Genomic DNA, 144,179 nt, shown 5'->3' on the forward strand with positions numbered 1-144,179 from the left:
AGTAAGGATCTCCTCTACTTTGGAACTCTGTACCCCAACATTTCAGACTCTCGCCTACCGTGGAAGCCTTCAAAAGGAACCTGAAAACCCACCTCTTCCGACAAGCCTACAACCTGCAGTAAACTTCACTGCACGACCAGCTCTACCCTCACCTACTGTATCCTCACCCACCCTTTGTAGACTGTGAGCCCTTGTTTGCATTCGAAGATTGTCTTCTTGTGTAATAAGTTAAGAATTTAAAATTCCCACTCCTTTTTATAATATACTTCGTGTTTGTTTTTTTAGGAAAAAAACCTTACCTATGTTAAACTGTACAGTTAATAATAGGTCTGTAAGTTAGGCGTGACAAAGAGTGAGCTCCAGGGCACTACTGAAGTTTTTCTCGATAAATTTTGTCTGACGTCACATAGATGTTCAGATATAGTATGTTCCTCGTAACATGGCGTGTAAACAGAAACAGCCGGACAATACTGTTGCTAAACTGGAAAAGTAGCCCATAATGTTTCCCGCGATTAACAGCAGATTAACAAGGGTCATTTTTAAAGAATTTAGCCTAAAGAGCAGAAATCCACAATGTGCCGCACTGGTGGTCTAGTAACGTGTATTGTAATCATTAATCATTCTGTACATGTACAGCAAGAACTTTTCTATAGAACTTTTTAATGTTTAATTTTTTCCGTCTTCTTACTACATCTTAGATGTTCCATAATATTTTTGTTCTTCTCTCGCCACATTCCTGGCATTGATTCTTGGCTATCAGGACTTACGCATCAGTTCTCCACATTTAAACTTGTCCTCCTTAGCGGCGTACTCTAGGGATACCAATGATGAATCTATTGGGAAAGTCTATGGCACGATTCATCGTTTGGGACTATTTTAATTACATTTTCTTATTTTTGTGTTGTGGTATTCACTGAATTTTTTCAAATTCATCAAAACAGGCACGCCATTGATGAATTTTTGACAAAATCAAAAATGCTCTTTATTTTTGTCTTTAACCTGTTTTGTGAATTTTTAGCTCAAAAGTCGCATGATCCTTTAAAATCATGTCAAAATTTCAGGTGTATACAAAATCACTTCCAAGAGGGACTGAAGTACATTTGCACCACATTTTGCTAATGATGATTCAGGCAAAAACATCCGAAAACACATAAAAAATGTAACATTAAAAAGGCTCAAACTGAAAGATGAATATAACACACTCAAAAAAGTACAAAAGACTAAAAACAGTCATTAATACAATAATGAATCTGTCCCTATATCTCATGAGGGACTTAAAGTTGAAGAACAAGAGAATGCCACCATTGATTAGTGCCAACATGGTTGCGGCACAAATGATTTCACTATTTTAGTGCATTTTATATCAGTACTAAAAAGATAAAAATAATTAAAGGTTTACTAAAATTTGATCCAAAAGGGTGTTGATAAAATATGATTGTTTTACTTACCATAGGTGCAAAATAGTTTAACTTGATTTCCACGATCACAAGATTTTTCCCATTTAAACCGGTTTCTCCACTTTGAAGACTTTCTTTCTTAGTCAATTTGAATCCCTCCCACTCCAAAGACAACACAAAACCTTGAGCACAAGCAGAGATGTGAGATGTAACAGTGACTGGCTATCACGTAAGGATGTCCCTTCGCGAACTTATAGTGCCGCTCACAGTCATTCTTCTCGGTAAGTTCCTTCTAAAGAACATTTGTTATAGTGGGTCGGTAAGAATGTCGATGGTGTCCCACCAGCCTTGGGATGAAAACTTTTATTTTTGAGATTACCTTTGGAAATTTTACAATTCTACTGGAGAACACATCCAACTTAGTTCTTATATTCCTAAAAAAAATTGCCTTCAAGTTCATCAGGAGATAGGAGAGTGCAGTCTGTATTCAACCTATGGGCAGCAGGTACAAAAAGTATGGTTGAAGTGATTGATTAATAGTTCTAATACATGACTTATTCAATCAACTCCCAAAATTGGGTAAATTTAACCAATTGAGAAAACTTTACTTTATTCTTGTAAATTTAGGCATGTTCTCAATTAAACATATATCCTGGGATTAATTGTGATTGCAACAGCAGTAGGTGGTAAAATGTGTGCTACTACTGTCTGGTGCCCATGCACACTGAATATTGTATGTATGTAGTTTTATTAACTGTCATTTATTGCTACTCACTTGCTGCAGGATATTTGCAACTGTTACTTGACTTATTCTCAGCGAAGATGTAATTGCTTTTAGTGTTCCCATCTAATCAGAGGTCACTTTGTCGATGGCAGATGGGCTCTCACAATTTGATCAAACTGTGCTTTTTAGAACCTAAATTTTCTGTTTAGTCAATGTATCAGTTGAAAATTAGTATATTCAATGTCCATCTTATGGCACTCAGTGTGTGTTGTATTAGTAGTACAGTCACAGCAATCGGCACCTGAACAATTACATTATTTTTCTTCTCATTTTTGGATTTTGTAGCATACCTTTAGCTTTTCATGGCAGCCTCCAAACTGTCCAAGGCTGTTTTCTAATTATCACTGAATTCTACCAGTCCTTTAAATTTATAAGCTGAGCTCCAGAAGAGGTGAGACTGATAGCGTAGGTTCCCATCTAAAAAGTTCCACTTGTCACCGGCAGATGGGCTCTCACAATTTGATCAAACTGTGCTTTTTAGAACTTAAATTTTCTGTTTAGTCAATGTAGCAGTTGAAAATTAGTATATTCAATGTCCATCTTATGGCGCTCAGTGTGTGTTGTATTAGTAGTACAGTCACAGCAATCGGCACCTGAACAATTACATTATTTTTCTTCTCATTTTTGGATTTTGTAGCATACCTTTAGCTTTTTCATGGCAGCCTCCAAACTGTCCAAGGCTGTTTTCTAATTATCGCTGAATTCTACAAACCCATATGTATGGAGGGCAGAACTTCTGCAAAATATATATAATTTTTTTATTCTTTTAGTAAACCAAAAATAACACTTTGTTTCCAAAGGTCTTATATGATATTAGACAATGGTCACATCTTTGGGGAATTGTCCAGGAGTTTTACCTCCTTGGAGATGTTCACAGGCAGGTTGTTTTATTCTGATCTGCAGGACTCGGCAGCTGCTGCTACACAATGAATAAAGCTGCGCAGTGCTGCTCCCTCATAATCGCCGGAGCTAATAGCAGCTGACCCCCATGGATCTTATATTCATGACCTATTTTGAGGATATATCATTGATATCATATATCCAGACAACCTTACTAAACAATTTCAGAACCAGATACTTCTTACAGTGCGGTGTCTGCAACTGCAACTCAGCCCAATTCTCTTGGCTTCTTTCCTAATCTCACACTTTTTTACATCAATGATACAAGAAACATTCATCTATTCAATAGTACGTACATGCAAAACTATAGGTTTTGGTGAATACCATTTTGGAATATGAACTCCCATCATGCCTCAGGGTGGAGCTAAAATCCTAAAATCCTAAATATGGGACTGAGCTGTAATACCAGACACAGCCACTAAAAATGTTTGGCGCGGACGCCTCTTTAATGTGACTTATTAATTGCTGATATAAATTATTAAACTTTTCCAGGTACATGTCGCTGTGGAAATACCTGTAGTTACAAAAATGTACTGGACAACATTACAAATATCCCAGGCTCTAATGTGCGGCCAGTGAAGAACTGGAATGATCCTACCGTTGTCCTTATAGACCTGTCTTTGTATACCGTCATCAGCTTGGTAAGAATGTTTTTTTTTATTGGCTTTTTTTGGTGATCAGATGCAAACTAGTTACATTTTGGTGATGACGAGAGCCCCTTCTACTAGGACTGGATCCTTGGTGGTCGCTCATTTACAAGTGTAGCACCCTGAGGACTCGGCTGCTACAGGGGTATTACACCTCAAGCCAGAGGTGTGGTATTCCACTCCCGGGTAAGGATGGAGTGTGGAACTGAGCTAGTAGGCTGCATGCACTACATACATCCCATTTCCGGGGGACAGAACGACGGTACTCCCACCAGTTTATGTGCAGGTATGACAACGTCTGTCCCTGGCTGGAGTGGGAGGGGGGTGGAACATCCCAGTAGTGTAGGGGCAGATAGGGGGAGTAGTCTGGGTAAAGATAGGAGCTCATTGGGTGCTGGTCACCTGAGCTCACACATAGAGGGAGTATATAAGGTGGGCACCATCCTAGAACAGGGTTGAGTTTAGTTCAGTTCAGGCAGGAGGAGAAGAGCAGAGGAGCTCAGCCAGGAGGGCTGACAGGGAGCTGTGGCTCCGGCTGGGCCCAGCTCCAGAGCAAGGCCTGCAGAGAGAGAGAGAGAGGAGTGAGAAGGACCCAGAGAGGACACAAGAAGGAACCCCAAGATCCCAGAATAAGGACAGAAGGGTGAGGGGTTGGCGCACAAGGGTACCGGAACCCAAGCTGGCAGAGGCCAAAACGAACCTTAACCAGGAACCGGAGGTTGTGGGCAGGATCTGCCACGACCCTCACCAAATCCACTAGAAAGGCACACCGAGCATAGGGTCAGGGAGCCCAGAGGAGGCTTGACCACCAAGAGACCCGAGGGAGCCGGCCAAAAGTGGATCCCTGGTGGGAACGGCCAGAGGAAGGGAGAGTCAGAAAGGAGCTCAGGACCACGCTCCGGAATTGCCTGGGGGTTGGCCGAGTCCAGGACCTGGTGGACGCAGCACGGCTCGGGTGGTCACTCAAGGCCAGAGTGACCAAAAAGAACACCAGTAAGTAAAAGCCCTGAACTGCATCTCCTGACTCTGAGTCTTCCCTTCTGCATCTTCACAACCCCCATCATCTACACCTTCTGCCCTGAGGCCATACCCCTCCCGTTGGGGGTTATACCATCACTGCTGCACATATACCACTGGCCTCAGTGGACTGCTCTGCAGCGGCGGCTTCAAAGCCGCACTCAACGGGTGGCGTAGTCGACAATCAAGTTAACATCTGTTGCCATAGACTGCCACTTAGTTTGACACCCTGGGCACGGACCGGGTCACCGCCACAAGGACTACTACCCCCATTCGAGATCCGGCTCCGGGTATTCCCTACAGCACTGGCCCAGGGGGCGCGTCAACTTTTGGCGTAGTCGGCAGGATCACGTGCCCGCAACCATCGGGTACTGCGTGCCTGAAGAAAAGTTCGCATTTACCTCAAAAAGAAGTCTCCCGCCGGTTCCGGAGGGTCCCCGCCATCGGACGCCATCTCGGATCGGTTCCCGCCATTTGCTCGTCATCTGCAGTCTTTTCCCGCCATCCACAGAGTTTCCCGCCACTGGGAGAAGATTCCCGCCATTTCAGAAGATTTCCCGCCTTGGCAGAGCGGACGCCATTATGGGCGTGCCAGAGGGTGGCAAGAGGCCACCTCCCATCGTGGGCCAGGACCAAAAATGGCGCCAAAAACGAAGACCACCCCCACCAGCAGAGACTGTGATGCTTGGGATGTCCATCAGCGTGGTAGGTCTGCCCCTGGAGCTGACAATCACCAAGTTGCCCCAGGACCGCCCTCAGTATGGGCGTAGACAGAACAAAAGAGAGAAGATGGGAGCAGCCTGGAGGAGTCTGGAGGAGCCGTACCCGGAGATGGAGGGAGAGGCAGGCAGCACCGACCCAGTGGTCAGGAGCCTGTTGCAAGCGACAACCCCAGAAGGCCTGGTGGAGATCCTGGCGCAGCTCCCCAGAGACCGGGAGCGTGCACAGACCGCACTGGAGGGCTTGGCTCAGAGGATGGCCTGAGTGCAGCGGGACGTACTGGCCGCATGGAGCAGAGAGATGGCCCAGCAGGCTGGAACCCACCAGCGGAGCACACCACCTGCAACGAGGAGCACGCCTGCCCCTGAAGAGGATGCAGAAGGGACGGAGGCCGGAGACGACGCCGCAGAGGGAGCCGAAGAGACGGAGGCAAGTAAAGGGGACGTCACTACCCCAAGCCCAGCCACCGTAGGCCTACCCCCGCTCCCCGTCGCAGAGCCCGAGACCCCACTCACCACTCACGTTGCACCGTCACCGCTCCCGACTAGGCCTCAAACAGAAGCCGCGGCCGCGCTCCCCGTGACGTCACGCGCCTCAAATCAGAGTGCGACAAAGCAGGAGACGCCACCGGCCTGGTCGCAAGGCCGAGTACCCCCGGGCGCCGCAGTACCAACAGCGCCCTCTACCTCCACTGAGCCACCGGCCTGGTCGCTGGGCCAAGTAACCCCGGGCGCCGCCGTCTTCACGGTGCCCTTTACATTCAGGGTGCCCCAAGCCTGGTCGCAAGGCCTGGTGAACCCGGGCGCCGCCACCAAAACAGCGCCCTCAACGTCCACAGCGCCACACCTGGGTGAAGACCTATTTGCCCAGCACACATGCCCGGATGGGCAGCCCTTTGTGTGGCCACCGGAGTTCCACCATCCCCGACTCCGGAAAGAAAGACCTCTGGATGAGCCCCTGATCCCGGCTCCGGCGCCCGTCAAGATGACCCCGCTCTCGTTAGAGGAGGCGCAGTTTGAGTGGGACCCCGCAGGAGGAGACCTCATCGGGTTCACTCAAGAAACCCGGGCGGCTGCAGCGGAGCGTGCAGAGTGCTGCCGCCAGCAGTTGGAAGCCTTTGACCGAGAAAGAAGAGAGAGGCGGGTCCGCGAGCAGCGGCTGCAAATAAAAAGTGCAGAACAGAAGAGCCGGACCAGGAGGAACCCCCGTGCAGCCCACGGTCCCCGTGCCCCCGGGACTGTAATTAAATTCCAGTTGCAGCACGGTTGGGGCTTCATTCGAGATCATCACACCCCCGGCGACGTCTTCGTGACCAGAAGAGATGTCGAGTCCCACCTACCGGAGGGACACCGAGGTCGTGACCTTTACCTGGGTGATGAGGTCACCTTTACCCGGCACCAGTGTGCCAAAGGACCCTATGCACTTCATGTACATCGCCTGACGGAAGAGGAGTTGCGGTGTGAGGAAGGTCAAGAGGACCCAGACGGGTCTGAAGCCTACCCTCAGGAAGGAGCAGGAGGGCATCGTCACCATTAAGAGGTGAACTGAAACTGTATATAGTTACCCGTAGGGTATATGCCATGCTGCTAAGTTAAAATATAGTCCCCGTTGGGACCAGTGAACTGTTCCAGTGTGTCCCATCTCCCCACAGGCTGAGGACTGTGAGCAGCCATCCCTTTTCCCCACTGGCCGAGGACTGAGAGCGGCCATACCTCCCCTTGTATATAGTTGCGCTTCCTAAGGCGCCCCCTACCGGTTTTATAGGAAACTGTTGTTTTTACTACAAGAGACTGTTGCACTTTACCCGGTCACAAGTTGCACCGTGGCCGGAGGAACAAGAATGTTTATATGAAAAAGTTTTATGCTGATAATATATATATTGTTTTATATGTTTATGATGTTTTTGAAAAAAAATTGTATGTTTGTGGATGTTTTTATTCTTTTACAGCCCGAGGACGTGCTGTGATTTACCAGGGGGGAATGTAGCACCCTGAGGACTCGGCTGCTACAGGGGTGTTACACTTCAAGCCAGAGGTGTGGTATTCCACTCCCGGGTAAGGATGGAGTGTGGAACTGAGCTAGTAGGCTGCATGCACTACATACATCCCATTTCCGGGGGACAGAACGACGGTACTCCCACCAGTTTATGTGCAGGTACGACAGCGTCTGTCCCTGGCTGGAGTGGGAGGGGGGTGGAACATCCCAGTAGTGTAGGGGCAGATAGGGGGAGTAGTCTGGGTAAAGATAGGAGCTCATTGGGTGCTGGTCACCTGAGCTCACACATAGAGGGAGTATATAAGGTGGGCACCATCTTAGAACAGGGTTGAGTTCAGTTCAGTTCAGGCAGGAGGAGAAGAGCAGAGGAGCTCAGCCAGGAGGGCTGACAGGGAGCTGTGGCTCCGGCTGGGCCCAGCTCCAGAGCAAGGCCTGCAGAGAGAGAGAGAGAGAGGAGTGAGAAGGACCCAGAGAGGACACAAGAAGGAACCCCAAGATCCCAGAATAAGGACAGAAGGGTGAGGGGTTGGCGCACAAGGGTACCGGAACCCAAGCTGGCAGAGGCCAAAATGAACCTTAACCAGGAACCGGAGGTTGTGGGCAGGATCTGCCACGACCCTCACCAAATCCACTAGAAAGGCACACCGAGCATAGGGTCAGGGAGCCCAGAGGAGGCTTGACCACCAAGAGACCCGAGGGAGCCGGCCAAAAGTGGATCCCTGGTGGGAACGGCCAGAGGAAGGGAGAGTCAGAAAGGAGCTCAGGACCACGCTCCGGAATTGCCTGGGGGTTGGCCGAGTCCAGGACCTGGTGGACGCAGCACGGCTCGGGTGGTCACTCAAGGCCAGAGTGACCAAAAAGAACACCAGTAAGTAAAAGCCCTGAACTGCATCTCCTGACTCTGAGTCTTCCCTTCTGCATCTTCACAACCCCCATCATCTACACCTTCTGCCCTGAGGCCATACCCCTCCCGTTGGGGGTTATACCATCACTGCTGCACATATACCACCGGCCTCAGTGGACTGCTCTGCAGCGGCGGCTTCAAAGCCGCACTCAACGGGTGGCGTAGTCGACAATCAAGTTAACATCTGTTGACATAGACTGCCACTTAGTTTGACACCCTGGGCACGGACCGGGTCACCGCCACAAGGACTACTACCCCCATTCGAGATCCGGCTCCGGGTATTCCCTACAGCACTGGCCCAGGGGGCGCGTCACAAGCACCATGTGAAAATCTTAGATAAAGTGAGCAAAACATTACTTTAAGGTCTCGTGCAGACGACTGTATTTTCGGTCCGAGTGCAATGCGACAAAACATCGGATCGCACTCGGATCAATATTATTCTATGGGGCCGAGCTGGTCCAGGGAAAAAAATTGCAGCATGCCCGAGTTGGATAAGATATTCAGGGCGCACTCAGCCATGCAAGTCAATGAGTCCGTGGAAAACATCAGACTGCACTCGGATGACATCTGAGTGCAGTCTCATTTTCACGGACCGACAGAATGGAGAAGATGGATAATTTTTATTGTCATCTTCTCCTCATCCAAGAGAATCGGCCCGATTACGCTGGTGTGACCCTAACCGGTCACAGGTATATCTGTAGGATATAGAATAAACAGCTGATAGGTGGAGGTCTGACTTCTAGATCCTCATCCTACTGATAGTTCAGAGATCCCAGAAGTGTAATACCTCTCCTCTATACTCCTTGTGTTTTGTGATAACTTCTATACTTCAGTTTTTGGTGCAAAAATAAAACTATAATCACCTATTCTGGCTCCTGGTGAGGTGAATTTAGTAGATTTTTTATTTTAATCTTAGAAAAGAAAATTTTGCGATTTTGCAGCAGGTCCACAGGAAAACCTCAGAAAAATCCATAACAAACCTAAACATAACCTGACAGCAGGATTACCCCAAGAAGGTATTAGGAGAGCTTTATCAGCCCATAATATGGGTTTTAATGACCTTAAAGGAGTATTCCCATCTCCCAGATCCTATCCTAATATATAGTAGGTGTAATAATAATAATATTAGTAAATACCTCCAATTAGAAATGTGGTATAGTTTTTCTGATTCGCTATGTCTATTTCCTCATGAGCAGGCACTGCAGGACCTCAAGTATCCATGGTTACGACCACTAGCAACTAGCTAACTGTCACTATATCAGTGGTCGTAAACATGGATACCTAAGGTCCTGCAATGCCTGCACATGAGGAAAGAGACATAGCGAATCAGAAAAACTATACTACATTTCTAATTGGAGGTATTTGCTAATATTATTATTATCACTACACCTACTACATATTGGGATACGATCTTGGAGATGGGAATACCCCTTTAAGCGTTGGTGCTGGATGTTTAAAAATGAGGCAAAATTGACTCTGCAGCATCGGAAGAGCAGTAAAGGTCCCAATTCAGAGTAGAGTAATTGGGGCCAAACCCACCAATATCGATAGGCTGGACCGACAGTCTAATATGTATGGGGGCCTTCCAACGATAACCTGATAGATAATGTTGGAAGAGATAAGGATTCCTCGTGTCCAATTTCGGACTGTTAATCCTTTTGTTCTTTGTGAGATAAGCTACCGCCAGTTATGTCTGTCATAGGTAACACAGGAGAGCATGGTTGCACACCTGCTCTTGTGTATGGCGGCGTCAAGAGAGAAAGCTCACGGCCAAACGATTGGCCGAACCTTTATTTGGATGACAGCTACCTATTATGTATGGGGCCTCTAAGCCTGGAGCTTTCTGGGATGACACTGTAACTGCACACAAGAAGAATCAGTGCAGTTCTTACAAGCTTGATAGAAAAGAGCTTGTAAGCACTGAGCATGTTCAGCCACTGCGCCAAGACAGCAGTGGCGGTCGGTCTCCGTGCCATCGAGCTATAAATGAAAAAGAGAGAAACAAGGATAGGAGGTGAATGGAGGCTGCTAGAAACTGCAAGTTAGTTGTACAGTTGCTTAATATATATCTCATCGTCTAACGTTCTCTACCTCTCAGATGTTGAGGAATGAGGATGATGGGATCACTTTAAGACATTCATTAATTTATCTTTAATTCTCTGTATTTCAGGACACCAGCTTGCAGATCATGACCACATATATCTGGTTTAACATGGTAAGAGATCACACTCTCAGTGACCATTATCGCTGTATTCATCTATGACTTGCCATATCTAGTACGTAGAGGTCACCAATATTGATCTAATGGTTTTCTCTATAATTGATACCTTGAATAAAATGTATATTATGGTATAAACTGTAGCATAATTAGCAATGAACAACCATTCGAGATGTAATGAGAAGGGCTTGATACGTTCTTATGAAAGGTCCTTGGAAAGCTATGAAGATAACCTCTTTCCATATTCTCTTGACATGTAGACATCATAGAGCAGGGTCTTCCACACTCAAGACATCCATCAATCTCATGGACAGCCATTAATCTACATTTACCTTGTAGCAATCAGATGAGACAACCGCTTTAAAGGGGTTGTCCACTACTTTTATATTGATGTCCTATCCATGCAATTGAATGGGAGGCAGATGTGCAGTACACCGCGGCGGCCACTACCACTTGACGGTGGAGCCCCGCAGGTGAGCACTTCCGGCCTGCGGCTGCCGACGTCGGTGCCGATAACAGCTGATCGGTGGGGGTGCCGCGTGTGGGACGCCGGCCGATCATACATTGATGCCCTATCCTATGGATAGGGCATCAATGTAAAAGTAGTGGACAACCCCTTTAAAGAAACCTAACTGGGCAACCCTGTTGGTTGGACAAATCTTATGGTACTTCGGTGCCCTCCATGTGGCTTGGATAGCCACTAGCTAAGTTAGACCTTGTGATTGGTTTTTTTTTGAACAGTGATTTTTATAGGGGGGTTCGTGCACCAGGGCTCTATAGTCAGGTCCCCAGGGTTTTATTTTTCGATGAATAATTCCCATTTATAATGCAACCAATGGATGCAATGACTCAGTGGATGAAGATGGTACTAATTTTTATGGTTTTCGCTCACAGGATCCTCGGGGGAGTGTCTTTAGTTTTCACTGCATAATTACCCTGTGAGCTATGCCTACTTAGAAAGACCATAAAAAGTAGCACTAAATAAAAAATAAAAAAAGCCCATATCTCTGGAACCATATGGTGGATTTAAAAAATTAAAAAAACTGAATACTCAGGGAATCAGTCAGAAAACAATAAAAGAAAAACCCCTGGCTACTTCTTGACTGGTGACAGGTAGTCTTGAAAAGATCGCCGATCAGTTTGTATGTACAGTAGGTATTCACTAGTCATTTAAAGGCCACGATCGTGCCCAGCATCTGGAAACTCTAAACCTTGTCCACAATGATAAGAATAGAAAAATAGAAGAAGGTGCAAATGAAAAGCCGGCAAAAAATGCTAAAAACTAGGCAAAAAAAAAGCTGCAAATGCAATAATGAATCGAGCCCTATGTTTTTTTATGCTGTCAAAAAACGCAATGTTTAAAGCAAAAGAAAAGCCGCTACCTGGTGCAGTTTATTATAGTGACATATAGTTACCATATTATGTTTGTACCGCAGGCATGGAAGAACGAGTTTTTATCATGGGAACCAGATGACTTCTGTGGCATTAAAAATATGTTAATTCCTAACAATAATTTTTGGTTGCCGGATCTATACATCTATGAAATGTAAGTGTCTTGCAAGAAATTTTACAATTGTTAAAGGGGTTTTCTCAGACTTTGATATTGATGGCTTATCCTTAGGTCTCGTGCACATGGCCGTCGATTCTCTCATCTCAGACAATTGGGCCAATTATGTAAATGACACGCAGACCAAAATCTGATCAGAATTTGAGCATAGTGTGATCCAAATTTCTCAGATGAGGAGAAGATGGAGAAAAAAATGTCTCCATCTTCTCCATTGTGTTTGTGCTCCGAAATCCGACTGCACTCAGATGTCATCCGAGTGCAGTCTGATTTTTCTCACGAAACCAGCAGAGATGGTCGGCACTACGTTCTGAGAAAGGTGATGATTTTTCTAATGGACTCATTGACTTACACTGCAGAGTGCGATCCAAATATCGGACCAAATGAGCTTTCAGCAATTTTTTCCAAGGACAGACTGTGTCCAAGTTAAAAAAACGAACATGTGCACAGCCCCATAGACTAACACAAGTTCGGGTGTGATCTGATGTTTTGGTTTCCGTAACCTCAATCACATGCAACAGTAAATTTTCAGGCAGAATGGTGGAGGTTTAAGCCCACCAATTGACAATCACTGTGTGGATCTGCCACACATTGTTAGATTTAAGTCTCATTGGTGAACAAAGCCCAATTTGTTTTAGTGCCCATATAATTCTAAAATAAAGCATCCACTGGCTATACAAAAAATTACTTTTTATGGTATAAAACTTTACTGTGTTAATACCACGAGCAGACTTACTGCTACTACAGCTCGTTCCATTCAATGGGGACTGAGATACGGGGGGCCACATTAACAGGCACAACCGCTGCATAATGGCTGGTGCTATTTTGGGTAAACATGGCCTATCCTAAAGATTGGCCAACATCAATGTACTGGAAAAGCCCTTTAAGTCTATGCATGTATAAGCTTACAGAATACAGGTGCAAAATCGGTTACGATGAGCAATCATAACTTTGACTCAACTCTATTGACTAGCACAGTTGACTATGCTTTCTAACATAACTACATCAGGTATCGCAAAATCCCTGTCCCCCAATTGCAGGTTGTTTAAAAAAAATGTGCTTTACTCATCCTCCCCTGGTCTGACGCTAAGTCTCGCTCGCTGCTCCCAATGTCCGTTACTGTCTGCAACGCTGATGTCACTTCGAGATCGCTGCGGCCAAACAATGAGATCAGCGGCTCTTACTGTCAACTTTGCAAGGGCAGCTGAGATCACTGATTGGCTGCAGCACTGTCTAGGTGATATCAGCGCTGAGGCCAATCATTGAGCTCAGCAACCCTTTCAGAGTTGATAGAAAGAGCCGCTAAGCTCATTGATTGGCTGCTGCAGTGTTAACTTGATGTCAACGCTGCAAACAATAACAGACACCACCAGCGGTGGCGGAGAGTTAGGTCTGGAACCGGGAAGGGTGCGTAAAGGAGTAAAGCACGATTTTATTTTGCTTTTCAAACAAGTTGTGGAGGGGGCCAAAATTTTTCCCTTTTATTGAAAGTCAATTACAAGCAGCTATATAGGAACATTTGGCAAAGCGTTTCTAGAACAAAGTGCCCAATATAGCATGGTGTGAGCGAACTCTTACTCTAAATCCCGGCGCATCTTTTTTTCAGGACGGAATCTAACAGCAATTCTCCAGTTATCCCATACTACAGCGTTTCCAGCGATGGCACCATAAAAAGTTCAATGCCACTAAGAATCACTAGTTCCTGCAATCTAGACATCTTCAAGTTCCCTTTTGATACCCAAACCTGCTCTTTGAGCTTTGGTCCTTATATCCATACAGGTATTGTATCTTCTTCCATAAATCATGGCACAAAGTTTTAACAAAAAAAAAAGTCAAAAGTCTGTCTGTGCTTTTCATGGATAGAACACACAACCATTACAGTCTTTGACTCTGTTCACACGTTTGTATCTTTTGGTGTCCACAATAACTAAAAAAGAGACTGGATCAAAAATGGACAAAACTCACTAATACATTGCAATGGTTCAATGAAAATTATGGAGAGCATGCAGATGTCGTCTGTGTTTCATCCATTTTTTACTGCTTAATAGGTAAAAATGTGTTTAGTTTTTTTTTTTGCATAAACGGATGCCACATTGTAAAAATTGACATACGGTCCAAAAATTGATAAAAATCAGATCTGGCACACTGATGAAAAATTGTTCTTTTTTTCTCGTATCCTGGGTTGAACTGGCCCACCAGAGAAATGGAGAATCCTCCGGTGGGCCCTGGCTTCTCCTTCAGGAGAGTTCATAGTGCAAACCTTGCAGCTGCTATGGGGCTCTTGAGTGGGGGAGAAAGGTGGGCCCTCAGAATCAAATCCTCTGGTGGGCCCAATGTTCTTCAGTCTGACACTGCTCGTATCTAACAGTCAACTGAAGGAGTCCTCACTCATGAACGCAATTCATTTAATTTGTAGGTGGAATAAAAATATGTGATTACTAGTGATGAGCGAGCATGCTCGCCACTGCTCGGTACTCGCCCGAGCATCTCAGTACTCGAGATGCTCGGAGCTCGCCGAGTACTTTCGAGATGCTCGAGCGGAAGCTGGGGTCCTCTCACTGCATGTCTGGCGCTATTTAGAGCACCAATCATGGAGGGATTGTCTGCCACTCACTGTAATGTCACAGCCATGGTGGTTGTGGCATTACAGTGATTTCCCAAATCGATGGGAACAGTGCTCACAGTGAAACATGAAAAGCCGGCAATTCAGCAGCGGCATACACCGGTACCCGACAATTTAGAACAGAAAGTATAGAGCATCACACATAGATTAGATAGATAGAAACATGTCAGTCACATATATAAGAAGTACAGTGACAGTGTTGGTTACTGTACTTGTCATTTAGTGTTAAAGGATTTATTAAAAAAAATAATAGTGTTTTCATGCACCGTCTCTTTAAAAAAGCCGGCCGGCAATTCAGCATCGGTACCCGACAATTTAGAACAGAAAGAATAGACCATCACACATAGATTAGATAGATAGAAACATGTCAGTCACATATATAATAAGTACAGTGATAGTGTTGATTACTGTACTTGTCATTTAGTGTTAAAATAAAGGATTTATTTAAAAAAAAATTAGCCTGGGGTTCCCCATAATTTTAGTCTCTAGCGGAGGTTAAGCAGACGGCTGGGGCAGATGTTTGAAGCCTGGGAAGGGGGTAATACCCACGGAGCTACCCAGGCTACTAATATCAGCCCCCAGCTGAATACCTAGCCTTTACTAGCTATTAAAATGGGGGACCCAAAAAAAAAATGACGTGGGGTCCCCCCTATTTTAATAGCTAGCAAAGGCTAGGCAGACAGCTGGGGCTGATATTAATAGCCCAAGAAAGGTGCCATGAATATTGGCCCCCTCCCAGGCTAGAAACACCAGCCGTCAGCCGCCCCAGAAATGGCGCATCCATAGGATGCGCCAATTCTGGCACTTAGCCTCGCTCTTCCCACTGCCCTGTAGCGGTGGCAGTGGGGTAATAGGGCTGGGGTTGATGTCAGCTTATAATGCCAGCTGACATAAAGCCCAGGTTAGTAATGGAGAGGCGTCTATAAGACACCCTCATTGCTAACCCCATAGTCTAAGTTAAAAAAAACACAAACACCCAGAATAAAGTCCTTTAATTGAAATAAACACACAATTCTTTAATGCTCTAAATTAAACCATACTTACGGTTTCGCCCATTCCAGCTGAAGCCAACGATCTCCTGCAATAAAAGTAAAATAATAAACCAACCTCATTCTTACCTTTCCTTGGTTCCCAGGACAGCTTCAGCTCTGCTACATTCACATGACAGGCTGGATCGCAGCTGAAAGCTGCCATCCAGCTTGCCATGCCGCAGACACTGAGAAGCGCAGGCATGCTTGCGCTCTTCAGTGTCTCGCTGTGACGGCATCCAGCTTGCCATCCTTCATAGACACTGCGGAGCGCAGGCATGCTTGCGCTCTGCAGTGTCTCTGAAGGATGACAAGCTGGATGGCAGCGCTCAGCTGCGATCCAGCCTGTCATCTCAATGCCATCCCAGCATGTGAAAATTCTCCTGCTCAAGCGCTGAGCGCAGGAGAATTCTCCCACGCTGTCAGTGACGTGCATGAGGTGAGCTGAGTTCATTGGACATGAACTCAGCTCATGTGGATGCCGTCACAGCCAGACACTGAGGAGCGCAAGCATGCCTGCGCTTCTCAGTGTCTGCGGCATGGCAAGCTGGATGGCAGCTTTCGGCTGCCATCCAGCCTGTCATGTGAATGTAGCAGAGCTGAAGCTGTCCTGGGAACCATGGAAAGGTAAGGATGATGTTGGTTTATTATTTTACTTTTATTGCAGAAGACATTGGCTTCAGCTGGAATGGGCGTGATGGTAAGTATGGTTTAATTTAGAACAATAAAGAATTGTGTGTTTATTTCAATTAAAGGACTTTATTCTGGGTGTTTGTGTTTTTTTTTAACTTTGACTATGGGGTTAGTAATGGGGGTGTCTTATAGACGCCTCTCCATTACTAACCTGGGCTTGATGTCAGCTGGCATTATAAGCTGACATCAGCCCCAGCCCTATTACCCCACTGCCACCGCTACAGGGCAGTGGGAAGAGCGAGGCTAAGTGCCAGAATTGGCGCATCCTATGGATGCGCCATTTCTGGGGCGGCTGACGGCTGGTGTTTCTAGCCTGGGAGGGGGCCAATATTCATGGCACCCTTCCTGGGCTATTAATATCAGCCCCCAGCTGTCTGCCTAGCCTTTGCTAGCTATTAAAATAGGGGGGACCCCACGTCATTTTTTTGGGTCCCCCATTTTAATAGCTAGCAAAGGCTAGGTATTCAGCTGGGGGCTGATATTAGTAGCCTGGGAAGCTCTGTGGGTATTACCCCCTTCCCAGGCTTCAAACATCTGCCCCAGCCGTCTGCTTAACCTCCGCTAGAGACTAAAATTACTGGGAACCCCACGCTAATTTTTTTTTTTAATAAATCCTTTATTTTAACACTAAATGACAAGTACAGTAATCAACACTATCACTGTACTTATTATATATGTGACTGACATGTTTCTATCTATCTTATCTATGTGTGATGCTCTATTCTTTCTGTTCTAAATTGTCGGGTACCGATGCTGAATTGCCGGCCGGCTTTTTTAAAGAGACGGTGCATGAAAACACTACTATTTTTTTTTAATAAATCCTTTAACACTAAATGACAAGTACAGTAACCAACACTGTCACTGTACTTCTTATATATGTGACTGACATGTTTCTATCTATCTAATCTATGTGTGATGCTCTATTCTTTCTGTTCTAAATTGTCGGGTACCGGTGTATGCCGCTGATGAATTGCCGGCCGGCTTTTTTAAAGAGAAGGGTGCATGAAAATCGGAGGGCACTAGTGTGTTCCAAGTGCCCTGCTATGTTTTTCATGCACCCTCCTATATACCCTGCCTGCCTGTCTGCCTATATATTCTGCCTGCCTGACGTTTAATTGAGCACTTTTCCCATCGATTTGGGCAATTTTTGACCTTCTACAGACCGCCGGGGGGAACCGCCAGAAATATGCTCGAGTTTCCCATAGACTTACATTGGGCTCGTTGCTCGGGTCGAGCACCCGAGTATTCCAATGTGCTCGACCCGAGCTTCGAGCATCCGAGCATTTTAGTGCTCGCTCATCACTAGTGATTATCCTTTACAACAAAATAGTCATTAGGATTTGACCATGTTCATAAATCTGGTGTAAGCGCCCCTGGGGGACAGTCAGGTGCGCGGTTCACACAATGTGCCGCCAGTCATGGTAAATTTCTTGGAAATAATGTACGTCTTTCCTAGTGTTTCACTTGACTGAAATATTTCAACCAGAAGAGAGACTCAGATGACATCTAGTACACAAGAGTAACATAGCTTCCTGCTCACAGAATCTGACAATAGGTCACATAAGCGCAGTGGTAAATTATGGGGAGCTCTCACGAGACACATGCTCCTGGACGTCTATCTTCCAGAACCGGCTCATTGCACAAGCAAGCGAGTTTTTAACTCACTGCTCCACCATTTGCCTTCTAGGTAGTAGTTTTCTAGCTTGCATCCTACCACATAAAGTAGCTTTGTGCAATACGATGATGTCATTGAACGCACCTATATAGAGCTGCAGACAGTCATCACTTCTGATGTAGCAATGCCAAGAGGTGTATATAGCACCATATGAAGGACACCATTTGAATGACCATATTATTTCTGAAGACTCCATCTATGTTGATTTGGGAGCTTTCAAAAGTTTGATATTTTCTGACTATGTTGCTATGATGTAGACAAATGGAAAAATGGATCTAAAATCACCCTGCCAATCTCCCATCAGACGATGAAAGAACAGTGAAGAGTACTTGGAAATGTTTTTTATTTGTCAACGCGTTTCGAAGCATACAACACTTCTTCATCAGGACAAACCACTATATGTTGAATGCTTCGAAACGCGTTGACAAATAAACACCGCTTCCAAATACTCTTCACTTTTCTTTCATCGCCTGGTGGGAGATTGGCAGCGCGATTTTACATCCGGATAAGACCCTATTTGCGCTTCATTGTCTCCCCAGCCTATTTTTATCCCATGTTGCTATGATGGCACCCCACCAATTTATCGCCATGCAGCCTCTACCAACAGTGATTTAGCCTTCATTGGACATTTTAGTAAAGTGGTTTTAGGCAGGAGTGCAGAGTCTGGGCCAACTAGTTAAACTTTTGATACACTGGAGAGCCAGTCCAACCCTGGTAACTGCATACTCCTTTTCTGCTACAGACAGAGTTGCTATTGATTTATAGATGACATGTCTCTTGCTCGAAAAAAAAAAGTTAAATACCCTGTAAAAATCTCTGAGCTCTCCTGATTCTGTTACTATTTTCAGTTTTGTGCTGTGTCATTCCAGGGCAGAGATATCCACATTTGTTTCTTCTGCAGCACAATATGTGAAATCTCTGCTTGTAGTTCAGCTGTGTTTCTTCAGTCTTCTCTGGAGGCATGTACTTTTCCCTCTCAATCATAGCTTGGCAGACACTAAGACTGACAGACTGCTGGATCAGCTGCTGAGCAGTGATTGGCAGCAACTGGAAGAGAGGGGTGAAAGCACACACCTCCAGAGGAGACTGAGATGAAACGTCCCGTTGGACTGGAAACAGAGATTTCACATAGTGCGCTCCACAAGAAACAAATGTGAATATCTCTGCAATGGAGCGACGCAGCGCAAAATGGAAAAGAGAGGCAGAATCAGGGGAGATCAGGGATTTTAATAAGGTATTTAATTAAACTTTTTTGAGCAAGTGACAGGCTATTTTTAATAACTGATCATAAGATCTGTTAATTTCCCTTGGTAATCAAGCTTTTTAATCTAATTTTGGCTGTGGTTATGTTATACAAGATACTGTATTAGCAAAAAAATCTTAAATTAATTTCTCTGCTGTGTGTCTTCTTAGTTAAGGACATCGTTATGGTGGCAAAGTCCAATTCCACACAGGTTTATCAAAATTCTTATGACATTTTCATCAGTAAAGGAGATTGGTTCTTATTGGACATCACTGTGGAAAACACAACTTTTGATACTGAAAATGATGTTTACAGCGAAGTTATATATAAGGTAAGAGACTGCTTGAAAGCTTCCTTGCAATGGCCATGTCCCTCAGAAGCACAAGTGTCACAAGATGTATAAAGGTGTGATCTACCTCTAACCTACAGGCTTTAATACACATTAGATACGTGATCTCTCCCCTGACTCCTCCATATACCAAAACATTCGGCTCGGCCCAAGCTCTAATGTGTTCTCTGACAGCAACTTTTCTCCGCACAAAACAAAAAGGATTGGCATTAAATTGAAATTCCGCATCTACTGTTGGGGGACAGTTGGTAGCCCCCCATACACATAGGACTCTCTGCCAATCTTGCCGATATCCACCGGTTCGGATGACTTTAGCATAATGTGTATTGTGACCTTAAAGAGTAACTGTCATTTTAATTTTTACTCCTTGAATCAATATTACACGTGAAAATTAGTGATGAGAGAGTATGTTCGGTTAACCATTTCTCCAAGTATACTCGGGCGAGTACCGAGTATCTTCAGCGTACTCGGTGATATGTTTGAATCACTCCTGTGTGCATGATTTGCGACTGTTTGACAGCTTTAATACATGTGAGGAATGCAAAAGAAACAAGCATTCCTCACATGTATTAAAGCTGCCAAACAGTCGCAAATCATGCACACGGGAGCGATTCAAACATATCACCGAGTACACTGAAGATACTCGGTACTCGCCCGAGTATACTCGCCGAAAGGGTTAACCGAACATACTCACTCATCACTAGTGAAAATAAGCAATTTTGTAATATATTTTATCAGATACATTTGCTTCTTTCTCCTCCTCGATTGATCTTTCACTCTCCGTTCATAGGTAAAATCTGTATTCTGAGAGATATTACGTTACTGAGGTAGGCGATCACAGTTGGTGCTCTTAAAATTCTATGGAGAGGGGGGGAGCTAGAGGCGGAGACAGACATTCTGTTGCAAGTTCTCCTGAAATGACAGTTAAGAGTTCACCATAGAACTATATAAGCACCAACTGTCATCTCGTATCCTAGTAATGGGAAAGTCTGTATTCACTAAATACAGATCTTGCTCGTGAACTGAAAATTTTGAGAATGATCAGTCCAGGAGGAGAAAGAAGCAGATTTCCCTAATAAGATATTTTAGAAAGTTTCCTATTTTTACATGTACTATTGATTTATGGAAAAAAAAAAACAGTTACTTTTTAAGAGCAGTTTGAGCCCTGGATAAGCTATGGTGAAACTCCGCCTTTGGATTGCATTGGATATATGGTCAATAAATTTAACCATTCAGGCTACTTCTAACTTTTCTCAAATAATTTAATGTTTTCATTTGTTTTTCATTTAATTTTGAGTCTGTAAAAAATAACATTTTTACTGAAAACTGTCAACAAGTAGAACATATATTTTATGGATTTTAATTGCTTCTAATTATGGCTTATGAAATATATTAAAACCAGAAAATATGTGAATTTTCTTGAACACATTAATGCTTATTAACACCAAACGTACAAAAATGTATTAAAGGGGTTGTCCAATCTTGTGATTGTTTATAACAGCTTAAAATGGTGTGAAATAACCAAAGTAGCAAACCTCCCATTAATAAACCTCTGCCGCAATTTCCATGCAGCACAAAACAAAATAATAAAAAAATAAATAAGTAAAATAAATAAAAAAAATTGGCAGTCATCTGGACTGGGGCAGAATAGACAATGCAGATAATGTATACATTTTAGATTTTCTACCAGTATTAAAGGCAACCTGAATCAAATGCAGCATAAATCAGATGCTGGCTCTAAATTTATTATTTTTTATTTATATTTAATGTTATTATTTATTGTATGTTTTACTCTGAAATGCTCCCTATACAGTTTGTGTATATAAGGAGAGACCTGTCAGTTTTGGGAAGCAGGACAGGCAGAAATCACCAGGGAGCGACCTTCCTTTTAACAGCCATTCAAGACACATGGTCCCAGGCCGACTTTTCCAAGAATGTTTTCTCGGAAATAACACAATGTTTTAGACTAAAACACACACGGCTGCAATAACGAAGTATCTGATCCATGCTGCCCATGGTTGAATTAGCTGACAGCATGAATCAGCTGACAGATTCCGTTTAAACATTGTTCTTAGACATCCAGTGATCTACAGTAGCTCCTTTTGTAACAAGATATACAGGCATCTGCCTCCATTGTAACAAGATATCCAGTGATCGGCTTCCTTTGTAACAAGATATCCAGTGATCTGTCTCCTTTGTAACAAGATATCCAGTGATCTGTCTCCTTTGTAACAATATATCCAGTGATCTGTCTCCTTTGTAACAAGATATCCAGTGATCTGCTTCCTTTGTAACAAGATATCCAGTGATCTGTCTCCTTTGTAACAAGATATCGAGTGATCTGTCTCCTTTGTAACAAGATATCCAGTGATCTGCTTCCTTTGTAACAAGATATCCAGTGATCTGTCTCCTTTGTAACAAGATATCCAGTGATCTGCTTCCTTTGTAACAAGATATCCAGTGATCGGCTTCCTTTGTAACAAGATATCCAGTGATCTGTCTCCTTTGTAACAAGATATCCAGTGATCTGTCTCCTTTGTAACAAGATATCCAGTGATCTGTCTCCTTTGTAACAAGATATCCAGTGATCTGCTTCCTTTGTAACAAGATATCCAGTGATCTGTCTCCTTTGTAACAAGATATCCAGTGATCTGTCTCCTTTGTAACAAGATATCCAGTGATCTGCTTCCTTTGTAACAAGATATCCAGTGATCTGTCTCCTTTGTAACAAGATATCCAGTGATCTGCTTTCTTTGTAACAAGATATCCAGTGATCGGCTTCCTTTGTAACAAGATATCCAGTGATTTGTCTCCTTTGTAACAAGATATCCAGTGATCTGTCTCCTTTGTAACAAGATATCCAGTGATCTGTCTCCTTTGTAACAAGATATCCAGTGATCTGCTTCCTTTGTAACAAGATATCCAGTGATCTGTCTCCTTTGTAACAAGATATCCAATGATCTGTCTCTTTTATAGCAAGATATCCAGTGATCTGCTTCCTTTGTAACAAGATATCCAGTGATCTGTCTCCTTTGTAACAAGATATCCAGTGATCTGCTTCCTTTGTAACAAGATATCCAGTGATCTGTCTCCTTTGCAACAAGATATCCAGTGATCTGTCTCCTTTATGACAAGATATCCAGTGATCTGTCTCCTTTATGACAAGATATCCAGTGATCTGCTTCCTTTGTAACAAGATATCCAGTGATCTGCTATCCTTTGTAACAAGATATCCAGTGATCTGCCTCCTCTGTAACAAGATATCCAGTGATCTGCCTCCTCTGTAACAAGATATCCAGTGATCTGCCTCCTTTGTAATGATATATCCAGTTATCTGCCTCCTTTGTAATGATATATCCAGTGATCTGCCTCCTTTGTAATGATATATCCAGTGATCTGCTTCCTTTGTAATGATATATCCAGTGATCTGCCTCCTTTGTAATGATATATCCAGTGATCTGCCTCCTTTGTAATGATATATCCAGTGATCTGCTTCCTTTGTAATGATATATCCAGTGATCTGCTTCCTTTGTAATGATATATCCAGTGATCTGCTTCCTTTGTAATGATATATCCAGTGATCTGCTTCCTTTGTAATGATATATCCAGTAATCTGCTTCCTTTGTAATGATATATCCAGTGATCTGCCTCCTTTGTAATGATATATCCAGTGATCTGCCTCCTTTGTAATGACATATCCAGTGATCTGCCTCCTTTGTAATGATATATCCAGTGATCTGCCTCCTTTGTAATGATATATCCAGTGATCTGCTTCCTTTGTAATGGTATATCCAGTGATCTGCCTCCTTTGTAATGATATATTCAGTGATCTGCCTTCTTTGTAAAAAAGATATTCAGTGATCTGCCTTCTTTGTAAAAAAGATATTCAGTGATCTGCCTCCTTCATAAGAAAATATCAAGTGATCTGCCTACTTTGTAACAAGATATCAGAAGGATATGGCCTGCCAAACATCTGTGGCTTCTCCTGCCACTGCTGCGACAAAAGATTGAGCATGTTCAAATACAACATGTCCTATCCAGGGGCAACTGATCTGTCCCCTTAAACATTGTGGATAGATCATGTCAATATCAATTGGATCTGCAAATAAAAATCTTATGTACATGCCTAGAATTACTTTATAGTATAACACTTTTGTTGGGGAAGGTGATGCACAACATATTTCCTCTACATCGATACCAGCCCTAAAAACATTTGTTTACTGCGGTACTACTATCCAACTTGGCAGTGATCATATTATTTCAGCACATTTTCAAGTAGTATTTGGATTATGAGGTTATATGACCTTTCTTCTTATATTTCTTGCTAATTTTAAGTTTTCAATATTATCTAATTTCCATAGATTTCTATAAAAAGAGCTCCCGTGGTTTACATCATAAACCTCATCATCCCGGCATGCTTCATGGTTATACTGGACATCGCTAGTATGTTTATTGAAATAGGAACTGGAGAGAGACTAGGATTCAAAATAACCGTGGTGCTAGGGTTTTCCGTGCTTCTGCTGATTCTGAATAACATGCTCCCCAATTCAGATAATCCTCCGGTTCTAGGTATGCTTTCTGATTTTGTTTTTTTTAAGATATGGAACAAATGTTTTGTTGGGGACCATGACTAAGAGGGTTGCTTAAAGGATTTACCAATATAAGCTCATCCATAGAGGTGGCATACATTTATAGAGATCTAGGTACCTATTACAAGCTGGATAATTGCACAGAGCTTATTGGATTACCACAACGATGGTACAGATCTTGGCAGTTACAGTTCAATGCTGAGGCACAAACCTTGGTGGTTACATAACCATGCTGAGGCACAAAGCTTGATACTGTGGCACACAGCTTGGTGGTTACACAACAGTACTGGGGCACAGAGCTTGGAGGTTACACATTGCAGAGGCACATAGCTTGGTGGTTACACGATGCAGAGGCATACAGCTTGGTGGTTACACAATAGTGAGGCACAAAGCTTGGTGGTTACACAATAGTGAGGCACAAAGCTTGGGTACACGAGGCAGAGAGCTTGGTGGTTACACAATACTGAGGTACTGAGCTTTGTGGTTACACAACAATACTGAGGCATAGAGCTTAGTGGTTACACGACAATACTGAGGCATAGAGCTTGGTGGTTACACAGCAATACTGCGGCATAGAGCTTGGTGGTTACACAACAATATTGAGCCACAGAGCTTGGTGGTTACACAATTCAGAGGCACATTGCTTGGTGGTTACATGATGCAGAGGCATACAGCTTGTTGGTTATGCAATGCAGAGGCAGAGAGCTTGGTGGTTACACAATACTGAGATACAGAGCTTTGTGGTTACACAACAATACTGAGACATAGTGCTTGGTGGCTACACAATTCAGAGGCACATTGCTTGGTGGTTACACGATGCAGAGGCATACAGCTTGGTCGTTACACAATACAGAGGCAGAGAGCTTGGTCGTTACACAATGCTGAGGTACAGAGCTTTGTGGTTACACAACAATACTGAGACATAGAGCTTGGTGGTTACACAACAATACTGAGGCACAGAGCTTGGTGGTTACACAATTCAGAGGCACGTAGCTTGGTGATTACACAATGCAGAGGCATAGAGCTTTTTGGTTACACAATACTGAGGCACAGAGCTTGGTGGTTACACAACAGTACTGAGACACAGAGCTTGGTGGTTACACAACAGCATTGAGGCACAGAGCTTGGTGATTACACAATGCAGAGGCATAGAGCTCGGTGGTTACACAATACTGAGACACAGAGCTTCGTAGTTACACAACAGTACTGAGGCACAGAGCTTGGTGGTTACACATCAGTACTGAGGCACAGAGTTTGGTGGTTACACAATACTGAGGCACATAGCTTGGTGGTTACACAATACTGAGCCACAGAGCTTGGTGGTTACACAACAGTATCACCATATAATGCTCTGGGTTATTGAAGATGGAGAATATACAGGTCTATACCTTCTTATTTAATTTTACATAAAGATTTACGTTTTCTTTTTTGCGTTTTATCAGGTATTTTCTGCTGTGTATGCCTCGCTGTCATGGTTCTGAGTATAATGGGCTCCATTGCAACATCCTATATGTTAATGTTATCAGAAAACCTGCCAAACGTTCCAACTTGGATAAAAACCTGGATCATGAAACGTTTAGCACGAATTCTGCTCTTCAAAGTAAAAGCCTCCCGGCGAGATAAGCTGGATTCTATGGAGTCTGCAGAAAAAGGTGAGTTGAAAGATGAAAGTAGGTTTCAATTAGATGCATAACCTAAAATAGTTTGCATGGGAGAGTTGTCATTCATTGCAGGCAAAACTGAAAGTCAAAGCTAGTCCTAGGATTGTCTGGATCACCATATCTCCTAGCCTTATTTGTGCGGAGACATACTACAGCACTCATATGAAGATTTTTCTATTCATGTGAAGCCATACTACACATGTACTCTACCATAGACATGTTGGATCTACCTCTATATATTGATGCCATTTGTGGGAACCATATGGTAGTACATCATCTTTTTAAATCTCCACAGTATTGGGCCACAGGGACTCCATGTGCTATAATACACTATACATATACATGACTCTGACATATGTACAGTGCCGTAAGGCCCCCATACACACACACAAAGTAGTCCGAAACCACTGATGTTGGCGCAATCAGCTGACAGCCAAATTGCATGGGAGCCACCCGACTCTTCCCCAACAGGTGATGTTGACGAAAAGAAGGACCCGGTACGCTGGATTTCAAATGGACCAATCCTTCTGTTTCCAGAAAACAAGCTAGAGAAGCCACATAGACTTTCTTAGAGAACACAGGAGCACCGGGCCAAGCCAACGATTCTTGTGTACGTGGAGTCAGAGAAAATATTTGTCAGCCAAACCATCGTACACCCAACAACTATCTAATGTGTATAGAGGACCAGTATATTCTTCATTTAATGTTCTCTATCTAGCCCTTTGTTAAAATATTCCAGGTTACCTATCTTCCTTTCTTACAGATAATAAAGTTCACAAGAAAAATGAGACGTGCATGTCAATCGAGATGACAAAAATGGACTCACAAAGAGACGCAAGAATTCCTGTAGAGGTGAAACTGCTAAAGAGATTATTGTTAGAAGTTCTCAAGATCCGCCAGGAAATGAAGATCTCGAAGGATCAGGATGATGCCAAGTCAGATTGGTTGTTTGCTGCAATGGTAGTGGACCGGCTCGTCCTTATCGTCTACTTGCTCATTGTAACTATTATGTTTGCAGTTGTTATCAAGGTCTGGGCTACATGATGACTATCACCACAGACAAAAAGAACATTTTACTTACTTGGGAAGCCAGTATGAGGCGATGGGCCAATAGTATCATCATGTTGTTAATATGATAGTTGACTACTAAGCCTTACATGTACAGATCTATTTGGTGTAACATAGTTGTAACATAACCTGCTGCTAATAATTTATTATAAAATTATGTATTAAAACAATATTTTACATATACATTAACTTTTTATTGACTGTCAATGTGAGAGCAAAAATGTACATGTACAGTAATTGTAAGTTCCATAAAATGAGAATAATTCCTGTCAAGTAAGTGTGTGCCTTCTGAGAGGAGTTTAATTTACGTAGGCCTCCATACACATTGGATAAAAGTCTTCTGTTTTGGCAGGATCCCTCAATTACACCCGCTTTTTGAGTATTGACCACAGGTTTTCAATGGGATTGAGATCTGTGGAGTTTCCTGACTATAGACCCAAAATGTCAACGTTTTGTTCACCGAGCTACTTAGTTGTCACTTTTGGCTTTTGACATGGACTCCATCGTGCCAGAAAAAGCATTGTTCATCGCCAAATTGCTCCTGGATCATTGAAAGAAGTTACTCTTGGAGGATGTTAGATCACATTCTTTATTCATGGATGTGTACTTAGGTAAAATTGTGAGTGAGCCCACTCCATCCATGAAAATCCCCAACACATGAATGGTCTCAGGATCAGGGGCATAATGATCGCGGTAACAGAGGGTGCGACCACAATCGAGTCCATGCAGGAGGGGGGCCCGCCGACGCCAGCAATTATTTCAGCTGGAAGAGCATCCAAGGACGCACATTCAACTTAAATGTATTGTGGCTGAGAGACCCACCGACTCCGTGCCCTGTAATACACGCCGACAGTCAATCAGAGGTCTGGCGGCTGTTGCTGGCGTGACCTTCACGGACGGCGCATGGCAGTGGTATCATGGGTCGACCCTGCTCTATGTTGGCTATGGAACAGGATGCCATACATTGTAGGAGTGGAGAAAGGTAAGAATAATCTTTTATTTCTTTTTAAAATGTGTTGGAGAAGAATTGCAGAACAGAGGACATTATAGCAGGAAAGGACCCATGATGGGAGACATTATTACAGGGAGGACACAGAATAGAGACATTATTACAAGAAGGGCCCAGGATAGGGACATTATTACAGGAAAGAGTCCAGTATGGAGGACATTAGTACAGGAAGGAGCCCAGGGTGGGGGACATTATTACAGGAAGGAGTCAGGATGAGGGACATTATTACAGGAAGGAGCCAGGATAGAGAACATTATTACAGGAAGGGACTAGGATGGGAACATTATTAAAAAATGGGGGACATTATTAGATAGGGGCGAACACGTATGTCTTTAAAGGACCTAGAACGCTACAAGGGCCCATATATCTGGCCAATATTTTGCACCGGGGCCTATTAGACTCTAGTTATGTCACTGCTCAGGATGCTTTAGTATTAGCAGACACAGGACGCATGGTACCGCTCAACTTTGCTTCTCCAGACAATTATTCTTCCAGATGTCCCAAACAGTCTGAAGTGGGCTTCATCAGAGAAAATAACTTTACCCCAGTCCTCTGCAGTCTAATCCCTCGACTTCCTGCAAAGTTATTTTCAGAACAGTGCTTACTTTATGCTACTTTATTTGGAAGAGCAGCAGTGGCTGGTCCCTTAGACAACGAGCAGTAAGAAATAAAATTAAAAATCACTCGGTAGTTCAGGATAGAGAGGTTTTTTAATAACAAATAAATTACAAAATTGCTTCTATTTACAACCACTTTGTCATTTTAACCAATTGTCTCCAGAAATCACATGATTAATAAATGAAGTCCTCCTGTGTGCAATTTATTATCAGTATAACAACAGCTGTTCTGTGAAGGCCTCAGAGGTTTGTTTGAGAACATTAGCCCCTTAAGGACGGAACCAATTGCGGTATGTCCTTAATGACCAAGCCAAATTTTACAATTCTGACCTCTGTCACTTTATGAGGTAATTACTCTGGAACGCTTCAACGGATCCCACTGATTCTGAGAACGTTTTTTCATGACATATTCATGATAGTGGTAAAATTTCTTCGATATCACTTGCGTTTATTTGTGAAAAAATCTGAAATTTGGTGAAAATGTTGAAAATTTTGCAATATTGAAAATTTTAATTTTTATGCCATTATATCAGAGAGATATGTGTGGCGCCCCTGAGGGTTCGACCGCCACAGGGATGCTGCACCTCTTCAATGGGGTGTGGTGTTCCTCCTTCGAGGTAAGAATGGTGCAATGGTCAGGACCCTACCTCCACATCCAACACCACACTTCTCCCACCAGAGGGGGCTAGTAGGCACTAGAGTGCTGCCCCTACTGGGAAAATGGGAGACTGGGGAGCCAAAAGTTAGGGGGAACCATGTAGAGGGTGAGGGTGGAGGACGCACATTTAGTTACACTTAATATTTCATATTTAATAAACAGCCATCTTGGGCTCATGGTTCTTTGATTGTGATCTCCATCCCTGAACGTGGCTTCTGGGTGAACCTGCAGCGGATGGAGACACGGTCCTCATACTCTGGCCTTGAGTCGAGGGGCAGGTTGGAGTTAACATATGTCTCGACCCGGTCAAGGACCATACCCAAGAGGGCCTGGAGCTTAGGAGTGTAGCTCCACCGCAAAAGGATCCCAGGGGGATGCAGACGGAGCGGTATACGCCACCTGTCCTCGCTATTCTGGCCTAGTCAGAGGGATTCCGGCTGCAAGAGGGGTACCGGCCCCCGACACCTGACTTTGCTACTCTACGTCCTAGTCAGGGAAGCCCGGTAGGCCCAGAGGATCCCACCGGGTAACGGAAGGAGTGGAGCTGCCACCCGTACCCTTTTTCTGAGCGTAGTCCAGAGGGAGACCCGGCCTATCTACATACACAGACAGGAAAGGACTCGGTCTGAGGTTTAGGAACACTCTGGTGCGGGGTCCTGATTAAGCACTTGAATTACTCGGAGGTTGTCGGACCCCCGTCCCTGGTGACCGCAGAACTCAGTGAGGAGCAGAGAGAAGCCTTCAGCTGCACTCTCCACCATGAGTAAAAACCCTGGAAGTCAACCCCTATGGCCTCCGGACTCTTTATTTCTGCACCGCACCGTGCAGCACCAGACATCCTATACTACGACTCCCTCCATCCTCGTCTCTGCCCTGAGGCACTTCTCCGCCTGTGGGGAGTAGTGTCAACAACAGCTGCCACAACATCACGCCTCAGAGGACTGCAGCAGCGCTGGTGGCCTTCACCAGGTACCACAGGTGGCGTAGTCGATAGCAACCACTCAACCCTGAAAGCCCATTACATCTTTCTTTAATGTGACGGCCCTGGGCACGGACCGGGTCCAGGCCACGGCTACAACCCCACAAAACATTTGACCCGGCTCCGAGTAATCCCCTCTTCTTCCCAGGGTAGGGCTGCGAGCGTCACACATCTGGCTTAGTCGGTAGCATCGCGTGCCCGCAGCAACGGAAGGAAATTGCCCATTGCTACCGGGTACTGTGTGCCTTACACCTTAGACTGTCGTTTTCACTTAAAATGGCACCCACCCAAGAAGAACGGACGCCATAACGCACCGAAAAGAGAAGTCTCCTTGCACCTCCTATCGTGGGCCAGGCTCTCCCATGGCGCCAAAAGAGCAGACCGCTCCTTCCATCAGAGACTATTCGCGGGGTAATGCCCGTCAAAATGGATGGGCTGAACGAAGGCGTGCCTGTCAGCCGACCGCCTGTCCATCCTCAGCCGCTTTCCCGCCATCGGGCGCCATCTTCGGGACGCCGCGCGGGAAGAAGAGGGGCGTGGACATTCAAACCGCGCGAGACCTGAAGCCCCGCCCTATGCACCAACGCTGCGCAAGGTCCTGGAAGGAGAGAGAGCGACGCTGACGTCACCAGGACGCGACGCAAGGTCCTCACCCTGAGCAGCACCAACGGAGCCGCGGCCTACGGAAGAGGATCGACGGAAGGTAGGCCACACTTAACTAGGGGGGAGGAAGATGACGGACGCGGAGGGACCCTCTACCACCAGCACGGCCACTGCCGCAGTAATGCCGTTCACAATGCCATACATCCCCGAAGCGGCTTGGCTGCCCCAATACTCAGGGGAGTCGCATACCCTAAGCGACTTTAAAGAGAGACTGTACAGCCTATTTAAAGTATACCCCCTGACGGAGGGATAGAAAGTGAGCATATTGATAGGCTAGTTAACCGGCGCTGCCCAGCGTGAAGTAAAGTCCTGGTCAGTCCGGGACAAGGAGACCGTAAAGGAGATTTCGGCCCGTCTGAAGGACACTTTTGATACCCGCACCTCAGCCGAGATCAAAATGAGATTTTATGGGTGCAAGCAGCGGGCCCAAGGCAGTATAAGAGACTATGCTTTGAGTTTGCAAGAGGCCCTGGGAGCCATTAAACAGGCAGACCCTGACAGTGTGCGGAATGCAGACGAACTGTTAACTGAGCAATTCATTGAGGGTCTGCTGTCCAACGCCCACCGAACCCAGTTACGTGCAATGGCCTTGCAGAACCCTGGTCTAGACTTTGCAAAGTTCAAAGACAGGGCCATCCGGGTGCTCCGAGAACCGGCACCGGGTAGCGCTGTAACCCACCGGCGCCCTGCTATTACCTATCATCAGGAGGCGGCGCCCTTGTCTACAGAGTCTGTAGGAGCTGGTGTGCAGGCTTTGGACAACAACCCGGCTACAGACCTGCACTATCAGGTCCAAGAGCTGACTAAAAGCGTAGCCGCGCTAACCAGAACTGTGCAGTCTTTACAGGTCTCTCCTCCAGGAAAGATCCAGCTGGCGTCCGGACCGGAGGACGTCCCGTGGCGCCGACAGAGGAGGATCCCAATGTCCAGAGGAAGACCCAGCGACAGATACAACGAGGACGGACAACCCATCTGCCGCCGCTGCAATCAACCCGGACATATGGCAAGGTACTGTCATTTAAACGGGCACAACCTGGGGCAGAGGGCCAACCCCCAGGCATAAGATCATCAGGCCCCTCAAACTGGCGTGATAAATATGTAGGGGGACGTCCAGTCTTGCCTGTGGTACTGGATGGCATTCCAATGAGTGCCCTACTAGACACCGGGTCACAGGTAACTACCATCCCTTATATGCTTTTTAAGCGGTACTGGAATGACTCGGACATAACCCGCTACCCACATGACGACCTGAGTATCATCGCCAGCAACGGTCAGCCCATGCCGCAGGTGGGATTCAAAGAGGTGACCATTAAGATCGATAAAGTCGAACTGGCGGCACAAGGACTGATTATTGTGGACATTGACCGTCATGAGAGTCACCCTAAAATAACCTTGGGAACTAACGTGATTGAAAATTGTCTTGCAGAGATAATTCTCATTTTGCAGCAGGTTGCCAAGAACGCCAGCTCCAGCCAGCAGCGTGTTCTCCAAAAAGAGATCCGGGCACTGATGAAACGACAACAAGTGGAACTATCTGGTGGTGAGATTGGTAGCGTGAGAATGTGTAACCCGTTCCCTATTGCCATGCCCCCGGGCAGCTATTGGTCTAAGAGGTAGAGACTACCAAGCAATGGTGGAACCCATTTACTCAGACAGTAGACCCACCATTTTGACAGCACGGGGGGTGGTCGATGTATGCCATGGGAGGGTGCCCGTCCGCATCATAAATATCGGGGAGAGAGAAGTATACCTGCCCCGGTATGCTACGCTAGCCAAATTGTTCACCATAAACCAAAATTCTGTACAGGCCGTAGAACCCTTGCCTCCATCTCAACCAGAGGAAGGTAACGGCTCTAAGAAACAAATGGAGGACTGGTGTCAGCAACTGCATTTGGGTACTGACTCCACTCCCTCACACCAAAAACAGGGAGTCTACCGGGTGGTTCAGGAGTACGAAAGAGTCTTTAGTAAACACCCGCTAGACTTCGGGCGAGTAAAAGGGGTAGAACATCACATCCCCACAGGAGACCATCCACCCATAAAGGAAAGATACCGACCTGCACCCCGTGCACACTATCAGCATGCAAAGGGGATGTTGCGAGACATGAAGGAGGCTGGGGTAATCAGGGACAGCTGTAGCCCCTGGGCAGCTCCACTAGTTCTAGTGAAAAAGAAGGACAACACAATGAGAATGTGTGTAGACTACAGAAAGGTCAACCGTATCACACACAAAGATGCATACCCGTTACCTAGAATAGAAGAATCTTTAGCTGCATTAAAATCTGCTAACTTCTTCTCCACTTTGGATCTTACTAGCGGGTACTGGCAGGTTCCTGTAGCAGAGGCAGACAAGGAGAAGACTGCATTCACCACCCCGATGGGTCTCAGTGAATTCAACTGTACGCCGTTCGGGCTCTGCAACGCACCAGGAACCTTCCAGCGGCTGATGGAATGCTGTCTGGGACACCGGAATTTCGAGACGGTCCTGTTATACCTGGACGATGTCATCGTTTATTCCAAAACCTACGAGGACCATCTGAAACACCTGGCAGAAGTGTTTGACGCCCTGGCAAGCTACGGCCTAAAGGTGAAACCCTCCAAGTGTCACCTGCTGAAACCAAAGGTGCAGTACCTGGGACACGTGGTGAGTGCTGACGGAGTGGCTCCCGACCCCGATAAGATCACCGTGATTAAAGACTGGCCAAGACCCTCCAGCATAAAGGAAGTGCGGCAGTTCCTCGGGTTGGTAGGTTACTACCGAAGATTCATTCCCGGTTTCACCAAAATGGCAGCTCCTATGCAGGACCTCCTGATAGGTCAATCCAGGAAGGCCAAAAACCAGAAGCCGCCCTTCAGGTGGGAAAAGCTGGAAGAGGAGTCCTTCCGCCAGCTGAAGATGGCCCTCACGGGGGATGAAATCCTGGCGTACCCTGACTACGGCCAGCCCTTTATCCTCCACACGGACGCGAGCAACATCGGGCTAGGAGCCGTACTGTCCCAGATCCAGCAGGGGAAAGAACGGGTAATCGCTTACGCCAGCCGAAAACTACAGCCCACAGAGAGAAACCCTGAGAATTATAGCACATTCAAGCTAGAGTTCTTGGCAGTGGTGTGGGCAGTGACCGAACGTTTCAAGCATTACCTTGCCTCTTCCAAGTTCACCGTGTACACGGAAAACAATCCGTTGACACACCTGGACACTGCAAAACTTGGTGCCCTGGAGCAGAGATGGATGGCCCGCCTGTCCAACTATGAATTCACCATCAAATACCGGGCGGGACGCTCAAATGCCAACGCGGATGCCCTGTCCAGAATGCCAAACTTACCGGACGTAGGGGAAGATCCAGAAGAACTGGAAGAAGTCGAACTCCATGCGTTCCACCGTCATGGGATTACCCTGTATTCCCACCTTGTAAGGGACAGGCGCTCTGCTACGTTCAATCCCTTACCCCACTACAGCTGGGCAGAGACACAAGACAGTGATCCCGCAGTCCGTCTGGTGAAGGAAATGCTGACACAGGCTGATGCCCGTCTTGACCCAGACGCTCCGGAGGAGACCAAGCAACTGTGGAAGGAGAAAAGTAAACTGTTTCTTTACAAGGAGAAGCTGTGCCAGAGAATGGTCAACTCTAGAACACATGAGCTGACCTGGCAGGTAGTTGTCCCAAGACGAGACTCGACTATGGTTCTGGAGGCATACCACGACGGAGCAGGACACTTCGGATGGAAGAAGCTGGAGTTCTTGTTGCGTGGACGGTTATACTGGGTAGGCATGAGAGGAGCCATCGAGAGGTGGTGCAGAGACTGTGGCCCGTGCAGCCTAAGAAGAAGAGACCGTGTCAGCCAGAAGACTCCCCTGCAGCCCATCATCACCAGGCAGCCACTGGAACTGGTAGCCCTGGACCATGTGAAACTGGCTCCAAGCAAATCTGGGTACGTCTACGCCCTCACCATCGTAGATCACTACTCCCAGTTCCTGGTGGTGGTCCCTGTCAAAGACTTAATGGCTAAAACAGCAGCCAGGGCTTTCCAGCTGCACTTCTGCCGTCCACACGGGTTTCCGGAGCAAGTGCTGACGGGCCAAGGACCAGCCTTCGAAGCGGAGGTCTTCCAAGAGTTCTGCAATCTGTATGGCAGCAGAAAGATAAGAACAATGCCCTATCACCCTCAGACCAACGGACTATGTGAGAAAATGAACCAGGTGGTGATAGACTTGCTAAAAACATTGCACCTGGAAGAACGCAGTCTGTGGCCTGAAAAACTGCCTGATCTGGTGGACTTGTATAATCACATCCCCGTAGGTTCCACCAACTGTACCCCGGCTTACCTAACGAGAGCAAGACCTGGTAAGCTGCCTATTGACCTGGATATGGGAGTCCTGACACCTGAGGACACCTCACCAGAGGCAGACAGGGATACAGAACGGCAGCAGCAGTATCGGAAAGTACAGGAGAGCATCGAGCGAAGTCTGTCTCAAGCAAGAGAAAGGCAAGAGAAGACTTATAACCAGCATGCTCCCACTGTTCCCCTGGTACCTGGAGAGCAGGTCTTGAAGAGAAAGAGGCGGCTCCACAAGTTGGACGACCAGTGGGAGAAGGACCCGTACACAGTACTGCCTTCAAGTCATGATAATCCAAAAGTCTGTGTAATCAGTAAGGATGGAGGAGAGACCACAGCCATTGTCTCCAGAGACCACCTGAAAAAGTGTCCCGAGCAGCTGCAAAGCCCTGACGAAGATCAAGAGAACCCTCAACCCGCAGAGGAAAGGGAAGAAATGATCAGTATCGTACTCGGAGACTTTCCCCGGTCCTGGACTCAAATCAACAACGCAGTCGTGGTACCCATCCTCACCTTTCTCCAGCCAGCCCCTCAAGGGCCTACAGAAGAACAGGGAGTGTCAGAAGAGCAGCCGGCCCAGGAGGCAGAAGAATCCATACCAGCAGCCCAGGAGAATCAACCCTCTGCTAGTAGTGAGCCTGCCGTGCCCCTAGTAAGCCAAAGAGTATGCAGAAAGCTGCCAGGCCTACCCGCAACACCTCCTAAACCCTGTAGTGCAGAACCAGATAATGGGTTACGTAGGTCCACCAGGAGCACTAGAGATGCCCGCTCGCTGGAGAATTTAAACTATAATGTGAATTTACCTGTAAACTACAAATGTTGAAAATGGTTTATGTTTGCCTGTTTATTGATTATGTTTTTCTAGTTACCCTGAAGGTTTATTTGGACTGACAGGTTATGGACGTTGAATAACCGGAACTACATTGTAAATAGTTACACTTCACTTGGTGCCCCTTGCGAAGACGGCCACGGAAGAAAAACCTGTCTGGCGTGGTCCCGTGTGGTCCAAAGTAGTTCGCTTCGCCTTGCAGCCACGCCCAGGGCCAACGTTTGGGGTTTGCTTTGGACAGGTCCCCTACTCCGTTCTAAAACTTCACCTTGGGTGATATGGACACCCGGTTACGGAAATGCCGTGACCATCAAGACAAAATGTACTTTATCCTGTTATTGTTTATACCCTTGTATTTGTGTTTTTCTTAAAAATGTGTTTAGTCCCGGAGTACTAAATTTCACTAGGGGGGAATGTGGCACCCCAGGGGTCTGGTTACCACAGTAATAGAAATATTACATCTGGGAGCAAGTGGGAGGTTTCCTGGTCAGGAGCCCTTAAACATGCAACACCTCCTGTCCCAGACCAGATAGGGGAGGAACCTGCCCTATATAAATTGGATCTGGGGCGGGGTTAGAGAGTCAGAGCCTGGAGTTTGTTCCAGACACAGGGAAAGTGACAGCGAGGAGCTCTGTAGGAGCAGGAGCTGAAGACCAGGGACTTGAGCTAAGCGGAGTTCGTCCTGGAAGAAGACGCTAAGAACCGGACACAGGAGTCCGAGGCTGTGGGGACTTATATATACCCAGCAGCAGAAACCCGCCGGCAGGGGATTTCAGGTCCTCTGGACATAGAAGCCCGGAGGCTCAGTCACGAGCAAGGGACCAGCACCGCCATCGAGGAGGCTATCAGAAGGCCCCAAGTCACCAGCCATACGGGTGAGCACCACACGGTATACTCAGGGACGTGGGCTACTTCCACTCGCTTACAGCAAGGTAGCCAGGGAGAGTGCAGTCAGACGGGGAGGCCTACAACTCCACCTGGTCAGGGGAACTCCTGTTTGCTCACAGACTGACCAGGCCCCTTATGCTAGCCAGTACTCCTGGAAGGGTCTGCCTTATTATCACCAGTAAAGACCCTGAACTGCACTGCAAAGACTCTGAGTCGTTCCTGCTGCGCCCGTGCACCATCACTCCCATCACCCACATTCCCTGCCCTGAGGCTATACTCTTCCCGTGGGGAGTTATCCCATCCTTTGCTGCGCACACCACACCAGCCTCAGCGGTCTGCCTCGCAGCGGCGGTACACCCTGACCGCAATCCACGGGTGGCGTAGTCGGACATTAAACCACAAAAACCCTATAAAGACTGCCACTGGTTTGACCACCCTGAGCCACGGGACCGGGTCGCCGCCACGGAGACTACAACCCCCAGAGACCCGGCTCCGGGTAACCCACACACGTGCACACACGGCCCAGGGGGTGCGTCATTTCTACCTCAGACCTCGGAAGAAAAACCTGTCTGGAGTGGCTCTCCTGGAGATCCAACTCGGGATCTTCATGCCCTGCAGCCACCCCAGGGCCTACGTTGGGGGTTTGGGACAGGTCCCTCGCTTCTGAACTGACTCTTCCTCCCTGCACTTTAACCCGTCTGTCTATGCATAATATCTCTGGATGGTTTTATACTTTTATAATTTGTGCAGTTTGTAACGTTAAAGAAGAAGTGCCTCCCATATTGGGAAGATTGTTTATTGTTATTAAAATATAAAAAGACTGTACCAGGTTTTATTCTCTTTGCAGCCCGCGGACGTGCTGTGTTTCACCAGGGGGGAATGTGGCGCCCCTGAGGGTTCGACCGCCACAGGGATGCTGCACCTCTTCAATGGGGTGTGGTGTTCCTCCTTCGAGATAAGAACGGTGCAATGGTCAGGACGTCACCTCCACATCCAACACCACACTTCTACCACCAGAGGGGGCTAGTAGGCACTAGAGTGCTGCCCCTACTGGGAAAATGGGAAACTGGGGAACCAAAAGTTAGGGGGAACCATGTAGAGGGTGAGGGTGGAGGATGCACATTTAGTTACACTTAATATTTCATATTTAATAAACAGCCATCTTGGGCTCATGGTTCTTTGATTGTGATCTCCATCCCTGAACGTGGCTTCTGGGTGAACCTGCAGCAGATGGAGACACGGCCCTCGTACCCTGGCCTTGAGTCGAGGGGCAGGTTGGAGTTAACGTATGTCTCGACCCGGTCAAGGACCATACCCAAGAAGGCCTGGAGCTTAGGAGTGTAGCTCCACCGCAAAAGGATCCCAGGGGGATGCAGACGGAGCGGTATACGCCACCTGTCCTCGCTATCCTGGCCTAGTCAGAGGGATTCCGGCTGCAAGAGGGGTACCGGCCCCCGACACCTGACTTTGCTACTCTACGTCCTAGTCAGGGAAGCCCGGCAGGCCCAGAGGATCCCATCGGGTAACGGAAGGAGCAGAGCTGCCACCCGTACCCTTTTTCTGAGCGTAGTCCAGAGGGAGACCCGGCCTATCTACACACACAGACAGGAAAGGACTCGGTCTGAGGTTTAGGAACACTCTGGTGCGGGGTCCTGATTAAGCACTTGAATTACTCGGGGGTTGTCGGACTCCCGTCCCTGGTGACCGCAGAACTCCGTGAGGAGCAGGGAGAAGCCTTCAGCTGCACTCTCCACCGTGAGTAAAAACCCTGGAAGTCAACCCCTATGGCCTCCGGACTCTTTATTTCTGCACCGCACCGCGCAGCACCAGACATCCTATACTACGACTCCCTTCATCCTCGTCTCTGCCCTGAGGCCCTGCTCCGCCTGTGGGGAGTAGTGTCAACAACGGCTGCCACAACATCACGCCTCAGAGGACTGCAGCAGCGCTGGTGGCCTTCACCAGGTACCACAGGTGGCGTAATCGATAGCAACCACTCAACCCTGAAAGCCCATTACATCTTTTTTTAATATGACGGCCCTGGGCACGGACCGGGTCCAGGCCACGGCTACAACCCCACAAAACATCTGAACCGGCTCCAAGTAATCCCCTCATCTTCCCAGGGTAGGGCTGCGAGCGTCACATATGTCACACAAGATAATTAATAAATAACATTTCCCACATGTCTACTTTACATCAGCACAATTTTGGAACCAAATTTTTTTTTTGTTAGGAAGTTTATAAGGGTTAAAAGTTGACGAGCGATTTCTCATTTTTCCAACAAAATTTACAAAACCATTTTTTTAGGGACCACATCACATCTGAAGTGACTTTGAGCCTTTATGACAGAAAATATCCAAAAGTGACACCATTCTAAAAATTGTTCCCCTCAAGGTAAAACCACATTCAAAAAGTTTATTAACCCTTCAGGTGCTTCACAGGAATTTTTGCAATGTGGAAGAAAAACATGAACATTTAACTTTTTTCACAAAAATGTTACTTTAGACCCAATTTTTTTATTTTCGCAAAAGTGACAGGAAAAAATGGACCCCAAAATTTGTTGTGCAATTTCTCCTGAGCACGCCAATACCCCATATGTGGGGGAAAACCACTGTCTGGGCACACGACAGGGTTCGGAAGGGGAGGAGTGCCATTTGACTGTTTTAATGTAAAATTTGCTTGAATAATTTGCGGATGCCATGTTGCATTTGGGGAGCCCCTGATGTGCCTAAACAGTAGAAATCCCCCACAAGTGACATCATTTTGGAAACTAGACCCCTCAGGGAACTTATCTAAATGTGTGGTGAGCATCTTGAACCCCCAGGTGCTTCACAGACATTTATAACATTGAGCCGTAAAAATAAAATTTTCACATTTTTCCCACAAAAGTGTTTTTTAGCCTTCAATTTTTCATTTTCATAAGAGTAACAGGAGAAATTGCACCATACGATTTGTTGTTTAATTTCTCATGAGTAAGCCAATACCCCATATGTGGGGAAAAAACACTGTTTGGGCGCACGGCAAGGTTCAGAAGGGAAGGAGCGCCATTTGACTTTTTGATTGTAAAATTTGCTCGAATAATTAGCGGACGCCATGTTACGTTTGGGGAGCCCCTGATGTGCCTAAACAGTGGAAATACCCCACAAGTGACACCATTTTGGAAACTAGACCTCTCAGGGAACTTATCTACATGTATGGTGAGAACCCTGAGCCCCCAGGTGCTTTACAGAAGTTTATAACATAGAGCCGTGAAAATAAAAAAAAAACTTTTTTTTTCAAACTTTTTCAACAAAAATGATCTTTTAGCCCAAAATTTTTTATTTTCACAAGGGTAAAATTAGAAAATGGATCCCAAAAACTGTTGTGCAGTTTCTCCTGAGTACGTCGATGCCCCATATGTGGGGATAATACACTGTTTGGGCACACAGCAGGATTAGAAGGGAAGGAGCACTGTATGACTTTTTGAAAGCAAAATTGGCTGGAATTGAGAGCGGACGCCATGTCGCATTGTTTGGAGAGCCCCTGATGCGCCTAAAGAGTGGAAACCCCCACAAGTGACCCCATTTTGGAAACTACACGCCTCAAGGATTTTATCAAGGGGTATAGTGAACATTTTGATTTTTGGCTGCGAAGCATATGTGGCGGAGACTCGTGCATGTTACTCGAGCACCCACGATACTTCGTGCATACCGAACACCCGATGTAAACTCAAGTAGCGAGCACTTGCGCTCAACACTAGTCACCATATCGTCATCATTTTCTTTTTCTTTACTTTTGAAAAAATTACAACTCCAACTCTAACCCTAACACAACCCTAACCCCAACCCTAACACAGTCCTAACCCGAATCCCAACCGTAACCCTAACCCTAACACAACCCTAACGCAACTCTAATCTTATCCCTATCAGAACCCTAATACAACCCTAACCCCAACACAACCCTAACTCAACCCTAACCCTAATCCTAACCCTAACTCTAATCCTAACCCTAATCCTAACCCTAACACAGCCCTAACCCTAATCCTACCCCTAATCCTAACCCTAATCCTAACCCTAACACAACCCTAATCCTAACCCTAACCTTAACCCAACCCTAACCCTAATCCTAGCCCTAATCCTAACCCTAATCCTAACCTTAATCCTAACCCTAACAGAACCCTAAGCCTAACACAATCCTCACCCTAACACAACCCTAACCCTAATCCTAATCCTAGCACAAACCTAATCCTAACCCTAACACAACTCTAACCCTAATCCTAACCCTAACACAACCCTAACACTAACACAACCCTAACCCTAATCCATCCCTAACCCTAATTCTAACCCTAATACAACCCTGACCCTAATCCTAACCCTAACACAACCCTAATCCTAACCCTAACACAACCCTAACCCTAACTGCAAATAATGGGGAAAAAAATATTTTATAATTTCTATCTAACTAAGGGGTGGATAAAGGGGAATTTGATTCATTATTTTTTTATTTTGATCACTGTGATAGGGTTTATCACAGTGATGAAAATGAACCAATAGGGAAAATTCTTTGCCGGGTACCAGCCGGCAGATCTCGGTGGGCGCACTGTGCATGCGCCCGACATTTTTTTTCTGTAGCAAGACGCCGGAGGGCCGGGGAAAAATCCGGGGGTGATCAGGGGACGGCGGAGGTACCATAAGGGCTCGGGGGGCTTCATTTCTCTCTCCTCTGACATGTATATCATGTCAGAGGAGAAAGGATTGTAAAAATGTGTTATGGCGGTCGTTAAGGGGTTAAGAATGAAACAGCATCAGGGAACACACCAGACAGGTCAGGGATAAAGTTGTGGAGAAGAGTAAAGCATGGTTAGGTTATAAAAAGAAATAGCCCAAGCACTGAACATCTCACGGAGCACTGTTCAACCATCATTCAAAAATGGAAGGAGTACAGCACAGCTGCAAACCTAACAAGACATGGCTGTCCACCTAAACTGACATCCCAAGTAAGGAGAGCACTAATTAGAGAAGCAGCCATGGGGCACATGGTCTATGGAGGAGCTGCAGAGATCCACAGATCAGGTGGGAGAATCTGCTCACAAGTCAACTATTAAGCCACGGCCCCATTATCAGTGTGTGGTCAGTATTCGGTCAGTATTTTTTCTCAGGAGTGGGAGCCAAAACTAGGTGAGGAGCAATCAAAGATTCTGCATTTATCACCCACTCCTGGTTTTGGCTCCCACTCCTGAGAAAAAATATTGACCGAATAATGACCAAATACTGATAGTGGGGCCGAGGCCTTAGTTGTATACGCCTCATATCTGATCTGTATAGAACAGTGGCAAGAATTAAGCCATTTTTGAAAGCAAGCCATAAGAAGTCACATTTGCAGTTTGCAAAAAAATATGTAGGGGACACAGCTAACATGAGGAAGAAGGTGCTCAGGTCAGATGAGACCAAAGTAGAACACTTTGGGCTAAATGGAAAATGCAATATTTCGCAGAAAACTAACACTGCACATCACCCTGAAAACACCATCACCTCTGTCAAACATGGCGGTGGCAGCAACATGCTGTGGAGATGCTTTTCTTCAGCAGGGACAGGGAAGCTGGTCAGAGTTGATGGGAAGATGGATGGATCTAAATACAGGGCAATCCTGGAGGAAAACCTGTTAGAGGCTGCAAAAGACCTGAGACAGGGGAGTAGGTTCACCTTCCAGCAGGACAACGACCCAAAACATCCTGCCAGAGCTACAGTGGATGGTTTAGATCAAAGCATATTCATGTGTGTGAATGACCCAGTCACAGTCCAGACCTAAATCCCATTGAGAATCTGTGGCAAGATTGGAAAATTCCTCCATCCAATCTCACTGAGCTAACGCGACTGTGCAAAGAAGAATGGTAAAATATTTCAGCCTATAGATATGCAAAGCTGGTAGAGACATATCCCAGTAATTGCAGAGAACAGGCGATCCTACAAAGTATTGACTCAGGGTGGCTGAATACAAATGCACGTCACAATTTTCAGATTTATATTTTTAAAATAATTAGAAAACAATGCGTCATTTTCTTTACACTTCTCAAATGCTTGCTACTTTGTGTTGGTATATCACATAAAATCCCAATAAAATACATTTAAGTTTGTGGGTGTAACGTGAAAAAATGTGGGTATAATTGTTACTTTTTTTAATGCACTATAGATACAAACCACACAGGCATACTTTTACCTAGTTTTATCAAAGGCTTGGAAATACTAACTTGGAAAGGCTTGGAATACTAACCAGAATCCCACAATGTCTGTCTGCTATTTCATCCTTCATCTCTGACAGATTTCTAACACTTAACATGGATACAACTGAATTAATCATCTTTCCACTGTCTCAATCAACTCCCCCAAATAACCTATCCATCAAAGTCAATGGCTCCCCAGTCCCGCAAGCTCACTGCCTCGGGGTAACCCTGGACTCTGATCTCTCCTTCAAACCACATATCCAAGCCCTTCCCACTTCCTGCTGACTCCAACTCAAAAATATCTCCCGGATCCGCACATTCCTCAACCACGAACCTGCAAAAACACTAGTGCACGCCCTCATCATCTCCCGTCTTGACTACTGCAACCTCCCTTCTAACACTCTCGCACCTCTCGAATCTATCCTAAACTCTGCTGCCCGACTAATCCACCCGTCCCCCTGCTATTTCCAGGCCTCCCCCCTCTGTCAATCCCTTCACTGGTTCCCCATTGCCCAGAGACTACAGTTCAAGACCCTAACCATGGCATATAAAGCCATCCACAACCTGTCTCCTCCATATATCTGTGACCTAGTCTCCCGATATTTACCTACACGCAACCGCTGGTCCTCACAAGATCTCCTTCTCTACTCCCCTCTTATTTACTCTTCCCACAATCGTATACAAGATTTCTCCCGTGCATCCCTCCCTACTCTGGAACTCTCTAACCCCAACACATCAGACTCTTGCCTACCGTGGAAACCTTCAAAAGGAACCTGAAGACCCACCTCTTCCGACAAGCCTACAACCTGCAATAACCACCGCTCCACCACACCGCTGAACGACTAGCTCTACCCCGACCTACTGTATCCTCACCCATCTCCTGTACATTGTGAGCCCTCGCGGGCAGGGTCCTCTCTCCTCCTGTACCAGTCGCCGACTTGTATTGTTCAAAATTTATTGTAATTGTTTGCGCTATGTATACCCCTTTCACATGTAAAACGCCATGGAATTATTGGGTTTTGTGGAGAAAATGGGACACTGATTTTGCACTATTGGACATTCATGGATATTGAGATGTTATGTTAGAAGGATCAAGCAATGATGACTCACCTGCCTTGAAGGGTATACACCAATGATAACAGTACAGTCAGGTTTCCTTGACTTACCTGCTTGGTCCGTCACTTTTTACCTATTCTTTCTGAGCCTGGAGCAGAGTTTGATTGTTCAGGAATCCACCTGTACAAAGAATATTCCCCCACCAGTCCTCCACATACTGCTGTGTACACATACTGATCCTGCCAGATGTGACGTTGTACTGTAACACAAAGAATTTCAGTTTCTTAGAACTAAGTAGGTTAAGCACAACTTTTATTTGAAGACACCCATCTTCTTTTATTTCATATTACGAGTAGTAGAGCAGCCAAGAAAAGAGGATCCTGAACAGGGGATCCCTTTATATTAACTCGGAATTTCCTAATATGGTTTATGAAAATGGGCTTTCTAAAGTAGACAACCCCTTTAAATGGAACCTGTCATGTTGAAAATGATCTCTAAATTAAAATCCCTGGTGTTTGTATATACGAGCCCAGTGGGCGGTCCCAGTATACATACGAGTCCAGTGGCTGGTCTTAATCAGTGATTATGTCAGGATTCCAGTTGTCCTTCTACAGTTTGACCACTACTAGCTGCTATTGTTCACCTTAATAATTGTGCTGCAATCCCACTCCTTACCACTGGGGGCTGCTGTTGTGTTCTGCAATTGCCCTTTATTAAGATGGCAGATTCTGAACTTGTGGGATCCATCTTGTTTCCTGTTTGGGCCTACTTAAAGCTGCATGGATCTCTCACTCATTGCTTGAGTATTGTGTCTAGCTGTTAGCCTAGTTTCAAGTCTCCAAACTCCTGAACATTCTTACCTAGATTTTTCTCACTTATCTACAGATTGTTTCCATTTTAAAGTCCTTTAAAATGGTTGGACTTTATGTTAAAAAGTTTATTTGTAAATGTATAAAACTAAATGGTGTAATTTTTTTTAATTATATAACTTTGTAACTGAGCCGCTGAAGGCTGCCATTTCTATTTGCTGGTGTGAGTCTGAGCACGACACTTACATACTGCAAATACTGCAGCCCCTGAGCATAGGAGCCTGTGGTCAGCATTCGACCCTACCTCCTATACTGTGGCTATATCAGCTGTGAACTGGGCAAGCCCATGTATTTTGCATCTTCTGGGTTTGACAATATTTTTCATCATTATATTTCAAAAGCTTGTGGGCATACGAAGGCTTGTTATTTTTTAAGAGTTGGATCTTTAAAAGGAGCGATTTTAGGCTCATATAATTTATTGATTAGATTTAAAAAAATAAATAAATTGTGGGGGCGTTAAAAATAGCAATAATTTGGATTTTACAGCATTCACTGAACAGTATAAATGACATTAAATTTATACTGCAGGTCAGCACCATAAAAGCGATTCCACTTGTATGCAACTTTTCTATATTTTATTTTGCACAACAAAAACATTTTAAATAAAAAACAATCGAGGGTTTTTGTCTCTTTATTTTGTGAGAGTCATAACTTTTACATTTTTCTGTGGACGAAGCCATGCGATGGTTTATTTCTTGCAGAGCGAGATGTTTTTATTGCAATCAGTTTGAGGTGAAATATATACAACTTTTAGGTCACCTTTGATATGAGATTTTGTGTGATAGGGTAAACGAACACCAAAAATTTTGTCATTGTTTTTTTATTTTGCTTTTTTTGTAGAATTCATTCAATAGGTTATATAGCATGGCTAATGTATACATTTACAGCTCGGATCAGTACAGGACGGGTGATATCAATTATGAGTCTTTTTTTCTTCATTTTTTACATATAATGAAACTATTTATATAGGCAAATATGTTTTTTTCAGAACTTTAATTTTTTTTAAGGTTCTTATACTTTTTTAAACTTTTTATTTAAGTCCTGCTCTGGGACTTAAGCTTGTATGAACCTGATTGCTCATATTATACACTGCAATACTTCAGTACTGTAATGTATTGAGCTTGTCAGTGTAAAACTTCCTCAGGCAGGGTCTTCTAACGGATATACTATGATTGCAGCCATGGGGACCATTTTCAGGTCTCTGGTTGTCATCCCAACCCATTAGCACTCCATGATCGCAATGCGGAGGAGTGAGATGGTTGGATGGTGGTTTGACAGAAGCAGCCATCTCCCCCTGTCTAACTACTTAAATGCCACTGTCACTATTGACAGCAGCATCTTAGGGGTTGAACTGTTGGGATCAAAGTTAGTCCTAGGATTTGCAGCAGAAGCAGACCTATACATTACAACCTTTCTCCTGCCGCTGATCTAGTAGGGGCACTGATAGCAACCACTAAATCAGCATGGTGAAAACGTACATTATGGTGCGTAATTTAGAATCCAAACATGATTTATAGTCTCATCATGGGTCATTAAGGGGTTATAAGATACTTTTTATTTCCCACCTCCATATACAGTACAGACCAAAAGTTTGGCCGCACCTTCTCATTTAAAGATTTTTCTGTATTTTCATGACTATGAAAATTGTACATTCACATTGAAGGCATCAAAACTATGAATTAACACATGTGGAATTATATACTTAACAAAAAAGTGTAAAAAAACTGAAAAGATGTCTTATATTCTAGGTTCTTCAAAGTAGCCACCTTTGGCTTTGATGACTGCTTTGCACACTCTTGGCATTCTCTTGATGAGCTTCAAGAGGTAGTCACCAGAAATGGTCTTCCAACAATCTTGAAGGAGTTCCCAGAGATGCTTAGCACTTGTTGGCCCTTTTGCCTTTACTCTGCGGTCCAGCTCACCCCAAACCATCTCGATTGGGTTCAGGTCTGGTGACTGTGGAGGCCAGGTCATCTGGCGTAGCACCCAATCACTCTCCTTGTTGGTCAAATAGCCCTTACACAGCCTGGAGGTGTGTTTGGGGTCATTGTCCTGTTGAAAAATAATTGATGGTCCAACTAAACGCAAACCGGATGGAATAGCATGTCGCTGCAAGATGCTGTGGTAGCCATGCTGGTTCAGTATGCCTTCAATTTTGAATAAATCCCCAACAGTGTCACCAGCAAAGCACCCCCACACCATCACACCTCCTCCTCCATGCTTCACGGTGGGAACCAGGCATGTAGAGTCTATCCGTTCACCTTTTCTGCATCGCACAAAGACACGGTAGTTGGAACCAAAGATCTCAAATTTGGACTCATCAGACCAAAGCACAGATTTCCACTGGTCTAATGTCCATTCCTTGTGTTCTTTAGCCCAAACAAGTCTCTTCTGCTTGTTGCCTGTCCTTAGCAGTGGTTTCCTAGCAGCTATTTAGACATGAAGGCCAGCTGCACAAAGTTTCCTCTTAACAGTTGTTGAAGAGATGTGTCTGCTGCTAGAACTCTGTGTGGCATTGACCTGGTCTCTAATCTGAGCTGCTGTTAACCTGCAATTTCTGAGGCTGGTGACTCGGATAAACTTATCCTCAGAAGCAGAGGTGACTCTTGGTCTTCGTTTCCTGGGGCGGTCCCCATGTGAGCCAGTTTCTTTGTAGCGCTTGATGGTTTTTGCAACTGCACTTGGGGACACTTTCAAAGTTTTCCCAATTTTTTGAACTGACTGACCTTCATTTCTTAAAGTAATGATGGCCACTCGTTTTTCTTTACTTAGCTGCTTTTTTCTTGCCAACATACAAATTCTAACAGTCTATTCAGTAGGACTATCAGCTGTGTATCCACCAGACTTCTGCACAACACAACTGATGGTCCCAACCCCATTTATAAGGCAAGAAATCCCACTTATTAAACCTGACAGGGCACACCTGTGAAGTGAAAACCATTTCCGGTGACTACCTCTTGAAGCACATCAAGAGAATGCCAAGAGTGTGCAAAGCAGTCATCAAAGCAAAAGGTGGCTACTTTGAAGAACCTAGAATATAAGACATATTTTCAGTTGTTTCACACTTTTTTGTTAAGTATATAATTCCACATGTGTTAATTCATAGTTTTGATGCCTTCAGCGTGAATGTACAATTTTCATAGTCATGAAAATACAGAAAAATCTTTAAATGAGGTGTGTCCAAACTTTTGGTCTGTACTGTATATCTGTAGTAAGGGGCTCTAGCCCCGAAAAGTCACCTCCTTGTCCCATCTTTGGTGTGAGAAAGGTTTATTGCTGAGATCACATTTTCTCTACCAGTAAGCAGATGGTTTAATGTAATGGAGTGTGACAAGTCTTTACTGACCCACCACCTATATTACCTGGTTAGCAACAGTCAACACAACATAACAATATGGCCATTATGACTATGTACACATGTAAAGCCTTTGAATAGAGCTGTCAGACTTTCATGGTGACTTTATTCTCGGACAGGTGAGGTCCTTGATTTATGATGCCACTACCAAGATAAGCATTAATGAAAGAGCAGCAAAACAATGATCCTTACATGAAAAATGACAGCTCCCGTCCTATACGTTGGGCCTCGTACTCAGGAAAAAAGTGACCTTGGTGCTTCCTTGATGACCATTTTAACCAATCACAGTCCATTTTTCCAAAATACTGCCATGGTCAGGTTGTGGACAATAGGGGCCACAGAACTGCCCATGTGTGAACAGCAAGGAATTACTTTTATTGTATAATTTTCTCGCACTACTTATGCCAGCTTTAACTCTACCTCTTTATTTGGAAATTTTTCCTAATATCTCTGTTACTCTTCTACCATTCCCCCCAAACACAGGATTTTCCTCTTTTTCTTCCGATATGACATTTGGCGTGGAGGGACATTGCTGGACTCTAGATGTTTGCAACCAACCACTGCACAGTATGTAACGTATCATTCATAAGGTGTATTCTTACAGAGCAAGAGGACTGGACCTTCTGGACGTTGGATGGTTGTCTTGTAAATGTCCCATCTGGCATGCAGATGCATGTCTCCATGCCCAAGGTCAGATGCCATGATGTCTTCAGAAAACCTCTCTAAATCTCTTATCTCAACAGTCACATGATTTACATTTCAACAGCATAAGAACAGCCTGCCAGGATTGTGTGAGAAGGCTAGGGTTAGAGCTGTGGGGTATGGAAAAATAAGGCATTTTATTAAGGAAGCATTAGCAGTCTTCTCTCTAGCTCTAGTTTTTTTCTGGTTACAGGTTTCCCTTTAAAGGGAACCTGTCACCAGTTTTCTGCTAACCCATCTGAGAGTAGCATGATATAGGTGAAAAGAAAAGAAAGGGCGCATGTGTAGACTCACAGGGCTATTTATATAATTTAAAAAGTGCCAGTACACTCACCTGTGATGGTTGTGTACGTCTACACAACCAAGATTAAGCGTGTGATTAATGAGGCTCCAGGTCACCTCTATTTGTGGTACCGTCCTGTTGGTGTTTGCCTCGCAACTCCGTGCTCCTCTAGTGATCACACGATCCTGCTGGACCGGATACCACGTCACCGCAGGTCCTCAGTAGTTTAACCCGGTGGCTGGATAACCGCAGGTCCTCACACATCCAAATATGCCCGGCTGCTCCTGCCGCTTTGGCTCCGTATGGACATATTTCACAAGTAAACAATGGTGCAGCGGTCTCAGGGAGCGCCAAAGGAATACTGGACAATTTAATAGATGGCAACCGACTTTTATTCTTCTTCCAATACCACTGCCACAACGCGTTTCAACGGTCTAAGCCGTCTTCATCAGGTGGGGTCCCACCTGATGAAGACGGCTTAGACCGTTGAAACGCGTTGTGGCAGTGGTATTGGAGGAAGAATAAAAGTCGGTTGCCATCTATTAAATTGTCCAGTATTCCTTTGGCGCTCCCTGAGACAGCTGCACCATTGTTTACTTAGCATGATATAGGGGCAGATACCCTGATTCCAGCAATGTATCACTTACTGGGCCGCTTGCTGCAGTTTTGATTGAAGACTGTTTTATCTGCTGAAGATCAACCAGTTCTGTAAATGCTAAGCCCTGCATAACCCCGTCCACACCACTGATTGGCCACTTTCTGTGTGTACTTTGCATAGGCAGAAAGCTGCTAATCAGTGGTGGGGGCATGGTTGGACTACCTATCAGCAGGTTTACCAGTCCTCTAGTGATAATCTCCTGTTGATAAAACAATGATTGTATAACAACTACAACAAGCACCCCAGTAAGTGACACATCACTGGAATCAGGGTCTCTGTCTCTACATTAGGCTGCTCTCAGATTAGGTAGAAAAAAACTAGAGACAGATTCCCTTTAATAAGTGATGGGAACCTCTGAAAAACAGCAATCAGCTGCAGCGCTGCTTTCTGATAGATGCTAATAGCAGTGGTGCCCCTACTTCCAACTTTTCAACATCACAGCAGCTGTGGGATGGCTTTTACGCTTTTTTGATCAAAATAATGTTAAATACATACACTGTGTGTTTTACATGTCTTACAATTTACTTACTGTAGGGTTTTTATTGTAGGTTATATATGTCTGTTAAAGGCCACCTACACATTACACTTATACATTTATTCTAGTTAATATACATTGTGACAAAGTCACTGGTAAAGTGCTGGAGGGGAGATATGTTTCCCTGAGGTTGTTGGCTTCAGTGAGCTAAAAAACATTAAAGTTTCCTCCAGCATGTTATTTGTTGAGAGGGGTTAAGTCCATAGTAAAAGGGAGTGTTTTTTTGTGAATGACCATTGTGATGGGTGGGAGGTCATTCACCATAGCTCTCCAATCAGGGGAGTGTCTGGGTTTTAAATAGCTAGCCTTGACACCCAGGTGTGGTCAGTACCTGGAGGCCAGCTCCAGACAGAGGAGATCGTGTTTGTGCTAAACTGAACCGTGTGTCTTCGCTAACCCTAAGCGGCCGGACCCTGGTGGGTGCAAAGACTTTGCTGGACATTTTCTTATTATGTTTTGCCGTTATGCCAGATGGACTGTGTTTATGTTCATGAACTTTGCATTGGTTTACACCACTTAAATAAACCAACTGAAAATTTAAAGAGACAGTGTCCCGTATCTACCTCCACGTGCAGCCGAGTGAGCAGAACTACCACAATATATACAGTACAGACCAAAAGTTTGGACACACCTTCTCATTTAAAGATTTTTCTGTATTTTCATGACTATGAAAATTGTACATTCACACTGAAGGCATCAAAACTATGAATTAACACATGTGGAATTATATACTTAACAAAAAAGTGTGAAACAACTGAAAATATGTCTTATATTCTAGGTTCTTCAAAGTAGCCACCTTTTGCTTTGATGACTGCTTTGTACACTCTTGGCATTCTCTTGATGAGCTTCAAGAGGTAGTCACCGGAAATGGTCTTCCAACAATCTTGAAGGAGTTCCCAGAGATGCTTAGCACTTGTTGGCCCTTTTGCCTTCACTCTGCGGTCCAGCTCACCCCAAACCATCTCGATTGGGTTCAGGTCTGGTGACTGTGGAGGCCAGGTCATCTGGCGTAGCACCCCATCACTCTCCTTCTTGGTCAAATAGCCCTTACACAGCCTGGAGGTGTGTTTGGGGTTATTGTCCTGTTGAAAAATAAATGATGGTCCAACTAAACGCAAACCGGATGGAATAGCATGCCGCTGCAAGATGCTGTGGTAGCCATCCTGGTTCAGTATGCCTTCAATTTTGAATAAATCCCCAACAGTGTCACCAGCAAAGCACCCCCACACCATCACACCTCCTCCTCCATGCTTCACGGTGGAAACCAGGCAGGTAGAGTCCATCCATTCACCTTTTCTGCGTCGCACAAAGACACAGTGGTTGGAACCAAAGATCTCAAATTTGGACTCATCAGACCAAAGCACAGATTTCCACTGGTCTAATGTCCATTCCTTGTGTTATTTAGCCCAAACAAGTCTCTTCTGCTTGCTGCCTGTTCTTAGCAGTGGTTTCCTAGCAGCTATTTTACAATGAAGGTCTGCTGCACAAAGTCTCCTCTTAACAGTTGTTGAAGAGATGTGTCTGCTGCTAGAACTCTGTGTGGCATTGACCTGGTCTCTAATCTGAGCTGCTGTTAACCTGCTATTTTTGAGGCTGGTGACCCGGATAAACTTATCCTCAGAAGCAGAGGTGACTCTTGGTCTTCCTTTCCTGGGGCGGTCCTCATTTGAGCCAGTTTCTCTGTAGCGCTTGATGGTTTTTGCAACTGCACTTGGGGACACTTTCAAAGTTTTCCCAATTTTTCGCACTTACTGACCTTCATTTCTTAAAGTAATGATGACCACTCGTTTTTCTTTACTTAGCTGCTTTTTTCTTGCCATAATACAAATTCTAACAGCCTATTCAGTAGGACTGTCAGCTGTGTATCCACCTCACTTCTGCACAACACAACTGATGGTCCCAACCCCATTTATAAGTCAAGAAATCCCACTTATTAAACCTGACAGGGCACACCTGTGAAGTGAAAACCTTTTCTGGTGACTACCTTTTGAAGCTTATCAAGAGAATGCCAAGAGTGTGCAAAGCAGTCATCAAAGCAAAAGGTGGCTACTTTGAAGAACCTAGAATATAAGACATATTTTCAGTTGTTTCACACTTATTTGTTAAGTATATAATTTCACATGTGTTCATTCATAGTTTTGATGCCTTCAGTGTGAATGTACAATTTTCATAGTCATGAAAATACAGAAAAATCTTTAAATGAGAAGGTGTGTCCAAACTTTTGGTCTGTACTGTATATATATATATATATATACAGTAGTGGTTTTGTGAATGGGGTCTTTGGGAGTTGCCAAATATAACCCCTTTCACCCCAAAGCATTTGTCCTGATGTCCAAATGGTTTGCATACCCTTTATTGTCCATGACGCTATTCACATGCCTGATGAAAAAATGAAGACATCCTAGTCTGATCCAATTTGCATCCTGAAATGAATGGATATGATGCCATCTGTGTGCTGTCCATTTTTCACAGACTGGTAAGTAGAAAATGTTTAGAATGCCCCCATCTTGGGCGTCCTTCCATTTTTTTAACATGTGTGAAAAACTGATGAAACAAGGATGGAAGGATAGGGGTGAGCAAAACTAAAACAAATGAAAAATGTACCATCACACAGATGAAAAATGGTCCTTTGTTTTGCAGATAAAAAAAAGGTACAGGTGTAAGAGGAAACCCATTAAAAAATATAAACATTCTACACCCACCCCTTCAACTTTCACCCTCCCGAAAAAATTTTGAAGTCATCAGTAAAAGAGTTAGATTTTTTTAAACAAGTTTATCCACTTTGATGCCTTACGCCAGATTCCTTGCAATGTAGAACAGAGCACCTCCCCTGCCCGAATTACAGAAATTAGAGGAAAATGTGTACAAAAGGAGAAAGATCAGAAAGCTCTTTTCTCTGTGAAATGACTCCACGCAGTATTTTCTTGCTAATCTCAATCATCCAATGGGGTAAGTCACTTAATATTTTATAATGGATACGTAGGGACAGTAGTCAGGAAGCATCTAATAATATTGTCAGTTGTCGGAGTCAAGGTCATATGGACAAGGACGATCTCTGACCACATTTTCCAGATTGGTAAAGTATAAAGTGTGATGACAAGTTATGATAAACACTGAAATCATCAATTCAGATTTGTAGGGAAATCCATGTAAATTTCAAAGAATATAGTAATGAAGAACAAAGTTCTTCAGTCAAGGTTAAGAATTTTAAGCAAAATTTACAAATGTTCTGCTGTTTTGAAATAAACCAATCAGACATGAGCAGTTTATGACGCGCCCCCTGGGCCTGTGTTGTGCAGGGAATACCCGGAGCCGGATCGCTGGGGGTTGTAGTCTCCGTGGCGATGACCCGGTCCGTGCCCAGGGTGGTCAAATCAGAGGCAGGGTTATTGGTATGATGATAGTCCGACTACGCCACCCGTGGATTGCGGTCAGTGGGGACCGCCACTGCAAGGCAGACCGCTGAGGCCGGTGTTATGTGTGCAGCTAAGAATGGGATGACTCCCCACGGGAGGAGTACAGCCTCAGGGCAGTTAGTGTGAATGATGGGAGTGATGGTGCACGAGCGCAGCAGGAATAACTCAGAGTCCGTGCAGTGCAGTTCAGGGTCTTTACTGGTGTTATAAGGCAGACCCTCCCGGGAGTACTGGTTAGCAGTAGGGGCCTGGTCAGTCTGTGAGCAAGTAGGATCTCCCCTGGCCAGGTGGAGTTGTAGGCCTCCCCGTCTATCTGCACTCTTTCCTGGCTACCTTGCTGTATGCGGGTAGAAGTAGCCCACGTCCCTGAGTATACCGTGTGGTGCTCACCCGTATGGCCGGTGACTTGGGGCCTTCTGTTAGCCTCCGCTCCACGACGGCGGTGCTGGTCCCTTGCTTGTGACCGTACCTCCGGGCTTCTATGGCCAGAGGACCTGGAATCCCCTGCCGGTTGGATTCTGCTGCTGGACCTGGATGTCCCCACAGCTTCGGACTCCGTGTCCGGTATTAGTGTCTCCAGCCAGGGCGAGCTATCTGGCTTCCAGCCCCTGGCACTCACTCCTGCTCCTACAGAGCTCCTGGTTCTTCCTTTCCCTGTGTCTGCTGTCCTCCAGACCAGACTGCGTCTCTGTCTGGGACTCTCTCTCCTAATCCCGCCCCAGACCCAGTTTATAAGGGCAGATTCCTCCCCTCCCAGGTCTGGGCGGGCGGTGTTGCATGCTTAGGGCTCCTGACCAGAGAAACCTCCCACCTGCTCTCAGACGTAATATTTCTATTACTGTGGTAACCAGACCCCTGGGGTGCCACATTCCCCCCTAGTAAAATTTAGTACTCCGGGACTAAACATATTTTTAAAGAAACATAAATGCAGGGTATAACAATAACAAGACAACATGAAAAAGTACATTTTGTGGTCACGGCGTTTCCGTAACCGGGTGTCCATATCACCCAAGGTGAAGTTTTAAGCGAGGTAGGGGACCTGTCCAAAGAAAACCCCTTGAGTTGGCCTTGGGCGTGGCTGCAAGGCTGAAGCTAGCTACTTTGGGCCGCAAGGAGGCCACGCCAGACAGGTTTTCTCTTCCGCGGCCGTCTTCGCAAGAGGCACAATGTGCAACTATCTACAAGAATTGTTCCGGTTATCCAGCGTCCATAACCTGTTAGTCCAAAGAACCCTGCAGGGTAACTGAGAAACATAATTAATAACAGGCAACAACAAAAACCATAAACATTTTCAAGAAACAGGTAAATTTACAGTGCATTACTTTATATTCTCCAGCGGACGGGCATCTGACCTCTAGTGACTCTACTGGACCTATGGAGCTCACTAACTGGTTCTGCACTACAGGGTGTAGGAGGTGTTATGGGTAAGCTGGGCAGCTGTCTGCGTACTCACTGGCTCACTAGGGGCACGGCAGGCTCACTACTAGCAGAGGGTTGATCCTCCTGCGCTGCTGGTGTGGACTCTTCTGCCTCCTGGGCCGGCTACTCTTCCAGCTCTACCTGGTCTTCTGTAGGCACTTGAGGGGCTGGCTGGAGAAAGGTGAGGACGGGCACCACGATAGCGTTGTTTACTTGTGTCCAGGACCGGTGAAAGTCTCCGAGTACGGTGCTGATCATTTCCTCCTTTTCCTCTACGGGTTGAGGGTCTTCCTGATCTTCATCCGTGCTTTGCAACTTCTCGGGGCACTTTTTCAGGTCGTCTCTGGAGACAGTGGCTGTGGTCTCTCCTCCATCCTTGCTGATGACGTACACCTTTGTATTATTGTGGCTTGAGGGCAGTACGATGTACGGGTCCTTTTCCCACTGGTCGTCCAACTTATGGAGCCGCCTTTTTCTTTTCAAGACCTGCTCTCCAGGTACCAAGGGAACAGCGGGAGCATGTTGGTTATAAGTCCTCTCCTGCCTTTCTCTTGATTGACAGAGACTTCGCTCGATGCTCTCCTGTACTTTCCGGTACTGCTGCTGCCGTTCAGTATCCCAGTCTGGCGAGGTGTCCTCGGGTGTCAGGACTCCCATATCCAGGTCAGCAGGCAGCTTACCAGGTCTTGCTCGCATTAGTTAAGCCGGGGTACAGTTGGTGGAACCTACCGGGATGTGGTTATACAGGTCCACCAGATCGGGCAGTTTCTCAGGCCACAGACTGCGTTCTTCCAGAAGCAATGTTTTTAGCAGATCTATCACCACCTGGTTCATCTTCTCGCAGAGTCCATTGGTTTGGGGGTGATAGGGCGTTGTTCTTATCTTCTTGCAGCCATACAGGTTGCAGAACTCTTGGAAGACCTCCGCTTCGAAGGCTGGTCCTTGGTCCGTCAGCACTTGGTCTGGGTACCCGTGTGGGAGGCAGAAGTGCAGCTTGAAGGCTCTGGCTGCTGTCTGAGCCGTCAAGTCTTTGACAGGGACCACCACCAGGAACAGGGAGTAGTGATCCACGATGCTTAGGGCGTAGACATACCCGCTTCCGCTTGGAGCCAGTTTAACATGGTCCAGAGCGACCAGTTCCAGCGGCTGCATGGTGAGGATGGGCTGCAGGGGAGTCCTCTGGCTGGCACGGTCCCTCCTTCTTAGATTGCACGGGCCACAGTTTCTACACCATCTCTCAATGGCTCCTCTCATGCCTATCCAGTAGAACCGTTCACGCAGCAGGAACTCCAGCTTCTTCCATCCGAAGTGCCCTGCCCCATTGTGGTAGGCCTCCAGCACCATAGCTGCGTCCCGTCTTGGTACCACAACCTGCCAGATCAGTTCATGTGTCCGGGAATTGACCATTCTGCGGCACAACTTCTCCTTGTAGAGAAACAGTCTGCTTTTTTCCGTCCACAGTTGCTTGGTCTCTTCCGGAGCGTCTGGGTCCAGGCGGGCGTCAGCCTGGGTCAGCATCTCCTTCACCAGACGGACTGCGGGGTCACTGTCTTGCGTCTCCGCCCAGTTGTAGTGGGCGGAGTTGTAGTGGGCCCAGTTGTAGTGAGGTAAGGGCCAAGTTGTAGTGGGGTAAGGGGTTGAACGTAGCGGATCGCTGGCCCCTCACACGGTGGGAATACTGGGTAATCCCATGGCGGTGGAACGCAGGGAGTTCGACCTCTTCCAGTTCTTCTGGATCTTCCCCTCCGTCCGGTAGGTTTGGCATCCTGGACAGGGCGTTCGCGTTGGTATTATAGCGTCCTGCCCGGTATTTGATCGTGAACTCATAATTGAACAGGCGGGCCATCCATCTCTGCTCCAGGGCACCCAGTCTTGCAGTGTCCAGGTGTGTCAACGGGTTGTTGTCGGTGTACACGGTGAACCTGGAAGAGGCAAGGTAATGCTTAAAACGTTCGGTTACTGCCCACACCACTGCCAGGAACTCTAGCTTGAACGAACTGTAATTCTCAGGGTTTCTTTCCGTGGGTCGCAGTTTTCGGCTGGCGTAAGCAATTACCCGTTCTCTCCCCTGCTGGATCTGGGACAGTACGGCTCCTAGCCCGATGTTGCTTGTGTTCGTGTGGAGGATAAAGGGCTGGCTGTAATCAGGGTACGCCAGGATTTCATCCCCCGTGAGGGCCATCTTCAGCTGGCGGAAGGACTCCTCTTCAAGCTTTTCCCATCTGAAGGGTGGCTTCTGGTTTTTGGCCTTCCTGGACTGGCCTATCAGGAGGTCCTGCATAGGAGCTGCCTTCTTGGTAAAACCGGGAATGAATCTTCGGTAGTAGCCTACCAACCGGAGGAACTGCCGCACTTCCTTTATGCTGGATAGTCTTGGCCAGTCCTTAATCACGGTGATCTTGTCAGGGTCGGGGGCTACTCCGTCAGCACTCACCACGTGTCCCAGGTACTGTACCTTTGGCTTCAGTAGATGACACTTTGAGGGTTTTACCTTTAGGCCATAGTTTGCCAGGGCTTCAAACACTTCTGCCAGGTGTTCCAGATGGATCTCATAGGTCTTGGAATAGACAATGAGATCGTCCAGGTATAATAGGACCGTCTCGAAGTTCCGGTGTCCGAGACAGCATTCCATCAACCGTTGGAAGGTTCCTGGTGCGTTGCAGAGCCCGAACGGCATACAGTTAAATTCGCTGAGTCCCATCGGGGTGGTGAATGCGGTCTTCTCCCGGTCCGCCTCTGCTACAGGAACCTGCCAGTACCCACTAGTGAGATCCAAAGTAGAGAAGAAGTTAGCAGATTTTAATGCAGCTAAGGACTCTTCTATCCTTGGTAACGGGTACGCATCTTTGTGTGTGATACGGTTGACCTTCCTGTAGTCTACACACATTCTCATGGTGTTGTCTTTCTTTTTCACTAGGACTAGTGGAGCTGCCCAGGGGCTACAGCTGTCCCTAATTACCCCAGCCTCTTTCATGTCTTTTAGCATCCCCTTGGCGTGTTGATAGTGTGCAGGGGGTACGGGTCGGTATCTCTCCTTTATGGGAGGATGGTCTCCCGTGGGGATGTGATGTTCTACCCCCTTTACTCGCCCGAAGTCCAGCGGGTGTTTACTAAACACTCTCTCGTACTCTTGAACCACCCGATAGACTCCCTGTTTTTGGTGTGAGGGAGTGGAGTCAGTACTCAAATGCAGTTGCTGACACCAGTCCTCCATTGGTTTCTTAGAGCCGTTATCTTCCTCTGGTTGAGATGGAGGCAAGGGTTCCACGGCCTGTACAGAGTTCTGGTTGATGGTGAACAAATCGGCTAGTGTGGCATACCGGGACAGGTATACTTCTCTCTCCCCGATATTTATGATGCGGACGGGCACCATCCAATGGCGTACATCGACCACCCCCCGTGCTGTCAAAATGGTGGGCCTACTGTCTGAGTAGACGGGTTCTACCATTGCTTGGTAGTCTCTACCTCTTAGACCAATAGCAGCCCGGCACCAAATCATCATCTCACTTTTCGGGGGCATGGCAATAGGGAACGGGTCACACATTCTCACGCTACCAATCTCACCACCAGATAGTTCCACCTGTTGCCGTTTCATCAGTGCCCGGATCTCTTTTTGGAGCACACGCTGCTGGCTGGAACTGGCGTTCTTGGCAACCTGTTGCAAAATAAGAATCACCTCTGCAAGACAGTTTTCGATTATTTTAGTACCTAGGGTTATTTTTGGGTGACTCTCGCGACGGTCAATGTCCACAATGATCAGTCCTTGTGCCGGCAGTTCAACCTTACCGACCTTGATGGTCACCTCTTTAAATCCTATCTGTGGCACGGGCTGACCATTGCTGGCGATAATGCTCAGGTCGTCATCTGGGTAGCGGGTTATGTCCGAGTCATTCCAGTACCGCTTGACGAGCACGTACGGTATGGTAGTCACCTGCGACCCAGTGTCTAGTAGGGCACTCATAGGAATGCCATCCAGTACCACAGGCAAGACCGGACGTCCCCCTACGTATTTATCACGCCAGTTCGATGGGCCTGATGATCTTATGCCTGGGGGTTGGCCCTCTACCCCAGGTTGTGCCCGCTTAAATGACAGTACCTTGCCATATGTCCGGGTTGATTGCAGCGGCGGCAGATGGGTTGTCCGTCCTCGTTGTATCGGTCGCTGGGTCTTCCTCTGGCCGGTGGGGTCCTCCTCAGTCGGCGCCATGGGACGTCCTCCGGTCCGGATGCCAGCTGGATCTTTCCTGGAGAAGAGACCTGTAAAGACTGTACAGTTCTGGTTAGCGCGGCAACGCTCTTAGTCAGCTCTTGGACCTGATGGTGCAGGTCTGTAGCCGGGTTATTGTTCAAAGCCTGCGCATCAGCTCCCACAGGCCCTGCAGACAAAGGCGCCGCGTCCTGGTGATAAGTGATAGCAGGGCGCTTGTGGGTCACAGCGCCACCTGGTGCCGGTTCTCGGAGCTCCCGGATAGCTCTGTCCTTGAACTGTGCAAAGTCCAGGTCAGGGTCCTGTAAGGCCATTGCCCGCAACTGGGTTCGGTGGGCATTGCACAGTAGACCCTCAATAAATTGTTCGGTCAACAGCTTGTCTTCATTTCCCACGCTGTCAGGGTCTGCCTGCTTAATGGTTCTCAGGGCCTCTTGTAGGTTTAAAGCATAGTCTCTTATACTTTCATGTGCCCGTTGTTTGCACCCGTAAAATCTGAGCTTTATTTCGGCTGAAGTGCGGGTATCAAATGTGTCTTTCAGCTAGTATTTCTCTGACAGTCCTCTTCTTCCTAGGTGGCCAGGACTTTACCTCCCTTTGGGCTGCCCCGATTAACTGGGCCACCAGGATGCTCACTTTTTGCTCTTCCGTGAGGGGGTATACCTGGAAGAGGCTATCCAGTCTTCCCCTAAAGTCACTTAGGGTATGTGACTCCCCTGAGTACTAGGGTAGCCAGGTTGCCCCCGGGATATAGGGCATGGTGAATGGCATGACCGCAGCAGAGGTTGCGCTGGCGGCAGCTGTGGCGGTGGAGCTTCCCTCTGTATCCGACATCCTCCTTCCCCCCTAGTGGACCGTGGCCTACCTTGCGATGCTCTTCTTCCGTAGGCCGCGGCTCCGCAGTCGATCGTCGGGGTCGAGGACCTTGTGTCGCGCTCCTGTGACATCAGCGTCGCTCTTCCTCCCTTCCAGGACCTTACGCAGCGTCGAAGCGTGGGGCAGAGCTTCGGATCTCGCGCGCTTTCGGTGTCCACGCCCCTCTTCTTCCCGTTCGGCGTCCTGAAGATGGCGTCCGATGGCGGGAAGCAGCTGCAGATGGCGGGAAGACGGCAGAAGACGGTGGGAAATGACCCAAGATGGCGTCCGATGGCGGGAAACAGCTCCGGACGGCGGGAAACTTCTCTCAGGTAAGTGCAAAAAGTCTTTTTTTCAGGCACGCAATACCCGTTGGTGGCGGGTTGGTTTGAATCCTGCCGACTGCACCAAAGTTGACGCGTCCCCTGGGCCTGTGTTGTGCAGGGAATACCCGGAGCCGGATCGCTGGGGGTTGTAGTCTCCGTGGCGATGACCCGGTCCGTGCCCAGGGTGGTCAAATCAGAGGCAGTGTTATTGGTATGATGATAGTCCGACTACGCCATCCGTGGATTGCGGTCAGTGGGGACCGCCGCTGCAAGGCAGACCACTGAGGCCGGTGTTATGTGTGCAGCTAAGAATGGGATGACTCCCCACGGGAGGAGTACAGCCTCAGGGCAGTTAGTGTGAATGATGGGAGTGATGGTGCACGAGCGCAGCAGGAATAACTCAGAGTCCGTGCAGTGCAGTTCAGGATCTTTACTGGTGTTATTAGGCAGACCCTCCCGGGAGTACTGGTTAGCAGTAGGGGCCTGGTCAGTCTGTGAGCAAGTAGGATCTCCCCTGGCCAGGTGGAGTTGTAGGCCTCCCCGTCTATCTGCACTCTTTCCTGGCTACCTTGCTGTATGCGGGTAGAAGTAGCCCATGTCCCTGAGTATACCGTGTGGTGCTCACCCGTATGGCCGGTGACTTGGGGCCTTCTGTTAGCCTCCGCTCCACGACGGCGGTGCTGGTCCCTTGCTTGTGACCGTGCCTCCGGGCTTCTATGGCCAGAGGACCTGGAATCCCCTGCCGGTTGGATTCTGCTGCTGGACCTGGATGTCCCCGCAGCTTCGGACTCCGTGTCCGGTATTAGTGTCTCCAGCCAGGGCGAGCTATCTGGCTTCCAGCCCCTGGCACTCACTCCTGCTCCTACAGAGCTCCTGGTTCTTCCTTTCCCTGTGTCTGCTGTCCTCCAGACCAGACTGCGTCTCTGTCTGGGACTCTCTCTCCTAATCCCGCCCCAGACCCAGTTTATAAGGGCAGATTCCTCCCCTCCCAGGTCTGGGCGGGCGGTGTTGCATGCTTAGGGCTCCTGACCAGAGAAACCTCCCACCTGCTCTCAGACGTAATATTTCTATTACTGTGGTAACCAGACCCCTGGGGTGCCACATTTATATAGCGCAACAATAATAATATAAGAAGTTGTTTCTCCAAATTCATCACAAAATGTCACTATTAGTGACTAGTGATGAGCGAGCATGCTCGCTACTGCTCAGTGCTCGCCTGAGCATCTCACTACTCGAGATGCTCGGCGAGTATTTCCGGGGTTGCTCGGGCGGGAGCTCGGGTCTCCTCCCTGCATGTTTGGCACTCTTTACAGAGCCAATCAACATGCAGGGTTTGCCTGCCACTCACTGTAATGCCGCAGCCATGTTGGTTGTGGCATTACAGTGATTGGCTGGCCGCACAGCGTCATCAGGTCTATATCAGACCTGGCGCCGCCATGCTGGTCACAGTCACCCTGGAATCAGACAGTGTAGGGAGAGCTGCTGATGAGCTAGGGAGAAATTTGCTTGTTTCTAGTTAGTGTAGGTGTAAGAAACTATATTAGAGACACATATCCATCTCAACAAACAGTCCTTCTGAGGACTAATCCATCTGCAGACTGCAGAGATATCAGGAAGGCAGTGTATATAGGCAGGCAGGCAGGCAGTGTATATAGCAGACTGCAGTGCATATAGCACAAGAGGCTCCATTCCAGTTCTGCCTTCTGCTGCTGTTAGATATTTCTAGAAATAGGCCCAGGTCTCAGGGGCCAGGAATAATTTTTTTTGCATCTTAATCCTCATTATTTGCTTAAAAAGCAATCCAGAGAACACCGTTTTTCTGTGCCATTTGCTTGTTGGCACTGCAGAATACAGCCAGGTCCTTTCCATATTACAGCGCTATAAATACAGCTATTAAAAACTGTGGTTTGTCCGTCACACACATATAAGTGCGCTGAAAATACTGTCATTTCTGGCCTCCATTAAAAATTTGTTTCAGTGTGTCAGCGAAGTTATTGACACCAGTTTGCTGTTCAAAATAGTTACCTACAGGCCAGGTATTTAAAACTCTGTTTTCTCCGTCACACGGATCACATATACATTTTCAGAAAATATTGCCATTTCTGGCCTCCATTAAAATTTTGTTTCAGTGTGTCAGTGAAGCTATTGACACCAGTTTGCTGTTCAAAATAGTTACCTACAGGCCAGGTATTTAAAACTGTGTTTTCCCCGTCACACAGATCACATATACGTTTTCAGAAAATACTGCCATTTCAGGCCTCCATTAATAAAAAATTTCAGTGTGTCAGTGAAGCAATTGACACCAAATTGCTGTTCAAAATAGTTACCTACAAGCCAGGTATTTAAAACTGTGGTTTGTCCGTCACATGGATCACATATTAGTTCACTCCAAATTCAGTCATTTGAAGTAAGCGTGGAAGTAGTGATGAGCGAGTATGTTTTGTTAACCTTTTCGCCGAGTATGCTCGGCCGAGCACCGAGTATTTATAGCGTGCTCGGTGATATGTTTGAATCACTCCCGTGTGCATGATTTGCGACTTTTTGACAGCTTTGATACATGTGAGGAATGTCTGCTTCTTAAACATTCCTCACATGTACTAAAGCTGTCAAACCATCGCAAATCATGCACACGGGAGTGATTCAAACATATCACCGACCACGCTATAAATACTAGGTGCTCGGCCGAGCATACTCGGCGAAAGGGTTTGCAAAACATACTCGCTCATCAATACGTGGAAGATATTGTCCTCCATTTAAAATGGGCAAGGCACGTGGAAAGGGACGGGAAACTGGACGAGATGGTGATGGTGCATGCCGAGGACGTGGGCAAGCTGAAATTGTTGCTCAACAAACACCCACATCTTCTCATTTGACCTTCCTGTCCCAATTAATAGGGGACCGCAGAACACCACTATTGAACACAGAGCAGAGTGAAAAGGTTATTGGTTGGATAGCAGACAATGCTTCCAGTCACTTAGCCACCACCACCACCTTGTCTTCCACACGGTCAAGTCTTAGTAGCTGTGAGTCTGGACCCCATATACCTCACCCTGAACCTCCTTCCTCCCACCATGCCGAGTGCCCGGAGACAACTGATCCCACATTTGGACACACTCGAAGAGCTGTTCACTTTTCCATTTATAGATTTGGGCCTCTCGCCCGGTCCACTTGAAGCAGGGTAAGAGGAGATCGCATGTAGCGATGCCCAAACATTTAAGCAGCCACGGTCACACGAAGGCGACAGTGGGAAAGTGTCACAAGAGGTGGACGATGATGAGACACAATTGCCAGAAAGTCAGGAGGAGGACCAGGGTGCGGAAGTGGAAGACGAGGTGGTGGGTGATATAGTAACTGACCCAACCTGGCAGGAGAACATGCAGAGTGAGGACAGCAGCACACAGGGGGAGGGAGGCAGAACACCCCAAAGGGCAGGAAGAAGCTGTGTGGTGGCCGCAGACAAAAGGCAGGCAACCGTTCCCTGTAACACCAACACGAAGGAAGTTGCCAGTACAACTGTTAGGTCTTCCCGAGTCTGCTTGTTTTTTAAAGACTCTGCCGATAACCTTCCGCTGTTGTGCATGCAAGCCAATCCCCTGTCCATGGTGCATGCGAAGATGCGTCCTGCCCTGCACCTGTCATTACACACTCTCAAGTAGCAGCATCAGGTAGCATGTCCACGTCCTTGTCCCAGCGTTCAGTTGTCCATACCCCAGTCCTTGGAACGCAAGCGCAAATACGCAGCCAATGCCCCACAGGCCACATTACTAAATTCCCACATTTCATGACTGCTTGTGCTCGAAATGTTGCCTTTTAGGCTAGTGGAGACGGAAGCAATCTGCAACCTGATGGCAGCAGCCATTCCTCGGTACTCGGTCCCCAGCCGCTACTATTTCTCCCGGTGTCCCGTTCCCACATTACACAAGCACGTGTCCCAAAACATTAGCCGTGCCCTCAACAACACAGTTATCGGGAAAGTCCACTTAACCACGGACACGTGGACAAGTGCTTGTGGGCAGGGACGGTACATCTCACATACAGCACACTAGGTTAACATAATGGAAGCCGGGACCCAGTCGGACCTTGGGACGGAATATGTCCTCCCGACACCAAGGATCGCAGGCCCTAGGTCAATCAGGGTTGCCCCCACAGTCTACACCTCCTGCACCTCATCCTCGTCAGCCTCCTCCTCCTCTTCAGCCTCCATCTCGGAAATGACCACATCAGTCACAAGCTGGAAGCACTGCAGCACTGCTTTGGCCAAGCGGCAACAGGCTGTGCTGAAGCTAATATGCTTAGGTGACAAACTACACAATGCTGAAGAGTTGTGGACAGCTCTGAAAGAGCAGGCAGATCTGTGGCTCACACCGCTGAACCTACAGATATGGTCATGTGTGACAATGGCCGGAACCTGGTGGCAGCTCTGAAGCGAGGCGAGCTCACACACATACCATGCCTGGCCCATGTGATTAAACTCATGGTTCAGCGATTTCTCAAATCCTACCCGGAGGTGCCAGATTTGCTTGTTAAAGTACGCCGCCTGTGTGCCCATTTTAGAAAGTCACCTACAGCTTCAGCCGCCCTTGCCACGTTTCAGCAGCATTTGCAGTTTCTGGCTCACAGACTGGTGTATGATGTCCCCACGAGTTGGAACTCTACACTGCAGATGTTGGGAAGGATTTGTGAGCAGAAGAGGGCAGTTGATGACTACCAGCATCAACAAGGCCGTCGATATTCAGTTCAGACTCCACACATAAGACCTCAGGAGTGGACATGGATGTCAGACATATGTACCATCCTCCAAAACTTTGAGGATTCCACCAAGATGGTAAGCGGTGATGATGCCATAATTAGCATCACCATCCCGCTTCTCTGTCTTCTGAAACGCTCTCTGCTCACAATCAAAGAGGATGCATTGCAGACGGTTAACGATGAGATGGAGCAAGGAACCATACAGGGTGATTAAATACAGCCCAGCCTCATCTCATCCCAAAGTGGATTGGGTGACAATGAGGAAGAGGAGGAGTAGAAGGAAGAACAGTAGCTAATTTCATGCGCTATAAACGGTACTACCTGCACAACTGTCATGCCTTCTGTTCAGCGTGGATGGCCTGAGGACAGAGAGGAGGAGGAGAGCATAGTCACTTGTCCTCTTGGTGAGGACACGAAATTCTTGCCTGTTAGCAGTCTGGCACACATGGCTGAGTTTATGTTACACTGCCTTTCCCATGACCCTCGCATTCGCAAAATTTTGGGTGACAGTCATTACTGGTTGGGGACACTTCTAGACCCACTCGACAAGGAGAACTTTATATCTCTTATTCCTGAGGCAGACAGGTCTACAAAAATGGGGCCGTACCTGAAGGCCCATGTTGCGGAACTATTAAAAAAATTCACATCTGAAAACGCTGGCGGCAGAGGTCATAGTTCGTTGGACAACCAAGGACTACAGGTGAGAGAGACACAACTCCAATCCAGCAGAGGCAGAGGAACACTGTCAAAGTTCTGGGAGAATTTTCTCGGCCCCTCCCATCGCACAGACGCTGAGGCACGGAGTACTCTCACAAGGAGTGCAAAGTTTGGGAAGATGCTGAGGGAGTACCTTGCCGACCGTACCAACGTCCTCCGTGATTCCTCTGTGCCTTATAATTATTGGATATCCAAGGTGGATACATGGAATGAACTGGCTCTCTACGCCTTGGAGGTCCTGTCCTGGCCTGCCCTGCCGCTAGCGTTTTATCAGAGCGCGTTTTTAGTGCCGCTGGTGGAATTATAACTGATAAGCGCACTCGCCTGTCAACTGAAAATGCTGACAGGCTGACTCTTATAAAAATGAACAAGGGCAGAATTGGGCCAGACTTCTCAATACCACTGAATGATAGCAGCGTAACATAAACTCAAATCCGTGTCTTTTTTTGGGAGGTGTATTCCCATGCACCTTTTCACACCCACACATGGGTATACGCTTCCTGATTTTGGCTATTTGCTCTTGTCCTCCTCATCCTCATCCTCCACCACCATATCACCAGGGTGACCGTGGTCCGTGATACAACACCCGCATAATTTTAATAAACTGTTTTTATGATGCCCGTAAAAAAAATAATGTATTCAGTAAGTTCATGTATACCCCCCAGGGGTAAATATTTGTCAGCCCATACACTTAGTGCATGGGCATTACAAGTATAGGAGACCCGCTCCTTTCTAATGGGAACATTTTTTTATGAAGCCTTCTAAGTCTCTTCCAAGGGGAATTGGAGTGCCTCCCAATTTTTGGCAGCCCTTGCATTCAATGCATAGGCCAACACTATGGGAGACCCACTTTCTAATAATGGGAACATTTTTTCATGAGGCCCTCTACGTCTCTTCCAAGGGGCATTGGAATGCCTCCCAATTTTTGGCAGCCCTTGCATTCACTGCTTAGGCCAACACTACGGGAGACCCTCTCCTTTCTAATGGGAATTTGTCGTTACTGTGGCCCTGCTTTATGTGTCTTTAAATTGTTAGTGGGGTTTTTCCTAAATTTGTTCAGCAGTTGGACTCACTGCATACCCTATAACTGTATAGCAGATCCTCTCCTTTCTAATGGGAACATGTCGTATTCGTTACTGAGACCCTGCTCTATGTGTCTTTAAATTGTTAGTGGGTTTTTTCCTAAATTTGGTCAGCCTTTGGACTCACTGCATACCCTATAACTGTATAGCAGACCCTCTCCTTTCTAATGGGAACATGTCGTACTCGTTACTGTGGCCCTGCTCTATGTGTCTTTAAATTGTTAGTGGGTTTTTTCCTAAATTTGTTCAGCCATTGGACTCACTGCATACACTATAACTGTATAGCAGACCCTCTCCTTTCTAATGGTAACATGTCGTACTCGTTACTGTGGCCCTGCTCTATGTGTCTTTAAATTGTTATGGGGTTTTTCCTAAATTTGGTCAGCCGTTGGACTCACTGCATACCCTATAACTGTATAGCATACCTGCTGCTTTGTAATGGAAACATGTCATTACTGTGCCCCTGCTCTATGTGTCTTTAAATTCTTAGTGGGGTTTTTCCCAAATTTTGGCAGCCCTTGCAGTCACAGCATGGGCATTACCACTCTAGGAGACCCGCTCCTTTATAATTGGACCATTTTTTTAACTGAAAACCTCCTCTATGTCTCTTCCAAGGTTGTACTGGGTTGCATCCGAATTTTTGGCAGCCCTTGCAGTAACTGCATACGCAATAACAGTATAGGAGACCCACTCGTTAATAATGGGAACAACAAAGCATAGCAGGCTGATGGCTCTCTAACAATAGCGAGGGCCGACTGCTTTACCCTGGAGACTTGGTCTCATACACCCGCCACCACGGAGTACGTGGGTGGTACGCCCTAGAGGTGCACCGGGTGTTTAAGGAAGATGCCCCCCTGCACACTGCCACGGGTGACCGGTCTGGATCTGTGGGCAAGCACGAGCTGTACCCCCAGTGGGGATACCATCACTAGTGCGGCACCGGAGGCTGGACTTCCTTACCTCCCAGTTATTTGTATGTTTTACTAAGCCATTGTTCCTGCGGACAGTGAGCAGCCAACAAACTCAATTGTATATAGTTTGCACCTATTAAGGTGCCCCCTATTGGTTTTATTCGCACAAAACCAGACCTCAGAACAAAAAACCTGTCTGGCGTGGCAGAAGTGGAGGTCCAACTCGGAATCACCATGCCCTGCAGCCACCCCAGGGCCTACGTTGAGGGTTTGCTTTGGACAGGTCCCTCATGCTGCTGAACTTGCACTTATACAATATTTCCTATTGTTTTATATATATATACAATGCCTTTATATTTATCACGTATAACCTGCAACGTTTAAGAAAAGTGCCTCCCATAAGGGGAAGATTGTCATTGTTTAAAAAGAATTAAAATTTTTGAATGTCTGAAATATACCAGGTCTTTGCTCTATTGCAGGCCACGGACGTGCTGTGTTTCACCAGGGGGGAATGTGGCGCACCTGAGGGTTCAGTCGCCACAGGGGTACTGCACCTCAGAACGAGGTGTGGAATCTCCTCTCCCAGGTAAGGATGGAGTACTACACAGGACCCCAACCACACACTCAACACTACACCACTCCAGTTCTGAAGGGGGCCTAAAGCAACATAGTGCTGCCCCGGGCCTGAATGGAGGAGTTGGGGGGAACCAAAGTTAGGGGGAACCATGTAGTGAGTGAGGGTGGAGGAAGCATTTACTTAAGCACTTTATTAGAATTCTATATAACTGGAGGCCATTTTAATAACAAGGTCTTTGGTCGTGGGTCTTCGGGACGGCAAGTTGGCACAAGGCTGCAGCCGGCTGAGGGTCCACGGTTCCCGGTCTCAGGCCTCGAGTCAGGGTCCAAACAAAAAGGCCCAGGAGGGGAGCAGTGGAGATAGGCTCCACAGGCGAAAGGATCTCAGGGGGTGCGGACGGAGCGGAGTCGCCACCTGCACACCTTATTCTGGCCCAGCCAGAGAGACCCTGCCGCAAGAGGGGATACCGGTCCCCGATTATCTGACTTTGCACTTTACGTCTCTGTCGGAAAAGTCCAGAGGCTTATGTGGATCCCAGGGGGATACGGACAGAGCGGATTCGCCACCTGTATGCCCTAATCTGAGTTTATCCAGAGGGACCCGGCCTTACGCCACATTCTCACCACAAGTCACCAAGAAGGGCACCCAGTCGATCCGGGAACTACACGTTACCCACAAGGGACATCGCAGTACCTGTACGGGACTCAGTGGGGGACACAAGGCGGGAGAAGTTGAACAAGAGAGGAACACACTAGAGTGGGGGTCCTGACAAGTGCTCCTGAACTAGCTGGAGAGTGCTGAACCCCACCCTGGCAGCCGCAGCTCGCCGTGTGACAGCAGAGAGAAGCTCTGAGCTGACTAAACAACAAAGTGAGTAAAGACTTGGATGACTTCAACTACTGCCTCTGTCTGTTCTTTCTACCGTGGCTCTGCACCAGCCAACGTTCTACCCTACACCCTCTCTACGCTGCCCTGAGGCCCCGCTCCACCTGTGGGGAGCCGCACCAACTAAGCTGCCTGAACACCGGCCTCAGAGGACTGTCGCAGCGCTGGTGATCCTCACCAGACACCACGGGAGGCGTCACGAACATTCCCCTATCCCACACAACTTTCCCCCCTTCTTTTAAGAGTGACCCCGGGGTACGGGCCCAGGAGCCGGCCACCGCGACATCCCCCTGAGATCAGGCAACAACAAGGCCCGGGCGCCGAGTCGTTCCCCATCCCCTGGGCGCGTCACCTGGAGTAAAGCATAGTGGTGACTCAGTGATGCTCTGGGGCTACTTTGTTTCCTATGCCATATGCCAATAGTGAAGCATGTTGATGGCTCGGTGATACGTACAGTGAAGCATGGAAAGGTATTAGTTACGACTACAGTGAAGCATGGTGGTGGCTCAGTGATGCTCTGGGGCTGCTTTGTTTTCTCTGGCACTATAAACTTGCAGTATGTGGAGGGCATGATTAATTTAATCAAGTATCAGGAAGTTCTAGGAGAAAGCATCATGTGTTCAAGAGGAAGATGAAGCCGGGGCATCATTGGACCTTCCAACAGGACAATAATCCCAAGCATTTTTGGTGAGATTTGAAGGCGGTTGCAGCAAGCCCAAAAATATGAGCGACCTGGAAGTCATTGACCATGAAGAATGGGCTAATATTCCTCAGGAACGCTACTGTAGCGTCGGCGTCCCTGCCTCCTGCTAGGCAGGGACGCCGTTCCCCTCACCTCTCCGCTCCGTGCCCGGCGTCTTCCTCCCGCTCTGCTGGCAGCACGCGCTGCTTCCCGGCCTCTGTGCTTAGGGCGTGCGCGCGCGCACTCCCCCTCTCTTGAAGGGGCCACGCGCGTCGTCCTAAGGAGTCCCCGGCCAATGGCCGGAGGACCTCACCATATATAAGGCACCTCTTCCAAAATGGAGGTGCCCGAGCAATGTTGTTGCAAAGCCTTTCAACTCTGCTTCAGCCCTCAGGTCCCGTTACCAGTTACCTGCCAGTCACCTGCCAGATTCCTGCTTGATACCTGCCTGATACCTGCCTGATATCTGCTTACCTGCTTGCTATCCTGTGGTCCGACAGTCTGCCTACCAGCACCTGCCAGTCTGTCTATGGATCAGTCCGCCTGCGGACCAGGAAGTACCTACCAGATACCTGCCTGATACCTGCCTGCCTGTCCAGAGGCTCTTACTCGCTCACCTGGGAGCGCTTACCTGCTACCTACCTGCTAGCCTACCTGGAGGCTTAGCCGTCACTTGCTGTGACCACCTGCCTGTCCAGAGACTCTTGCCCGCTCACCTGGGAGCGCTCACCTGCTACCTGCCTGCTAGCCTACCTGGAGGCTCTGCCGTCACTTGCCGTGACCACCTGCCAGTCCAGAGACTTTTGCCCTCTCACCTGGGAGCGCTCACCTGCTACCTGCCTGCTAGCCTACCTGGAGGCTTAGCCGTCACTTGCTGTGACCACCTGCCTGTCCAGAGACTCTTGTCCGCTCACCTGGGAGCGCCCACCTGCTACCTACCTGCTAGCCTACCTGGAGGCTTAGCCGTCACTTGCTGTGACCACCTGCCTGTCCAGAGACTCTTGCCCGCTCACCTGGGAGCGCTCACCTGCTACCTGCCTGCTAGCCTACCTGGAGGCTCTGCCGTCACTTGCCGTGACCACCTGCCAGTCCAGAGACTCTGCCCGCTCACCTGGGAGCGCTCACCTGCTACCTGCTTGCTAGCCTACCTGGAGGCTCTGCCGTCACTTGCCGTGACCACCTGCCTGTCCAGAGACTCTTGCCCGCTCACCTGGGAGCGCTCACCTGCTACCTGCCTGCTAGCCTATCTAGAGACTCTTTCCCTGCTGTCACTTGCCGTGACCACCTGCCCGTCTAGAGACTCTTACCCTGCTGTCACTTGCCGTGACCATCCGCCTGTCAAGAGACTGTCCCCGTCACTTGCCGTGACTTCCTGCCCTTCTACCCAGAGACTGTCCCTGTCACTTGCCGTGACTACCTGCCCGCCTTCCCTGGGAGCCACCCGCTTCCTTACAAGGACTGCCCCTTAGTATAGTTGCTCAGAGGTTCCACCTCCCAGACCCGTTACAGCTACCAAATGCTGGTGTCTGGCTGTGCATTCACAATTGCAACAGGTTATAACAGCCAAAGGTGCTCTACTAAGTAATTAAGATGCTTGTCATGAAGGGGTGAATAATTTTGAAACTGCAATATCAGTAAAAGTTGTATTTTGTGAGGAATTTAAAGAAGCCACTTGTTATATTAGTTTACTTATTTCAATTGTTTAATTGTTCTTGTTTGATTGGTTTATTGTAAATAGCAGAAAGACTGTCAATTTTGCTTATAAACTGAATTTGTACAGGGGGTTGAATAATTTTGACTGCAGTTGTCCCCAGATGCCAGTAGTCACATTCTGACCACTGGTAAACAAAGACTATTAGTACCACAGGAGCATTAGTTTTCGGTCGCCAGGGAAGTTTTGGGTCGCAGGACTCTGGTCCATTGGCCAGCTCAGTCTTCCTTATCAGCTGGACAGGAGCCCTGCAAACCGCTTTCTCCCTGCCTCCTCCACGTCTCTTCTGATTAGTAGCCCTGAGGCGACATCATGCGTGTAATGGTTACATCGCTCCGATTTGCTTGACTCCTGTCCAGCGGCCATGGAGCACTGACGTGGCCACTGAACCAGGTTTCTACGAATAGATTCGCTCATCTTTACCTATCTGTGCTGACTGGTCTTCTTATACTCTCTCCTAGGTACGAGCAGCGCTGAGACTATCTGTAGCTTCTATGACTTAGCACAAAACCTGAGTAATAATCAAGATATTCCAGGAGCGTCAGTTCGTCCAGTTAAGAACTGGAGAACTCCAACCACAGTGTATATTGACCTGTCCTTGTATACGGTCATCAGCATGGTAAGACATCACATATGTATTTTATTATACATTTCTTTTACCTTAAAGCTCTAATTCTTGTAGTTGATCCTTACCTTATCTATAAAAGTAAAGGGCTGCAGTACCCCAGCAGGTGCCAAGTTTCCTTCATTTTTACACAGGTGCAGTGGCTCAACCTTTTGGGCATCTGTGCCCAAGACAATACAATTCTATTGCAAGACAGTTCAATTCACTCCTTATTACAGGAGACTGTCATAAACTTTATATTCCCCTCCAATATTATACATGGCTGTATAGGTCTTGAATATAAGATAATGGATACCTGCAGAGACGGACATACCATTGGTGCAACCTGTGCAGCTCACAGGGGCCCAAGAGGTAAGGGACCCACTATACCTTGCACTGCAAAAGGCTCATATTTTGTTCTTGCACTGGGGTCCTCTCCTGCCTGTGTCCATCCCTGGATACCTGTATGGCCAAGAAGCTCCACTGCTCCAGCTCTGAGAAATCCCATCAGCAACACATATAGTAACATAGTAACATAGTTTGTAAAGCCGAATAAAGACTTGCGTCCATCAAGTTCGACCTTTTAGTTCTGTAATTGCTAAAGTTGATCCAGAGGAGGGCAAAAACCCCAAATGATTTAGCCAATCTTCACCTGAGGAAAAATTCCCTCCCGACTCTGAAACCAGCAGTCAGAATAAATCCCTGTATCAACCTACTATTTTATTCTATTTTTAAGTATATGCAGAAATCTGCCTGGTATCTAGAAATGCATCCAGTCCCCGCTTGAACTGGTGTAGTGAATCCGACATTACCGTCTCCTCACTCAGTGAATTCCATATTCTCACTGCTCTTACCGTAAAGAACCCCTTCCTATGCTGGTGCTGAAACCTTTTCTCTTTCAGTCTTAGTGAATGCCCTCTTGTTACCGTAATATCCCTCCTTTTGAACAAATCCCGGGCAAGATCTCTATACTGTCCCCTAACATATTTGTACACATTTATTATGTCCCCCCTCAACCTTCTCTTTTCCAGGCTGAATAGTCCTAGTTTTGCCAACCTCTCTGGGTATTGCAGTCCCTCCATTCCCTTTATTAATTTTGTTGCCCTCCTTTGTACCCTTTCAAGCTCATTTATATCCTTTCTATATATTGGGGCCCATAACTGAGCACAGTATTCCAAGTGTGGTCTGACCAGTGCTTTGTACAGTGGAAGAACAATGTTCTCATCCTTTGCAGCTATACCTCTTCTGATACATCCCATTACCCTGTTTGCCCTTACAGCAGCGGCCTGACTTTGGGCACTCCAATTTAGTTTACTATCAATTAATATGCCCAAGTCCTTCTCCATCTCTGAATTCCCCAATGATTTCCCATTCAGTGAGTACTGGTGACTTCCATTTTTCCTTCCCATATGTATGACCTTACATTTCTCCTCGTTAAACCTCATTTGCCATTTAATGCTCCACCTACCCAGCTTATCCAAATCCCTCTGTAGGTCTGCACTGTCCTCTTTTGTATTAATTGCTTTACATAACTTTGTGTCATCTGCAAATATTGATATTTTACTATTTATCCCGTTGACTATGTCGTTAATAAAGATATTAAATAACATTGGGCCTAGTACAGACCCCTGTGGTACCCCACTAGTGATGCTTACCCAATCTGAGTATATTCCATTTATAACCACCCTCTGCCTTCCATCCTTTAGCCAGTTAGCTACCCACTTGCAGACATTTTCCCCCAGCCCCATCATTCTCATTTTGTATACCAACCTATTATGTGGCACGCTATCGAATGCTTTTGAGAAGTCGAGATACACGACATCCACTGGTTCCCCCTGATCTACTCGAGAGCTAACCTCCTCGTAGAAGTCAATCAGGTTTGTTTGGCAGGAGCGATTCCTCATGAATCCATGTTGGTTCGGGATTAAAAGATTATTAGCATCAAGATGCTCCGTAATTGCCTCTTTAATGAAGCTTTCAAAAATTTTGCCCACAACGGACGTCAGACTCACCGGCCGATAGTTTCCGGCGTCACTTTTCGCTCCCTTTTTGAATATTGGCACTACATTCGCCTGTCGCCAATCAACTGGTACAGACCCAGTCTCAACAGAGTCCTTAAATATAAGATATAACGGTCTGTCTATCACATTACTTAGTTCCCTTAGTACCCGTGGGTGTATGCCATCAGGTCCTGGTGATTTGTTTATTTTAATGTTACTGAGGCGTTTCTGTACCCCAGCTTGGGTTAGATTTGTCATACTTAGTGGAGGATTAAGTTTGTCACTTCTCATTTCTCCTGTTAGTTCTATTTCCTTTGTGAAAGTTGTCGAAAAAAAATTATTTAATAGATTAGCTTTATCCTCATCTTTCTCTATGATTTTGCCTTCCTCACTTTTTATCGGTCCAATATTATCCGATTTAATCCTTTTACTATTTATATACGTAAAGAACAGTTTGGGATTTGATCTACTTTCCCTAGCAATACGTTTCTCTGTTTCCTCCTTCGCTATTTTTATTTGTTTTTTGCAGGTTCTCGTTTTTTCCTTGTAACACATTAGTGCCTCCTTACTGTTTTCCTGTTTTAATCTCTTGAATGCCTCTTTATGCAAATGAGACTGGAAGTGCATTGGGGGTGGACTGACGCATAGTAAGTGCATCAGTCTTCATTAGTCGTCACCAGTGCCACAATCCTCTTACTTAGTACCGTATTTTTCGGACTATAAGATGCACTTTTTTTCCCCCAAATTTGAGAGGAAAATCGGGTGTGCATCTTATAGTCCAAATATAGCTTACCGGGGAGGTTGCGGCGGTGGTGGAGGAAGGTCCCTTCATCATGTAGTCGGCGGCGGAAGAAATGTGTCGATGCTGCAGGCCTGGGGTCGGCGGTGAGCAAAGCAGAGTGCATTGCTTTCCCAGCAGTGATTTACCCGAAGTCGTGGGCTGCTGGAGGCGGCCATTTCCCTGAAGCCCACGGCTTCAGGAAAATGGCCGCCGGAGGCGATGCATGTGCAGATTGAGATCTCGGCTGAACTGAGACCTCAATCTGCACATGCGCCACGTGGCCCACGGCTTTGGGGAAATCGCCATCGGGAAAGCAATGAACTCCACTCTGCCTCACCACTGGGAAAGCAATGCACACCACTCAGACTCACCGCCGACACCGGGTCCACAGCATCGCACCTCGGACACCCCCTCCTCCCACCCAGGGCCGGCAGCATTGTCCACTTCTGCCGCTGCTGGCTTCTTCAGAAAGGGACCCTGCCTCCTGTGACCCTGCTCCCCCGCCGCCATCCCCTAAGAAACATACCTTAAATTCGGACTATAAGATGGACCCCATCTTATAAAAATAAATTTTTTCCTATTTTCCACCCCAAAATTGCTTCTTATGGTCCGGTGCATCTTATAGGCCGAAAAATATGATACCTATAATTGACCTAAATAGTACAGGGCCCTCCTTAAAAAAGCAACAAAACCTACAAACTCTAGGAGTACAAAGTCCAAAAATTATATTTCATAAAACTTTATTAGTCTGTGGCTAGCTGCCACGATCATAAGGCAACTAAGGTTATTGATAAAGAGACCATCTATCAAAAAATTTATCCAAGTGGTTTGCTTGCAAAACAGGGCAGCATAATAAACGGCAAACACGTACAATAAGGAGATATCTGACAAAGGAGATAAATGACAAAAGGTTATGCCATAAGTGTCAACAAGAACAATAAGGCAAAAGATAGCAGAGGAGCAAGACCTGAGTGTGGAATGGCCAACAGGAACACCCCAACGCGCGTTTTGCATATTGCTTCTTCCCTCCATGTTATATTTTTTATTATGGCCCAGGAGCTTCTATATGCACCTCCTGGCATAGACATCACAGTACTTATTATTATGTAATTAATATGTTACATTTTGTGTTAGGATACAAGCCTTCAATCTCTGACAACCTACATCTGGTTCGCTATGGTAAGAGACTAAAGCTTTTCTATACCTTCACTGTAGATTTTTCCAGTGAAAATATGTCCCATGTGGACATACCCTTGAAGTAACACTCTCGGAAACCTACACACTGTGGGTCAGTGCATGACACAAGGATTTGTTGTTCTTCAAACATCTGCGACCAACATTTCCACATCAGGCTCTGCAATAAAAATATATAGTTCAGCACTTGGGGATTAAAATCTCTTGTAACTGTATTCATCTCTTTGTAAAAACGTCATACTGGCAAGCATAACAACATGAGCAAAAACCATCGCGTTTCAGGCTTAGTTAGTCCTTATTCACATCATATGGGCAGATAAAATAAACATTGGATTTAAAAGCAATGAGAGCCAATCAGATTCAAGAATGCAAATCTGACATATCACAGTAAAAGCTAGTTTGGGTCCAAAAGGAAGGAACATGGCAAATAGATACAACAGAAAAACAAAAAAAAGGTTTAGTATGGTAGTATTTCAGTGCAAACTGCCTCTTCAGAGAGAAAGAGGACTTGAACTCTATAGCACCACCTATTGGAAGCAGCAATCCTACAAGTCGCAATCGACCCTTTAATGAGTCGTGCAATATGACTTAGGATAAAAGCCAAATCAGAATCTAAATTTGCAGACACGGTGTTTCGAGCTTTTGGCCCTTGTCAGTGCAAAGTATAAGAACTGATTTGGCTAGATGAGAGGCTCTCAGTCCAGATATAATGTTTTCTGGGGTCTGTAGAGACCCCAAAGCATAATAAGGGACATTAAATTTGCACAGGTATAACTTCTACGCAAATTGAGTTTCCCGGGAAAAAACGCATGAACAAGTGAAGCGCCCAGGTTGTTGGGGACGACTCGGTGCCCGAGCCTTGTTGTTAGTTTTTGGGGGATGTCGCGGTGGCTGGCTCCCAGGCCCGTACCCTGGGGTCACTCTTAAAAAGACAAAGGGGGGAAGTAAGTGGGATAGGGGAAATGTTTGTGACGCCACCCGTGGTGTCTGGTGAGGATCACCAGCGCTGCTACAGTCCTCTGAGGCCGGTGGTCAGGCAGCTTAGTTGGTGCGACTCCCCACAGGTGGAGCGGGGCCTCAGGGCAGCGTAGGAAAAGGGATCCAGGACAGAGGGGACCCAGCCAGGTCAGAAGAATAATAGGCACACTCACAACAGTTCACTTCAGTACCTTTACTGGTGGTGTTTCAGGCACGATCCAGGGCACTGCAGGGTGAAGGGTGCATTTCAGGACTCCCCCCAGTGAGCGGGTGTGGGGCCTCCTGTTTCTTGCCGTTTCCTGATAAGTTTATGACCTGCCTGAAGCTAGGCCTAACTTGGTCTCTGTCTTGCACCGGCTGACCTGGTGGTAGGGGCTTCTGATGGAGATCACACTCCCTGGTCTCTTGGGCCTCTGTGATTCCTGACCCTGGGATAACGGTCAGCTTCTGGTGTTCCTGGGACATATAGTTCGCCAGGGGTTCCGGTTGTTTCTGCTGGTCCTAGAGATCCTTGCAGACACTGACCCGGTCTCCCGTAAATGGTTTTGGGGTGAGCTGGCTAAGCTCCTCTGCCGCCTATGTAGCTCGCTTACTCCACTTGCCTTCGGCCGCGCTTGGGGCCCTCACTAGGCTTCACACTGGCAGTAGGCCTTGCTACTCTTCACCGCTCTTATGGCGTCGGCACGCCGTGTGCTCACTAGTCTGAGCTCTATGAGTCTGAACTCTCTCTGGAGGGACTGGCACTACAGACTAACTGCCTAGCTCCACCTTCCCTATTTATATATCCCTAAAGGGCTCCCTCTGCTGGTCTGAGGTGGAAGGTGGAGGTGTGTGGATGCTATGAGGGCCTCTTGTGGAGGAATCCGTCCATGCACCCCTCTAGGATCTGTGGCACCAATGCACAGCAGGGCGCCACACAATCAAATTTTAATTTTGCCTGATCCACTCAACTCTAGTGTACACATATCAATTTGATTGGCTATGTGCCCACGATGCGTTTTTTAAGCGTTTCCACAGCGGCAAAAACGCTGCAGAAATGCTTAAAAAATGCATGGTAGAAGGCCTGCCATGTTCCCCAATGATAATCCGCATGTGCTGTGCACATGCTGCGGAAATTTCCACTGCGGATTATCATTGCGGAAAATTCCACAGCACTACCAATTATTTTGCGGAAGTGCTGCGTTTTCGCCGCCATTGACTTGCATTAGACCGCATGGATTACGCATCACTGTATATGTAGATGCGCATTCCACGCGTTCTAATGTGCGGATGGTACCCGGGTCTGGAGGAGAGGAGACTCTCCTCCGGACCCGGGTACCATAGAACCTGTGAAAAAAAAGAATAAAATAAAAAATAAATATATACTTACCTTCTGGCGGCCCCCGCTCTCCTTCTCTTCACTTGCCGGCAGTTCGCGATGGACTGAAGGACCTGCGCTGACGTCAGAGTCATGTGACTGGTCACGCGATGCTGACGTCGGCAGGTCCTTCAGTGTAACGCGATCTGCCAGCAGCCGGGACAGTGAAGCAAGCCAGCGCGGGCCATCAGAAGGTAAGTATTAGTTTTTGTTTTTATTTTTAACCACTCTCTCGGGTCACACTATATAAATCCATGCCGGTTGCATGGATTTATATAGTGTGACCGAGTTGTCAAGCACTTTCCAAGTGATGCTAAAATCGCTTGGAAAACACTTGTCAACCCGCATGCGGAAATGCATGTGAAGAACGCTTCACATCCACATGTCCCTGGCAGGAAAACGCATGTACAATCCGCATGTACAATCCACATGTACAATCCGCATGCGTTTTTTCTGCCAGGGAGATGCAGAAACGCTCAGGAAAAAATCCTGAGCATTTCTGCATCGTGGGCACATAGCCAAAACAAAAAAAAAAACAGCACTCCAGGTTACACAGTGTGAACAGGGCTCTATCCATATATAATAAGTCATGAAGGAAATGCACCTCTACCTCTCATAAACACATGGCAAACAAATGCAGGTCAGTTGCACATTTTGGACTGTCTGAAAGTCAGAAAAAAAATGAAATCTAGGCACAAATTTAAATTTGCCCCCAAATTTTTGACATTTTCTAACTTTCTTTAGAATTTGTATAAACGTTAGAGACCTCATCAGCTCCTACAAAATCATGTCCAGTTTTCTCTGCATTTTTCCATGGGGTGAATTTCTTATTTTTGCGTGAATTTAGCACAAGCCCTGATTTGCAACTTTTTGAGGCACAGTTTACTCAAAAATAGGGCACAGTCAGACGGCCGTATTACTTGCACGAGGATCACATCACAATCCTCGGACTGACTGTCTGCTAGAAATGTATGCTGTCACACTCAGGTCAGGAGAGCCGACGGCCAGTCCGAGCATTGCGATGCAATCCTCGTATGAGTAATACGGCCGTCTGACTGTGCCCATGTTATGTAAATTGTTTTACCTGGAGTGATCCTTTAAACAGGAACAGAAAAAAAAAAGTATTCAGGAGAAAAACCCAATTATAACATTATTTGTTTACAAGATTGATTACAAATTGCTAACAAGCATTTCAATTTAGGAATGGAAAAATGAATATATGAACTGGATTCCAGAGGACTTTTGTGGAATTGAGAAAATTTTGTCTCCTGGGCAAAATCTTTGGCTTCCAGATCTCTACATCTATGAAATGTAAGTAAGTGCGCAAGTCTTAAAGCAGCAGATATTTGTATCCAGCGGTTTAACTAAGAACTAAAAGGATCAGATACATGGGCTTCTATGTAAAGTTGGGTAATATTGGGTTACGCCTATTAAAGTTCCTACTTATAAAATGTAAAGTTTTTAAGTTGAACACATATATATTACAGTGGTGTAACTAGAGTCCGATGGGCCCTGGTGTAAAATTTAGACCTGTGCCCCCACCTGCATGTTGGTTAGATGTAGAGGCCCTTGTAGTGTTCTAGATCCTATAAAGACATACGTGTTCCTCCCATGTAATATCCTGGGCCCCATGCAAAACATTTCCCCCCATCCTGGGCTTCTTCCTGGTATCATGTCCCCCATCCTGGTATAATGTCCCCCATCCAGGTTTAATGTCCCCCATCCTGGTTTAATGTCCCTCACTCTGATATAATGTCCGCATTCTGTTATAATATCCTTCATTCTGGTATAATGTGCCCATCTTGTGCCCCTTTCTGGTATAATGTCCCCCATCATGGTATAATATCCCTGAACCTGTTCCCCTTCCTGGTATTAAATGACTTATAACCTGCATTTTTCACCATTTTTTTCCTCTGCAGGCTCTATCTCTAATAATAAATTGTCTCTGAGCTGGTGGGTGGAAAATAGCTGCTATAATTTTTCCCGTACATTGCAGCAGAGGGATTCTTGCCCTTTTTTTTCTCTGTGTAACACAATGACAGCAACAGCAGCAGCATGGAAGACATTATACAGCAGTACTGATCTGTGCATCTGTGAATCCAGCACTGAAATGAAATAAAACATTTATGAAAATCTGTAGCACCAACTGTCCCTATCTTTCTACGCTAGGTGCTCCTTCCCCTCTTCACTCCATAAAATTTAACCCCTTCACCTTTGGGCCATTTTGGTGTTTTGTTTTGTTTTCATTTTCGTTTTTTCCTCCCCTTCTTCTAAGAGCCATAACTTTTTTATTTTTCTATCAATATAGTCATACGAGGACTTGTTTTTTTTGTGGAACGAGTTGCACTTTTGAATGACACCATTCATTTTATCACATAGTGTACTGGAAAACAGGAAGAAAAATCCAAGTGCGGTGAAACTGCAAAAAAAAAGTGCAATTCTACAATCGTTTTTTTGCTTTTTGATTTACCATGTTTACTATATGGTAAAACTGACCTAGAAATATGATTCTCCAGGTCAGTATGAGTACGCAGATACCAAATATATATAGTTTTTTTAATTTAAATTGGTGAAAAAAAATGTGGAAATTTGTAAGAAAAGAAAATCTTTGCTTTTGTCACCATTTTCCGACACCTGTAACGTTTTCATTTATCAGGATCTGGGGCCGGGTGAGGGCTTATTTTTTGCGTCCTGAGCTGATGTTTTTACTGATACCATTTGGGGGTAGATACAAGGTTTTGATCGCCTCTTATTGCATTTTACGGCAATGATGCAGCTGTCAAAAAAACGTAATTCTAACATTTCAATTTTTTTTTTTTTTTTTTACAGATCAGATTAATTTATTTTAGATTTTGATCGGACATTTCTGAACGCAGCAGTACCAAATATGTGCATTTTTTATTTTTTTTAATTTTTTTATTTTCAATGGGGCAAAATGGGGGTGGATTTGAACTTTTGTATTTTTTTATTTTTACTCTATTTTTTAAAACTTTTTTAAAACTTTTTTTTTTTTTTTTTTTTACTTTTTACAGTACTCAATAGTCCCCTCAGGGGACTTGAAGCTGCGATCGTCTGATCGCTTGTGTTATACGTAGCTGTGCTATGTATAGCACTCCTTCAGGAGCTGTGTGAAAGTACAAGTACCTAGAAGAATTGATGCTGCTTGAAGGCAAAGAATGTTCACGCCAAATATTGATGTGACTTAGATTTCTATTATGTTCATTCACTTTGCATTTTATTGATTGTTATAAATGAACTATTAACACTTCTATTTTTTTAAAGCATTCTTATTTTGCAGCATTTTTTCTACACCTGCCTATAACATTTGCACAGCGCTGTATACAAGGATATTTTTCTCTATGTCTTATACAGGACTGAAGGTGATGATAATTCTCCAGTGATTCCTTACTTCTTCATCTATAATGACGGTTTAATTATAGATTCCAAACCAATGCGAATTGTCAGTACCTGTAATCTAGACATTTTCAAGTTTCCATTCGACACACAGGTCTGTTCTTTGACCTTCGGTCCTTACATACATTCAGGTATGTTAAATGTCTAAAAGGACATCACATCCAAAGTCTTTCCTAAATGTTTGGTGTGCAGTTCACCATTATTAGCTACTTCACACTAGGGTCAAGATGACTACATAGGGTTCTTCTTTGGAATTAATGATATTTGATTCAGCAAAAGTCTGTCCTCGTAATTGCTCGTACTTTGCTTTATTCTGTATATCTTCAATTCTGAGAACTTCCAGAGACATTCACATACTGTATATAGTTCCATCACAACTATATAAGCTCTGTTAGCAAAAATTACACATTTTCTGCTGCTTGCAATGAACCACTCAAACGGGAACACTTTTGACAGCAACACAACTAATATAACAAGTAATTTCTCCAAATTCAGCATAATATGCAATGTTTAATGACTAATGCAGTCTCAGGATTACTTAACCCCTTCATGATAAGCATCTTTACTGATATTACTTACCAGTGGATCAAATTTGGCTGTTATGACCTGCTGCAAATTTGATGCATAGAGAGATACCAGCATCTTGCAACATTCCTGAGGAATCTTAGCCCATTTCTTACTAATATTCTTCAAATTCAACCAAAGATTTTCTATTGGATTCAAGTCAGGGGACTGTGACGGCCCATCCAGAAATTTCCAGGACGTCTTCTGAAACCAAACCTTGCTGGATATTGAGGTATGCGTGAGATTGTCTTGTTGGAAGATCAAATGATGCCCGAGCTTCAGCTCCCTCACAAAAGATATAATGTTTTCTCCTGATACTTGATTGAATGAATCTTGCAATCTACGTACTACAGATTTCCAGTGCCAGAGGAAGTAAAGCATCCCCAGAGCATCACTGAACTCCTGCCCTGCTTCACAGTAGACATCGCAGAACCACCATCATGCTTCACAGTAGACATGAACAAGTCCACACCATGCTTCACTGTAGACATCACTGAGCCACTGCCATGCTTTACTGTAAGTATCACTGAGCCACCGCCATGCTTCAAGGTAGACATCACCGAGCCACCACCATGCTTCACCAAGAGCTTCATTGTAGGATTCATGGTAGCCCGGTGGTTAGAACTGTTGTTTTGCAGTGCTGGGGTCCTGAGTTCAAATCCTACCAAGGACAACATCTGCAAGGAGTTTCTATGTTCTCTCCTCCAAAGACATACTGATAGGGAATGTAGATTGGGTGCCTCAATGAGGACAGTGATAATGATGTCTATAAAGCTCTGTGGAATATTATGGCACTATATAAGAGAATAAAAATAAATAAATAAATAACTGAGCAACTGCCATGCTTCACTGCAGGCATCACCAACCCAACATTACGTGTCGCTGTAGGCATCACTGAGCCACTGCCCTGCTTCACTGTAGGCATCATCAACCCAACACTATGCATCACTGTAGGCATCACTGAGCCACCGCCATGCTTCACTGTAGGCATCACCAACCCAACACTATGTGTCACTGTAGGCATCACTGAGCCACCGCCATGTTTCACTGCAGGCAGCACCAACCCAACACTATGTGTCACTGTAGGCATCACTGAGCCACCGCCATGCTTCACTGTAGGCATCACTGATCCCCAGCCATGCTTCACTGTAGGCATCACTGAGCCCCAGTCATGCTTCATTGTAGGCATTACCAAGCCAATGCTATGCATCACTGTAGGCAATGGCATGGTTTTCTTCTCAGTGTTACTTCATTATTCTTCATCCAGACATACCACTGATCCACAGGTCCAGACAAGTTCCAGTTTTGTTTCATCACAAAACCAAACACCAAAACTTCTGCAATTTGTTTACATGGCTTTAATCATATTGATGGAGGTAATTTCTTTGTGCGTTTGGATCAGTAAAGACTTGGAGTGTAGGCATGGAGAACTTCATCGTTTAATAGGCGCCCCACTGTGTAGACTGAAACCTCAGTGTTTGTTATCAACAAAACTTATTTTCGCGCTTTTGCAGTTACTCAAGGGTTTTTGAATAAAGTTTAGCAAAAAGATATGCGATGCCCTTGTCCAGAGTCCAGTCCTTCATCACCAGGGCAGTGTCTACTTCTGCAATCTACATCATTAGCCCAGAATCCTGGGCACCTCTTGCGCTTCTCTTCTAGGCCTAACGCAAAGTCATGGCATGTGTCTATCCATGATGTAGCAGATAAGATGTGAAGGAACCAAGTGACACAGAGCAGTGCTTCAAATTCATTTTATTATGACTATCTCATATCCATTAAACAAACCGCAGTAGGTACAGGAATAAGTAGCACAATGTTTTGGGTATAACACCCTTCATCAGGCTAAGTTAAAGAGGTTGTCCACTACTTTAACACTGATGACCTATCCTTATTGATTTGAATAGGGGGCAGATGTGCAGTACCCAGCCGCCGCCATTATCTGTTGGCAAAGCAGCTCCATAATTGAGCACTTCTGGCAGCTTCCAGCACCAAGGACAGCTGATTGGCAGGGTTGCCAGGTGTTGCACCCACACCGATCAGACATTGATGACCTTTCCTAAGGTGATCAATGTCAATGTAGTGGACAACCTCTTTAAAGAGGATCCAGTGCTCAGAGTGGACTTCCCCAAGAGGCACCCCAGGATACGCCTGTACATCACAAATGCGGGGTTCCTTCCCTTATCTGGTGCTTTCTGATGGGAGCTCAGTGGTTGGCTCTAAAGGAACTAGCACCCACAACAATCTGTCACCCCATGATGTCATAATTATGGGGCCTAGTAAGCACAAGAGGAGCCCAGGTTCTTGTCCCCGTGGATGACAGGTGCAGAAGTGAAGACCGTCCTGGTCTGGCTGTCATGGAGGACTGGACTGAATTTTTTTGCTCATCTATATTTTTGGTCACCTGCCAATCCCCAAAGTCTGGTGACAGCCATTGCTCATTTAACTTTAAACTTCAAACTTTGCTTCCAACTATATCTCTAGGAACATTGAATGCCTTTGTTTCTTTATGAATTCTTTTCCTGCAAGGCAATGATCTCTTCTCTAATCTTTTTGGTCCACTCTGTTGTCAACACATGGATTTTATTGAACTTGAGGCCATTGCCCATAAAGAAAGCACTAAGATTCCTCAGGAACGCTGCCAGAAGCTGATGTCTCCACTACATTTACAGCAGGTCATAAAAGTCAGAGGGTTTTCTACTAAATACTGAAGACAGTTGAAGGAGGTGAATAATTCTGAGACTACAGTATCAGTACAAGTGGCATTTTGTGCTGAATTTGGAGAAACCACTTGTTATATTAGTTGAGTTGAGCGATTTTTATTATTCTTGTTTGACTGATTTATTGCAAGCAGCAGAAAGTTTGTAAATTTTCCCAACAAACCGAATTTGCACTGGTGGATGAATAATTTTGATTGCAGATATTTGTTTATGAAAGGTGCTTTTCACAAAAGATCCCACTGCTCAGTGTGTCTTGGACGCAGTGACTGACAGCTCAGTCGTCCAATCTAGTGAAGGGGCATGCTGAGCTTTTGATAACTTGATTGACAGCTCAGCCATCCAATCTGAGACTGGGAGGTGCTGAGCTTTCTTCAGGTGTTCCCTATTCCTAGTGATTTTTCATTCTACTTAATTAAGCTGTCAGTCCCAGATAGCTGCCATTCTTAGCATTCAGCTCAGTGTGGTGTGTTCTCTGTGCTTTGTGCTCTGAATTCAGACATTCTGATCTTCTGTTGCTGGACCTTGGATTTGCCTATTGACTACCCGTTTGTATTACCCCTTTTGCCTTGACGCACTTTGACCCTGGAATTCTGACTCTATTTTTTTTTTATATTTACAAGCTATAGCTTTGCACATTTAACCCTTTATATGCTGCAATCAAAGGTGAATGTAGGTACACCATAAGGGCAAAAGTATTGGGACAACTTAACATTTCCTGTACAGGATCATTTATATCTTCCCATTGTACATTCATAGGCAGTAATATGGAGTCGGCCCCTACTTTTCTCTTCTGGGAAGATTTTCTACAAGATTGTGGAATGATTTGTGGTGATTTTTGCCCCTTCATCCAGAAGACTATTTTTGAGGTCAAACATTGATGTTGGGAGAGAGTTCGGGCTCATAATCTCTGTTCTAGTTAATCTCAAAGGTGTTGGATGGGGTTGAGGTAAGTGCTCTGTGCAGCCGGTCATGTTCTTATCACTAAACTCCTCCAACCATGTCTTTATGGAGCTTTTTTGATTGCTGTCAGTGGGAGAAACAAAATAATAATTTTGTAGTTATGATACCTTTTATCATGATAACAAAACCATTTTTCCTTTTAACTTTATGGACATTTGCACTGGACACAGTCATGGGGAACAGAAAAGAGTCTTTCCCAAACTGCTCCCACAAAGCTGGAAGTTTCATTTGTTCAAAAGTCATGTATCCTGAAGTATTAACATTTCCCTTCACTGGAACTAAGGGCCTGAGGCCGACCCCTGAAAAACAAGTCCATAGCAAAATCCCTCCTCCACCAAACTGTACAGTGGGCACAATGCAGTCAGGCAGGTAATGTTTTCTTGGCATTCCCTAATCCCAGGCTCGTCCATCAGACGCCAGATAGAGAAGTGTGATCCGTCACTGCACAGGACACGTTTCCTCCAGAGTCCAGTGGTGGCGGCTTTACATCACTCCAACCAAAGCTAGGCATTGTGCTTGGTGATGTAAGGCTGCATGCCTCTGCTCGGCCATGAACTCCTGGTGCACAGTGTTTGTGCTGAGGAAAATGCTTGAACTCTGCAGTTAAAGAGTTAGAAGAGCGTTGGTGACTTTTCTGTCCTCAGCGCTCAGTGACACCACTCTGTAACATTACGGGGTCTCCACTTCGTGGCCGAGTTGCTGCGGTCCTTTCTGCTTCTCAATAATATCACTCACAGGTGATGGGGGAAATGTTCGGAGGAAGAAATGTCATGAACGGACTTATTACACCGGTGGCTTCTATTACAGTGTTGGTATCAGTGAGCTCTGCACCACTGTCATTCTGTCACACATTAGTAAAGAAAGACAGCACAGTGGGGGCCCGGATGTTATACATGGGGGTGAGGCGACCTCCCTGGGCGATGCTAGGGAGGATACTCGGAGCCGGGCCTTGCTGATGTCGAGGGGGATGCAGTCGTGGCCTAGACCCGTTCCGTGCCCAGGGCTGTCTCATAAAAATATTGGGCTTCTTTTAGGATGAGTGGTATTTCGACTACGCCACCTGTTGTTAATGGTGATTACCACCAGCGCTGCGGCAGTCCACTGAGGCTGATGTTAGGGGAAGCTCCGATGATACTACTCCCCACAGGCGGAGCAGGCCTCAGGGCAGTGAGAAGAGGTCAGGGGAGTAGTGGTAGGTGCGATGCCGCGCAGAAATGAGCAAACAGAGGCAGTCTGTGAAGTCGTCCAAGATTTACTCACTTTAGTGAAATGGCAGCTGCAAAGTTCCTCTCTGCTTCTCGCGGCGCGCTGCGGCCACCAGGAACGGGGTCCAGCACTTCCCAGGTTTTTCAGGAGCACCTGTCAGAACCCCGCCGGGGTGTTCCTAGATTCTCCCCACTAAGTCCTCTCCTGTCTGTGTGAAGCCCAGCTGTGCTTTGTATCACAGATCCTGGAAGGGTGTATTGAAGGATTCCTCCACAAGAGGCCCCCATAACCATTCACACATCTTCACCTTCCACCTCAGACCACCAGAGGGAGCCCGTTAGGGAGATATATAAGGGAAGGTGGAGCCAGGCAGCAGTTAGTCTAGTCTAGTCTGGGTTAGCAGTGAGTCCAGTGCAGTCTGAGAAGTGTTACCTCAGAGGACAAAAGCCTGTTCCAGCTCCTGCAATTGCTATCCTGCAGTGGAGCTTATCCAGTTCAAGACTCGGTGTAGCTCAGTGAGGTGAGCTTTAGGTGTGCCGGCGCCATAAGATCGGTGAAGGGCGGCACGCTGCCATTAGTGCGAGTAGCCTATTCAGGGTCCGAGCTGGCCGAAGGCAAAGAGTAGAGAGTTAGTTCATAAGGGGGCAGAGGAGCTTAATTAGCTCACCCCGAAGAAGAAGTAGTTACCGGACACCGGGTCCGAAGCTTGCTGGGATCTCCACGACCCAGTAAGATAAACCGGAATCCCTGGAGGACTACAGGTCCCAGGATTGCTAAAGTGCTGATACGTAGCAGAGCCAGGAGACACATAGGCCCCGTAGGTCGGGAGGGTGCACTCCAAGAGAAGGCCCTACCACAAGGTCAGCCAGCGCAGGACAGAGACAAAGTTAGGCCTAGCTCCAGGCAGGTCAGAAACTTACTACGCAGAAGCCAGAACCAGGAGGCCCAAAACCTGCTCATTGGGGAGGATCCGGACATACACCCTTCACCCTACAGTGCTCCGGGGAGTGCCTGTAATTCCACCAGTAAAAGGTACTGAAGTGACTATTGTGTCCGTCCCTGTTCTTGCTCTGGCCCGGCGGAGTCTCTTTGTCCTGCATCCCCGTTCATAAACTGCCCTGAGGCCCAGCTCCACCTGTGGGGAGCTATACCATCAAGCTGCCTTATCACCGGCCTCAGTGGACTGCGCAGCGCTGGTGATCCTCACCAGAAGCCACAGGTGGCGTCACAAACTCTTTTATAAACCTAACAAATCACCAACCCTTTTTAAAGGCGAGGCCCAGGGTACGGGCCCGGGAGCCGACCACCGTGACATCCCTAAAGGCCCGGGTACCGAGTCATCCCCATCCCCCTGGGCTAGTCATCTCCTTCCTGGCGTCACGAAGAGGATTGCGTGCCCGCTGCAACGACGAAGTGTTATGCCCGTTGCCACCGGGTACTGTGCGCCTTTATTCTGAACTGTGTACGTAAAGTTGTGGTGAAGGTTGCCGCCATTGTTGGGCCTTTGAGCGAGAAGAAGGGTGTAACCGCGGGAAAATAAGCGGCGTAACTGCAAAAGAGCGCGAAGTCCCAGACACGCCCCACGCCCCGACGTCAAAGCTGGAAGCGCCAGGTCCTGAAAGGAGCATCGCTGAACGCTCTGATGTAGGACGCAAGCGACGCAAGGTCCTGAAGACAACCGTCACCTGCGGAGCTGCGGCCTACCGGAAGAAAAACCAGAAGGTAGGCCACGGTTAACTAGGGGGGCGCTAAAATGTCCGTCGAACAGCAGAATGCCGACCTACCGGTCAACGTCCCTGAAGTTCAGCCCACGCCCGATAATGGGCAGGCAGAAGCCGCCGCTCCACCAGCAGCGCCTGTAACACCTGTGATTCCTATGACTTTACCGTACATTCCTGGAGCAAAGTGGCTCCCCCAGTACAACGGCAAACCAGATACCCTGTCTGGATTCAAGCGGAAGATATGTGGTATTTTGGACATGTACTCTATGACCGGCAAACAAAGAGCCGCCGTTGTATTAGGACAACTAACCGGTGCTGCGGAGCGGGAAGAGGAAACATGGTCGGCCGCAGACCGGGAGACAGTGTCCGCAATATTCCAAAAACTACAGACTGTCTTTGAGGACCTTACGGAGGCGGACCTCCGAATGAGGTTCTACAGCTGTTCCCAACAACCAGAGGACAATGTTCGGGACTACGCCTGGCGTCTTCAAGGGGCCCTGTGGGCTCTGAACCAGGTTAGTCCAGCCAGCGTTCAGAGTGAGAACAAAATGCTGAAGGAACAGTTTGTCCGGGGACTGAGGTTTCCAGAGGAGAGCAGGACTGTGCGTTGGTGGTCCCTGGATCATCCAGATGCCACCTTTGACAATCTCAAGGACATGGCTATAAAAGGGCTGCAGCCCCTGAAAACTAATGTCATCCAACGTTACCAGGGTGGGGTTGCCCCAGAGCCAATTACACCCACCTTTTCCCCAGTGGCTGCTGAAGCTAAGGTTCCAGCAACGTCCCCTAAAGAACTGGACAGTCTGCGCTCTGAGGTGCGTCAGATGAGCAAAACCCTGACCACCGTGCTGAGTGCCCTGCAGCTGCGGACGGAGCCCGAGGAAGGAGGCAAGATTCTGCTAGCCGACAGCCCTGAGGATGTCCCCTGGATGCGGAGGAGGAGAAGGCCAACACCACCCTCGCCAAGGACCAGTGACCAGCGCCGCCCACCGAGGGAACCAAACTGCTACCGATGCCGCAAGACCGGACACCTCGCCCAGAAGTGTCCTTTAAACGAGAAAACCCTGGGTCCGAGGGCCGACACCCAGGAGTAGACTCACCTGGCCCATCAGACTGGTACAACAGGTTCGTCGGAGGAAGACCTTTCCTGTCCATTGTATTGGACGGGATCCCGACGCATGCCCTGCTGGACATAGACTCTCAGGTAACCATCATGCCTGAAGTCCTCTACAAGAGGTTCTGGTCCATGGACGATCTACGTCCGCCAGCTCCAAATTTGTCTGTATATGCTTCAAATGGACTCCCCCTTAACCTACTCGGGGTTAAGAATGTGACTGTAAAGGTGGGGAGAGTGGAGCTGAAGGACCAGGGACTAATTGTAGTGGAGACTAACCCTGATGACAGCAACCCATATATGGTACTAGGCACTAATGTTGTTGGTAACTGTTTGGGAGAGGTTATGTTCTTACTCCAACAGATCGCTGACACTGCCAGACCAAGACAGAGGAGGGCACTGCAGAGAGAGATCCGCGTCCTGATGTATCAACAGCAAGTAAGGTTGACAGATGGTGAAATCGGTAACGTGAGGGTAACAGACCCCATACCCATTGTCATCCCCCCAATGAGTGAAATGCTCATCTGGTGTAGAGCTGCCATAGGTCTTAGAGGACAGAGCTACCAGGCGGTAGTAGAACCCCTTTGCTCCGAGCATAGACCCACACTCTTAACCGCCAGGGGAGTGGTGGATGTACGTAATGGGAGGGTGCCTGTCCGTCTTCTTTACCTAGGGGAAGATGAGGTCAAACTGCCATGTTATGCCACTGTTGCCAAATTACATGCTGTCAATAATAACTGCATCCATGAGGCGGAGTCCTTAACCTCACCAGATGAAGTAGAGGATAATGACCCTGCAACCCAGGTGGAGGACTGGTGTCAACAGCTCCATGTTGGGACAGACACCACTCCTACCCATCAAAAACAGGGTGTACACCGGGTGGTTCAAGAATACTCGCAGGTGTTCAGTAAACATCCACTTGACTTCGGGAGGGTTAAGGGGGTTCAACATCATATCCCCACAGGCAACCATTCCCCAATCAAAGAACGTTATAGGCCTATACCCCCAGCTCACTACCAGAAGGCAAAAGAAATGCTGCATGACATGAGGAAGGCGGGAGTAATTAGAGATAGTTGTAGTCCCTGGGCGGCTCCCCTAGTGCTGGTTAGGAAAAAGGACGGGAGCATGAGAATGTGTGTAGATTACCGTCAAGTAAATTGCATTACACATAAAGATGCATACCCTTTACCACGCATAGAGGAGTCCCTAGCTGCCTTAAAGTCTGCAAATTACTTTTCCACCCTTGACCTCACTAGTGGGTACTGGCAGGTCGCTGTGGCTGAGGAGGATCGGGAGAAGACGGCTTTCACCACCCCGATGGGACTCTGCGAGTTCAACAGCATGCCGTTTGGACTCTCCAATGACCCTGGAACATTCCAGAGATTGATGGAGTGCTGCCTGGGACACCGCAACTTCGAGACTGTGTTACTTTACCTGGATGACGTAATTGTGTACTCCAGAACGTACGAGGACCACTTGAAACACCTGGCAGAGGTATTTGAGTCACTGTCCCGGTACGGGATGAAGTTGAAGCCCTCAAAGTGCCACCTGCTCAAGAAGAAGGTACAGTACCTGGGACACATTGTCAGTCCGGAAGGCGTAGCACCAGACCCGGAGAAAGTCACAGCCATCCAGAAGTGTCCGGAGCCGAAGAACCTCAAGGAGGTGCGTCAGTTCTTGGGACTAGTAGGATACTACCGGAGGTTCGCAAAGGACTACACAAAGAAAGCAGCTCCTCTGCAAGACCTCCTGGTCGGGCAGTCCCCCAAAGGCAAAAACCCTCCATTCCACTGGGGTAAGGAGCAAGCAGAGTCGTTTCAGGAGATGAAGGAGATCCTGACAGGTGATGAGATCTTAGCCTACCCTGACTACGGCCAACCGTTCCTGCTGTATACAGATGCCAGCAATGAAGGTCTGGGCGCTGCCTTAAGTCAGAAGCAGAATGGGCAAGAGAAAGTCATCGCATACGCAAGCAGGAAGCTCCGTCCGACTGAGAGAAACCCAGAGAACTATAGCAGTTACAAGTTGGAGTTCCTGCCCTTAGTCTGGGCTATCACTGAAAGATTCAAGCACTATCTAGCTTCCAACAGGTTCACTGCCTTTACTGATAACAACCCCTTGACCCATCTTGAAACAGCTAAGTTGGGGGCTCTGGAACAACGATGGATGGCTCGGCTGTCAAACTACCAATTTACAATCAAATACCGGGCGGGCCGCAAGAACGCCAACGCCGATGCCCTGTCTAGGATGCCTCACCAGTCAGACACAGAAGAAGAAGTGGATGACCTGGAAGAGATAGAGCTACCTGCCTTTCACCGGAGTGGGATGATCTATGAGCAACGAGCCTCCAGGAAGCAGCGTGGAAAGACGTTAAACCCCCTGCCTCACCACAGCTGGAAAGAATCCCAGGACAGCGACCCGGTTGTCAGCCGCATCAAACAGCTGATAACCCAAGAAGGTGCCTCCCTGGAGAAAGATGCGTCTCTGCAAGCAAAGCAGCTGTGGAACGAGAGAAGTCGGCTGTTTATTTACCGTGAGAAGCTGTGAGGTACGTTAATCCAAGAACTCATGAGATGGTATGGCAGATAGTGGTTCCTAAGACAGACATCCAGATGGTATTGGAAGCTTACCACGATCAGGCGGGGCACTTTGGCTGGAAAAAGCTAGAGACCCTGCTGAAGTGTCGATTCTACTGGGTAGGAATGAGCAGCTCCATTGAAAAGTGGTGTCGGAACTGTGAACCCTGCGGCCTAAGAAGGAAAGACTTCAGTAGCCAGAAGGCACCCCTACAGCCCATCAAGACGACTCGGCCCCTGGAGATCGTGGCCCTGGACCATGTCAAGCTCTCCCCCAGCAGGTCAGGGTACTCCTATGCTCTGACTATGGTGGATCACTACTCACGTTTCCTGGTGGTCGCCCCCGTCAAAGACCTGACGGCAGAGACAGCAGCAAAAACGTTCCAAGCGTATTTCTGCAGACCCCATGACTACCCTGAGCAGGTGTTGATGGACCAAGGCCCGGCCTTTGAGGCTGAGTTGTTCAAGGAGTTCTGCCATCTCTACGGGTGTAAAAAGATCAGAACTACACCGTATCACCCACAAACCAACGGTCTCTGCGAAAAGATGAACAACATCATCATCGACCTGCTAAAGACCATACCACTTGAGGAGAGAAACCAGTGGCCAGACCTACTACCTGACCTAGTGGATCTGTACAATCATATACCAGTCAGTTCCACCAATTGCACTCTGGCATATCTCATGCGGGCAAGGCCAGGAAAGCTGCCCATGGATTTGGAGCTTGGTGTTGTTGAACCTGAAGCTGATATGACCACTGAGGACTGGGACAAGACCAGACAAGAGCAGTACAGAAGGGTACAAGCTTGTGTCAAGGACAGTCTTACTCGGGTGAGAGAAAAGCAGGAAATGCATTACAACAAAAACGCACCAGCAAAACCTTTCACACCTGGTGAAACAGTACTAAAAAGGAAAAGACGCAACCACAAACTCGACGACCAGTGGGAAAAAGACCCCTACACTGTGTTACCGTCAAAGTTTGACAACAAAAAGACATGCATAATTAGTCGTGATGGAGGAAGGACATCTGCTACAGTGTCCAGGGACCACCTAAAATTGTGTCCAGATTTGCTGAAACCCCAAGAAAAAGTGCCTCTCACAACCCAGGAACAACCTAAAGAAACAGTGATCCACACTGACCTAGGAGACTTCCCAGCGGATTGGCCTCAAATAGGAGGTGCAGTAATCATTCCAGTACTCCAATTCTATGAACAGCCAGAAAACCCTCCACAGCAAGTTGAACCTGTAAGTGCTGTAGAAGACCCAGCTCAAGAAGTATCCCCGGATGAAGGATCCCCGGCAGGAGCAGAGCAAGAGGGCCCAGCCAATGGTAGACTTGTCAGTCCAAGAGAGAGGTTAAGGCAGTTTTACAACATGGTTACACGTAGAACTGGTAGAGTAACTGAGGATATAGACACTGACACCCCACCACCTATGGCACTACGCAGATCAGTACGCAGCACGAGAGGTAAACCCCCTGCTTGGTACACTCAGTAAATAGTCAAAGTTTCTGAAAATATATATAGTTACCCCTGGGGTATTGAGTATTAATTTGTCATGCATATGTTTATTAATTTGTGCTTTTTCCTATTAATTCTTTATTTGCATAATGAACTGCGTGGCTGAGGACTGTGTGCAGCCCAAAAACTCTTGATGTATATAATTGTGCTCCCTGGAGTGCCCTTTTAAGTGACCTCAGAAGGAAAACCTGTCTGGAGTGGCTCGTTTGGAGGTCCAACTCAGGATCTTCATGCCCTGCAGCCACCTCAGGGCCTACGTAGAGGGTTAGGACAGGTCCCTCAAAACTACCAAAGTACTCTACCTTGTGAGATGGACATCCTTGCTGGGAACCTCACCACAGGAGACTTGGATTCTGAAGACACTCTGTAAATTATTTTGTTATGCAACGTTTAAGATTCGTGCCTCCCATAAAGGGAAGAATGTTCTAGCATTGCTTATGTTTCCTATTGTTACTGTTTTTATAAAATGTACTTCAGCCCGGGAGTGCTGACTTTAACTAGGGGGGAATGTGAAGCCCAGCTGTGCTTGGTATCACAGATCCTGGAAGGGTGTATTGAAGGATTCCTCCCCAAGAGGCCCCCATAACCATTCACACATCTTCACCTTCCACCTCAGACCACCAGAGGGAGCCCGTTAGGGAGATATATAAGGGAAGGTGGAGCCAGGCAGCAGTTAGTCTAGTCTAGTCTGGGTTAGCAGTGAGTCCAGTGCAGTCTGAGAAGAGTTACCTCAGAGGACAAAAGCCTGTTCCAGCTCCTGCAATTGCTATCCTGCAGTGGAGCTTATCCAGATCAAGACTCGGTGTAGCTCAGTGAGGTGATCTTTAGGTGTGCCGGCGCCACAAGATCGGTGAAGAGCGGCACGCTGCCGTTAGTGTGAGTAGCCTATTGAGGGTCCGAGTAGGCCAAAGGCGAAGAGTAGAGAGTTAGTTCATAAGGGGGCAGAGGAGCTTAATTAGCTCACCCCGAAGAAGAAGTAGTTACCGGACACCGGGTCCGAAGCTTGCCGGGATCTCCATGACCCAGTAAGATAAACCGGAATCCCTGGAGGACTACAGGTCCCAGGATCGCTAAAGTGCTGATATGTACCAGAGCCAGGAGACACAAAGGCCCAGTAGGTCGGGAGCGTGCACTCCAAGAGAAGGCCCTACCACAAGGTCAGCCAGCGCAGGACAGAGACAAAGTTAGGCCTAGCTCCAGGCAGGTCAGAAACTTACTACGCAGAAGCCAGAGCCAGGAGGCCCAAAACCTGCTCATTGGGGAGGATCCGGACATACACCCTTCACCCTACAATGCTCCGGGGAGTGCCTGTAATTCCACCAGTAAAAGGTACTGAAGTGACTATTGTGTCCGTCCCTGTTCTGGCTCTGGCCCGGCGGAGTCTCTTTGTCCTACATCCCCGTTCATACACTGCCCTGAGGCCCAGCTCCACCTGTGGGGAGCTATACCATCAAGCTGCCTTATCACTGGCCTCAGTGGACTGCGCAGCGCTGGTGATCTTCACCAGAAGCCACAGGTGGCGTCACAAACTCTTTTATAAACCTAACAAATCACCAACCCTTTTTAAAGGAGAGGCCCAGGGTACGGGCCCGGGAGCCGACCACCGCGACATCCCTAAAGGCCCGGGTCCCGAGTCATCCCCATCCCCCTGGGCTAGTCATCTGTACGTGGTGTAAGGCCGGGTCTCCCGCTGGATATTCACAGGCAAGAGAGATACAGGTGGCGACTCCGCTCCGTCCGTATCCCCCTGGCATCCACTGAGCCTCCGGGCTTTTCTGACTGAGACTTGAAGTAACAAAGTCAGATATCGGGGGCCGTTCCCCTCTTGCGGCAGGAATCCCTCTGGCTATGCCAGTTTGAGGTATACAGGTGGCGACTCCACTCCGTCCGTATCCCCTGGGATCCTTTCGCCTGGGGAGCTTAACTCCTCTGCTCCCCTCCGGGGCCCTCTTGACTGGACTCTGACCAGGAACAGAGCCGGCTATAACTCAACTCTGCCCCAATCCCCGACTCGAGGCCTGAGACTGGGAATCTTGGACCCTCAGCCGACCGCAGCCTTATGCTAACTTGCCTTCCTCAGGTACCACAACTAAAGACCAGGTTATAAAGATGGCCACTGTCTATATATGCCTAGATTAGGTGTAAAAGTAAAGTGCTTCCTCCACCCTCACCCACTACATGGTTCCCCCTATCTTTGGTTCCCCCCATCTCCTCTATCCTGGGCCGGGGCAGCACCCTGGTGCATTTAGGCCCCCTGCAGATGGGAGTGGTGTAGTGTTGGGTGTACAGCAGGGTCCTGTGAGATGCTCCATCCTTACCTGAGACTAGAGATACCACACCTCTATCTGAGGTGCAGTACCCCTGTGGCGACTGAGCCCTCAGGGGCGCCACAGGGGCAATGGGGCCATGTGAAAAGCCTGAATTCAGTGATTAAGACATGTGTCCTAATACTTTTGTCCATGAATGCAGTGTTCTTATATTTATTTATAGTGAATGTAACGATTGCAACTCTCAGTGTGTCTTAGGATGCAGTGATTGACTGCTCAGCACGCCCCTGCACCAGACTGGACAACTGAGCTGTCATTCACTGCACAGACAGCTCAGCACGCCCCTGCACCAGACTGGACAACTGAGCTGTCAATCACTGCACAGACAGCTCAGCACGCCCCTGCACCAGACTGGACAACTGAGCTGTCAATCACTGCACAGACAGCTCAGCATGCCCCTGCACCAGACTGGACAACTGAGCTGTCAATGACTGTACAGACAGCTCAGCACGCCCCTGCACCAGACTGGACAACTGAGCTGTCAATCACTGCACAGACAGCTCAGCACGCCCCTGCACCAGACTGGACAACTGAGCTGTCAATCACTGCACAGACAGCTCAGCACGCCCCTGCACCAGACTGGATGACTGAGCTGTCAATGACTGTACAGACAGCTCAGCACGCCCCTGCACTAGACTGGACAACTGAGCTCTTAATCAGTGCACAGACAGCTCAGCACGCCCCTGCACCAGACTGGACAACTGAGCTGTCAATCACTGCACAGACAGCTCAGCACGCCCCTGCCCCAGACTGGACGACTGAGCTGTCAATCACTGTACAGACAGCTTAGCACGACCCTGCGCCAGACTGGACAACTGAGCTGTCAATCACTGCACAGACAGCTCAGCATGCCCCTGCCCCAGACTGGACGACTGAGCTGTCAATCACTGTACAGACAGCTTAGCACGACCCTGCGCCAGACTGGACAACTGAGCTGTCAATCACTGTGCAGACAGCTCAGCACGCCCCTGCACCAGACTAGACGACTGGGCTGTCAATCACTGTACAGACAGCTCAGCATGCCTCTGCACCAGACTAGACGACTGGGCTGTCAATCACTGTACAGACAGCTCAGCAAGCCCCTGCACCAGACTGGACAACTGAGTTGTCATTCACTGCACAGACAGCTCAGCACGCCCCTGCACCAGACTGGACAACTGAGCTGTCCATCACAGCAATTGACTCCTATGCCCTTTGCCTACACATGATTTAATGTTCTTATTGCATTTCTGTATAGTCCAAGACATCATCATGCTACCAAAATACAACTCATCTCAAGTGAACATGAACTCACAAGACATTTTTGTCAGTAAAGGAGACTGGACCCTGTTGGACGTCACTGTATCAAACTCAACAATATGGAGTGATGGAGTGGACTACAGCCAAGTGATCTTCCAGGTGACAAATATAGCTGTTTTATAAGTTAAAATATGTTGCCCGATTCATCATTTGCAGATTTTCGGTCACTTTTATTTTTTTGTCTCGTGTTATTCATTGGCATTTTTTGCGTCAAATTCTTGAAAATGGTGCATATGGTCCATGAATGTTGTGCAAAATAAAAATTCTCATTTTTTGCTTTTTACCTTTTTTTGCACCTTTTTAAAGTTAAAAGTTGAATGATCTGCAAAAATGTTGCAAAACTTGGGCAAACATTTTGCATTTTTTTTAAAAAATTATAATTATTAAATCAGCTGCAAAAACCTGTAAAACAAAAACGAGCCCACAATAGGGAACGTAAAAAAAACAGGGGAACACAAATACAACAAGCTTCCAAAAAAGGCTTAAAATAAAAGAATTTGGTCCTCAAAAAAAGGCTTAAAGCGCCAAAAACTAGACAAAAATGGTGAAGTGTAAGCTGTGCACCCCCTATAGATATACCTCTGCTTCTCAAAATCCTGCGCCCAACTGTTAAGGATTCACATGTATTACATGTACAGTAGATATTTATTTCATAAATAACAATACTAGGAAAAATCAGTTTGGGGTATATTTTCATTTTGCAAACCTGTTATTTTTCATCTTTGCGCTTTTATATTTTCCTCTCCGTCTTACAAGGGTCATAACTTTTTTCTTTTTCAATTAAGATTGCCATATGAGGGCTAGTTTTTGGTAGGACGAGTTATAGTTTGTAATTACGCCATTCATTTTACCATATAATGTACTGAAAAACTGTGAAAGAAGTTCCAAGTGGGGTAAAATGGTGAAAATGATGCATTTCCCACTACTGATTTTTGGATTTTATTTTGAAGACATTCATTATGTGATAAAAATTACATAGAAATATGATTCTCCAGGTCAGTACTGTTACGACGATGCCAAACTTCTAAGAGTCTTTTTTAATACTTTAGTGGTTAAAAAAAATTGACGTTTGTTAAAACAAAAATTTGCTGCCATTATCTGAAACTCTGAACTTTTTTATTTTTTTCTCTAGTGGACCTTTCTGAGGGCTTTCGTTTTGTGCTGTAGTTTTTATTGATACAGTTTTGGAGTTCATACAATGTTTTCATCACTTTTTATTTCATTTTGGGGTAATTTGTGGCAATTAAAAAATAGCAATTCTAGAGTTTCTATTTTTTTATTTTTGGCAATTAACTTAGGGTTTAAATAATTGTTTATTTTGATAAATCGGTCTATATTTTCTTTCTTTTATTTTTTTATATTGTTACAATATATATTTTTAAATTTCCACTTTATTTTTTAGTTGCCCTTGGGGACTTAAATCTTGAGCAGGCCGCCGACAGCACTCTGCCTGTCACCTACCCAAGCACTAATGCCGTGCTATAGCTATATATATGTCTATATATGCTATATATGTCTGGCAATCTTGTGCAGTTGTACCTGCTCTCTCAGTTACCGTGTATCAGTCCCTCACTCTTATGCATCAGTCTCTACACCATGTCTTGTGGCAAACCTCTTCATTTTATCTCCGCATCTATTGTGGGTGGCTCTCTTTTCACCTTATTGGTGGATACACTCTTCATTCACAGGACTAAGCTTCTCTTCTCCTCTTCACGGTGGCAATTTTTGCCCTTCATGTATAAAGGTTGTATTTACATGCAGTGGGATGGTCTCCTCCACCAGTGACAAACTGCACAAATTCAGTTCAGGCTTAAGCTTCTTACATGCTCCTCTTTGTCCCTTTGAGTAGCAAACAATATATAGCGAGTGCAACTCACCCCCACATAATAGCCAGCTACAGTGGGGAAAAAAAGTATTTAGTCAGCCACCAATTGTGCAAGTTCTCCCACTTTAAAAGATGAGAGAGGCCTGTAATTGCCATCATAGGTAGACCTCAACTATGAGAGGCAAAATGAGAAAATAAATCCTGAAAATCACATTGTCTGATTTGGAAAGAATTTTTTTTTCAAATTTTGGTGGAAAATAAGTATTTGGTCAATTACAAAAGTTCATCTCAATACTTTGTTATATATCCTTTGTTGGCAATGACAGAGGTCAAACGTTTTCTGTAAGGTTGGTACACACTGTTGCTGGTATGTTGGCCCATTCCTCCATGTAGATCTCCTCTAGAGCAGTGATGTTTTGGGGATGTCGCTGGGCAACACGGACTTTCAACTCCCTCCAAAGGTTTTCTATAGGGTTTAGATCTGGAGACTGGCTAGGCCACTCCAGGACCTTGAAATGCTTCTTACGAAGCCACTCCTTTGTTGCCCTGAAGCTGTGCTTGGGATCATTGTCATGCTGAAAGACCCAGCCACGTTTCATCTTCAGTGCCCTTGCTGATGGAAGGAGGTTTGCACTCAAAATCTCACGATACATGGCCCCATTCATTCTTTCATGTACACGGATCAGTTGTCCTGGTCCCTTGGCAGAGAAACAGCCCCAAAGCTTGATGTTGCAACCCCCATGCTTCACAGTAGGTATGGTGTTCTTTGGATGCAACTCAGCATTCTTTCTCCTCCAAACACGACGAGTTGTGTTTCTACCAAACAGTTCTACTTTGGTTTCATCTGACCATATGACATTCTCCCAATACTCTTCTAGATCATCCAAATGCTCTCTAGCAAACTTCAGATGGGCCCGGACATGTAATGACTTAAGCAGGAGGACACGTCTGGCACTGCAGGATCTGAGTCCCTGGCAGAGTAGTGTGTTACTGATGGTAGCCTGTGTAACGTTGGTCACAGCTCTCTGCAGGTCGTTCACTAGGTCCCCCCGTGTGGTTCTGGGATTTTTGCTCACCGTTCTTGAGATCATTTTGACCCCACGGGGTGAGATCTTGTGTGGAGCCCCAGATCGAGGGAGATTATCAGTGGTCTTGTATGTCTTCCATTTTCTAACTATTGCTCCCACAGTTGATTTCTTCATACCAAGCTGATTGCCTATTGCAGATTCAGTCTTCCCCAGCCTGGTGCAGGGCTACAATTTTGTTTCTGGTGTCCTTCGACAGCTTTTTGGTCTTCACCATAGTGGAATTTGGAGTGTGACTGTTTGAGGCTGCAGACAGGTGTCTTATATACTGATAACAAGTTCAAACAGGTGCCAGTACTACAGGTAATGAGTGGAGGACAGAGGAGCCTCTTAAAGAAGAAGCTACAGGTCTGTGAGAGCCAGAAATCTTGCTTGTTTGTAACAGACCAAATACTTATTTTCCACCAAAATTTGAAAAAAATTTCTTTCCAAATCAGACAATGTGATTTTCAGGATTTTCTCATTTTGTCTCCCATAGTTGAGGTCTACCTATGATGGCAATTACAGGCCTCTCTCATCTTTTTAAGTGGGAGAACTTGCACAATTGGTGGCTCACTAAATACTTTTTTTCCCCACTGTATGACACAGGCTTTTCACTGTTGCTGCACAGCTATCCTCCTCCTGCCTGTCTTTGTGTGACTAACTTCTACTGGCAGGTGGGTGCAAATGCATTGAGTTTAGCTATAACTATGCCAAATTATGGTGTTAAATATTGGAAATTTGTCAGGCTGTGAGAGGTTAATCATGCAAGACAAATGTACACCAAAATTAGTAATTTTTCGCACCAGAATTCGACAACAGGTTGATTAATAAATTGAATTCAAAATATTTTCCAATTTTACTTTTTAGATTGCCATAAAGCGAGCCCCTGTGGTCTACGTCATAAACCTCATCATTCCATCCTGCTTCTTGGTCCTTCTGGATATTGTTAGTATGTTTATACAAATGGGAACTGGAGAGAGACTTGGATTTAAGATTACAGTGGTGTTGGGGTTTTCTGTGCTCCTGCTAATTCTGAATGATATGCTCCCTAGCTCAGACAATCCCCCCGTTTTAGGTAAGTGTATTTCTATATTCTTATATGTAGCCTATAATGCACCTATAAAAGCTTTAGAGATAAGAGTGTGCTGCAGTACACAGATTATTGCATTACATACTGTATCTGCCACTCATCCTGAGTTACAGTCTTTACTATAGTCCAGAGCAGCAGTATTCAGAATCCTGTGGGCTTCAGAGCTGAAATCTCTACTAATATTTGTTCATTCAGTGTCTTCAAACAGCTACCCCTTATGATTTTCATTGAAATATGCAGGTGCAATAGAGTAATCTAATGTTGGTGTAGGGTGCCAGAGCGAGGTAGTCGTGGGCGAGCTGCTTCTGCATGCTCTGGCACCCTACAGGAAAATCGTGTCCAAGTTCCGATGTGCTGCTGTGTGTGGGGTGCATCACACTTACTTGTGGCCCCCGGGTCTCCACTGGCTCCATGCTTTCATCTTCCAGAACTTTTGCAGCACACTGAATACATTAAAACTTTTACTGAGCAATTTACGGTCATTACAATGAAGAATGTAGGATAGGGCACAGCAGGGTACAGTCTTTCCCACAGGTACTGGACATAAATTCAGCCCTAGTTCTCGGTCTGGGTAGAGCATCCCTCTTGCTAACTCCTCTAGCACTAGAAATTCTTCTCCACCACAAGCAGTGCACTCAGATTCCAATACCTCCCGCCTCTTAGAGTATGAGTCCATCTTCCCCTGCAGCACCTCAGGCTAATTGCTCTCAAAGGCCCCGACGTCCATCTCGAGGTCCCCAGGCCGACAAATGGATTCACACGGAATTGTTCTATGGCAATCCACTGCCCCGAGTAACAGGCTCATGCTGACCCTAGCAGCCCAATGGTTATGACCACTGCTATCAGTTCTCCTTACTTCTCCTAACTGAACTCTACTTCCTGTTCTTCACACTAACCAGAGATTCCCAAACTTCCTCCCCAGTATGGGCTGGTCTTAACTCTCACACTGTCTCTGTGCCTGCTGTGGTGCTGGGCAGATGTCACATTTCACCAATATTCTAGACAGTGACATCTTGTGACCGTTAGTTAGTACTGCAGACCACAGGGAAATTAACACTTATTATCACAAGGAAACATATCAGGAACAAAACATTATTCACATCCTACATATTCTATACCACAGTAGCATTGATGTCTTCAGGGGGAACACGGCAGCGAGTGCATCTCCTTACATTAGCGCAAACAAATTCTCCTGCCGCATAACAGGAGTAATAGTGGAGCAGCATTAGATTGTAATATTACCAGTTCTATAAATTTTATAAATGCAAATTCTCATTTTAAATTACACTGTGTGCCGAATTATTAGGCAAATGAGTATTTTGATCACATGATACTTTTTATACATGTTGTCCTACTCCAAGCTGCATAGGCTTGAGAGCCAACTACCAATTAAGTAAATCTGGGGATGTGCATCTCTGTAATGAGGAGGGGTGTTGACTAATGACATCTACACCCTATATAAGGTGTGCTCAATTATTAGGCAACTTCCTTTCCTTTGGCAAAATGGGTCAGAAGAGAGATTTGACGGGCTCTGAAAAGTCCAAAATTGCTAGATGTCTTGCAGAGGGATGCAGCAGTCTTGAAATTTCCAAACTTTTGAAGCGTGATCACCGAACAATCAAGCGTTTCATGGCAAATAGCCAACAGGGTCGCAAGAAGCGTGTTGGCCAAAAACGGTGCAAAATAACTGCCCATGAATTGAGGAAAATCAAGCGTGAAGCTGCCAAGATGCCATTCACCACCAGTTTTGCCATATTTCAGAGCTGCAATGTTACTGGAGTATCAAAAAGCACAAGGTGTGCGATACTCAGGGACATGGCCAAGGTAAGGAAGGCTGAAAAACGACCACCTTTGAACAAGAAACATAAGATAAAACGTCAAGAATGGGCCAAGAAATATCTTAAGACTGATTTTTCAAAGGTTTTATGGACTGATAAAATGAGAGTGATTCTTGATGGGCCAGATGGATGGGCCAGAGGCTGGATCAGTAAAGGGCAGAGAGCTCCACTCCGACTCAGACGCCAGCAAGGTGGAGGTGGGGTACTGGTATGGACTGGTATCATCAAAGATAACCTTGTGGGACCTTTTTGGGTTGAGGATGGAGTGAAGCTCAACTCCCAGACCTACTGCCAGTTTCTGGAAGACAACTTCTTCAAGCAGTGGTACAGGAAGAAGTTGGTATCGTTCAAGAAAAACATGATTTTCATGCAGGACAATGCTCCATCACATGCATCCAACTACTCCACAGCCAGTAAAGGTCTAAAAGAAGAAAAAATAATGGCATGGCCCCCTTGTTCATCTGATCTGTACCCCATAGAGAACCTGTGGTTCATCATAAAATGTGAGATCTACAGGGATGGAAAACAGTACACCTCTCGGAACAGTGTCTGGGAGGCTGTGGTGGCTGCTGCACGCAATGTTGATGGAAAACAGATCAAGCAACTGACAGAATCTATGGATGGAAGGCTGCTGAGTGACATCATAAAGAAAGGTGGCTATATTCATCACTAATTCTTTTGTTTTTGCATGTCAGAAATGTTTATTTCTAAATTTTGTGCACTGATATTGGTTTACCTGGTGAAAATAAACAAGTGAGATGGGATTATATTTGGTTTTTATTAAGTTGCCTAATAATTCTGCACAGTAATAGTTACCTGCAGAAACAGATATCCTCCTAAGATGGCCAAATCTAAAAAACCCCACTCCAACTTCCAAAAATATTAAGCTTGTATATTTATGAGTCTTTTGGGTTGATTGAGAACATAGTTGTTGATCAATAATAAAAATAATCCTCTAAAATACAACTTGCCTAATAATTCTGCACACAGTGTAGTTAGGGAAACAATAAGGTAAGGAGTTGGACACTCTTTAAAATGGATGATATAGTCATTTCACTTGAAATTTCACAGTAAGTATGTGATAAATACTATTACTGTCAGCAATATTAATACTGAATGACAAGAATACAGAGCAATAACAATATCAAGAAATATTATTACTGACAATATCAATATCAAACGATAACTCCCAATAACTATATTCCTGCATAGATTCGAGTGGACGGTCAGCAAATAAAGCACACTGACAAATTGCATAAAAAGAAATGGTTTTATACCCAGGATCAAATGAATAGTATAAGATTGATAAAACAGATAATAAAATGATTACAATATTACATAGCTACTAAACAACAAAGAGACATTAATTCCTGAGAGTTACAGTACTTTTAATAACAACATAATTAACCAGAAACAAACCCGTCACACGTTCAGGTTTTTTTTAGTGTCTCACTGTCTGGCATCTTACCTTTTTATGTCACCTTGGTGTGAACCTCCTATCTCCTTGGAGTGTACTCTCCTTTATAGTACCCTCTTCATCAGTGTCAGACTGAAGAATGTTGGGCCCACCAGAGGATTTGATTCTGAGGGCCCACCTTTCTCCCCCACTCAAGAGCCCCATAGCAGCTGCCAGGTTTGCACTATGAACTCTCCTGAAGGAGAAGCCAGGGCCCACCGCAGGATTCTCCGGTTCTCTGGTGGGCCAGTCCAACCCTGCTCTTCATTGCTCAATGAAACCCCTTCCACAGGAATGTCTTCCCTCATAGGTGATGCTCCCTCTTTCTCTTCTGAACCCTGCTTGGGTCTTTTATACCCTTTTTGGACTCCGGCTATGCATTGCCCCCTCCAACCTGAAGATGCTATTGTGACGCCCAGCTGCGCTTGGTATCACAGATCCTAGAAGGGTGTATTGAAGGAATCCTCCACAGGAGGCCCCCATAACCATTCACACATCTCCACCTTCCACCTCAGACCACCAGAGGGAGCCCGTTAGGGATAGATAAATAGGGAAGGTGGAGCCAGGCAGCAGTTAGTCTGGAGACGACAGTTAGTCTATTCTGGAGTCAGAGTCGAGTTCAGTCTGGTTTAGCAGTGAGTCCAGTACAGTCTGAGAAGAGTTACCTCAGAGGACAAAAGTCTGTTCCAGCTCCTGCAATTGCTATCCTGCAGTAGAGCTTATCCAGACCAAGACTCAGCGTAGCTCAGAGTGGTGAGCTTTAGGTGTGCCGGCGCCATAAGATCGGTGAAGCGCAGCAAGCTGCCGTTAGTGTGAGTAGCCTAGTGAGGGCCCGAGTGGCCGAAGGCAAGAGGAGAGTTAGTACATAGGGGGCAGAGGAGCTTAATTAGCTCACCCCGAGGCAGTTACCGGACACCGAGTCCGAAGCTTACCGGGATCTCCACGACCCAGTAAGATAAACCGGAATCCCTGGAGAACTACAAGTCCCAGGGTCGCTAAAGTGCTGATACGTAACAGAGCAAGGAGACACATAGGCCCCGTAACTCGGAAGCGTGTACTCCAAGGAAAGGCCCTACCACAAGGTCAGCCAGCGCAGGACAGAGACAGAGTTAGGCCTAGCTCCAGGCAGGTCAGAAACGTACTACGCAGAGACAAGAAGCAGGAGGCCCAAAGCCCACTCATTGGGGAGGATCCTGACATGCACCCTTCACCCTACAGTGCTCCGGGACGTGCCTGAATTTCCATCAGTAAAAGGTACTGAAGTGACTATCGTGTCAGTCCCTGTTCTTCCTCTGACCCGATTGGGTCTCGCCTGTCCTGCATACCCCGTCATACACTGCCCTGAGGCCTAGCTCCACCTGTGGGGAGCTATACCCTCGAGCTGCCTTATCATCGGCCTCAGAGGACTGCGCAGCGCTGGTGATCCTCACCCGAAGCCACAGGTGGCGTCAAGAACTCTATCTTAAAATTAACAAATATCCACCCTTTTAAGGAGCGACCCCAGGGTACGGGCCCGGGAGCCGACCACCGCGACATCCCTAAAGGCCAGGCTAAAGGCCCGGGTACCGAGTCATCCCCATTCCCCGGGGCAAGTCACTATTTTTGCCCTTAGATGACAGAACTGTTTTGAGACCAACATTTGCTACCCACTCCAGTAATAACAACATTATGGTTATCCTTCTAATATGCATACAAAGGATCATAATGTCATATATCTTCCCTTAGCTAGCATTTTTTAGTACATCTTGATTATCCTTTTGTTAGCACCTGACATTCCAATCCAACAGAACACAAAGCAACCGGCCAGGTGATATTACCCCTAACATAAGCACCACAACAAAGAAATACTTCTGCTCTTATGTGCGCTTGTGCTCTTATGTTTATCCAGAGTAAAGGTCCCATACACATTAGACTAGTGTAAGCAGAACCCGCTGATCTTGACAGGTTCGGACATTGGTTTAATGTGTATGGAGGCTCTTGACAGATGATAGCCAGGGAAGATAAGGTTCCAGCATGTCCAATTTTGGACTACCAATCCCTTTGTTCTCTAGTGACAGATCCTTTTTAATCTAAATGACAGCTGAAAGAAACAAACAAAAAAGGAGCGCCAGCCAACCAGTACGGTAGGTCCTCAAGAGGAGTAGGGGAGGTGAAGGATTGAAGCTCCACTCACTTAGTAGGTGGGAGAAATATTCCTCTCCCCCGTATGAAGTAAGTGAAGCTTCAATCCTTTAACTACCCTACTCCCCCTGTGAACCTACCGTGCTTGTCGGCTGACACTCCTTTTTTTTGTTTGTTTTTTCAGCTGTCTTACAATACGGCACCCGATTAGGATGCCCGGACATGGTAGAAGCAGGCTCATTTAGCTATGACATAGTTGTCCACATTCAAGATAGCTATTTAGTGTTTTGTTTGTTTTTTCTTCCTCTCCTCCCTCAGAAGTGTTCCTTTTCCTTTTTTAACCTTTTTTCTTGCTTTTTCTTTAATCTAAATGTTCATTTTAAGATGGAATGCAATGGGCGCAATGCATAATATAAAAACCGTAACCAGGTTCCCAACATGGGACAAATCTTGAGGACAGTTGCCCATCTTGTATATTCTGGAATTTTGCTCCATTCTCAGTGTTCTCTCCTTAAATTACTCTTTTGGTGCATTACTGTGTTTTACATACAGGTATATTCTGCTGCGTTTGCCTTGCGATCATGGTGTTCAGTACAATTGGTTCTATTGCAACCTCGTACATGTTAATGTTGTCTGAATCTCAGCCAAGCGTTCCAACATGGATAAAGATCTGGATCATGAGACATTTGGCCCGTGCTCTGTGTTTCAAAGTAAAGCTCCATAAAAAAGATGAAGTTCCTATCAAAGGTGAAGGAAATGGTGAGTACACATTAATGGGCTGGTTACAGCAATGTCTTTAAGGATCAGATGTTTCTAGCTCTTTACCATCTGCAGCTGCAGCTTCCTTCCTAGATGATGATGGAAAGAAATTCGAGAAGATTGCCGAACTCCAGGAGAAGAAGGATCTACAAAAAGGAAAAGTTTCCCAAGAAGTAAAACTGCTAAAAAGGCTACTGGCAGAAATTCTACATATTCATCAGGAGCTTACCCTATCTAAGGAAAAGGATGATGCCAAGTCAGACTGGTGTACTGCCGCAATGGTTGTAGACAGGCTTGTCCTCATACTCTACCTCCTCATCGTCATTGTTATGTTTACAGTGGTCCTCAGTGTCTGGCTTACATGATATATTCTAACGAAATCTCAATATTACCTACAGTACAGACCAAAAGTTTGGACACACCTTCTCATTTAAAGATTTTTCTGTATTTTCATGACTATGAAAATTGTACATTCACACTGAAGGCATCAAAACTATGAATCAACACATGTGGAATTATATACTTAACAAAAAAGTGTGAAACAACTGAAAATATGTCTTATATTCTAGGTTCTTCAAAGTAGCCACCTTTTGCTTTGATGACTGCTTTGCACACTCTTGGCATTCTCTTGATGAGCTTCAGGAGGTAGTCACCGGGAATGGTCTTCCAACAATCTTGAAGGAGTTCCCAGAGACGCTTAGCACTTGTTGGCCCTTTTGCCTTCACTCTGCGGTCCAGCTCACCCCAAACCATCTCGATTGGGTTCAGGTCTGGTGACTGTGGAGGCCAGGTCATCTGGCGTAGCACCCCATCACTCTCCACCTTGGTCAAATAGCCCTTACACAGCCTGGAGGTGTGTTTGGGGTCATTGTCCTGTTGAAAAATAAATGATGGTAAAACTAAACGCAAACCGGATGGAATAGCATGCCGCTGCAAGATACTGTGGTAGCCATGCTGGTTCAGCATGCCTTCAATTTTGAATAAATCCCCAACAGTGTCACCAGCAAAGCACCCCCACACCATCACACCTCCTCCTCCATGCTTCACGGTGGGAACCAGGCATGTAGAGTCCATCCGTTCACCTTTTCTGCGTCGCACAAAGACACGGTGGTTGGAACCAAAGATCTCAAATTTGGACTCATCAGACCAAAGCACAGATTTCCACTGGTCTAATGTCCATTCCTTGTGTTCTTTAGCCCAAACAAGTCTCTTCTGCTTGTTGCCTGTCCTTAGCAGTGGTTTCCTAGCAGCTATTTTACCATGAAGGCCTGCTGCACAAAGTCTCCTCTTAACAGTTGTTGTAGAGATGTGTCTGCTGCTAGAACTCTGTGTGGTATTGACCTGGTTTCTAATCTGAGCTGCTGTTAACCTGCGATTTCTGAGGCTGGTGACTCGGATAAACTTATCCTCAGAAGCAGAGGTGACTCTTGGTCTTCCTTTCCTGGGACGGTCCTCATGTGAGCCATTTTCTTTGTAGCGCTTGATGGTTTTTGCAACTGCACTTGGGGACACTTTCAAAGTATTCTCAATTTTTCGGACTGACTGACCTTCATTTCTTAAAGTAATGATGGCCACTCGTTTTCATTACTTAGCTGCTTTTTTCTTGCCATAATACAAATTCTAACAGTCTATTCAGTAGGACTATCAGCTGTGTATCCACCTGACTTCTGCACAACACAACAGATGGTTCCAACCCCATTTATAAGGCAAGAAATCCCACTTATTAAACCTGACAGGGCACACCTGTGAAGTGAAAACCATTTCCGGTGACTACCTCTTGAAGCTCATCAAGAGAATGAAAGAGTGTGCAAAGCAGTCATCAAAGCAAAAGGTGGCTACTTTGAAGAACCTAGAATATAAGACATATTTTCAGCTGTTTCACACTTTTTTGTTAAGTATATCATTCCACATGTGTTAATTCATAGTTTTGATGCTTTCAGTGTGAATGTACAATTTTCATAGTCATGAAAATACAGAAAAATCTTTAAATGAGAAGGTGTGTCCAAACTTTTGGTCTGTACTGTATATCGAATGCAACCTGTGAGAGATGTGGGTGTTTTTACGCTATGTGTAACTTTTTACTACACTATTTTTTTCTTGAATTAAAGCTAAAAACTTTAATGTTGTCTCTTGGAGTTATTTCCAGCATCGAAAGAGGTATCACAAGAATATGGCATCAGTGAATGATCAACCTGTGGGACATCCACAAATATTGACATTGAGGGGAACACATAGCTATGTCCACTTCACAGTTTTTCCATGTACAATGGTGCTCCAATGCCTCTGTATAGAGGAAAAACTGTAGAGGAAGCAACGCTGAAGCATCTTTATTCTCAGGATTGGTGGAGATCCTAGAGATTGGACCCACAGTGATTATTTAAGGCAGTCTGTGAGCACAAAATGACTGCTCAAACCAAGCACAGGTGCCCGTTGATAGCTCTGGCTTTACAGGAGCCAGAGAATGGAAAAGATAAATGCAAAATAGATAGATAGGAGGGTGAACTGAATTGCATGGCCAAGGGAAGAGTGCTTGGTTTGAACAGTTATTTTATGCTGAAAAACTCTCACCCTCGAAATGCATTTTAAATGAGATATACAGTGATATAAGGGATTTAGCCCCTATAAGAATCATATTTGCATTATACCTGTTACTGTTACAGTGCCTAAGAAAATAACTTATAATTCAAATGAGGAGGCTTTGGTGCACCCTTGGTGTGGCCAAGAGCTTGGTGCGCCACATATCATGCTTTGGCAGCATTTTACCCGTGTGTTTTTTTCCCACAAAAAAACTCAGCTTGTTACTGTCCCAGCAAAGGTTTCTGAAATCTTATGAAGATGTTGCTTATTTTCCAATTGCAGGTTCAAATCTGCAGCATATAATTTTTTTTCAACATTTTTCACTTATTCTAATGACTAGGAATAAAACACATTATAAAAATGCATCAAACACACAAGCAAAAATACATGTTTTTTATGCAGCTTTTTACTGCTAAGACACGCTTTTTTGATGCAGAAATGTCTGCAACAAATATGTCCTATCCTCTGCAGCTATGTTGGGATTGTCAATTTATACACAAATCCACCAGGAGGCGCTTGTGGCAAATGGAAAAATCTCAAAAGAGATTCAGCAGTAGAGATGAGCGGTGTTCGACTAGAACTGTTCGCCAATCTCAAATTCGAGCTGTTTTGGGCGGTGTTCGAGTTGTTCGACGAACCCGAACGATTTGCAAAAAATTCGGCTGTTCGAGGTTATGTTCGATAACTGTTCGTGCACCAAAAGCGTGTCCTGCATGTCTGGTGCTATTTAGAGCACCAATCATGCAGGGATTGTCTGCCACTCACTGTAATGCCACAGACATGGTGGTTGTGGCATTACAGTGACTGCCCAAATCGATGGGAACAGTGCCAACAGTGAAACATGAAAAGCCGGCAATTCAGCAGCGGCATACACCGGTACCCGACAATTTAGAACCGAAAGAATAGAGCTTCACACATAGATTAGATAGATATAAACATGTCAGCCACATATATACGAAGTACAGTGAAAGTGCTGCTTACTGTACTTGTCATTTAGCGAAAAGGATTTATCAAAAAAAATAATAGTGTTTTCATGCACCGTCTCTTTAAAAAAGCCGGCCGGCAATTCAGCATCTGTACCCGACAATTTATAACAGACAGAATAGAGCTTCACACATAGATTAGATAGATAGAAACATGTCAGTCACATATATATGAAGTACAGTGACAGTGTTGATTACTGTACTTGTCATTTAGTGTAAAGGATTTATCAAAAAAAATAATAGTGTTTTCATGCACTGTCTCTTTAAAAAAGCCGGCCGGCAATTCAGCAGCGGTACCCAACAATTTAGAATAGAAGGAATAGAGAATAACACATAGATTAGATAGATAGAAACATGTCAGTCACATATATATGAAGTACAGTGACAGTGTTGCTTACTGTACTTGTCATTTAGTGTAAAGGATTTATTAAAAAAAATAATAGTGTTTTCATGCACCGTCTCTTTAAGAAAGCCGGCCGGCAATTCAGCATCTGTACCCAACAATTTAGAATAGAAGGAATAGAGAATCACACATAGATTAGATAGATAGAAACATGTCAGTCACATATATATGAAGTACAGTGATAGTGTTGCTTACTGTACTTGTCATTTAGTATTAAAATAAAGGATTTATTATTAAAAAAATTGGCGTGGGGTTCCCCTTAATTTTAGGCTCTAGCGGAGGTTAAGCAGACAGCTGGGGCAGATGTTTGAAGCCTGGGAAGGGGGTAATACCCACGGAGCTTCCCAGGCTACTAATATTAGCCCCCAGCTGAATACATAGCCTTTACTAGCTATTAAAATGGGGGACCCCCCCAAAAAAATGACGTGGGGTCCCCCCTGATTTAATAGCTAGCAAAGGCTAGGCAGACAGCTGGGGGCTGATATTAATAGCCCAGGAAGGGAGCCATGAATATTGGCCCCCTCCCAGGCTAGAAACACCAGCCGTCAGCCGCCCCAGAAATGGCGCATTCATAGGATGCGCCAATTCTGGCACTTAGCCTCGCTCTTCCACGCTGCCCTGGTGCGGTGGCAGGGGGTAATAGGGTTGGGGTTGATGTCAGCTTATAATGCCAGCTGACATCAAGCCCAGGTTAGTAATGGAGAGGCGTCTATAAGACACCCCCATTACTAACCCCATAGTCAAAGTTAAAAAAAAACACAAACACCCAGAATAAAGTCCTTTAATTGAAATAAACACACAATTCTTTATTGTTCTAAATTAAACCATACTTACCATCACGCCCATTCCAGCTGAAGCCAACGATCTCCTGTAATAAAAATAAAATAATAAAGCAACCTCATCCTTACCTTTCCATGGTTCCCACGACAACTTCAGCTCTGCTACATCGAGATGACAGGCTGGACCGCAGCAGAACGCCGCCATCCAGCCTGTCATCCCGCAGACACTGAGAAGAGCAGGCTTGCTTGCGCTCCACATTGTCTCTCTGTGACGGCATAAAGATGAGCCGAGGTCATGTCCAATGAACTCGGCTCACCTCATGCACGTCACTGACAGCGTGGGAGAATTCTCCTGCACTCAGCACTTCAGCGTGAGAATTTTCCCACGCTGTCAGTGACGTGCATGAGGTGAGCCGAGTTCATTGGACATGACCTCGGCTCATCTGGATGCCGTCACAGAGAGACACTGAGGAGCGCAAGCATGCCTGCTCTTCTCAGTGTCTGCGGCATGACAGGCTGGATGGCAGCGTTCTGCTGCGGTCCAGCCTGTCAACTCGATGTAGCAGAGCTGAAGCTGTCCTGGGAACCATGGAAAGGTAAGGATGAGGTTGGTTTATTATTTTTCTTTTATTGCAGGAGATCGTTGGCTTCAGCTGGAATGGGCGTGATGGTAAGTATAGTTTAATTTAGAACAATAAAGAATTGTGTGTTTATTTCAATTAAAGGACTTTTTTCTGGGTGTTGTGTTTTTTTTAAATACTTTACTAGAAATTCATGGTGGTCATGTCTAATACTGGCGTGACCCCATGAATTTTGGGCTTGGGGCCAGCTGATAATACCAAGCTGGCCCTAACCCCTTTATTACCCAGTGAGCCACCGCACCAGGGCCCTGGATGAGTTGGGTACAGCGCCAGAAGATGGCGCTTCTATGAACGCGCCATTTTCCGGGGTGGCTGCGGACTGCAATTTGCAGCGGGGAGGGGCCCCAGAAAGCTTGGGCCTCCCTGCGCTGCAGATTCCAGCCCCCAGCTGCCTAGTTGTACCTGGCTGGACACAAAAATAGGGCGAAGCCCCACGTATTTTTTTTTTAATTATTTCATGAAATTCATGAAATAATTAAGAAAAAAAGGGCTTCTCTATATTGTTGTGTCCGGCCAGGTACAAATAGGCAGCTGGTGGTTGGGGGCAGCCCGTTCCTGCCTGCTGTACCTGGCTGGACACAAATATAGTGCGAAGCCCCACTTCAATTTTTTTAAATTATTTCAGGAAATTCATGAAATAATTAAAAAAAAATTGACGTGGGGCTTCGCAGTATATTTGTGTCCAGTCAGGTGCAGCAGGCAGGAACGGGCTGCCCCCAACCACCAGCTGCCTATTTGTACCTGGCTGGACACAACAATATAGGGAAGCCCTTTTTTTCTTAATTATTTCATGAAATAATTTAAAGAAAATTGACGTGTGGCTTCGCCCTGTTTTTGTGTCCAGCCAGGTACAACTAGGCAGCTGGGGGCTGGAATCCGCAGCGCAGGGAGGCCCAAGCTTTCTGGGCCACCCCCGCTGCAAATTGCAGTCCGCAGCCACCCCGGAAAATGGCGCGTTCATAGAAGCGCCATCTTCTGGCGCTGTACCCCACTCATCCAGGGCCCTGATGCGGTGGCTCACTGGGTAATAAAGGGGTTAGGGCCAGCTTGGCATTATCAGCTGGCCCTAAGCCCAAAATTCATGGGGTTACGCCAATATTAGACATGGCCACCATGAATTTCTAGTAAAGTATTTAAAAAAAACACAACACCCAGAAAAAAGTCCTTTAATTGAAATAAACACACAATTCTTTATTGTTCTAAATTAAACCATACTTACCGTCACGCCCATTCCAGCTGAAGCCAACGATCTCCTGAAATAAAAGAAAAATAATAAAGCAACATCATCCCTACCTTTCCATGGTTCCCATGACAGCTTCAGCTCTGCTACATCGAGATGACAGGCTGGACCGCAGCAGAACGCTGCCATCCAGCCTGTCATCCCGCAGACACTGAGAAGCGCAGGCTTGCTTGCGCTCCACAGTGTCTCTCTGTGAGGGCATCCAGATGAGCCGAGTTAATGTCCAATGAACTCGGCTCACCTCCTGCACGTCACTGACAGCGTGGGAAAATTCTCCTGCACTCAGCGCTTCAGCGTGGGAGAATTCTCACACTGAAGCGCTGAGTGCAGGAGAATTCTCCCACGCTGTCAGTGACGTGCAGGAGGTGAGCTGAGTTCATTGGACATGAGCTCACCTTATGCACGTCACTGACAGCGTGGGAAAATTCTCCTGCACTCAGCGCTTCAGCGTGGGAGAATTCTCACGCTGAGGCGCTGAGTGCAGGAGAATTCTCCCACGCTGTCAGTGACGTGCAGGAGGTGAGCTGAGTTCATTGGACATGAGCTCACCTTATGCACGTCACTGACAGCGTGGGAGAATTCTCCTGCACTCAGCGCTTCAGCGTGAGAATTTTCCCACGCTGTCAGTGACGTGCATGAGGTGCGCCGAGTTCATTGGACATGAACTCGTCTCATCTTTATGCCGTCACAGCCAGACACTGCAGAGCGCAAGCATGCCTGCGCTTCTCAGTGTCTGCGGGATGACAGGCTGGATGGCAGCGTTCTGCTGCGGTCCAGCCTGTCATCTCGATGTAGCAGAGCTGAAGCTGTCGTTGGAACCATGGAAAGGTAAGGATGATGTTGCTTTATTATTTTTCTTTTATTGCAGGAGATCGTTGGCTTCAGCTGGAATGGGCGTGATGGTAAGTATGGTTTAATTTAGAACAATAAAGGATTGTGTCTTTATTTCAATTAAAGGACTTTATTCTGGGTGTTTGTGTTTTCTTTTAACTTTGACTATGGGGTTAGTAATGGGGGTGTCTTATAGACGCCTCTCCATTACTAACCTGGGCTTGATGTCAGCTGGCATTATAAGCTGACATCAACCCCAGCCCTATTACCCCCTGCCACCGCTACAGGGCAGCGTGGAAGAGCGAGGCTAAGTGCCAGAATTGGCGCATCCTATGAATGCGCCATTTCTGGGGCGGCTGACGGCTGGTGTTTCTAGCCTGGGAGGGGGCCAATATTCATGGCTCCCTTCCTGGGCTATTAATATCAGCCCCCAGCTGTCTGCCTAGCCTTTGCTAGCTATTAAATTAGGGGGGACCCCACGTCATTTTTTTTGGGGGGTCCCCCATTTTAATAGCTAGTAAAGGCTATGTATTCAGCTGGGGGCTCATATTAGTAGCCTGGGAAGCTCCGTGGGTGTTACCCCCTTCCCAGGCTTCAAACATCTGCCCCAGCTGTCTGCTTAACCTCCGCTAGAGACTAAAATTAAGGGGAACCCCACGCCAATTTTTTTTAATAATAAATCCTTTATTTTAATACTAAATGACAAGTACAGTAACCAACACTGTCACTGTACTTCATATATATGTGACTGACATGTTTCTATCTATCTAATCTATGTGTGATGCTCTATTCTGTCTGTTATAAATTGTCGGGTACAGATGCTGAATTGCCGGCCGGCTTTTTTAAAGAGACGGTGCATGAAAACACTATTATTTTTTTTAATAAATCCTTTACACTAAATGACAAGTACAGTAAGCAACATTGTCACTGTACTTCATATATATGTGACTGACATGTTTCTATCTATCTAATCTATGTGTGAAGCTCTATTCTGTCTGTTATAAATTGTCGGGTACAGATGCTGAATTGCCGGCCGGCTTTTTTAAAGAGACAGTGCATGAAAACACTATTATTTTTTTTAATAAATCCTTTACACTAAATGACAAGTACAGTAAGCAACACTGTCACTGTACTTCATATATATGTGGCTGACATGTTTCTATCTATCTAATCTATGTGTGAGGCTCTATTCCTTCTTGTCTAAATTGTCGGGTACCGGTGTATGCCGCTGCTGAATTGCCGGCTGGCTTTTTTAAAGAAAGCGTCTTCTGAGCAGTTTGTCAGCTTTTGGACACCTTTGAAGGTGTTTTCTATGTGTTTCTATGTGTTTTTGTTTGCCTGCCATTGGTTTTAACGGTGTTCGACGGTGTTCTAAGGTGTTCGACGAACAGTTCGACGAACAGTTCCTCGAACATCCCGGTGTTCGACGAACCGAACCGAACCCGAACACTGCGGGGGTGGCTCAACACTATTCAGCAGGTCCGCTTCAAATTGTCCAAGACATTAGGTTTGCATTGAATTTTTTTGCTATGATTCGAATGTCCCTTACTATTTTCTGAGGTCCCTCCCAAGCATAATAAACGAAGGTTAAAAAAAATGTAACTTATCTCACTATGGTGCTCACCTGTCCATCTGAGCAACCCCTCTCCGCTATGGTCCTCTTTTCAGGCATCTTCCAGTCCCGCCTGCCGCATCCCTATATCTTTAGTCCCTCCGCGCTTCACTAGGCATCAACACATCATGGCGCCATCCCGACATATGACATCGCTGATTAGGCCTTGTACACAATGTCATGACATCGCATGGATACGTCATGACCTTCTAAGATAATGAAGCCCAAATCTAACTGCTGCGAATGGAGCTAGCTCCGATCGCAGCAGTTTAATCTCTTAGATGCTGCTATGAATCGTGACAGCGGCATTTAAGAGGTTGAAAATGGTGGGAGGTTTCCCTTTTCGGGCAAACATCGACCACCTGGCAACATTAATGTTTGATGCTGATGGCACAGCCCCATTGACAATGAATTAAGGCTGAGCATGTGCACCTTCAAGATGGGGCTCCAGAGATCTGTTCTTGGGGTTCCAGACCCCAGTCCATCATCAAAATCACTGGAACTCCCAGTGGTCACACCCCTGCAATCAGCAAGGTATCCCCTATCCAATAGATAAGGAATACCTTGGCTTCTTTTAGGAATTACCCTTTAAAGATTTTTATTTTTGTGGCCTGGCAATAGAAAATGCAAAGTGCACTACAAAGTACTTTTTCGTGTAATTTTTTTCAAACTTTTGATGCGTATTTGCTTTTCCACCGGTGTTCCTAGTGTTCTCTATGGGAAAAAGTGACTGTAAAGAAAAACTGCAAATGTACTTTTTCTTAAAATACTACATTTTTTACTTTTTTTTTGTTAAAAAAAACACTGCCAGTGTCATCAGATGTTTGCTAGAAGCCAACAAGAATTAATTCTGAAACTCCCTACAAACACAATTTTTTTCTGGTGCCAATTTTTCACTTGTATTTTACGAATTTATTGCTTTTTTTATAGCACTATGCACTTTTCTTTTTTTCACCCACTTTGTGGTATTTTTTTCCCATAAACTTCCATTCCTTTTTCTTTCTGTATCGTATCCACCATATGTGAACATACCTCTCCACTTACAGTCATCCTATTTAGCTGAGCTTTAACACCACAATGGATTTATTTTATAGAAAAAATCCAATGAAAAAAACAAAAAATGAGCATATACCCTATAGCAAGTAAATCAGCAAATGGTAATAGTGCATGTAAATAACATAGGGTACTTAATTAACGCTATTTTGATTAAAAAAAAAGCCACCTTATCAAGGTGTACCCATTGGAACGGTCCTAACCTGTCTCTGGTATTGAAATCTTACCATGTGTCCAAGATTGCCACCAGGAATGTCAGGGCTTCATACTGGCAAAATTTTCGGGCCGTCTTGAGGCTCCGCCCAGCTCGGCCTCCACCACTCGAAACTTCCACAGTCCCACCGCCCACTCTTGGAAAAACTCCACTTCTGCACCACGTCCTCACCAATCATTAACAGTTTCCATTGAACACCATATCACATACATAGCCAGCAGCATTTGTTTTGGCCAAAATATTTTTTAAGCGTGCCACCACGACTCTTTTGGCCGGGCCCTACTCTACTCTAACCTATTAATAAAAAATATATATTCAATACTCTTTTTAGGTATATTTTTATTTATTTTTCTTTAAGGGAATGTGTCACATAAATTTTTAAAATGATCAAAAATACCACATACAAGGGACGAATACCATCACACCATGACCAGACCACATATTACCACCACATAGTGACCAAATGATACCACATACAAGGAACAAATACCGCCACACCATGACCAGGCCACATATTACCACCACATAGTGACCGAATAATACCACATACTGTACAAGGAACAAATACCGCCACACCATGACCAGATCACACACTACCACCACCACATAGTGATATAATACTACAACACTGATCATTAAAAAAAATACAAAACTAATATTACCATAAGTACCATTATACACAGGAGCTCTATATATAGTATACAGTGTATAGTATCAGTGTACAGATAATACAGTGATCGCCAGTGACATTATACACAGGAGCTCTGTATATAGTGTCAGTGTACAGGTAATACAGGGATCACCAGTGACATTATACACAGGAGCTCTGTATATAGTGTCAGTTTACAAATAATACAGTGATCACCAGTGACATTATACAGAGGAGCTCTGTACATAGTATATAGTTTACAAATAATACAGTGATCACCAGTGACATTATACAGAGGAGCTCTGTACATAGTATATAGTGTACAGGTAATGCAGTGATCACCAGTGACATTATACACAAGAGCTCTGTATATAATGTCAGTGTACAGGTAATACAGTGATCACTGGTGATATTATACACAGGATCTCTGTATATAGTGTCAGTATACAGGTAATACAGTGATCACCAGTGACACTATACACAGGAGCTCTGTATATAGCATATAGTTTACAGATAATTCAGTGATCACCAGTGACATTATAAACAGAAGCTCTGTATAAAGTGTCAGTGTACAGATAATAATACAGTGATCACCAGTGACATTATACACAGGAGCTCTGTATATACAGTAGTATACAGTGTATAGTGCCAGTGTATAGGTAACACATTGACTCACCAGTGACGTCTCTAGTTTAAGTCCTTCATCTTTGCTTTTCTTCATCCAGCACAGACCGCCATTACTTCTTCCAGCCAGGACTTGTCTCAGCAGAAAATAACACACAGTTATCTAGAGCACCGCTTCCAGAGCACATTCCCCACTTTTTTCCCAAGTTCTACACTACACCAGATGAAGAAAAAAGCGACATAGTGCCGCCCTGCACAGTAATCGGACCCCCCAAATCATCATTATTTGCTCTACCCCACTCCTTAGTCTCAATTCATCATCATTTGCTGTACCCCATCGCCCAGTCTCAATTCATAATCATTTACTCTCCCCCACCCCCAATTCATCATTATTTGCTCTCCCCAACCCTCAATTCATCATCATTTTCTCTCCCCACCCCCCACCTTCAATTCACCATTTGATGTCCCCTGTCCCCCACCCCCAATTCATCATTTGCTCTCCCCCACTCAGCCTTCATTATAGCATCATATACTCTCCCCCAACCACAATTCATCATTATTTCCACTTCCCCACCTTCAATACATCATCATTTGCTGTCCCCCATCATACACTCTCAATTCATCACCATTTGCTCCTCCCTACTCCCATTTAATTAATTTTATTTAAAAAAAAAAGTTTTTCTCACTTACCCCTCATATGATCAACTACAGCTCCACTTTCGGTATCCAGTGGGTGTACATGCCGGCGCCTACGCGATTACTTAATCACGTAGGCGCCATCACATCATGTCACAGAAGAGGCGGAGGGAGCTCCTGTGGAGCTGCGCTATCTTTCTGATTTGACGGCCGTGTAGTTCCAGGAAAGTTCCCTTCTCAGAGATGTGCGCCGCAACCCATCCATGCCCCTGGGGCCCATTGAGCAGAAGCAAAAGAGGGGGCCCGGACTGGATCTGGCCTCCTCTCTTTGCTTCTGCTCACTGAGCTCCATACTCCAGTAATGGCGGCCCTGCATGTGTCAAACGATGTCAATGTGAATAAGGGCAGAGCAGGACAGGGCCTGCTTGTATTTTGTACAAACAGGGGATGTGGCCCCCCTTTCTGAGCTAAGTATTCCATCTGTATAGCTTCCCATGGATGGGGGTCTCAGTCGGGGCCCTGTCCTCCTCTGGCCTTAGTCACAATAACGTACTTAACACATGGTAAGGTTTTCATACTGGATACAGGTTAGGACCGTCCCAATGGGTACACCTTGATGTGGTGGGGTGGTTTTATGCTTTTTTGAGCAAAATAGGGTTAACTAAGTCCCCTACATTATTTACGTGACCAGTTGAGGCTTGTGTATTTACTTTGATTAACCATGTCAGAAGTGTAAATTCAATCTATGCACATGGAGCCTGATTGACAGCTCCTCAGTGTCCCTCCTCCCAGCTGCTGAAATCTCATACTGCTTAGTGCAAGCTGCAGCTCTTCTCAGTGTCCTTCCTCCATGCTGTTGATGAAATCTCACACTGCTCAGAGCAAGCTGCAGCTGTCAATCAGGCTGGGTGGGCAGAGATTGAATACATTTGGACACATAAACTCTCACTGGATAGCTGGACTCATAAACTGCTCATTTTAATAACAAGATTATATAGCCATTGTGCTAAGGTTTTTCAAAGTAAGTACACCAGCCTCATTAGGTCTAAGAGAATATACAGTGGGTACGGAAAGTATTCAGACCCCTTTAAATTTTTCACTCTTTGTTTCATTGCAGCCATTTGGTGAATTCTAAAAAGTTATTTTTTTTTTCTCATTAACCCCTTTACAGCCCATGACGTATTAATACGTGTTAGTGCCCTGGGCTTTAAGAGCCTGACCCGTATTAGTACGTCATCGCGATCGCGCGCGCACGCAGGCTGTGCGGGCGCGATCGCCGCCGGGTGTCAGCTGATTGTCACAGCTGACACCCGGTACTATGTGCAGGGAGCGGTCCCGCACCGCTCCCGGCACATTAACCCCCGCAATGCTGTGATCGAAGTCGATCGCAGCATTGCGGTGGCAAGGGGAGGTGATCGGTATACTCACCTCCTCTTCCGGCCTCCAGCGCTGTCTGCCGCGGCTTCCCAGGTGTTGCCATGACAACCCGATGTCGTCATGACAACATCCGGGTCACCAGGCAGCAGGAACATTGTTTGGTCATGCGCAGTGCACGACCACACAATGTTCTCACTGTGCAGCGCTGACTGCCTGCATAGCACAGGGATGGTGCTCCATCCCTATGCTGTGCAGGCGATCAGAATAAAAAAAGTTAAAGTCCCATAGTGGGACAAAGTAAAAAACTAAAATAACTCCCAGAAAGTGAAAAAAAAAAATAGAAAAAATTGTAAAAATATTTAAAAAAAAATAAAAAAAATAATCCACCAAAAATAAAAATATAATGTATCCATCAATAAATATTATTATGAAAAAAAAGCAAACAAACCATAAAAGTACACATATTTGGTATCGCCGCGTCCGGAACGACCTGACCTATAAAACTGTCCCACTAGTTAACCCCTTCAGTGAACACAGTAAAAAATAAAAATAAAAAAACAAAGCAAAAAACAATGCTTTATCATCATACCGCCAAACAAAAAATGGAATAACACGCGATCAAAAAGACAAATATAAATAAAAATGGTACCGCTGAAAACGTCATCTTGTCCCGCAAAAAACAAGCCACCATACTGCTCCATCATCCGAAAAATCAAAAAGTTATAGCTCTCAGAATAAAGCAATGCAAAAAAATAATTTTTTCTATAAAATAGCTTTTATTGTGTAAAAGCGCCAAAACATAGAAAAACAATATAAATGTGGTACCGCTGTAAACGTACTGACCCAAAGAATAAAGCTGCCTTATCAATTTTACTACACGCGGAACAGAATAGAAAAAAAAAAACAATTCCTGAATTGTTGGTTTTTGTTTATTCTGCCTCCCAAAAATCGGAATAGAAAGCGATCAAAAAATGTCACGTGCCTGAAAATGGCACCAATAAAAACGTCAACTCATCCCGCAAAAAACAAGCCATCACATGACTCTGTCTGCCAAAATGTGGAAAAATTATAGCTCTCAAAATATGGCGATGCAAAAACTAGATTTTACAAAAAAAAATGAGCCTTTTAGTGTGTGACACCTGTCAATCATAAAAACCGCATATGATTCTGGTATCACTGTAATCGCACTGACCCGAAGAATAAAGTAATCTCATCACTTATACCGCACGAGGAACGGCGTAAAAAATAAACTCTCGGGTTAGGGTTGTGCTAGGGTTAGGGTTGTGCTAGGTTTAGGGTTGTGCTAGGGTTAGGGCTGGGGTTGGGGTTAGGGTTGGGGTTGGGATTTTTTTCAAAAGTAAGAAAAAAGGATGACGATATGGCGACTAGTGTTGAGCGCAAGTGCTCGCTACTTGAGTTTGCATCGGGTGCTCTGGTATGCATTGAGTATCATGGGTATTTGAGTGACATGGTCGAGTCTCCGCCCCATATGCTTCGCGGCCAAAAAACTTTGTGGGGATTGCACGAGCGATCCCTGCATGTTTTTTTTTGGGTGTCTAATAACCGTGAAACATGCGGGGGAGGGACTCGAGCATGTCACTCGAGCACACGCAGTACATGGTGCATACCTGAGTACCCGATGCAAACTCAAGTCGCATTTGGAGAGCCCCTGTGTGCCTAAACATTGGAGCTTCCCTACAAGTGACCCCATTTTGGAAACTAGACCCTCCAAGGCACCTATCTAGATGCATAGTGAGCACTTGGAACCCCCAGGTGGTTCACAAATTGATTCGTAAAAATGAAAAACTGGAAAAAAAAATACTTTTTCATTTTTACGGATTAATTTGTGAAGCACTTGGGGGTTCAAAATGCTCACCACACATCTAGATAAGTTCCCAGGGGGGTCTAGTTTCCAAAATGGGGTCACTTGTGGGCGGTTTCCACTGTTTAGGCACATCAGGGGCTCTCCAAACGCAACATGGCGTCCGCTAATTATTCAAGCAAATTTTACAATCGAAAATTCAAATGGCGCTCCTTCCCTTCCGAGCCCTGCCGTGCGCCCAAACAGTGTTTTTTCCCCACATATGGGGTATCTGCGTGCCCAGGGTAAATTGCACAACAAATGTTGGGGTCCATTTTTTCCTGTTACCCCTGCGAAAATAAAAAAAATTGAGTCTAAAGTAACATTTTTGTGAAAAAAGTTAAATGTTCATTTTTTTCTTCCACATTCCAAAAATTCCTGTGAAGCACCTGAAGGGTTAATAAAGTTATTGAATGTGGTTTTGAGCACCTTGAGGGGTGCAGTTTTTAGAATGGTGTCACTTTTGGATATTTTCTGTCATAAAGACCTCTCAAAGTGACTTCAAATGTGATGTGGTCCCTAGAAAAATGGTTTTGTAAATTTTGTTGGAAAAATGAGAAATCGCTGGTCAACTTTTAACCCTTATAGCTCCATAACAAAAAAAAATGTTGGTTCCAAAATTGTGCTGATGTAAAGTAAACATGTGGGAAATGTTATTTATTAACTATTTTGTGTGACATATCTCTCTGATTTAAGGGCATAAAAATTCAAATTTTGAAAATTGCAAAATTTTCAAAATTTGCGCCAAATTTCCGTTTTTTTCACAAATAAACACAAGTGATATCGAAGAAATTTTACCACAATCATGAAGTACAATATGTCATGAAAAAACAGTCTCAGAATCAGGGGGATCCGTTGAAGCATTCCAGAGTAATTACCTCATAAAGTGACAGTGGTCAGAATTGTAAAAATTGGCCTGGTCATTAACGTGCAAACCACCTTGGGTTGTAAAGGGGTTAAAGTACACTCTGTACCCCATCTTGACTGAAAAAAACAGAAATGTAGAAATTTTTTCAAATTTATTAAAAAAGAAAAACTGAAATATTACATGGTCATAAGTATTCAGACTCTTTGCTCAGACACTCATATTTAAGTCACATGCTGTCCATTTCCTTGTGATCCTCCTTGAGATGGTTCTACTCCTTCATTGGAGTCCAGCTGTTTTTAATTAAACTGATAGGACTTGATTTGGAAAGGCACACACCTGTCTATATAAGACCTCACAGCTCAGTGCATGTCAGACCAAATGAGAATCATGAGCTCAAAGGAACTGCCCAAGGAGCTCATAGACAGAATTGTGGCAAGGCACAGATCTGGCCAAGGTTACATAAGAATTTCTGCATTACTCAAGGTTCCTAAGAGCACAGTGGCCTCCATAATCCTTAAATGGAAGAAGCTTGGGACCACCAGAAGTCTTCCTAGACCTGGCCATCCAGCAAAACTGAGCAATCGTGGGAGAAGAGCCTTGACGAGAGAGGTAAAGAAGAACCCCAAGATCGCTGTGGCTGAGCTCCAGAGATGCAGTAGGGAGATGGGAGAAAGTTTCACAAAGTGAACTATCACTGCAGCCCTCTACCAGTCAGGCCTTTATGGCAGAGTGGCCCAACTGAAGCCTCTCCTCAGTGCAAGACATATGAAAGCCCGCATAGAGTTTGCTCAAAAACACATGCAGGGCTCCCAGACTATGAAAAGTAAGATTTTCTGGTCTGATGAGACGAAGATAGAACTTTTTATAATTCTATGCGGTATGTGTGGAAAAAACAGGCACTTCTCTTCACCTGCTCAATACAATCCCAACAGTGAAACATGGTGGTGGCAGCATCATGCTAGGGTAGTGTTTTTCAGCTGCCGGGACAGGACGACTGGTTGCAATTGAAGGAAACATGAATGCGGCCAAGTACAGAGATATCCTGGGTGAAAACCTCTTCCAGAGTTCTCTGGACCTCAGACTTGGCCGAAAGTTCACCTTCCAACAAGACAATGACCCTATGCACACAGCTAAAATAACAAAGGAGTGGCTTCAGAACAACTCTGTGACCATTCTTGACTGGCCCAGCCAGAGCCCTGACCTAAACCCAATTGAGTATCTCTGGAGAGACCTGAAAATGGCTGTCCACCAACGTTCACCACCCAACCTGACGGAACTGGAGAGGATCTGCAGGAAGAATGGCAGAGGATCCCCAAATCCAGGTGTGAAAAACTTGTTGCATCATTCCCAAGAAGACTCATGGCTGTACTAGCTCAAAAGGATGCTTCTACTCAATACTGAGGAAAGGGTCTGAATACTTATGACCATGTGATATTTCATTTTTTCTTTTTTAAGAAATTTGCAAAAAAATCTACATTTCTGTTTTATTTTCAGTCAAGATGGGGGGCAGAGTGTACTTTAAGGAGAAAAAAAATGAATCTTTTAGAATTTACCAAATGGCTGCAATGAAACAAAGAGTGAAAAATTTAAGGGGCCTGAATACTTTCCGTACCCACGGTATAACACTGCGTGTAGTTTGTATTGTTTAAATCTGGTTCAGATGTGTTTTACGTGTATATCAGTCCTTATTTAGGGACTATGGGGCCCCCTGGGCTATAGGTCCTGTTGTAATTGCGGTGTGTGTGGTTTTCATACACTGGTTGAAGAGTTGCATTCTTGTGCTTCGTGGGCGATGGTGAAGAGGGCACAAATCAGGATTACCATTTATCTGACAAAATCCAGGATTAAAGAGAACAGTCTGTCCCGTAATACAGAAGACTGAGCAAAGATACAACATTGTTCAGAAGTCGGCTAATCTTACATAGAGGTAAGTGGACTGGCTAAGTAATGGCCGTGACACAGTGTCCCCTGACAGAACTTCTTCTGTCTCATGATAGAATTTCATTGTCAAACCTTTAAGGTTGATGTAATGCTGCTCCATGCAAGAGATGTGTACTTAGTGTAATTAACCGGATCCGAGGATTTCAGGGCAATGCAACCTTATGGCTCATGCACACTGCAGAGTCCAGAGCATGGAAATTGTATGACAGTATATGAAGCTGCACGGACTTTATGTCCTGCCATATAGACTTTATCAGACTCCATGTGCATGGAGTTATTTTCAGTTATTGGCAATTTTTATAGGGAGAAAATATCCTCATACATACAGTCCAGTTGAAAAAGCCATAATTTATTTTTCTATATTAAAGAGAATCTGTCACCAGGTGAAAAGTGGTCCATTTTTTCTCTTATTTTATTCCCACTGCTCCCCTTAGTGATCTTTTTTTTTTTTCTCTTTTTTAAAATCCAATATACAGTTCCAAAGATATAGAACTTTTTATTTAGTGTTATTTTTTATAGCACTCAGAGGATCCTCGAGGGTGTATCTTTAGGCTGCTCTGCATAATTAACCTTAGAGCTGCACCCCCTTTGAAAAGACCATAAAAATTAGCACTAAATAAAAAGGCCTACGTTTGGCAGTACACAGTGGTATCCAGTAAATTGTGCAATATAGGTTTTTTTTTTTAAAGTGGAATCCTATTGGCATCTGTCACAGCCTTCTGTCATTCATATATATCTGGCACATGCATTTAACAAAAGGTAAAAAGGCAGTCTTATAACAGTCTTTCAGGTTTCAAGACCATTAAAGAAGCACTCCTCCTCCCATCAAAGTTTTTTATCTTCTTAATATATTGCAGTCATCATATTATATGGTATTGTGTACTTACAATTGCTCATTTTGCCTTTCTACCCAGCTAATTATTCTCTTTTCTCTGCCATGAAGAAAAAGGAAGTCTCTTTTCCCATCAAATTCATTCCTTTCTTCAAGTCTGAGTCATGACCCAGCTGCTCCCTCCTACCCCGCTGCCAGGAACTTTTGCAGTTATGTCGCGCCCCCAGGGCAATGGGGTACTCGGAGTCTGGGCCAATAGATGCTGGGGGAAAGGGATATGTCACAGTGGCTGGCCCGGTCCTTGGCCCAGGGCGGTCAACTAAAAGGGGGGAAAGTTTATATGGGGTTTATAGTTCGATCGTGACGCCACCTGTGGTTTCTGGTAATTTGAACCGGCCCTGCTGCAGACCTCTGAGGCAGTTGATAAGGCAGCTGGGATGGAACGGCTCCCCACAGGTGGAGCGGGCCTCAGGGCAGGGTAGAGTTTGATGGTGGGTGGTGATGCTGGGACCTATAGTGCAGGCGGAATGGCGCAGCAGGAGTAACTGACAGAGACAGGGGATTCGCTTCAATACCTTTACTGGTGCGGATGTCAGGTACGGTCCAGGGTACTCAGTAGGATGGGTGCACTTCAGGACTTCTCCCCAGTGAGCGGGTATAAGGCCTTCTGGTCCGTGTCTGCCTCTCTGTATGCTCCTGGCCAGCCTGCAACTGGGCCTAGCTTATGTGTCGTGCTGTTCCTTCACCTGTCGCTTGGTAATAGGACCTTCTGCTGGCAACCACTATCACTGGTAACGCTGGGGCCTTCGTGGTTCCTGATCCTGTTAAGGGTTTAGCTTCAGCTCGGCCAGGGACTTGTAGTCCTCTTGGTATGCCGGTGATCCCTACTGGGTATAAAGAACCCTGTAGGCGCGGACCCGGTGTCCGATTTGTATACTCGGGGTGAGCCTATGATGCTCCTCTGCCCTTTTCAACTCCTCTCTCCTCTCCTCCTTGCCATCGGCCACACTCAGGGCACTCAGAACTCAGCAGCAGACATGCTGCGTCTTCGCTGCTCTCAGCGTCAGCACGCTCTCAGACTCTCTGACTCTGTCTGACTCTCTCCAACTGACTGAACTGCCTAGCTCCACCCTCCATATATATATCCCCAACGGGCTCTCTCTGCTGGTATGAGGTGGAAGGGTGGAGGTGTTTGTATGTAGTGAGGGCCTCTTGTGGAGAAGTCCATCCATGCACCCTGGGTCCTGTGGTACCTGTGAACAGCAGGGTGCCACATTCCCCCCTAGTACAATTCAGTACTCCCGGACTGAAGCATTTTGTAAAATAGGTTAACAACAATAACAATAATTATAGAGTTACAGTATGTCCCGTAACCAGGTGTCCATTTCACTGATGATGTAACAAGAGTAACATGAGGGACCCGCCTGAAAACCCTCAACGTAGGCCCTGGGCGTGGCTACAGGGCATAGGTGATCCAGGTGCTGGACCACGTCTTCAGCCACGCCAAACGGGTTTTTGTTCTGTGGTCAAATAAGGGGCACTTTGATAAGTGTAAATAATTACATGACAGTTTTTGGCTGCTCACAGTCCTCAGCCTACAAGTCTTTGTACCCTGATGGGTAACTAAATGCACACATATTATTGACAGTTTACATAGCAAACAATAGGCAACACCCAACTGGGTAACTATTTACATGGTAGACACTTCATGCTTATTCCCTAACCCTGGCAGGGATTTGTCCTTGTGTGCTGTATGTGGACCTTCGTAGCACTGGGGTGTCACTAGTGTCTATGCATGCCCTCTCTGTTAATCTAGCAGGTGTACGTGCAGGTAGATTATAGAACTGCCTTAATCTCTCTATGGGACTGGCAAGTACACTGTCCACTGGGCCTTCAGGCTCCGTCTCAATGGGTGATCCTCCTCTTACTGGGGACTCTTCCTGTTCCTGAGCAGGTTTTCTAGAGCGCTCACAGGTTCTTCTTGTGGCTGATAGAAGTGTATTACGGGTATAATCACTGCTCCATCAAGTTGAGGCCAGTACGCAGGGAAATCTCCTAGAACTGTGTGAAGCACGTCTTCCTTGGGTTCTTCCGGTGCTATAGGATGTACTTCTTCTTCCGTTGTCTTCAGTAGAACTGGGCACACTTTCAGATGGTCTCTTGAGACTGTTGCAGTTGTTTTTCCTCCATCTTTGCTAATCAGGCAAGTTTTACTGTTGTCAAATCTGGAGTTCAACACTGTGTAGGACTCTCTTTCCCACTGGTCATCGAGCTTGTGACTTCTTCTCTTCCGCTTTAGTACTATCTCTCCAGGTGCCAAGGGTTCTGTTGGTGCATGTTTATTGTACTGCTCTTCCTGTCTTTCCCTTACTCTGTTCAGACTGTCTTCGACACAGGCCTGTACTCTCCTGTACTGCTCTTGCCAATTTGTATCCCAGTCTTCAGTGGACATATCTACTTCCGGTTCTACCACTCCGAGTTCCAGGTCCATGGGCAATTTCCAAGGTCTTGCTCTCATGAGGTATGCTGGGGTACAATTTGTAGAACTCACAAGTATGTGATTGTACAGATCTACCAGGTCAGGTAGCTTGTCTGGCCACTGATTTCTTTCTTCCAAGGGTAAGGTTTTCAGCAGGTCTATGACGATGTTGTTCATTTTCTCACACAAACCATTGGTCTGAGGGTGATACGGCGTAGTCCGGATCTTTTTGCACCCGTACAGGTGGCAGAATTCTTTAAACAGCTCGGCTTCAAAGGCAGGGCCTTGATCCGTCAGCACTTTGTCCGGGTATCCATGGGGCTTGCAGAAGTATGCTTGGAACGTTCTTGCTGCAGTCTCTGCTGTCAGGTCCTTGACAGGGGCTACCACCAGGAACCGGGAATAGTGATCCACCATGGTCAGGGCATAGGAGTAGCCTGACCTGCTGGGTGACAGCTTGACGTGATCCAGAGCGACGATCTCCAGGGGCTGGATTGTCTTGATGGACTGCAAGGGTGCTTTCTGGTTACCGTAGTCTTTTCTTCTGAGGCTACAGGGCCCACAATTCCGGCACCACCTCTCTATGGAGCTCCGTATTCCAACCCAGTAGAACCAGTCCTTCAGCAGGGTTTCCAGCTTCTTCCAGCCAAAGTGACCTGCTTGATCATAGTAGGCTTCCAACACCATCTGGATATCCATCCTGGGTACAACAATCTGCCACACCATTTCATGGGTCTTGGGGTTGACATATCTTCTGCACAGCTTCTCTCTGTAGATGAACAGCCGGCTTCTTTCATTCCACAGTTGCTTGGCTTGTGGAGGAGCATCCTTCTCCAGGTGAGAACCTTCCTGGGTGATCAGTCTTTTGATAAGGCTGACAACCGGGTCACTGTCCTGGGTCTCCTTCCAACTGTGGTGGGGTAGAGGATTCAGCGTCCTTCCCTGACGTCTTCTGGTGACGTGTTGCTCATGGACCACTCCGCTTTTGTGGAAAGCAGGTAATTCAACTTCCTCTAAATCATCCACTTCATCCTCAGTGTCTGACTCGCGAGGCATCCTTGACAGGGCATCAGCATTGGTGTTCTTGTGACCTGCCCGGTACTTGATGGTGAACTGATAATTTGACAGTCTGGCCACCCAAAGCTGTTCCATGGCTCCCAATCTGGCTGTCTCCAGGTGTGTCAAGTGATTGTTGTCAGTAAAGGCTGTGAATTTCATTGAGGCTAGGTAATGCTTGAACCTTTCAGTGATAGCCCAGACCAAGGCCAGGAACTCCAGCTTGAAGGAACTGTAGTTCTCCGGGTTCCTCTCGGTAGGGCGTAGCTTCCTGCTGGCATACGCAATTACCTTCTCTCTTCCATTTTGCTTCTGGGACAACACAGCTCCCAGTCCCTCCTTGCTGGCGTCGGTGTACAGCAGGAAAGGCTGGCTGTAGTCAGGTTAAGCCAGGATTTCTTCACCAGTCAGGATTTCCTTCATTACTGCAAAGGATTCAGCCTGTTCTTTGCCCCGCTGAAATGGGAGACTCTTTCCTCTTTTGGACTGTCCTACCAGGAGGCATTGTAGAGGTGCTACCTTTTTGGTATAGTCCTTTATGAACCTCCTGTAGTACCTGACCAGTCCCAGGAATTGCCGTACTTCTTTGATGCTTCTCGGCTCAGGCCACTTCTGGATGGCAGTGACCTTCTCTGGGTCTGGGGCTACTCCCTCCGAGCTGACTACGTGCCCCAGGTACTGAACCTTCTGCTTGAGCAAGTGGCATTTAGAAGGCTTTAGTTTCATCCCATACCGGGACAATGCTTCAAATACCTCCGCCAGGTGCTTCAGATGGTCCTCATACGTCCTCGAGTACACGATAACATCATCCAGGTACAGCAGCACTGTCTCGAAGTTCCGATGTCCCAAGCAACACTCCATCAGCCTCTGGAACGTTGCGGGTGCATGGCAGAGTCCAAACGGCATACTGTTGAACTCGCACAGTCCCATCGGGGTGGTGATGGCCGTCTTCTCCCGGTCTTCCTCAGCAACAGAGACTTGCCAGTACCCGCTAGTGAGATCCAGTGTAGAGAAGTAATTGGCAGATTTTAGTGCAGCCAGGGATTCCTCTATACGGGGCAAAGGGTATGAGTCTTTATGTGTTATGCGATTAATTTGTCTATAATCTACACACATCCTCATGCTACCGTCCTTTTTCCTGACCAAGACCAGGGGAGCTGCCCAAGGGCTACAGCTATCCCTTACTACCCCTGCCTTTTTCATATCATGCAACATTTCCTTGGCTTTTTGGTAATGTGCTGGTGGTACGGGTCTGTAACGCTCTTTAATGGGTGGATGGTTACCGGTGGGTATGTGATGTTGTACCCCTTTAACCCTTCCAAAATCAAGTGGGTGCTTACTAAACACCTGTTCATATTCCTGAACCACTCTGTAAACACCGTGTTTCTGATGGACAGGAGTGGCGTCAGTCCCATCATGGAGCTGTTGACACCAATCCTCCAGCTGAGCTTCGGAGTCATTGTCCTCCACTGTATCTGGTGGGGTCAAGGATTCCATTTTGTGTATGGCATCATTATTTACAGTATACAATCTGGCAACAGTGGCGTATCTTGGCAATTTAACTTCCTCCTCCCCACAATTTAGGAGACGTATGGGTACCCTCCCATTGCGTACATCAACTACCCCTCTAGTAGTTAAGAGTGTAGGTCTGTGCTCTGAGCTAATGGGCTCCACTACCGCCTGGTAGTTCTGTCCCTTGAGACCTATTGCTGCCCTACACCAAATCAGCATCTCACTCATTGGGGGAATCACAATGGGTATCGGGTCTGTCACCTGTACATTACCAATCTCACCACCTGTTAGCTTTACCTGTTGCTGGTATAGGAGGGCTCGTATCTCTCTCTGGAGCACCTTCCTCTGCCCTGGTTTGGCAGTGTCAGCAATCTGTTGGAGTAAAAACAACACTTCTCCCAAACAGTTACCAACAATATTTGTACCAAGTATCATATACAAGTCTGTATCACCAGGGTTAGATTCTATGACAATTAGTCCTTGGTCCTTTAGTTCCACTCTCCCCACCTTCACAGTCAAGTCCTTAACCCCTACTAGGTTAAGAGGAAGGCCGTTAGAGGCATACACAGAGAGGTTCGGGGCCGGCGGGTGGAGTTCATCTATGGACCAGTACCTTTTGTAGAGGACATCAGGTATGATGGTTACCTGTGAGCCGGTGTCCAGTAACGAAGGTGTTGCTATGCCGTCCAGCACGATGGACAGGAAAGGCCTTCCTCCTACAAACCGGTGGTACCAGCTTGATGGGCCTGGTTGATTTACTCCTGGGTGTCGGCTCTCGGCCCCAGGGTTTGCCCGTTTAAAGGACAGTTCCACGCGGTGTGGCCTGCCTTGTGGCAACAGTAGCAGATGAAGTCTCCTGGAGGGCGACGTTGGTCGTTGGTACTCCCACGGGGTGGCGTTGTCCTCCTACGGGGTGGCATTGTCCTCCTACGGGGTGGCGTTGTCCTCCTTCTTCTCCTCATCCAGGGGACATCCTCAGGGCTGTCGTCGAGTAGGATCCTTCCTTCCGGCTTGGGCTCCGTCTGTAGCTGCAGGGTGCTCAGAACAGTGGCCAGGGTTTTACTTAGCTGACGCACTTCAGAGCGCAGGCTGTCCAGCTCGCTAGGGGGCACTGTTTGCATCTTTGTTTCAGCCGTTAATGAAGGAGCAGTGGGTGCTGCGGGCACTAGGGTGGCCCCACCCTGGTAACTCTGGATAGCAGTCCCTGATGTTTCCGGGAGCTGAAGGCCCTTAATAGCCATGTCCTTCAGGGTGTCAAAGGTGGCATTTGGATGATCTAAGGCCCACCACCGTACGGTTCGGCTCTCCTCCTGGGACCTCAACCCCCAGATGAATTGTTCTGTGAGCATTTTATTCTCATCTTGTATACTGGCTGGACTAACCTGTTTCAGGGCCCGCAAGGCTTCCTGTAAGCGCCAGGCATAGTCCCGGATACCGTCCTCAGGTTTCTGGGTGCAGTGGTAGAACCTCATCCGGAGATCTGTCTCAGTGCGGTTTTCAAAGACAGTTTGCAGTCTCTTAAAGATAATGGATACTGATTCCTGGTCTGCGGCTGGCCAGGTTTCAACTTCCCTCTCTGCAGCACCAGTCAATTGTCCCAGCACAACAGCGGCTCTCTGTTTACCAGTCATTGAGTACATATCCAGTACATCGCATATTTTCCTTTTGACTCCAGACAAGGTGTCTGGTTTACCGTCATACTGGGGAAGCCATTTTGCTCCAGGGATATGCGGCAGGGCCATGGGTATCAACGGAGTCACGACCCCTGCTGGTGGGGTGGCCGCTCCGGCCTGAGCAGCGCCGGGCGCGAATTGAGCATCAGGAGCGTTAACCGGTGCTCTGGCGTTTTGCTGGTCATCGGCCATGGTTGCGCCCCCCTAGTGAACCGTAGCCTACCTCCTGTTTCTTTAATCGGGTAGGGCGCAGCTCCGCAGACTATGGTCTCCTTCCAGGACCTGACGCTTCCAGGTGCTGCGTCAGAGCGCGAGGCGGGGCTTGAGCTTCGCGCGCTTCTAGCAGTCACGCCTCTCCGATTCCCGCGGTTACGCTCCTCTTCTTTCCGCACGGCAACGCGGTAATGGCAGCGATGTTCACCACAGTTAAAACACAGTTCAATTACGGCACACAGTACCCGGTGGCAACGGGCACGAAATCCTGTTCGTGACGCCAGAAGTTGTCACGCCCCCAGGGCAATGGGGTACTCGGAGTCTGGGCCGATAGATGCTGGGGGAAAGGGATATGTCACAGTGGCTGGCCCGGTCCGTGGCCCAGGGCGGTCAACTAAAAGGGGGGAAAGTTTATATGGGGTTTATAGTTCGATCGTGAACGCCATCTGTGGTTTCTGGTAATTTGAACCGGCCCTGCTGCAGACCTCTGAGGCAGTTGATAAGGCAGCTGGGATGGAACGGCTCCCCACAGGTGGAGCGGGCCTCAGGGCAGGGTAGAGTTTGATGGTGGGTGGTGATGCTGGGACCTGTAGTGCAGGCGGAATGGCGCAGCAGGAGTAACTGACAGAGACAGGGGATTCGCTTCAATACCTTTACTGGTGCGGATGTCAGGTACGGTCCAGGGTATTCAGTAGGATGGGTGCACTTCAGGACTTCTCCCCAGTGAGCCGGTATAATGCCTTCTGGTCCGTGTCTGCCTCTCTGTATGCTCCTGGCCAGCCTGCAACTGGGCCTAGCTTATGTGTCGTGCTGTTCCTTCACCTGTCGCTTGGTAATAGGACCTTCTGCTGGCAACCACTATTCCTGGTAACGCTGGGGCCTTTGTGGTTCCTGCTTCTGCTAAGGGTTTAGCTTCAGGTCGGCCAGGGACTTGTAGTCCTCCTGGTATGCCAATGATCCCTACTGGGTATAAAGGACCCTGTAGGCGCGGACCCGGTGTCCGATTTCTATACTCGGGGTGAGCCTATGATGCTCCTCTGCCCCTTTCAACTCCTCTCTCCTCTCCTCCTTGCCATCGGCCACACTCGGGGCCCTCAGAACTCAGCAGCAGACGTGCTGCGTCTTCGCTGCTCTCAGCGTCAGCACGCTCTCAGACTCTCTGACTCTGTCTGACTCTCTCCAACTAACTGAACTGCCTAGCTCCACCCTCCATATATATATATCCCTAAAGGGCTCCCTCTTCTGGTATGAGGTGGAAGGGTGGAGGTGTTTGTATGTAGTGAGGGCCTCTTGTGGAAAAGTCCATCCATGCACCCTGGGTCCTGTGGTACCTGTGAACAGCAGAGTGCCACAGTTACTCATGACTCATACAGAGAAAATTGACCTCATGTTTCTATCTAGAGCTTAGAAGGATTCAGCTAGTCAGTTTTTAACCACGTGCTGTCATATACCTAATGGAAAAGAGAAGAATGAATTGGGTAGAAGGGCAAAATGAGCAATTGTAAGTACACAGTGCTATATAATATGATGACTGCAATATATTAAGAGGATAAAAACTTTGATGGGAGGAGGGCTTCTCTAACTCACACAAGACCAGAGGCAAGTCTTTTGGCATATTTTGAAGCTGGTGGGCCCCAATACAAAATCTCCAACAGGTCCCACAATTATCACAGCCATTAATAGCTTTGGTCTTCTCAAATTGGTAAAAGGGACTGTTTGGAACCCCCGAGGTTCCAGGTGCAACTTCAACCCTTGCACCCTCTATAGTTAAACCCCTGGTTGGCACCATAAAACAGAACCTTGCTTCTTGCTGAAAGAAACAATACACTCACGATTAAGACGTCCAAGTACATGGCGGTGTTCAGATTTTCATCAAAGAAAGTTAGACTTTGCAGTATGGGAAAATCCAAGTATTCATTCATACCTTCACTGCAAAGACAGGTTAGGGGGTTTAAATGGCCGTGATTGGTGTTAACGTCAATCATGGCCGACATCCTGCTGTATCAGCTATAGTATACAGCTGACACCCGTTACATATTTGCCCGTCTGAGGTGCTATTCTGTCGATAAAAAGGCATATTGGTGGTCATTAAAAAGGTACACACATCTTTTTCCTTCTCCATTAATACTTGCAAAACTGACTTCCTATGGTTTCAGGTTTTGTTCTGCTGACATCATTGTCATATTATTTTCCTTTTTTCGTCCACGAATCCTGTGTTGTTCCACTTCTGTACCAAACTATATATACGGCTTTTTTGCTGGAAAGTGAAATGTCAGGGAAATGGGCAGCAAAACAGTAGTGTGTTTCTGTGTGTACATAAGCCTCACAGTACAGTATGATAACTAAATTAGTGCACTCTGCGGAGAACCACTCGACTGTCAATACAACAGGCTTATAGAAATTTTTAAAAGTGTTCTCTGAGTTTTCCAAAATGGCCACAATTACTTTTTTTAAGTCTACAACCCAACCTAGGTACTTATTAGGATGGGTTGCAACCTGAAGAAACAGCTTGAGCCTGTCAGGCTGAGGAACAGCGTTATGAACAAGCAGAATTTATCTGATCACTCAGCCTGACAGGTTTCCAACTGGGCATGGAGCAGGGCCAAAACTGCTTCAGTCCTGCTCAGCCATCCCTTGTGTCTTACTGTAAACTGTTCAGTCAGCTGAGAGTTTTCTTTTCTCCTGCTTCAGCCCTGCTCCATGTTCAGTTGTAAACCTGTTAGCCTGAAACATCTTTTTCGGAGCAATGTTCCTTCAGGCTGCAACGAGTCTTGATGCATGCCTAGGACTAGGGCAGGTTGCAGCTTGAAATATGTGATGACGGCCATTTTAGACACCTTCTTAGAGAACTTCTCTGGTAAAACGAAAGCTGACCTTTTGTTAAATAAAGTCCAATAATCATTATCCTGTACAAAGCATACAAAAGAAATGGGTCTGGTTTTTCAGCCTACTGTATAATATACCGTATTTTTCAGACTATAAGACGCACCTAGGTTTTAGAGAAGGAAAATAGAAAAAAAATTAAGCAGAAAATGTGATCATGATGCACTGTTAAGGGGGAGGGGGTCTGCTGCTAACACTGTTATAGGGGTAATGTCCCCCAATTCTGTTAATATCCCCCATCCTGGTATATATGTCCCCCTCCTTCCTTTATACGTGGCCCCCATCCCCATATGCATGTCACCCCTCATCCCCATCCTGGTATGCATGGCACCCCTTGAATCCCATCCTGGTATGCTTGGCAACCCTGATCCCCATCCTGGTATGCATGGCACCCCTGATCCCCATCCTGGTATGCATGGCGCCCGCTAATCCCCATCCTGGTATGCAAGGCACCCCCTGATTCCCATCCTGGTATGCAAGGCACCTCCTGATCCCCTTCCTGGTAATGCATGGCCCCTCTGATCCCCATCCTGGTAATGCATGGCCCCCCTGATCCCCATCATGGTAATGCATGGCCCCCCTGATCCTCAACCTGGTAATGCATGGCCCCTCTGATCACCATCCTGGTAATGCATGGCCCCCTGATCCCCATCCTGATAATGCATGGCCCCCCTGATCCCCATCCTGGTAATGCATGGCCTACCAGATCCCCATCCTGGTAATGCATGGCACAACTGATCACCATCACACCGCGCACGCAAAAATAAAGTTATACTCACCTCCCCTCTCCTCCAGTGCTGGGTCCCGCTCTGCTGCCAAAAACTGTCACTGTGTGAGCCGTGCATGGTGTCCCTGCCATGAAAGTTCATACAGTGAAGTGCTGTGCCAGAAAACTCACTGCTCCCCGTGCCGGGACTGTGTGCATGGGGAGCAGTGACCATTCACTGTCTTCAATAGCATGCACACTGTAGTGGCAGCGGGGCTCCTGCTGCCGCTCTGCGGTCGGTGTGCCCACTATTAAAGCCCATGAATACTCACTACAACCCATGGGAGTGGGTTGTTGTGAATATTCATAGGCTTTAATAACGGGCACACTGACCCCCGAGCACAGCAGGAGCCGTGCTGCAGGTACAGTGTGAGCGCTATTAAGGAAAATGAATATTCATTAATCTCCATGCCCATGGGCGTGGGAGCAGTGAATATTAATTTTCTTTAGCAGCGGGCACAGCTGCTGCCTCCTGTGCCCCGCTCATCCCCCGCTGCCGCTTTTCCCCACGCCCCCCACCACCCACAGTATATAGTATATACTATGGCTAGTATTCGGACTATAAGATGCACCCCCCACGAAAAAAATGCGTCTTATAGTCCAAAAAATATGGTATCCTATTATTTCAAGGAAATTGTAGAGTACATTTCATAGTCCTAGCTCACACAAAACCTGAGCAGATCTACTTATAAGCCATATTTTTCTTCGTGCATCATATGCTGGAATTTTAGACCAGGACCATGTGTGACAGATTTATTCTGCACAAGCCAACTGCAAAAACCGTATCTGCAATATGCAGATTTTGATTCGCAATTCACCCTTTCTTCAATGAAGTGAAATCCACAACCGAAATTTACATGGTGTGGAGTTTACCATTAATTGGTATAGAGCCCTTACCCTCTAGCTCATGGGCATCCCTCATAGCCAGAGCACATGGAAACAATGGGGAAAGGTGCCAGAAGTAAACAGGGCACCCCAAAGCCAAAATTGGGCTGTACTTTGAGATTTTATAACCTGATGTAATAGCCCAGTTGGTATATACGATGCAGTTAGGGTCATGAAACCTACAGTCAGGATGTGTATTGAAGTCTGCCATTTCTGCTATGTGTTGTATGAATTACCCCTTAAAGGGATTGTCCAGTCATGATCACATCAGAAGGCAAGATGGAGAGACAATGTGTAGGGCAGTTGCTGAGGCCACTGTCAGTCACCCAGCAAATATCATATATATGGCTCCAAATGGATTTAAGGCCCCCAATACACATTAGCCTTAAATGTCGGCCGAACCCACCGATATTGATGGGTGCAGCCAACAGGCTAATGTGTATGGGGGCACTAGCCAATTGATGGTTGGGGGGAGATGTCTATTGGGCAAGTCCGATTTTGGGCTGCAGAGCACCTTGACATCTCCGAAATAGGCCACCAGCTGTCTTGTAGAGAACACAGCACAGCAGCCAATACTAGACATGGGGAGCACTGGTGGAGACTCACCTGTGGACCCAGGGAAGACTAGTATTGTACGTTTGTTACATGCAGAAGTAGTGCTGTTGCTTCAAAAGCATCCAGCAACTATTAGAGTTAACACAATCACAGGAGACAAGAAGTGTTGTGCTCCAGAAGCATCCAGCAACTAGAGGGGTTAACACAATCACAGGAGACAGGGAGTGGTTAGCAGAGCCCCAGGGGGATTGTGGGGAACTTGTTTATTAGTCTGCCTGGAGTCAAGGGGAAAGGTGGTGTGTGTGATCTGTATCTCACAGAAGCGTCTGGCAAGTGAACAGGATTCAGATCAGGAGTGAAGCTAAGCACAGGTCCGATAGAATTCCTGAACTAGCAGTGCAGAGTATTATCAGCCAGAAAGATAAGGACTGGAAGGAATTGTGTCACAGGGATCATCTTCCTCATCAAATCCTCCCCCTCCATCTCAATGCAGGATAAAGAATGCTGTGTACTACTGTGCCTTTGGGAAAGAAAAGCCTGTGGTTGTGGGTGCATAGAAGTGTGCTGCTAAAGAGACTTGATCTGTGCTGTACTATGCTACTGGAAAAACTGTTTATTCTTGTGCTTTAAGAAGAAACTGTACTGTGTTACTGGAGCCTGTTGCTCAAGAGACTTAAATTGCACTGGCCGTGCGGCTTCATATTAATGCTACTGTTCTACCATTTATGAGGACTCTTGTCAAGTGTGTCTGGTCAGCAAGTGAATCCACCCATCTGTCTGTGCCTGAGGGTCAATACTCCTGTATGACTGAGAGAAGCTGCAGCACATGGTTTATGGTCGCCCTGAGTAACGGTTCCCCCAGGATCCCATACAATTCATGTAACCTGTCTGGCCCCTATCTGAACCCAGCGGTGGGTGTGTAACACGTTTTTCTTTTCCCATTATGATGACTATCCCTGGCTGCAAGTTATTTACTAAAAGGTAACAACTCCTTTAAGTTTAAAGTAGTATTTTTCCTTTTATAAAAGTAACTTTTTTCTGGTGGCTGCATCTAAGGCGACATGCACATGTTGAGTATTTGGGGAGTCTTTTACATCAGTATTTGTTAGTCAAAATCAGGAGTGGAACAATCAGAATAGTGGACACTAGGACCTGGAAACTATTCACCTCCCTTAATCACATCCATTAAAAGATAATGTAATAAATTAGAAGTGCACAAAGTCAAAGTTTATCATCACTCTTTATTATGAAAACAAATTTTTTTTTTTTTACAAAGATGTCCAGACTTATTATTCACATACTGCACTGATACATTTTTATTTCTACATTTAGGAGATGGTAACAGGCGGGACTCTCAGCAGAGAGGGTCACTTGCAGCAGCTGCAGGAATTGCATCCTTTACAATCTTTTGCACACTGACAGCCCTGGCTGCATTTACTGCAATCTGGTGGACAACAAGTGCAGCAACCTGTAAGGGAAAAAAAGAAAAAAAAAGCAGAAAATTATTGCCAGGAAGAGATTATGCTATTATGCCCCTTTTTCAATAATTTTGAAGTAAAGGGCGGCAGATCACCAGGAATAATAATACATATATTGGATCCCATACAGAATGATCCATTGCAATCATTAATATAGAAAAACATTTCTGGTCTTGTAGATTTTATTCACTGCTGATGTGTAAAAACTTTATTTAAATACACTTGTGCTACCTGGGACTCACAGCAAGGCTTGGATCACTCGACAGGATTTTCTCTCATTTGAGAGAATCGGGACAATTATGCTAACTACACTCTGAGTTTGATCGGATCCTCATGGATGAGAAAATGGAGAAGGAAAAAAAGAAAAATGTATCCATTCTGTCAGTGGAAATCAGACTGCACTCAGATGATATCAGAGTGCAGTCCAATGGTTTCCATGGACTCGCATGGCTGAGTGCGATCTGAATATCAGAGGCAAATCTTGCATGCTGTGATTTTTCAGCGCTGGCGTCACTGTCCCCACCTCCTGTCGAATTGAGCATGAAGGGAAAGTCAGATCAGCTGCAGCCCAGACTTCCTATTCATGTTCGATTTGTCTGAAGGTGGAGACAGTGACGCCAGCACAACAGCAGCATGAGACCCCTGGGGAGGGGAGTATATATAGGCCTTTTTATTTTCTCGTGGCCAAACATTTTGATCAAGAAAGAGTTGTCCTACTAGTGGATAACCCCTTTCAATTTATTAATCACATGCTTTTTTACATAGAGGGGTCAGCAACTTTCAGCACTCCAGCTGTTGTGAAACTACAAGTCCCAGCATGCCAGCTGTGTGCTGTCAGGGTATATTGTGAGCTGTAGTCTCACAACGGATGGCTGGCTTGTCAGTTTACGGTAACTTTTTTTTGCATTGAAAAGGGTGAAATTTGCAACAGAACTGACATAGATCATGGTGTCCTAAATGCACATTTTTTTTCTTTAACTACTATTCACTTGATTTGCATGTAAAAATCATACGTGTACTTACTTTTCTTGCAAGACTTGCATTTGCAGTCTTTACATTTGCAGGAATCCCCACAAGAGCAGGATTCACCTGGAGAGAGAGAGAAATTATAGTATACACTTTACCACCAGATCAGAATTAATCACTGGCCAATAAGACTTGGGAAGGAAGATTCACCAAGCTAGTAGATATATTATAATATATATTACCATTTTGCATATGTAGGTTAAAAAAAAAATTAAGAAAAAGCACAAACATACATCACAGATTGCCCATGGTGAGGCAATATCAATATTCAGATGCTTCCTCCTTATAACATTAGTTACAAATATCCATATATATAACAGGTGTAGCACCCTGAGGATTCGGCTGCTACAGGGGTATTGCACCTCAACCCAGAGGTGTGATATTCCACTCCCGGGTAAGGATGGAGTGTGGAACTGAGCTCGGTAGGCTGCATGCACTACACACATCCCATTTCCGAGGAGCAGACCGACGGTACTCCCACTTAGAAATGTGCAGGTACGACCGAGTCTGTTCCTGGCTGGAGTGGGAGGGGGGTGGAACATCCCAAGTAGTGTAGGGGCAGATAGGGGGAGCAGCCTGAGTAAAGATAGGAGCTCATTGGGTGCTGGTCGCCTGAGCTCACACATAGAGGGTGTATATAAGGTGGGCACCAACTAAGAACAGGGTCAGTTGCAGAGAGAAAGTCAGGAGCAGAGGAGAAGAGAGACCCAGAGTGAGAGAGGAGAGAGAGAGAGAGACTCAGAGGCACAGAAGAAAAGGACTCTAAGACCCCAAACTAAATCCCCGGGTGAAGAGTCGGCATCAGGGTACCGGAACCCAAGCTGGTGGGGGTAAAAACATTCCCCAGCCAGAGACCGGAGACCGTGGGCAGCGTTTGCCACGGTCACCCACCACATCCACCACGAAGGCATACCACGAGGAGGGTCAGGGAACCCAAGGCCAAGGGTGTCCCAACAGAAGGCCCGAGGGAGCTGGACCTGGGTGGATCAATAGTGGGGACGGCCAGAGAAAGGACTGAAGGAGAGCTCAGGGTCACGCTCCGGACTTATTTGGGAGTTGGCTGGATCCAGAACCTGGTGGACGCAGCACGGCTCGGGAGGTCACTCGAAGCTGGAGTGACCAGAACATCAGCAGTGAGTAAAACAACCTAAACTGCATAACCCGACTCTGTCTCTGATTGCCGTCTACACTGCATCACCACAACTCCCATCCTCTGCACCTGATCCCCTGAGGCTATACCCCACCCGTTGGGGGTTATACCATCACAAGCTGCACCTACACCATCAGCCTCAGCGGACCCTGCTGCAGCGGCGGCCATAGTGACCGCAACACAACGGGTGGCGTAGTCGACAATAAAGAACTTATAACATCTGTAGGACTGCCACATACAACTGAGTTTGACACCCTGGGCACGGACCGGGTCACAGCCACTCGGAAGACTACAACTCCCATCTGATCCGGCTCCGGATATTCCCCTAAAGAATATGGCCCAGGGGGCGCGTCACAGGCTCATGCCTATAAAGCCCCTACGTACCCATGGCACAGTTGCAGTTTTGAGGGTCCATGGCAGGTGCTCTCGTTCAGGCAGGTGCTGGCGGTCTGGCAGGTGCCGGCGGTCAGGCAGGTGCCGGCGGTCAGGCAGGTGCCGGCGGACTGGCAGGTGTCGGCGGTCAGGCTGGTGCCGGCGGTCAGGCTGGTGCTCGTGGTCAGGCAGGTGCTCGTGGTCTGGCAGGTGCTCGTGGTCTGGCAGGTGCTCGTGGTCAGGCAGGTGCCGGCGGTCAGGCAGGTGCC

General features: G+C 46.3%; 2 protein-coding genes and 1 long non-coding RNA gene across 3 annotated transcripts in view; 2 read left to right on the plus strand and 1 right to left on the minus strand.

The window, feature by feature from the left end:
• Positions 1 to 1,632: 1,632 nt before the first annotated feature.
• LOC141174640 (5-hydroxytryptamine receptor 3A-like) lies at positions 1,633 to 27,051 on the plus strand. The gene is made up of 9 exons (XM_073659572.1): positions 1,633 to 1,678; positions 3,574 to 3,722; positions 10,535 to 10,579; positions 12,019 to 12,128; positions 13,753 to 13,925; positions 19,579 to 19,739; positions 24,119 to 24,326; positions 25,789 to 25,998; positions 26,771 to 27,051. The coding sequence occupies exons 1-9, from the start codon at positions 1,633 to 1,635 to the stop codon at positions 27,049 to 27,051; spliced, it is 1,383 nt and encodes a 460-aa protein (XP_073515673.1).
• A 978-nt stretch (positions 27,052 to 28,029) lies between these two features.
• LOC141173643 (5-hydroxytryptamine receptor 3A-like) lies at positions 28,030 to 109,106 on the plus strand. Its single transcript, XM_073657944.1, has 9 exons — positions 28,030 to 28,057; positions 72,712 to 72,869; positions 76,770 to 76,814; positions 80,366 to 80,475; positions 82,537 to 82,709; positions 98,524 to 98,684; positions 102,345 to 102,552; positions 108,535 to 108,741; positions 108,835 to 109,106. Exons 1-9 carry the CDS (start codon positions 28,030 to 28,032, stop codon positions 109,104 to 109,106), a joined length of 1,362 nt encoding a protein of 453 aa, XP_073514045.1.
• Positions 109,107 to 141,111: 32,005 nt separating this feature from the next.
• The window catches only part of LOC141174248 (uncharacterized), a 3,313-nt gene continuing 245 nt past the window's right edge, over positions 141,112 to 144,179 (minus strand). The window contains exons 1-3 of the long non-coding RNA XR_012252830.1: positions 143,923 to 144,179; positions 142,386 to 142,451; positions 141,112 to 141,352 (exon numbers count right to left, since the gene is read on the minus strand). The exon at positions 143,923 to 144,179 is cut by the window's right edge and continues 245 nt beyond it. This is a non-coding gene — a long non-coding RNA (uncharacterized lncRNA). The remainder of the gene's footprint in view (positions 141,353 to 142,385; positions 142,452 to 143,922) is intronic.

This window comes from Phyllobates terribilis, unplaced genomic scaffold (assembly GCF_046119375.1).
Source record: "Phyllobates terribilis strain yellow unplaced genomic scaffold, ASM4611937v1 Scaffold_13__5_contigs__length_258822181, whole genome shotgun sequence".
Classification (NCBI taxonomy): Eukaryota; Metazoa; Chordata; class Amphibia; order Anura; family Dendrobatidae; genus Phyllobates; species Phyllobates terribilis.

Coding starts and splice junctions, on each gene's coding strand:
- LOC141174640 (XM_073659572.1), top strand. CDS start 1,633: ATGTCCCTTCGCGAACTTATAGTGCCGCTCACAGTCATTCTTCTCG. Junction 1,679..3,573: donor GCTCACAGTCATTCTTCTCG/GTAAGTTCCTTC, acceptor AAACTTTTCCAG/GTACATGTCGCTGTGGAAAT. Junction 24,327..25,788: donor AGATAATCCTCCGGTTCTAG/GTATGCTTTCTG, acceptor GCGTTTTATCAG/GTATTTTCTGCTGTGTATGC.
- LOC141173643 (XM_073657944.1), top strand. CDS start 28,030: ATGCCATACATTGTAGGAGTGGAGAAAG. Junction 72,870..76,769: donor TGTATACGGTCATCAGCATG/GTAAGACATCAC, acceptor ATTTTGTGTTAG/GATACAAGCCTTCAATCTCT. Junction 76,815..80,365: donor CCTACATCTGGTTCGCTATG/GTAAGAGACTAA, acceptor ATTTCAATTTAG/GAATGGAAAAATGAATATAT.